General features: G+C 43.2%; 2 protein-coding genes across 3 annotated transcripts; one reads left to right on the top strand and one right to left on the bottom strand.

The window, feature by feature from the left end:
- Positions 1–11,840: 11,840 nt before the first annotated feature.
- On the top strand, positions 11,841–70,970 carry LOC115199568 (versican core protein-like). Its single transcript, XM_029761906.1, has 15 exons — positions 11,841–11,882; positions 17,769–18,149; positions 19,808–19,982; positions 21,520–21,647; positions 23,386–23,679; positions 28,415–30,481; positions 42,250–42,684; positions 54,646–55,965; positions 56,135–56,248; positions 56,532–56,645; positions 62,726–62,884; positions 63,492–63,574; positions 69,992–70,136; positions 70,412–70,594; positions 70,699–70,970. The coding sequence occupies exons 2-15, from the start codon at positions 17,786–17,788 to the stop codon at positions 70,860–70,862; spliced, it is 5,745 nt and encodes a 1,914-aa protein (XP_029617766.1). The 5' UTR covers positions 11,841–11,882; positions 17,769–17,785; the 3' UTR covers positions 70,863–70,970.
- Positions 70,971–100,503: 29,533 nt separating this feature from the next.
- On the bottom strand, positions 100,504–119,409 carry hapln1a (hyaluronan and proteoglycan link protein 1a). 2 transcript variants are annotated; one of them, XM_029762169.1, is made up of 4 exons: positions 119,079–119,409; positions 106,080–106,430; positions 103,333–103,635; positions 100,504–103,121 (listed from the first exon to the last, which is right to left on the bottom strand). In XM_029762169.1, the coding sequence occupies exons 1-4, from the start codon at positions 119,176–119,178 to the stop codon at positions 102,832–102,834; spliced, it is 1,044 nt and encodes a 347-aa protein (XP_029618029.1). In that variant the 5' UTR covers positions 119,179–119,409; the 3' UTR covers positions 100,504–102,831. The 2 variants fall into 2 exon arrangements, with proteins under 2 accessions (XP_029618029.1, XP_029618028.1); XM_029762168.1 differs by having other exon boundaries at positions 106,059–106,430.
- Positions 119,410–144,179: the final 24,770 nt, after the last annotated feature.

Raw genomic sequence — 144,179 nt, forward strand, 5'->3', positions numbered from 1 at the left:
TCCCCAAACTGTTGCCACAAAGTTGGAACGACAGAATCATCTAGAATGTCATTGCATGCTGTCGTGTTAAGATTTCCCTTCAATGGAACTAAGGGGCCTAGCTCGAACCATGAAAAACTGCCCTGATCATTATTCCTCCTCCACCAAACTTTACAGTTGGCACTATGCATTGGGGCAGGTGGCGTTCTCCTGGCATCCGCCAAACCCAGATTCGTCCGTCGGACTGCCAGATGGCGTGATTCATCACTGCAGAGAACACGTTTCCACTGGTCCAGAGTCTAATGGCTGCGAGCTTTACACCACTCCAGCCGATGCTTAGCATTGCCATGGTGATCTTAGGTTTGTGTGCGGCTGCTCGGCCATGGAAACCCATTTCATTGTGCTGACGTTGAACAGTAATTATGCTGACGTTGCTTCCAGAGGCAGTTTGGAACTCGGTAGTGAGAGTTGCTTCCAGAGGACAGACAATTTTTACGCGCTACGTTACGGTCCCGTTCTGTGATCTTGTGTGACCGATCAATTCGTGGCTGAGCCGTTGTTGCTCCTAGACGTTTCCACTTCACAATAACAGCACTTACACTTGACCGGGGCAGCTCTAGCAGGGCAGAAATTTGCAGCTCCCCTGCCTCATTCCCCATCCCCCCTCCCCACAAAAACCACACACTCAAACTACCGTTATCTGTTTTCATGGTTTACTAGTCTAGGCCAGCAAGCTGTAGGGAGGGGGTATAGTAGGTAACTGGCGGTCAGCCCAGGGATGATTACAGTGCAGACATGCATGCAAAAGACACATAACACTTTTAAAAGTGCCCCCAGGGGGCTAGGACCATCTTCCCTCCAACAGGCTGATAACTTCTGCTCCAGCTCTCATCTGGTCTGAGGAGTCCCTGAGACAAGGCAGTGCTTTCACACAATTAGCCTGCACAGCTAGCCTGCCAACCAGACCTGCCTGTCAGCTTTGATTAACAGAGGCCCCTTTTCAATGACTGCTTTTAAGGGCTGTCATTAGTGTTAACTTTGCACAAGGAAACTAAACGATATATGACTTTCGTATTTGCAGTAGTGGACAGCCAATCTGGATGTGCTTTCGAGGTTGTTCGCTGCATCACAGCCAAACTGAAGGAAGACAGACTGTTTTGTCTTTAACCTGGTTTTCTTCCAACCGTTTTGTCTGAGTAAAGTACATGTCGAATAAAAAATGGCCTGGTGGTAACAGAATATGTATCGGCAAACTTTACAAATGTAGACAAAACAAAATAGCTAGACATGATGGGATATTTTAGTTTTGGTAAAATATATTGTGTGAGAAATGTTGTTGGATACGATTTTATGCCCAAATATTGTTATAATAACCATCATATCGAAGTAAACTTGGAGTAATGCGATGATATGGTGAGTGGTCCTGCCACTACGACTTGGGAATTCTTGCAGTTTATTAGGCTACAGATTAAATAACTAATGAACAGATTAAATAATTTGTGAAAGTGCACAGTGATCTTGATGCTTTTTTCCAATAAATATCGAGGGTCTGCTTCTGGTGGCATGATCATCGATACTTGGCTGCCTTTTGACAAATAAAAATTATCTTGCTCTTTTGTTCATAATAATCTCATCATGTAGTCTAGACCTACATGTATCTAAACTGTTGGCTAGAGCGCACATGCCAATAACATAGTGGGCACGTTCACTATATATTTCATTTTAATTTTTTATTTCACCTTTATTTAACCAGGTAGGCCAGTTGGTTCTCATTTACAACTGTGACCTGGCCAAGATAAAGCAAAGCAGTGCTACACAAACAACAACACAGAGTTACACATGGAATAAACAAACGTACAGTCAATAACACAGTAGAAAAACTCTATATACAGTGTGTGCAAATGGCGTGAGGAGGTAAGGCAATAAATAGGCCATAGTAGCGAAGTAATTACAATTTAGAAAATAAACACTGGAGTGATAGATGTGCAGATGCTGATGTGCAAGTGGAAATACTGGTGTGCAAAAGAGCAAAAGTAAATAAAAGCAATATGGGGATGAGGTAGGCAGATTGGATGGGCTATTTACAGATGGGCTGTGTACAGCTGCAGCGATCGGTAAACTGCTCAGATAGCTGATGCTTAAAGTTAGTGAGGGAGATATAAGTCTCCAACTTCAGCGATTTTGCAATTCGTTCTAATCATTGGCAGCAGAGAACTGGAAGGAAAGGAGGCCAAAAAGGTGTTGGCTTTGGGGATGACCAGTGAGATATACCTGCTGTGTGTGCTACGCAACATTGTTTTCTAATTAAACCATCAGTATAGTCAAAAATGTGATGGAATACAATTTAACTTGTATGTTTTATTCAGTACATGGGAATTTAACCACTGTCACACCCTGATCTGTTTCAACTGTCTTGGTGATTGTCTCCACCCGCCTCCAGGTGTCGCCCATCTTCCCCATTATCCCCTGTGTATGTATACCTGTGTTCTCTGTTTGTCTGTTACCAGTTCATTTTGTTTCATCAAGCCTACCAGCGTTTTTCCCTTTGTTTTCTAGTTCCTGGTTTTGACCTTTCCTGCCTGCCCTGACCCTGAGCCTGCCTGCCGTCCCGTACCTTTGCCCCACATATTCGGATTACTGACCTCTGCCTACCCTGACCCTGAGCATGCCTGCCGTCCTGTACCTTTGCTCCACCTATCTGGATTACTGACCTCTGCCTACGCTGACCCTGAGCCTGCCTGCCATCCTGTACCTTTGCCCCACCTATCTGGATTACTGACCCCTGCCTGCCCTTGTCCTGTCTATTGCCTGCCCCTGTTAGATTAATAATCTGACGTTGTCTGCATCTGGGTCTTACCTTGAAACGGGATAGTATGAACTGGCCATGACTGACCCAGCAGACCCAGGCCAGCTGCACAACACCATCTCCTCCCAAGGAGCCACCATCAGAAGGCAAGAGGAATTGCTTCGTGGCCTTATGGAGGGGGTACAAATGTTGGTTGAATGCCATGACCAGGCGTTGGGCTTTTGAAGGAGCAATTCTGCGGGTTATTGGGGAGGCAGCTTACCACGGTGGTAACCCCACAGACCTTCAGTAACTCAGCTGTTAGCAGCGCTGTCTCATCGGTCTCTCCACCTTCTCGGGAGCCCTGCTTACCTCCACCGAAATGCTTCAATAGAGAGCCAAGCACCTGTCGGGCATTTATAGCTCAGTGTGCCCTCGTCTTCGAGCTTAAGCTGTCCTCCTTCCCCTCAGATCGCTCCAAGATAGCCTACCTCATCACGCTGATGTCCGGGAGGGCTCTCACCTGGGCTACTGCTGTATGGGAACAACAGCCGTCCATATGTGTTAGTCTGGAGGAGTTTGTGGGAGAGGTGAAGAAGGTTTTTGATGCCCCATTCTCCAGGAGAGAAGCTGCCCAGAAGCAAATCCAGCTTCGGCAGGACTCCTGCAGTGTGGCAGACTGTGCAGTGGATTTCCGCACGTTGGCAGCGGAGAGTGCTTGGAACCAGGAAGCGCTGTTCGATATGTTTCTGCATGGCATCTCGGAGGAGGTTAAGGACAAGCTTGCTGCTTGGGAGTTACCTACAGATCTCGATTTCCCCATCGCATTGACCATCCGCATCGATGGGCAATTACGGGAACAGCGGAGGGAGAGGAAATTCATGTTTGCCCGCACGTCCAGGGATTCCACCTGGCCTCCGAGTCACCCCGGAAGTCCCCAATGGTCTCATTGCCGAGAGAACCCGAGGCTTCCTGACCTCCCCTGAGAGTCGACGAAGACGGCCGAGTCACCACTTCCCGAGCATATGCAACTAGACAGAGCTGGGCTGTGGCCAGCGGAACGGCAATACAGGATCAACTCGAAGAGTTGTCTGTATTGCTGGACTCTTGGTCATGTTGTGCCCTCTTGTCCTTAAAAAGACCAGGCTCACCGGTAAAAGTGAGTACTCTGGTGTGCCATATGGAGAACTTTTCTGCTTCCCTTGCTCACACCCCTTTTCATGTCATTCTGCTGTGGAGAAACCAGTCTAAATCCTCCAGGTCCTCATTGACTCTGGGGACGATGACAGCTTTTTGGACTCAACCCTGGCTTCCGAGCTGAACATCCCCCCTCAGCACTGGACAGGCGCTAGATAGGTTGGGTCACTGATAATACCACTCCCATCAACCTTTTTTATTTTTGTTTTCAATGACGGCCTAAGAACAGTGGGTTAACTGCCTTGTTCAGGGGCAGAATGACATATTTTTAACTTGTCAGCTCGGGGATTCCATCTTGCAACCTTTCGGTTACTAGTCCAACGCTCTAACCACTAGGCTACCTGCCGCCCCTATGGGTGTCAGGGAATCACAGCGAGACTATTCAATTTCCACTCATCAAGTCTCCTCAGATTCCCGTGGTTTTGGGATTCTCCTGGCTACAGTGATACAATCCCCTCATCAACTGGTCTCCGGGTGCCATCATATACTGGAGTCCGTTCTGCCACGCCCATGGTCTGAAATCTGCGCAACCTGCCCCTGGACGTCTTCCTTGGGGCTCGGAAGGTGCCCCGGACCTCTCCGCCATCCCCACGGAGTACCAGTACCTCTGGGAGGTGTTCAGCAAGGCAAGGACCACTTCGCTTTCACTGCACCGACCTTATGAATACGGGATTGACCTTCTCCCTAGCACCACGCTGCCCTGGCGACGTCTGTATGCTCTGTTGGGACCGGAGACCAAGGCTATGGAGACCAACATTGGGGACTCCTTAGCAGCAGGATTTATCCATCCCTCTTCCTCTCCCACCGGCGCAGAATTCTTCTTCGTGGAGAAAAAGGACAAGACCATGCGCCCGTGCATTGACTACCGGGGACTCAATTACATTACTGTTAATAAGAACCGTTACCTGCTACCACACATTTCCTCGGCCTTCGAGCCACTCCAGGGGGCCACTGTGTTTTCCAAGCTGGATCTACTCAACGCCTACCACCTGGTACGGATACGAGAGGGGGACGAGTGGAAGACCGCCTTCAACATGGCCAGCGGCCACTATGAGTATCTAGTCATGCCTTTTGGCCTCACCAACGCCCTGCTGTTTTCCAGGCTCTGGTAAATGATGTTCTCCATGACATGTTAAACCGGTTTGTCTTTGTCTACATTGATGACATCCTCATCTTTGTCCACTCCCCCCAAAAACATGTGTTCCACGTCCGGCAGGTTCTTCAACGCCTTCTGGAGAATCAGCTGTTTGTGAAGGAGGAGAAGTGCGAGTTCCATCACTCCATCATCCCCTTTCTGGGTTACAGTTTCCTCCCTGTCTGCACTCACCTCTACCAAGGTTCGGTTCATGTGGTCCTCTGCTGCTGACCAAGCGTTCCGGGACCTCAAACACAGCTTCACCACTGCTCTTGTCTTGGTTCATCCTGACCCTTCCCGTCAGTTTGTGGTGGAGGCCGATGCTTTGTATGTTGGAGTGGGGGCTGTCCTGTCACAACATTCTGCCCTGGACCTTAAGCTGCATCGCTACCTCTTCTTCTCCCACCGCCTCAACGCCACGGAGAGGAACTACGATGTGGGGAATTGAGATCTTCTCGCGGTGAAGATGGCGTTGGAGGAATGGAGGCACTGGCTGAAGGGGCGGAACATCCGTTCATTGTGTGGACCGACCACAAAAACCTGTAATATCCCTGCATCACCAAGCACCTCAACTCCAGGCTAGCGAGATGGGCCCTGCTGTTTACCTGGTTCAACTTTTACCTCTCTAACTGGCCGGAGTCCAAGAACGTCAAGCTGGATGCCCAGTCTTACCACTATAGCCCCACGGTTACGACCCCGGAGCCCGAGACCATCCTTCCCACCTCGTGCCTGGAGACGGCACTCAGCTGGGGTATAGGGAAACAGGTCTGGGAGGCGCAGCACCCACTTCATTCCTCTCCCCAAACTACCCAGCGGCCAAGGAGATGGCCCAGCTCATGGTGCAGCACGTCTTTCGGATCCATTGACTGCCCATGGACATGGTCTCTGACCGGGGTCCTCAGTTCTCGTCCCGGTTCTGGAAGGCATTCTGCACCCTCATTGGGTCGTTGGCCAGCCTGTCCTCTGGGTTCCACCCCCAGTCCAATGGCTAATCGGAGCGAGCCAACAAGGACCACGAGACTACTCTGTGCTGCCTGGTTTCCGCCAACCCCACTACCGAGCTAGCAGCTTGTGTGGGTGGCATACACCTACAACACCCTTCCCTGCTCTGCCACAGGCCTATTGCCATTTGAGTGTTCCCTGGGGTATCAGCCATCAGACCCCAGCTCCCCGGTATCATCTTGGGCAGAAGGTATGGCAGAAGGTATATCCACCCGGGATCTGCCTCTCCGAGTGGAATCCCGCAAACTTTCCCCCCGGTTTATCTGCCCATTTCCCATCTCTAAAATAATTAGCCCCTCTGATGTTTGTCTTGAGTTGCCCCGTACTCTTCGTATTCACCCCACTTTTCACTTTTCATGTGTTAAACCCATGTCTCACAGCCCGTTGTCACCTGTTTCCAGGCCCACCCCTCTCCCTCGTCTCATCGACGGCCAACCGGCATACACGGTGAGGTGTCTCCTGAAGGTTCAACCTCGGGGCAGGGGTTTCCAGTTCCTGGTTGACTGGGAGGGTTATGGCCCGGAGGAGCGGTGATGGGTCCCCGCCAGGGACATCCTGAACCCAGGCCTCATCGTGGATTTCCAACGCTGACACCCCGGTCAAACAGGTATGCGCTCAGGTAGGACTCCAGGTGGTGCCCCTAGAGGGGGGGGGGATACTGTCACTCCCTGATCTGTTTCACCTGTCTTTGTGATTTTCTCCACCCCCTTCCAGGTGTTGCCCATCTTCCCCATTATCCCCTGTGTATTTATACCAGTATTCTCTGTTTGTCTGTTGCCAGTTTGTTTGGTTTCGTCAAGCCTACCAGCGTTTACCCCTCTGTTCCTGTCTCTTGATTGTTCCTGTTTTCTAGTTTTCCCGGTTTTGACCTTTTCTGCCTGCCCTGACACTGAGCCTGCCTGCCGTCCTGTACCTTTGCCCCACCTATCTGGATTACTGACCTCTGCCTACGCTGACCCTGAGCCTGCCTGCCATCCTGTACCTTTGCCCCACCTATCTGGATTACTGACCCCTGCCTGCCCTTGACCTGTCTTTTGCCTGCCCCTGTTTGATTAATAAACTGTTGTCAATTCAACATTGTCTGCATCTGGGTCTTACCGTGAAACATGATAAGCACAAAAGGTATTTTATGTGCTATGTTATCACGCACAGCCTTTTATCTGCAACAAGTATATTTGATTGAAACAAATCTTTGGTGGGAAAATGTGCATATTGTTTTTATAGAGATTTTCAAATATATTTTTGAAAATCTGTCGCCAATCAGATGGACATTTAGCTAGTGATTTACCACTGTCAATGCAGTGCATTGATTTTGAGAGAGATTCTACAAAACCAGTTGATTTAATTTGATTTATTGTTTCTTGTCAAGGGGAATACCACTGTACAATTTGGAAGAGGAAGTTAATATTTGTGAAATGCTCATCCCATAAAAAATGTCACTTTTTTTATAACAGAAACACTTGATTTGTTAGTTAATTATAATACAGATCAAACTCTTTTTATTAAAAAAAAATGTGTATCTCATATAAACTACTTAAATAAAGTGTATGTTAGTAAGAAATTCACTATGGCGTGTATGTCTTCTATGTCTGGTCTCACACAACACATAAAGTGTCAAAGGTTTCGAGACAAATCAGCTTGTTTGAGATGTCATGCAAGGGGAAATCAGCATTCCAATGCCAGACAGATGTAACCTTGCATGTTCAGACATCGGTCAGCACACTAGAACTGACTAGGCAAATACAGTGCAAAAGTAGGCAACATCATTCACATACTTTTTACAGCGAAGGAACACACACATTCCCACCGTGTATCCACTATAATGATAGTGAAATGTCAGTTTTATTTAATGAATGATCATTTACCAAATTCAAGTCTAATTGCATATCTAAGCACATAACAGGTGTGGTGGTCCCATTTTTTCCCATGTAAACATGTTGTCATGCAAAAGTAGGTGAAACATCATTACATTCATGTTATATTAAATCACCTTTATTATTTTTTAGTTGACAGTCATTGGTTCAAAAACAAGAACTTTGAACTATTTTTGATAAACATGTTCCTCAACCTGGCCACGCATTTTTTCATTATGAAATATTTTATGGAGAGGTGGGATATTACACCTGAGAAATATATTATTTATCCCAAACAAAAAAAAGTACAGTGCACATATCGGCAACTATTTTAGGAAATGTTAAATCGTCGACAGGCTACACGAGAAGGACTGCATGTGAAATCAAATCCATTAGGGTTGTTAGAATGAACAGGCTCCTCTGACAATGATTTCGCAATGTTTTTAACAGTTTTGGTCACACACCTCCCCAGAGGTCCATCCAGCCTCTTTATCTGGCAGTAGCCAATGAACGGGATTATCAGACAGGACGTAACTAAGTGTGCTCCGGCCTCTCCACTGTGTAGAAGCACAGGGAAAGGGCAATTCACTTACTGTCAGATCACTCACTGGCTCTGTCGGGTCATGTCAGTGGTCTGTCTCAGTTTCCAGACCACATCAGAGCTGTAAATTTGCCTAACCTACAGTTGTAGTTAGATAACCATAATGCCCCAAATATAAACGCTGGCATTTTATTTGCGTTGTCCATTGTGAACTTAATGAAATACTGCAATAGTTATTAGTGAATTTACTAACTTCTTATATTTCTGTACAGAACATTAGATTATTTCGTTTTATTTATCACCGATTCCCCGGACCGCATGGTTGGCAGGAATAAACTGTTGCGCAAATGTTGATGTTTTTGCATCATTTGTAGCCCAGTTGGTTCGATAGGGCTGTATATAAATGTTGTCTAGTGGGCGACCTTCTCCCTCTACAGTTGTGAGTGTGGTGTCCAACCTGTTAGCTAGCACAAGGAAGTTTATATTGGGACAGTTGAATCTGCACAGCTGCTCCTATAAGGCGTTCAGGCTTTGTTCCTTTGCGTACGGCTTTAGGTAGCATCGCTCTCCGCCGAAAATCATTTTGGACACCCTTTTATTCCAAAGGAATTCGTTAATCATCTACGGAATATATTGGATCAAGGTATGGACAAAAATATAATGGCTCTGGTTGATCATTTTAATATTTAATTGAAACATACACTGAGTGTACAAAGCATTAGGAACACCTTCCTAATATTGAGTTGCACCCCCTTTGCCCTCAAAACAGCCTCAATTTGTCGGGACATGGACTCTACAAGGTGTCGAACGCGTTCCACAAGGATGCTGGCTCATGTTGACGCCTATGCTTCCCACAGTTGTCAAAACTATTGAGCGTGAAAAACCCAGCAGCGTTACAGTTCTTGACACAATAAAACCGGTGCGCCTGGCACCTACTACCATACCCCGTTGAATTGCACACAATCCATGTCTCATTTGTCTCAAGGCTTAAAAATCCTTCTTTAACCTGATTCCTCTCCTTCATCTACACTGATTGAAGTGGATTTAACAGGGGACATCAATTAGGGATCACAACTTTAATCTGGATTCACCTGGTCAGTCTATGTCATGGACAGGGCAGGTGTTCCTAATGTTTTGTACACTCGGTACATCATTATTTTGTATTTCTTAAATGTACGTCTGGGGTCCAAACTGTTCCATTGAGAACGGTCCGACCAGTGCAAGTGATGTGTGTGATGTAGCAACAATCTTATCGGATGAGGATGTTCTTGTTGGACAGAGGGTCAAATTATGTTTTTTTCTCCCTCCCTAAAGTGTCCACTCAATTTTCGGATGGGCAGTGCGCTCCTCCTCTCAAACACTGACAAATTAACACAGCAGCAGTGATTGGAGAGGAACCACGCGCCCAGGAAATAAGTGCTAAGCGCCGGACTTGCGGATAACATATTCTTGGGCACTTTTTTTACGCATGGTAGTAACTGGAATTGTACGGATATTAACTGATTATTTTTCTATTTCATGGAGTTAAAACCTTGTTTAAGGTAATCTTTTGTGTTGTTATTATTATCATTTAAATTATTTTATTAGGATTTGTATTAGGCTTTGTTGAAATTGTTGAAATCCTCAAGAAGTTTCAATTTACTTAAAACATCCAGGTACTATGATTTAGAATGTGTTATAAACATTAATGAGCCTTTATAATGACCTTTCCAAGGCTTATCATATTGTATTTCTCTATTTGCCTATATCTTGTCTTGGAACAGGGATACAAATATAATCTAGAGCGACAAGTTACATTTTCAGTTGTTTTATTTGAGCATCGTTTGCGGATGATAGCCTCATTGGGCAACACAGTTAAGTACGTGCAGCTTTGTAGGCAACGTTGCCTTGTCCGTGTAGACTAACTCACAGTTTGTCCACATTTGAAGACTAAATGTTGTATTATTCTGTAGACTGTGTAGCCTGATAGGTGAAACCGTTCCACTCAATTACGCGCCACCTTTCTGAAAGTTTATTTTCTAATGATATTGGTCATATCAAGTCCTTAAAAGTAAGCAACATTGACATAGGGTAGCCCACAGCTGTTTTCATATATAGCGTAGTGAGAAAGTGTGACATTTAAAATAATCTCTGTTTCACAGTTCAAACTCGTAGCAAGGTGCAGTAATAGCTGCTTAATGGCAACCCCTCTCTTATCCTCATATGCGACAAACACCTGTAACCAATTATACACCCGTCGAGTGACGCTAATGGAGTATTCTTATATTATTCACCCAGCATGACTGCATTTCATTTCCCAAAATACTGAGAAACTTATTGAGGATTTCAACAATTGTATAAACTACATGTTTGCCCATTTGCGCTTTTATGCACAAGCAGAGAACGAATAAAACACACAATGTGAGCTTATTTGTGAATTCATGCACAGTTTAAATGGTTATCGAAAAAATAGTTAATTTGTAAAACAAGCCTATCCAAATTATGGCGCGCTATACACTGGTTAATGAGACAGTAGGCATAATCTCGTCCACCCAGCCGGCTCTCTCCAGCAATTTTGCCTTGGAATGAGGCTAATGATATCGAGAAATCGATGACAGAACGCGATGCCGTGCCAAAGACAGACAAATAACAGATTAATACATAGGCTACAGCTCACTGACTACCCCCTCCCCTCTAAAAAAATAAAATAAAGAGACAAAAATCGCCTGTTTCTTTCAATGACTGTTATTTTTAGTGTTGAGTGTATTGATTCACCTCTAGACTCGTATCACTAAATAACATGTCACGTAGAGTTTACCCGCCCTGAACTCTCCCACGATCCACTCAAAGAACCGCGTGATATCAGATAAATGTGTTACCTTAACCTTTTCGATCGTGTTTACATAGCCTCGGTGCAAATGAGGCCACTCACAGGCACTCTTCAGCGTGCCCCTTTATCCCACACGTTTGTGACTTGACTCCACAGGAGGCTACCTCCATCGGGTTCTCAATCTCACCACCCACGCATTCGGGGGAAGTGACCAGACTGACAAATTACCCTTAGAGCACCTTTGGGGCATGATAATAGCAGTAGAGACCCTGGACGCTTGTTCTGGGCTGTAGAATGACACCGCATCCAATTTCCCCCTATCAGGATTCCCTTATCATCCAGTTAGCTTCGCCACTCACCTCTGAATGTGCTGACATGGCAATTTTATGGAATCATCACTGTAATGAATGTGTATTTTGCCCACTTGGGTCTTGTTAGACCTTATAGCAGACGGTGGTATGTCTCATTATAACTATCAATTAATGCATTGTGTTTTCATCCCACCTTCAGGCTCAAGATGATACTGAATGTAAAACATATCCTGTGGTTATACTGCCTGTGTCAAACTGTATCTGGGCTTGGTAAGTGTTGACTACTACTACTACTTTTTCTCTCTCCCTCTCTCTCTCTCTGGGTGTTTTGCAAGTGATCAGACACAACTTTTTGACCCCAGTCAATTGCAAGCTATTGTGTTGTACTGGTTTCAAATTCTGTAATTATTGCTGTTACAACTCCATGTCTCACAGCAGTAAGTATTCACCCCAGTCTTCAAGTAACGCATACTGCACCAAGTCCGTGACCCTGAGCCCTCAGCCCTGCTAGCCTAGCAGGGTAAGGTCAGCCCTGTGCTAGGCAACAGTTGGCAGTTAGAGCCTCAGGTCCTTGGCCCTATCTCTGGGTACAGACAGGACACCTTTCAAGCCCAGGTCCCAGTCTAGATTCAGCTAAAACAGCTGGATTCACCTCTCAGCCCTAATAAGTCCCTCTGTTTAGAACCCTGGCTCATGCCTTAGGGGCTGTCCCACACCACTTCCACAACATTCTGAACACTATTGCTCGGTGCGTTCGTCGATTCCCTCCAATGGGATAATCCTGTTCCGGTGGCCTAGGGTGATTCAGCCTGTTGCTCAGGCATTGTGAGGGTGTGCACTGTGTGTAGTGTGGCTCTAACTGGCACATAGACCGAGACTGGGAGTCACTGTGTGGATAACTTTATACAAAGGAATAAAGATAGGGAGTTGTGAATAACCTTGCTCCAGAGGACTGTTTGCCTGTCTGACCTGCTGCCTGAAAGTGTTTTCCCAACTCCAGTACTCGAGTACCCCAAAAAGCACACATTTTTGTTGCCCCAGACAAACTCACCTAATTCAACTCATTGAGGGCTTAGTGATTTGTTGACAAGTTGAATCAGGTGTGCTTGTCCGGGGAAACACAACAAATGTGTGCTGTTGGGGGTAATCGCGGACTGGAGTTGGGAAACATTGGTCTAGAATGACCAGATGCGATGCTAATTTCACAGGCATTATCTGAACCCGGGTCTCACACAGGAGAATCCAATTTCTTGACCGTTAGACTTTGGGCAGAGGGCCAACAGTAATTTTGAAGTCGCAGGCATGGCTACCCATCATGAGACTATGAGCAACCATGTACCTGACTCACGTCCTCTACATTTACCCTACATTCTCCATTGAAAGTGCTTCTTAGTCTGACTAGGCATAATCTGTGTTTGGGAAACCAGCCAATCTTTTTAGCGATGATACCCAGGAAGATCAATTAATCAGTTGGTCTTATGGTTCAGGACAAGTTGTATAGTTGTGGAAAAACTTTCAAGGATGCAGACAGGCCTTTCCTGTTTGACCTCTATTTTGTTTGTGGGGAACACTATTTCATGTAATAAACTATATATACAGTATATCACTGGAAGGCTACCCACCCATAATTTTTAGGATGATGATTGACTTTTTTTGGTGTAATGATCCATGTTTTTCTATATAGTCTTGGAGTAAATGTAACACTCTCTTTGTATGTTATTGAATGAAAAGTTCATAGCAAATTAGCAATGCCCTTGACAGTAACACTTTACATTAAGTTGCCCCTATTATTATTTAACTACACAGTAATAACTGTAGTAACAACATAGTAGTTACATCAGTCTTTCTATGTAATTACATGTAATAAGGTTGTGCCTCTCTCAGTTATCACACAATTGGAACAGGGAATGTGTAATTACACATCCAAAGGCTATTCCACATGTGTAATTACTGATAGCGCTACAACTTTATTACCATGTAATTACATAAAAATCTTGTTCCACTATTTTGACTCATCACATACTGTACTTTGCTGCTACTGTTCATTATCTATCCTGTCACCTAGTCACTAGTCAAGATTGTTACATTGTAAGTACAATGTAATTAAAAATAGTTATACATATTTTTCTCCAGTTTCCTAATTTCTCCTGGTCAGCCTATTATCTGCAAAGGTTGTTACATTGTAACAACATAGTCATCATAAAGGTGAACCTACTGGGTTTCACTTTACATTAAGTTGCTCCTGGGTAGGTACATGGACGTAATAGATACAAGTATGTAACTGCAATGTTCTTACATTATACTTGATTCGGTATAGCCTTTGAGCCAGGTCATAACATAGAAATAAACAAATAGAAAATTACCGGTAGTGAATGACATGTTATGCCTTGTTACAATTGTTGTTGCCAGGTCCTAGCCTATTTATCAACCCTGGTATTAAGTTTCAAGTTTTAATGTCATGCACACAAGTACAGTGAAATGCCATTCTTGCAAGCTCTAAACCCAACAATGCAGTAATCAAAATCAATGTAGTACTAAAAATAGCTTACGGTAGAACAAAAACACATGACTAGGGCTGTTGCGGTGATCATATTACTGCCACACAGGCGGCCACGAGTCATGAAGGCAGTCAAATTGCATGTGACCCTTCATTCATGGTAATTAGGCTTCTCCAAGCTCTGATGCTGCTGATGGCCTTCAGTAGCCTACCAAACTTGGTAACTGCCTGGTATTCAGCACTATATTTACCCTCTAATCACTCTGACTTCAAAGAAAATGTGTCTGAAAATCTAATCAAACACTTCATTAGAGCCCATGAGCTCATGTTGCGCAACATTTCTATTGGCTATGCAAAAACAAAGTGATGGCCTGTACTAAAAAGAGGTGCATCCCATCAGCTTTCTATGGGCTAGGCCTACTATATTTTTTTCACAACTTTCCTAATATTAAGCACATAGTTTATCTTAACAACAGGAGTATAGCCTACCTGACTGGTATGAAAATGAACCACGGGAAAAGCGTCCTCCATTCGCTATTTTAGTACCTAGATGATATGTATTTCTTCCCGTTGTCCCTGTTTCGAGATAGGTGCATGATAATGGTCAATTCCAAGTCAAAACACATTTTACACATGCAGTACCAGTCAAAAGTTTGGAAACGCCTCCACAATCACCCCGACCTCAACCCAATTGAGATGGTTTGGGATGAGTTGGACCGCAGAGTGAAGGAATTGCAGACAACAAGTGCTCAGCATATGTGGGAACTCCTTCAAGACTGTTGGAAAAGCATTCCAGGCCACTACCTCATGAAGCTGGTTGAGAGACTCACAAGTGTGCAAAGCTGTCATCAAGGCAAAGGGTGGCTACTTTGAAGAATCTAAAAAATATTTTAATTGGTTTAACACTTTTTTGGTTACTACATGATTCCATATGTGTTATTTCCTAGTTTTGACGTCTTCACTATTATTCTACAATGTATAAAATAGTAAAAATAAAGAAAAACCCTTGAATGAGTAGGTGTGTCCAAACTTTTGACGGGTACTGTATATTATTTAGTATGTGTAAAGACAAGATTAAATCAAGAATAGTCTGATGGGTGACAATATTAGCCTATCACTTATATATTATCACTTGAGAATGATGCCCAACATAAACTGCCTTTTGTGACTTTTTCAAATCATAGCAACACGTGTTGCTACCATGCTGTGTTGTCGTCTTAGGTCTCTCTTTATGTAGTGTTGGGTTGTCTCTCTTGTTGTTGTCTCAGCTGTCGAAAGGAGCGGACCAAAGTGCAGCGTAGTTGTAGTTCCACATTTTATTAAATTCGTGAAACTTTGCAATACACAAATAACTGAAAATGACAAAACAACAAACCGTGACGCAGAGAGAAACAAACACTACTCAAAATATAATAACCCACAAACCCCAGGAAGAAAAACCCCTACTTAAATATGATCTCCAATTAGAGACAATGAGGACCAGCTGCCTCCAATTGGAGATCAACCCAAAAAAACAACATAGAAATAGAAAAACTAGAACTAAAACATTAAAAAGGTATTTTGATGCTAGTGTTTGTATTAATTTGGGATCCCACAAATGTCCCAGACTATGTTAGGAATATGTATTTCTTGCACGGAATAGAATAGGTAAACTTGTGTACTATGGGGGATAGTAGATTGATATAGGCTAATGATTTTGCTGTTCGTTAGGCCTACTCATCTTATTGGCTGACAAAAAGTAAATGTGGACAGCTCTTCCAATATCTTCAATATGCACCTCGGAATTGGATAAGGATGCGCGCAGTTGCGTCCCCAATGTGTCTGTCTTCACTTGTAGCCAATGAGAAAGACCCGATCACGTGATGGAGAGCCATGTGAGTGAGAGGTGCTTAGGAGCGTGCAGCACTCAGGGAGAAGGGTGCAACGCAGCACTCCGGGCCAAGTGCACAACGGCCACTGGCTGCAAAAGGCATGGATTTTTGTGCTGTACGGCCACAAAGGGGATGCCACCGTGAATTCGAGGCACTATCAAGTTCTTGTCAAATTGTGAATGAAAGACTGATGTAGCGTGTACAGCCTGCGCAAAAAAAACAAAGCAGAGCTCATGCCTTTCAAGTAACTTTTTCAAATCATCATTAGAGTTGCATCATGCAGCCTTACAATGTATTAAACATCTAAACATAAAGCCCAACGTTTGTAGAACAACTAAAGTTACATTAATAACGTTAAATTAAGTATATAGGAGCACCTATTTATGTTAACCACTCAACACAGTATAACCACATGTGCCCCCTCCTTAAATAATTTACAGAAAATATTTATATTTTATTCAGCTTTGTTCAATTGTATACTTCATACTATAAAATAATACAAAATAATGCCACGGAATTCTAAGCAAATCTTCTGCTAAATGAACTAGTGTAGCCCACAGCCAGATGGCATAGCCAGAACAGGACCTAACATAAGGACAACTCAAAATATGCTATTCTGTTCTTCTGAAATAGACTACATTTTCTTCATATCATGCTTCTTTAGACCTGTGTAAAATAAATCACGGATTTATTGTGAAGGTGTAGGCTATATTACAGGGATTTATTAGACTTTTTAAAATGTAGATGTTCCAAAAGTCTGCATCAGTGTGGATGCCAGGAGATGCTAATTGTGTTCATGTTAATTAACGGTCAATTACCGTGAGACTGACAGTTATTTGCTTGACAATCACCGGTAGACAATATTTTGTGACCGCCACAGCCCTACACATGACAAATAAAAGTAAGAAATAAGAAGAACACGAGAGACTAAGAAGCTATATACAGGGTCGCTTCCAATACCATATTTTCAATGTGCAGGAATACTGGAGTGATAGAGGTAGATATCTACAGTATCAGGGTAAGGTGACTAGGCATCAGGATGTATGATAAACAGGGTAGCAGCAGAGTAAATGAAGATTGTATGTGTGTGTGTGTAGAATCAGTATAAATGTGTGTGCATGTTATGTGTGTGTTGGAGTGTCAGTGTGCGTGAGCACGTAGAGTCCTGTTAGTGTGCATAGAGACAGTGCAAACATTTAAATAAATACAAGGGTCAAACTGTGAGGCCATTTTGTAAGCTATTTAGCAGTCTTATGGCTTGGGGATAGATCCCTTCAGGAGCCTGTTTACATGTGGATTCAATGGTAATACAAGCAAGTGGATGTGTAATTACACATTCCTTGTACCAATTACATAATAACTGATAGCACTACAACCTTGTTACCATGTAATTACATAGTAACACCTATGTGATTACATCGTTGCTACTACAGTTATTACTGTTTAGTTACATAGTAATAGGGGCAACTTAATGTAAAGTGTTACCCACTTGACTAATTAAACATCTTTAAAGACTGATTTTAACTTTGAATAGAATGTTTTACTTTTTATTGAGATCTTTTCACAGACTACATAAACACTTAGAGTAAAAACTTAGGTAGTGTGGTAAAAGGGGACAAACTTGAATCAATATATTGTGTGTTGTTGTCCAGTATCACCCATGCTGATACTGTGCCAAAGCTAACATTGCTATTCTCTCATTCCATTGATTGTGAAAAAACATGCACTTGTTCAGTAACCTGTCTATTTTGACTGCCTTACCTAGACTTTTTGTACTTTGTTTCCCAGTCTCCAACACATTAACCATGACGAGGCCCGTGAGTGGCTCCCTCTCGGGGAAGGTAGTTTTGCCGTGCCACTTCTCCACCATACCCACTACCATGCCCACCATCAACGCCAATGGCACCACCCCCAGCACCGACTACCTGCGCATCAAATGGACCAAAATGGATGGGGAAAAGGAATCCACAGTGCTGGTGGCCCAAAATGGCAAGATTAAAATAGGCTCCACCTACAGGAACCGCGTGTCGGTGCCCAGCCACCCAGAGGATGTGGGGGATTCTTCTCTGACCATGGTGAAGCTCCGAGCCAGCGATGCCGGCACCTACCGCTGTGAGGTCATGTACGGCATCGAGGACACGCAGGACACGGTCAACCTCAATGTCAACGGTTGGTGTCATCTGTTTTTTTCTCTCTTTTCACCACTGTTATTTACACCTCTCTAAAATGTATAAGAGGTCAAGTGAAGGTTAACCTTATAATAGTATACCCAGTTCAGTCTTGTGTGCTATGGAATTTTTGTTGTTGTTGGTATGACGCTTATATTTAGCATAACGGTTTTGCTGATGCTTACTTAATCCACACTCAAAACATTTACAGTTATAAGTATAGTCAGTTTCTCTGCTCATTCCGTTATGCTGGAGCAAAAATCTTCTAGGCACATTGACACCATTGGTAAGTTCATGTTGGAGAAATATTAATACTTCTGAAGTTAATGAGCCAAGCTTTAAATGTAGTGGGCGGTGGCGGATACGTTTTAGTGACAAATCAAAGCACTTTCCCTCAGTGTGCCAATCAGTAAAGATGAAATGAAGGAGCACATGTGTTGACTGTAGACTAGGGGTTTCCTGCATTTTGTGCAATAGGCACACATTCTCACTAGAGATGTATCTCATATGGGTTTTCTTAAAGACAGTTTCTGATTGTAACCAGTGGGTAGTGGATAGGCTCGTTGAGTCTTCTCATCAGGAAAACTGCATGATCAGAGTAAAGACAAACGCGTTGCGGTCAGTCATCGATAATACCATAAAAGTAGAATCTTGTTGTTTGTAGTCTATGTTCCAAGTTGGATAGAACAGTTCCAAAGCTATGCCATCTGCACCATAGCCTCATATTACCAGACTGATTACCGCTGATTACCGCTGCACTAGCATTTAACTGTGTAGCGAACTGTGGTGTAAATCTTAACTTAATAAGCCTCTATTCCCCCATCTTTATTTTGGGAGTTACTTTATCTGGGAGACATAGCTCAAATTTGGGATATGTTGAAAACAGGTATGGGTTGATATGGGATAGCTTTGGCTTTCACAGAGACCCAACTGCCCATCTCTCCAACTCGCTTCAATTATAATCAAGGCATCAGTCAGTCTACTTACACAAATATGGGAAGTCAGGGCCATGGCATCGTCTATAAATCATCCAGAGTTATCTTGTGGTCATTGCAGAGGATTCTAGTAATCTTCCACTAAATTGTAATATACTGTATCATCACAAGAAACGTAGACCCTGATTTATTTCACACTTGTGCTATTTAGCCTTGTTCACAATGCAGGCCTTAATGCTCAAATTGTTTTCGTTTTTCAAATCCGTTTGGGAATGCTGACTGTACAATCGGCACGTTACAAGTGGCCAAATCGGATTTGTGTGTGTTCAGACAGAAGTAATTTGCTGACATGGCTACGTTAGTTCTCATTGTAATGGCGGGTGAGTGGGCAGTAGTGCAGGCTGATATCTCAGAAGTTATGTAGCAAGCTAAGGTGACAACAATGCCTGCCATAGATGGAATCAGATTTGTATCTGTCTTCAAACCATCTACGAAGGTGGTTTGAAATGTGGCTTGAAATATCCGACTCCATGTGCTTTTTGGCTGTTCAGACTGCAGGAAAAAGAACAGATTCGAATTGGATATGCAACAATTTTGATTTGAGTCACTTCAAACAGGCAATGTGACCAAGGCTTTAGACATTACCCCTGATTCAGTTGTACTCTTTTACTTTTTTTTACACAGGACCTAATTTGTCTTTATGTATGTATGTGTTTATTCCCAGGTGTTGTGTTTCACTACCGGGCAAGCACCAGCAGGTACACCATGAACTATGAGAGCGCTGTCCAGGCCTGCCAAACCGTAGGAGCCTCCATTGCCACGCCTGACCAGCTGAAATCAGCGTATGAGGACGGCTTTGACCACTGTGATGCAGGTTGGATCGCAGATCTGTCAGTTAGGTAAGAAAATGAAATAATCTCCAAAATATCGCTATTTCTAAAACAAGAAATAGAAAGTTGGTTTGTGATTTCTGTTTAATCCACCAGAAAAGACAGAACAAATAGTAAAACAAATACTGTGGTTAAACTCAAATATTCAAATATTCAATTACATCATAAATAGGACTGGTGGAGTTAGGTCACACACGCAGCTAACAAAAATATATGGAAATGTCTGCTCTACCCAAAATTACAACCAACTAATTGCAGCATTACTGCAAAAATAGAAGAGGCAAGTAGAAAGGGGAAAAAGTATTTTGGCCCTGCATTAAAGACCAAAATTGGTGAAAGAAAATTGTGATAAATAAAAAAGTATACCAGTTTCATTTAAGGACCAAAAAATTGACAGCTGTGCCATATATATTGCAAAATAGTTGGGAAGAGATTTTCGATGTACCGATTCCATACCACATGGTTTATGAACTGATAGGCAAAACAACGCCGGATTCAAAACGTATCATTTTTCAATTTAAATGATTATGCTAAATTCTTGGAACCAATAGAATGTTATATATATATATATATATATATGGGGGACACAACCATCCCAGCTTTGCAGATGTTGCTGCAAAGAGACCAAAATATGAGTTATTTTGTTTTGGTACTGTCCATATGTAGCTTGTTTTTGGTCACAGATCCAGGAATGGCTGAAGAAGTGCAACATTTACCTGGAGCTAACTCTGCAGATAACACTACTGGGTGATTTGAAAAGTCGTAGTCAATCGATTAGTAATATAATACAACTTTTAGCAAATATTTTTGTCTTTAATTTACAATATGTAGAAACTATGAGAATAGAAAGGCTCAGAATGTTTGTGAAACATCACAGCTGAAAAATATATGTCAAATATAAATAAAAAATGGATGGTGTTAAGAGACAGATGGGAGGGGTTGTGTGTGGAGCTGAAGGGTGGGATTAAAAACAAGAAGATAACTAATGTAAAATACATTGTGTCTGTATAATGCATATATACTGCTCAAAAAAAATAAAGGGAACACTTAAACAACACATCCTAGATCTGAATGAAAGAAAAAATCTTATTAAATACTTTTTTCTTTACATAGTTGAATGTGCTGACAACAAAATCACACAAAAATAATCAATGGAAATCCAATTTATCAACCCAAGGAGGTCTGGATTTGGAGTCACATACTAGTGTATATTCTAGTCCATTTTGTGTCAAAGACAAAGTAGACATCTTTGGTTTAATCCGAAAAGGACTGGCTCCCAGGCTACTGGTAACTGGTTTTTACAGGGCCTAAAGTGTAAAACTGCTTGGTTTACACACTCTGCCATAGTTGTCATTGGCCTGAAGGTGAACTGCACATATACTGAGCTTGTTCAAGCCAGTGACAGTTCCAGCTGTATTCTAACTCACCTGCCAGTCCCTTTTGTCTTTGTCATATTTTTATGGTGTGAGGTTATAGGTTGACTGACACAATGACATTTCCGGTTGCAGATCAATTACATTATCTTATCTTTTCTTTGCATGTTTAGATACCCAATCACTAGACCGAGACCTGGCTGCTATGGCAACCTGCAGGGGAAGCCTGGGGTGAGGACATATGGACCCCGAAAGGCCACAGAGACCTATGATGTGTACTGTTATGTGGACAAGCTGAATGGTGAGAGAGCAAAATGTGGGACGTAGTGGCCTAGTGATACATGCAATGAAAACCTATGTAGGATCAGCACATCCAATGGAACCACGCACAGGTGCTGAGTACACTGATGCTAGTTAGGGGAGAAGTGAGTTTCTCTACACCTGGAGATGGATAGAGGTGACAATGTACAATTTAGGTCTTTGTCTGGTATTTTAATGTAAGCAAGTAAATATACCTGGTGAGGCATTTCCTCTCCAAATATTTACTGGGCTACTTCTTGTTTTGTTGACTGTTAATAACATATTTTGGGGTATGTAAATAGAAATGAGTGAAAGGTACAGTAACTCTATGTAACTTTAACAAGCAGCAAAGTGCCAAACGTTTTTTCCCCGACAATCACAGCGATCAACAGAGACAAGCTGTCAGTCTCAACATTGGACCAGGCTCTAAAAGGCTCTAAAAAAAGACACCAGAAACTATGTGATAATGGGAGCTTTAAATGCTGCTGGCACCTTAAAGGAAACGCTTCAGAGCTGCCAGTACACTTTATCATCTCTTTGTGTATCCTCCATGCTGAGCCTGATGACAAATTGAACCTCAGTTGCAGCGTGCCCCATTGCTCGTTTATAAGCTCTAACATCGCTCCTCACACCACTAAACTGAAGGCACACTTTTAGAAAGAAAAGCGCTTTCTAGAACCGAAAAGGGTTCTTCGTAGGTCTCGATAGGAGAAACCTTGGTGGAAGCCTTTTTGGTGCTAGGTAGAAGAACCCTTTTGGTTCCAGGTACAACCCTCTTTGGAAAAGGGTTCTACCTTGAACCAAAAAGGGTTCTCCTATGGGGACAGCTGAAAAACCCTTCTGGAACCCTTGTTTTCTAAGAGTGCAGGCGTGAGACTAAAGATATTTGGGCTATGCAACATTTAGCCCACATATATCCCCCACCACATGAGGTTGAGGGTCATATGGCTAAGGGGGTGTCATTCTGCGAGGAGTACGATAATATCGTACTCGGATCAGTCAGCGAGGAGTACGATAATATCATTGGCGTGTGTAACGGTGGTGTATTAGTGGTATTGATCTTTATGCAGTGTGACGGGGGCCAGCTGAGGAGCAGATGTAGTTGCTCCATTATGGTGTCTGTTCTGACGTGTTTCATTATGTTGTCCAAGTTAAAAACACAGCCAATAAGTGTTGTCATCTTCATTTAGCGGGAAACCTACATTTTGAAAAATGAATTTGACTACATTAACTATGGACTGCCACACCCACTGTGGGGGACCTAATGGCATGATAGACAGACTGTCTTTGTGAGTGCAAACACATAGTCAGCATTGCTAGCCCACCTCAGGATAATGGAATGAATGCTGTACTGTAGTCCCAAATGAATTAGTGGGAGAACGTTTGGGCCCAGAGCCCTCCACAGCATTGACACTGGGTTGTAATTATGGGTCTATATCTCTACGCAACTGCTACCATGGTCAAATTGGAATGATAAGTCATTCCCCCATATCCATATCGACTGGATATATTACTGTCACATAGAAGTTTATGAAAAGGTAAATCCAAATGCTTATAATAGTGAGGACTGAACTCAAATGTAGGTATAACTTAATGATAACACTATGGTTAGTGTTAGCAGTTACAGTTCAGTATTTCAGCACACTAAATCAGTCATGGCAAACATACTTTTTATTAAAACATCCTGATGCTCAGTCACTAGAAAGTTGCCTTTTACATGTAATCCCTATTTGTCTCAGGTGAGGTGTACTACGCACCTGTGACCCATAAGATGACGTTTGAGGAGGCAAAGGAGGAGTGTGAGAACAGGAACGCTGTCCTGGCGTCGCCGGGTCAGCTCCACTCCGCCTGGAGACAGGGTCTGGACAGGTGTGACTATGGCTGGCTGGCCGACGGCAGCGCTCGCCACCCCGTCGCGGTACCCAGAATGCAGTGTGGCGGTGGTCTGCTGGGCGTCAGGACCTTGTACCGCTACAGGAACCAGACAGGCTTCCCAGAACCCATCACCCAGCTGGGAGCATACTGCTTCAAAGGTAAACATACATAGGCATTTTACTGTTATATTCTCATCTATGTGCAAATGTTACATTTTGGATTTGAAAGAGCACTCTATGAGCACACTACTCATAGAGTTTAGTGTTTTTGCTCAAGGCCAGCGTTGTGAGTAATTGTGATGTTACGCTCTTAGGGTGTAGCTCCTGCACCCCTCCCCAATCCTCATATTTGCAGCACGCTCTCTGACACAAATAATGAAATATCTACAAAACAGTCTTCTTGCAATGTAATGTCTATAACTCATCTTGAATCAATTGTCAGGTTTATTTGCATGATCACTTTCGTGTTTCTTTTGTTTGTTGATAGAAGATACCATCAACAAAACAGATGAAACGGACCCCTATGTAGAGCATTGTGCGTATTGTGCTAGAGCTAGACTGTGTAGCCCAGTACAGTGAATTACTGACCTCACTGCATGTCCTTTTGGGTTACCGCCCATTACCTCTGGAACCAAATTGGGATTGGCTAACAGGAGTGTGAAATCATCATTCTAAACTCATGCTGCCTTTGAACTCGATGCATTGCCCAATCTGATACTAATAGATGATTTATTTACCAATAGTTTATTGGAGAGTCCTACACAATCATTATCTGTCCGGCTTTATTACCTGTATTACTGTACTTCAAGGCAGGACAAATGTTTTGTTTTGTTTCTCTGTGGCTAGCCTTGGATAACCACATTGGTGCAGTTGAGCAGAGAAAACAGTCACATACTCCTTCATAAAAAATACAAATATAAGCTGTTAAATACTTCATAATATATGGTCCCTTAAGAAAGTATTCACACCCCTTGACTTTTTCCACATTTTGTTGTGTTAAAGCCTGAATTTCAAATGGATAAAATGTAGATTTTTTGGGTCACTGGTCTACACACAACACCCCAATTCCAAAGTGTTTTTCAGATTTTTACAAATTAATAAAAAATGAAAAGCTGAAATGTCTTGAGTCAATGCGTATTCAACCTCTTTGTTATGGCAAGCTTAAATAAGTTCAGGAGTAAAAATGTGCTTAACAAGTAACATAATACGTTGCATGAATGACTACCGCATCTCTGTACCCAACACAATTATTTGTAAGGTCCCTCATTCGAGCAGTGAATTTCAAACACGGATTCAACCACAAAGACCACGGGAGGTTTTTCAATGCCTCACATAGAAAATATTTAGCATCTTCAAAGTGGTAGGCATGTTGTGTAAATCAAATGATGCAAACCCCCCAAAGATCTATTTTAATTCCAGGTTGTAAGGCAACAACATAGGAAAAATGCCAAGGGGGTGAATACTTTCACAAGCCACTGTAGTTTCTCCACAATACAAACCCAATTGATAGAGGAAAAAGTAGGAAGCCTGGGCGGCAGGGTAGCCTAGTGGCTTAGTGGTTAGTGCATTGGGCTAGTAACCGAAAGGTTGCAAGTTCAAATCCCTGAGCTGACAAGGTACAAATCTGTCATTCTGCCCCTGAACAAGGCAATTAACCCACTGTTCCTAGGCTGTCATTGAAAATAAGAATTAGTTCTTAACTGACTTGCCTGTTAAAAAAAAAGAATAAACCTATTCCTAAACATGCATCCTATTTACAACACGGCACTAAAAGTAATACTGCAAAAAATGTGGCAAAGCAATTAACTTGTTGTCCTGAATACAAAGTGTTATGTTTGGGGCAAATCCAATACAACACATTTCCTAATACCACTCTTCATATTTTCAAGCATAGTGGTGGCTGCACCATGTTATGTGTATGCTTGTAATCGTTAAGGACTGGGGAATTTTTCCAAATAAATAAGAAATGGAATGGAACTAAACACAGGCAAAATCCTAAAGGAAAACTTCTTCAATCTTCTTTCCACCAGACACTGGCAGATGAATTCACCTTTCAGCAGGACCATAACCTAAAACACAAGGCCACATCTACACTGGAGTTGCTTACCAAGAAGACAATGAATGTTCCTAAGTGGCCGACTTACAGTTTTGACTTAAATCCACTTGAAAATCTATGGCAAGACCTGAAAATGGTTGATCAACAACCAATTTGACAGAGCTTGGACAATTTTGAAAATAATAATTGGCAAATCGTGCACAATCCAGGTGTGGAAAGCTCTTAAAGACTTACCCAGAAAAACGCACAGCAGTAATCACTGCCAAAGGTGCTTCTGCAAAGTCGGCACACAGGGGTGTGAATACATCAATAAATGGCAAAAATTTCTAAAAATGGGTTTTCACTTTGTAATTATCTGGTATTGTGTGTAGATGGGTGAGAATGTTTTGATTTAATCCATTTTGAATTCAGAGTGTAACACAACAAAATAAAGAAGGAACATATATTTAATTAGTTTATTCCAATTACAGTGGTAGGTTAAAATAATAAAGGATAATAAAGATGGAAATAATAATTTACAAATAAAAAACATTATATATAGGGGATTAGAAATGATGCAGACAATTACATTGATAGAAGCCACAATCCATTAAAGCTGATCCACCCCCCCCCCCAAAAAAATGTAAATGCCAAGGGGTATGATTACTTTCTGAAGGCACTGTACTTATTTGATCGAAGTTAGATAAACTGCATCTAAACATGGCTATATCCGTGTGACGAAAAGTGCAGATACAGCACCTGTCAGCCTATCTCTCTCTTTCTTCCTCTTTCAGATTGTTTCAGCTGTCAGAGTTGCCCCTTTTTCCATCGCTCTCACTTGGTAGTTATCGGAGCAGACGTTAGGTTAATGGACGAAGCTCCTGGCCGGACTTCTAAAGCCAGTCAGCCTCGGTGACCTCTGACCTGGCCTTTCCATCTTTTTAAAAGAGGGTCAGCGAGATAAGCTGCCCCCTACCAGGCTATTGGGTCTCCCTGAGAGACGCTAGCTCTCTGTGTGATAAGTCCCCACAGGGTTAGGAGGTCACACAAACAGGGCACCCTGACCTCCCGCTTTGTGTATTTCATTTTAGCGCTCTTAGTGCTTTTTTGGTTTTGTTCTCACCTAAGTGCTTTTCAAGTAACCCCTTTTCCATTGGCTGGAATTCTTCACAATTTCCCATTGCAGGAACACAAAAACACCAAAGAAGATGTTGTATAAACATTAGTCAGTTAGATGAAAGAGTGGCAGAGGATGAAAATGGAGGGATAATTGGTCCCTGGACTGGAGAAAACAAAGGCCCCAGTAAAAGTGACCGCACACAAACATCAGTGAGATAATGCAATCCCTCTGCTTTCTTATAGACCAGGGTCTATTTTTCCTGTTAGTGAAAAAAGCTTCTCAAACCTTACATTAGAGATAGCTGCGTGGAGAAGGAGGGCAAGTACGTAATGCTGAACAGTTGCTGTCTGCTTTACACAGTCTGTGTCGCGCCACTGAGGAGAGAATACTGAAACTGTCACACTGTCTGTGCCTGTGTCTGTACAGTACATGAGAGAGAGAGAGCGAGAGAGAGCGAGAGAGAGCGAGAGAGAGAGAGAGAGAGAGAAAGAGTATGAGTGGAGAGTGTGAGGGGGTCAGACATTGGGACAGGGTGAGAACAAGCAAGGATGTGCCTTCTGAACAATCAAGCTTTGATCCAGTCACAAAGCAGTCTGGGAGGAATTCAGTCTCTTAGCAGCTTAACCTCTATTATTCAAACGGTGCTGTAGGGAGGGATCATAATTATGATTAGTCTATTTATTATGAATACTGGAGTAGCAGACCAAGTGACTACAAATAAATATAAAAATCAGGAGCTGGACAACAGGGAGGGAAACACTAGTAAACACAGAGACTGTGGGAGGACAGGCATGGAAGAGACCAGAAGACAAGACTCAGGGCCACTCCACGAAACCACAACAGAAGATGCCGAAAAGTTTATATGCTGTTTAATTTACTCTTAAATGGCCCCACGAATGCCCGTAGACACGATAGGAAATGTAAAATGAATGTTCAAAGTGTGCACTGAAATAGAAAGCTTTGAAAATGACTTCACCTACATTATCTGCCTTTGCGAGGTAAATTAGCCCGTGTTAGTGGTGGGAATGGGGGAAAAGAACATTCAGAGTTGCTCAACATGATAATATTGGACTTCAAGATACAGTTTACAACCATTGCTTGGTAATGTCCACCCTTGTTATGATCACAAGTCTCTGGGGTGGATGCTGTGAAACTCCTTCCAAAGCCGATTCTCCAGAGTCTCCTCCATACCATTTCAGAATTATATCATTATTTCTTAGAGAGTAAGGGTGAATTTATGGTTGGACCAGGGGTAGAAACAGTAGCTGTCAAAGCTTTGTGGGTAAGTCCCACAAGACAATGATGTCTCTCTAAGTGTCATGTTATTTCTAAAGACTACTTCTCACTGTAGGGTTCATACTGAAGTCTATACTGGCGTTGTGCCATATAACAGTGTGTGTGCTGCATTGTGAGTGGGTAGTGCTTTGTGAAACCTGGTGGACTGAGTGAGTTGGCAAGGTATAGCCAAGACAAACGTGCCATTCTGGTGCCAGCCAAGGAGCCTCAGACAGGAACTCGATAGAATGAAAGATCCCAGATTAAATAGTTATGTGGTCCAAAAATAAAACGCTGGGATATTCATTTACTGTCTATTTATCACTCTGATCTTAAGTAACGAAGTATTTTTGGGCCTGGTAAAATGTTCCAATGCTGGTCATTGGTTATTTTGGTTTGCTGTTTTTTTTGTCTGGGGATTTATTTGACAGTAATACACTTTATTTATTTTTCTCTATCCTCAGCTAGGAAGAAGCTGATAAATCAGATGACCTGGGTGGAAGTGTCTGTGGAGGGTGCTACCACGTCCCCCCCCATGCTGGCCACATCCGCCATTGGTCCCACCACAGCTCTCTCTCCCCTGGACAGAGACAGCATTACTCAGACCCCAAGTTTTGAATTTGTTTCAGAGACCGGAGAATCAGCCGAAACAGCAGCCCATTCGTCTATGTTCTCAACCAGCATGGTATCGCCTCGCCCCACCCCGGTAACACATGAAGGCGATCTTGAGGAGGTGACCTCACCACACATCACTGCCGCTGCAAAACAAGATGGTGACATTTTCACAACAACATCCTTCCCCGATTACAACGTTGATGACTTTGAGGAAAGCCCAAGCCATGTGGAGTCGGTCCCTCCCCGTGGAGACACGTTCCAAGCTCCATCCACAACAGGAAGTCCACATCCTGGTGATTCTACCTTCCCTGCTCCCCCTCAGGCCACTGCAGTCGTCCAGGTAGAAGATGCCACACCTGAAGTGTCCGTAGATACCGCCGTGGCCCAGCCATCGAGCACAGGGTCTGGGGAGAGATTGGCTGAGCCCACAGAAGAACCAGAAAATCACTATGTGATCGAAGTGGGCACAGTTCAGCCTGACGTTCTTCTAGAGGCCTCTCCAAGCACAGAACCCATGTTTGCTCACGGAAACACAGAGGAAACCACCCTGGAAGGGATCACTGCAGAGATTACCTCTGACCTGATAGAGACCCAATCAGTTTCGACAACCGAACCAACTGAACCAATCACCACTGAGAAAACTAAAGATGAACCTGTTAGTACTGAGAACACTACATATGAGTCCAGTCTACATGTAACTAAACAGCCCTCCACTCTTGAAACCGCAGACGATTCCACAATGGTGATGGCCTCCGCCACTCCAGATGCGTCTGTAAGTGGAACTTCTTCTCAACTCATTGATCATAGGGAAGTCGAGGCCACTGCCCCGCCCACAACAGCAGAGGTCCTTGAGGGATCCCCTAATGCAGTCATCACTGAAACTACCCCACCCACAATATCCACTGTCACTCCCAGTGTGGTTGTGACCTTATTCACTGAAGATGTGGAGGGCAGTGGAATGGGTCCCAAAACCAGCTCCACTGCTGCGGTCACCTTGTCACCTACACCAAGGGCATCATCTACAGTGGCAGTAAACACAGAGGACAGAAGCACACTTAGCCCCCACACTGATTCATCCAGTCCCGCTGGCACGACAGTGTACCCAGAAATAGAGCCATACTCTGAGGAGGGCCTTCATTCAATGACCCCCTCCCCAGACTATGTTGGTGAGATTGGAACTGCAGGATTTGTAGAAGGTACCCCACCAGTTCCGCCAACCCAAGCGGTGCATGACGATCCCTCAACAAGCACCTCTACCACCACTGTCATGGATGAAACAACCATGATTACCACCATCGTGTGTGATACAGAGCCCAACACCGGCATGGAGACCACCACCCCAACACAATCAGGAGCTACGAGATCAGCAATACCAATAAAGTCATCATCAAAGCCTTTAGATGGCTCAGCAACTGATGCTCCGACCACACCCTCATCCCAATACTCAATCATACAAGTTGTCACTCACCCGGCTGAGACAGAAGGCGCTTCTAAAGCTGAGCCCACACAGAAACCTCTTCCTCATGATGTAGAGACACCAGCCATTCTGTACAAGGAGGATGCGAGTCAAACACAGGACCCACCAAGTGATCCCACTACCACCACTTCACATGCAACCGTGACCTCTAAGGAATCTTCCTCAGTGAACCCAACAGCAGCCGCCATTCTCATCGACAGTGAGACGTCAGTTGAGGACGTGAGCTCAGGTGATCAGGTCATTGAAGAGTCCACCACTCACTTTCCTGAGTCACCTAGTGAATCCTTGACTGAAGGCCAAGACACCACCACAGACATCGATACAGAGTACTTCACATTTGCTCCCTTGACCACCTGCGCTCCAGCCACTGTGGCCCCAGATGGACTCCCCATCAAAGTAATCAACATCAATGCTGACGAGCAGAAGCAAAATGAGTCAGGTAAGAAGAATACCTCTTGTTCACTATATTCCATTAAGAGCAATGTTATGGTTATATGATATAGGTTAGACATTTGAGGTAAACGTTGCTCTGTAACAATTCAGAGTTCGGGGACCTATATAAAGTTTGTTATATAAAGGTCAAACTCCAAGTAGCTCTCCAGATGATGTCTCTTTTCCTGACAGTAATGTTGTTTGCATGAGTTAATTGTGGTAGATACATTTTGCTGGAAAGACCAGTACTTCCTGTAATAGGATTAGGCCTACTACATACTAATGTGGTGCATAAGGACTAGTTCTTCAGATCAGCCCCTGTCTGGAATCCTTTATGTCTGCTCTGGTAGGAGGTCAGATGTGTTAGGCTACTGTTACTGGGGTGTGACTTCAACTTGATCACTTTCAAACTGTTGACTTGCTAAAAAGCTTATTGAAAACATAAGCACAGTACATGTTTAGGTTTTACTATGGAGAACAGCTCTTAATGTTTTGGCCTAGGCCCTATGTGACAGAGAGTGGTTGTCTGTAACATAGGCATGTGTTAACATTTATAGCATACTGTGCTGCTGCTCTCTGCCAATGCACATGAATGTACAGTAGAGGGTTTTTGAGCAGATACAGTAAGACCATGTGCTGTCCAGGGTCCTGAAGTGGGGTTTTTGACTCTCAGCCAAGGAGAATGCATGTGCTGCTCTCTCTCTCTCACACACACACACAGACATACGCATAGAGGCGTTGCTACATCAGCATCTGGTTTGGTTGTTGTTCATTTCAGTACCTTTATGGAACATCTCTCATCAGGATTTTACCACCTTCAAAGCTTACACCAACCATAATTGTAGCTATAATGTTTATAGTTTTTTGGCTTTGCAAATGGCATACGCTAACAGCATTCTAAATTAGCATGGGTGCTAACTATGCTAGATGATTGAACACACCTTCATGGGTGACAACACAGTTAGCTATCTAGTTTATCATGCATCTCAACATATATGGGTGATTCTACAGACATGGTGCAAATTGCAGTCCCACCCCAAAAAATATCTAAAAAAGTTCAAGAAAAACTCTGACCAAAACGTTCTTTTGGTATTTGCTTTTCATTAGTCAATTGTTGATATAGACCCAAATTGTTTTGCATGTCAGCAATCATGTTTTCAAGATATATCACTTTAAAAGTACAGTAATAAAGCCGGTATAATTGTCATTACTGAAACAAACACATTAAAATACAGTAGAATTAATGTGCCATGAACAAAAAGTTTGCCTTTTTACAACCAAATCTCTATCTTTTATGTAAATGGAGTGTTACAGTGCATTTGGAAGGTATTCAGACCCCTTCACTTTTTCCACATTGTGTTACATTACAGCCTTATTCTAAAATTGATTAAATAAAAAAAATGTCCTCATCAATCTACACACAATACCCCGTAATGACAAAACAAAAACAGGTTTTTAGAAATGTTTGCAAAAGTATAAATAATCAAAAAGACCATTCCTAGAGCTGGCCGCCTGGCCAAACCGAGCAGTCGGGGGAGAAGGTCCTTGGTCAGGGAGGTGACAGGGCTCTAGAGTTCCTCTGTGGAGATGGGAGAAACTTACAGAAGGACAACCATCTCTGCAGCACTGCACCAATCAGGCCTTTATGGTAGATTGGTCAGACGGAAGCCACTCCTCAGTAAAAGGCACGTCAGCCTGCTTGAAGTTTGTCAAAAGGCACCTAAAGGACTCTCAGACCATGATAATCAAGATTCTCTGGTCTGATTAAACCAAAATTGAACTCTTTGGCCTGAATGCCAAGAGCTTGAGAGGATCAGCAGAGAAGAATGGGAGAAACTCCCCAAATGCAGGTGTGCGAAGCTTGTAGCGTCATACCCAGGACAACTCAAGACTGTAATCACTGCCAAAGGTGCTTCAACAAAGTACTGAGTAAAGGGTCTGAATACTTATGTAAATGTTATATATCAGTAAAAAAATGGAATATACTTTTATATAGATTTTGCTTTGTCATTATGGGTGTAGATTGATGAGGGAAAAAACTATTAAATACATTTTAGAATAAAGCTGTAATGTAACAAAATGTGGAAAAAGTCAATGGTTCTGAAAACTTTCTGAATGCACTGTATTTATGGATCCAGACACTTTAGTTATTTCACTTGTTTTTGAGAAACTCACCGCAACCAGTGATTAATTTACTCATTCTCGTTGTGCAGTACAGGAGCTCTGAAAAAACATGAACATAAGCTAAAAAAATACCCAAATGCATCCTTTTAGAAATGGAAACACTCTCAGTATAGTGATGCAGGTCTTTAGATGATTGTACACATGAAATTGTCTGCAAAGTTATCTTCCATTTCGTGCGATTCAAGCTGTTTCCACTCTCCAGCTGTTCCATTCCCTGTGTAGCCTGCTGCTACAATGGATAGAGTGGTAACAACCAAATGAAGTATAACATTGTAGATACAGTTCGGAATGACACAATTTCACGTGTACAACATCTAAACTGCGTCACTATACTGAGAGCTTTCCGTTTCTTAAAGGATGTATTTGGGTGGTTTTAGAGCGTTTGTTCATGTTTTTTCATAGCACCCTTACTGCCCAACGAGGATGAGGAAATGAATCGCTGGGTTGGCTAATTTTCTCAAAAATGATTACAGATAATCCTGAATGAATCGTGAATAATGATGAGTGAGAAAGTTACAGAGGGTCAAACGTCTTACAGCCAAGAAATGCTTGTTATTGGTAATGGTGAGAGGTTAGCATGTCTTGGTGGTATGATTATTGAACCTCTGTAACTTTCTCACTCATCATTATTAACGATTCATTCAGGATTATCCATAATCATCGTAGCATCCACATCAATGTAGAAGTGTTTAGAAGCATATCATATTCTTATTTACAATAAAAGTGACTTCAAAATGACACAATACCTTATTTAACTTTATTTATATTGGGCACAAAATTATCTGAAACACAACCAAAACTAACTGCAATGCATCCAACAAATTTGTAGTCACAAGCTTGATGTAGTGATTGCGTGCTAGCAATATCGGACCAAATACCAATTTTGTCTAATCTATGTATAAGAATCTTTAGGGGTGTCAATAATTTGGAGAAAAATGTATTAATTGTTAAACAAAATCTCTGAACAATTGTATTCATGTCATATAATTTCCCTATTTTTTCGAGCAAACAATACACATGTAGCTCAGTATATTAGCTATTTATTTTATACAGTCATTATTGCTCATCTTTATCAAGGATGTTAATCATTTCAGGCACCACTGGACATCCATCATTTCCATAATTGAATCACACAATTCAAAAACACATTTCATAGAGAATTTTACAAACTGGACTATACTGTATGTAGAAAATTACTTTGAAGAGATGGTGATTGGGTCTAAATAGGTCTTTGGTAGTTTAAAATCAGTGTACTTGTCTTAGTCATTTTCCGAAAGTCTCTTCCCACTCACTCTCCCCACATGCCAACAAATTGTTCTCGGCCTCAGAAGCATCTGCATTCACCAAATTGTGTGTGGTTATCCTTAGACATCATCTCCAGACATGCTTAGAGAATTGTTGATATGTTGTCCAAAACATTTTGGGGATGACATTTTTCTTCTATAAGATAAACCAAAAATGCATTTTACATACCTTTCTTTAGTATTTTACTGCTGGAAAGATGAAAAAAGTATTTATCCACAAACAGCTATGTATACATTCAGTCCTGGAGTATCGTAACAAAAAGAAACCAACATATTTAGGCTGACTTCATCCAGTATCTAGAATGTTTTTTTTTGTGATATACAAATATGCACATATTTAATGAGGTATCACATCATTTGCATATTTCTGTACAATATTTAAAACGAATTGTAATACAAAAAAGTTTAACATTTGTGTCCACATTCAACTGGTAAAGGTTGATTGTGATATGATTAAGGGAGAAAAAATTACCCTTACTAGGGTGTCTTGTCTGGCCTTAATTGAAATCATCACAACATTTTACTCTATATAGGCCACTTTAGCATATTTTTTTAATACCTTAGACCAAGCAAAGAATCATGTAGGCTACTTAAAAAGACCCTTTGAAAATGACAGAAGAAAAGGCCCTGAGTATCAGCCTATTGTCAGATTTTGACATGATCATACGCTGTAGTTACAAAGCGCAAAAACAAATAAATAACATGACTTCCAATCAACTCGTTGGATTAAATAATAGTAAACAGGTATATATTCCATGTCCACCCTTCTAGACCTATCAAGGGACCTCTTGCAAAACCCATTTTTTTGTTATTGTTTTCCTATCCCCCCTAGCGAGCTAGCGAATTCCTCTGTGGGTCCTCTCTCCCACATCTGTTGACAGACTGCAGCTTAGTGCCTGGACCACCTCAACTCGATAAGTCAGTCCAGCTGAACAGATGTCCAGACAGACATGGGGGTCATAGGGAAATAAACACTGAATGAAAAATGAAAAAGGCCACAATCTCTCGGCATGCAGCTGTTTATTGTATTAACAGGTCTTGTGGTCAGCATAACAGTGAGGCCTCCGGAACCTCAGTTATTCAAATTCTGGCTTAGGCTTACTCCCCCCACTTTTCTTTTTCGCTATCTCTGGTATTCTCCTTCATGGAGGCAGCCGCAATGGTGTAAGACAACGGAATGCGGTGTGTTGAGTTCCACAACTCACCTCACAGTCAATCGGCCAGTGGAGAGATTACTGAACAGGAGTGTCTTACGACTTAGTAGGCAGGTTATTGGTTGGATGATGGTTGCACAGAGTGGCAGTGTGTCTCAGGTTAAATCACTCATAATTGTTGAGTAATGCTGGGCTATAGTTAGGATAGCATAATTATAATATTTTACCATGAGTCATAATGCCACTCACTGTTCAGTGTAAAGCAATACAATCCTTATTATGTGTCATAAGCAAATTGGCAAGTAGTTTCTCCTGAAGTGGCCTTTTAACATGTGTCTAACATTACCTCACCCACTTCACACTACAGTATATGGGAATGTTTTATACTTTTGCCCTTAAGTCAGAAGGAGGATATGGCTGGTCTTGAAGAAAGTTGAGGTAGAGAAAGATGAGGAGAGAAGGAATACATGCACACACATGGTTTCCAGCATGGCAATTATGTTGTGACTCTGAGCATCCAACCAGAGCTTTGCACTCAAGCGTCCCTGACCTAATGTGGTGCTACACTAATTGTAAATGAGTCTGGTGTTCTGGCACAGTGGTACAAGACACATATGGTTTGGGACTGCCATGGGCGGATGGCTGCCATGGAGCCTGGGTACTGGTGATCTGGACTCCCTCTCCCTCTGAGTGCAGGCCTGCTGGTGCAACCTGGGGAGAGAGCCAAAGCTGTGTGCAGATGAGCCACACCAAGGATCAAGGCCACACCCTCTGTGTGTGTGTGTGTGTGTGTATATGTGTAACTCCCTCTGCCAGCCTGGCAGCAAAGGAGGAGGCTTGGCAGCCTACCTGTCTAAGCACAGATGCCTGTCATCACACTGCAGCCTGAACACCAACTCAGGGGTGATGTCACCACTAAAGCATAGTCCACAGATGCTGAGACTCAATAGTCTGATGCACACCCGAAGACGCACCTCCCCACAATTCCCAACCAACGCCGCACCGGTACACGTCTTCTATTTATTTGAACATGTTGACAGTTGGAGAAATTGCTTGAGCTGCGCTGATAATTTGAAAAGCGTGTAAGCCAACGGTTCAATATTCTCGAACACTGCTGTGTGTACTCGTACACATTTGTACTATGATAAACATTTAAGGCAAAGTCTCCCCTCTCTGTGCAGCCAGGCCACCTGTGATACAAGTCAGTATTCGACATCCATCCATATCTGAGGGCGTCGGGAGATGATGTGGAAACCGGCCACTAGGGGCAACAGTGAGTGCTGTTACCTTCAAGTAGGATTCAGTTTTGTTAAGGCATTGTGGACAGGGATGGCGGATGGGCGTAAGCATCTGCCTCTGATTCCAAAGGTTCGACATTTGATGTCTGAGAAACGTGGATGAACATCTGCCTCAGGTGCCAAAGGTTGCATGTTTGAATCCAGCGATAGGAAGTTTGTTTGAGATTTTTGTTTTAAGTGTATCCCAAAGCTTAACTCTTACCTTAACCATTCGGAGTTAATGCCTAACCTTAAGATTTTAGAGTTAATGCCGAACTTAACATTAAACAATTTGATGTTTGCAACAACTTTTAAATTTGAGAAACATGGATGAATGTCTAATTCTGACATGGGACTGTGAAAGTTAGTTGCTCTGTAAGGACAGCTAACAAGCTGGTGTTGTGGTGACCTGACTAGAGAGTGGGTGTTTTAGTGCCGTATTGTTTGGTGCAACCAGGACCTTCACAGAAGAAACCCCTGGTTTATGGAAATTGGCCTCTGAAAGATATTTTCCCGTTTTGTGCACTCACTGGAGTCATAGTAAACAAAGGGCTTGAGAAGTTAGAATAATCATTCACATCTCCCAGATCAGAAAGAACAAACAGATCCCATAAGCGCACATTGGTATTTGTCCACTTATAATTTGATCTTCAAGTTTTAGTGTGTGGTCCAACCTTATTATGTGCTGTCCAGTACAAAATGATTCCTTCAAAGCAACCACATTATCTACCTGCCCATTGAATTGCAGTAATGAGATACACAAGGCCCTGTGGGGCTGGTGAGTTGTGTTGCTGAGTTCATGATTTGCACACAACAGAGCGTTTGTGCCTGTCCTCAGCATGGAGCACTGCTCTTCCTCCAGAGCCACCGCTGGCCTGGGTTTATGTGGGCGTCTGGTTTTATTTGAACAGATTCGTAATACGGCACCAGGAGCTTGGGCACTGAGCAACTGAGGCTGGAAGGGACAGGAGGGAAACGGGGAGCCATGGTAATTGTGGTGGTGGGGAGTAGAAAGGGGAGGGGAGTGGTTGTGAGTTGGGGCTGTCGAGTGAGGTAAGGTGCGGTGATTAAATAGGGGGTTGTGTGTGTGTGTGTGTGTGTGTGTGTGTGTGTGTGTGTGTGTGTGTGTGTGTGTGTGTGGTGTGTGGTGTGTGTGTGTGTGTGTGTGTGTGTGTGTGTGTGTGTGTGTGTGTGTGTGTGTGTGTGTGTGTGTGTGTGTGTATGTGAGGGGTTGGGTTATTGCTCTCTTGTGTTCCCAGGCTCCACTGGCCTTAAACAGGTGTCAGACTCCTGCAGGTGTTCTCTCTCCCAGCCACTAATCTAGCTGAGCCACAGCTTGTGGGAAACTCCACTTTTCAGATGGGGGAGAGAGAGATGGATGGAGGAGGAGTGAATAGTGAATGAATAACCATTATCCCCTACACTGGCGTTGGTTGGATTGCAAGTCACAAGCCAAAGAATGCAGAGCTGTTCACTATAACAGAGAGACCACAACACTGCTCTGTGTTAAGCCATTTGCCACCTGCTTTATAGCTAGTGTTAGTGTTGTCAGATCAGGGAGTGAAGCACAAAAAGTTGGTTAAAAATTTTGGAGAAGAAGAAAAAAAAATGGCAGTGTGCGCCTCGAGGGGACACGTGAGCACTTCTTTTCCAAAGGCTTTAGGCAGTTGTGTGGGCCGATCTACGGATGTTGCTCACGTTCCTCTCCAGGGAGACACTGACAACCAGTGGATCTGCTCAGGGCAGGAACAGGATGTCTATCTTTGCTCAGGGCCTAAGCTGACTTGGGGTCTGAGAGGGACTTTCAGCCCAAAGGGCAGGGGCTTAATAAGGTCAGTGTTACACCGAGCATACAGCACATTCGGAAAGTATTCAGACCCCTTGATTTTTTTCCACATTTTGCTACGTTATAGCCTTATTCTAAAATAATTTTAATAGTTTTTTTCCCCCTCATCAATCTACACACTACCCCATAAAGACAAAGCAAAAACAGTTTTTTATACATTTTTGCAAAAGTATAAAAAAAACGGAAATATCACATTTACATAAGAATTCAGACACTTTACTCAGTGTACTTTGTTGAATCACCTTCGGCAGCGATTACAACCTCGAGTCAGCTTGGGTATGACGCTACAAGCTTGGCACACCTCTGCAGATCCTCCCAAGCTCTGTCAGGATGGATGGGGAGCGTTAAATGCACAGGTATTTTCAGGTCTCTCCAGAGATGTTCGATTGGGTTCAAGTCCGGGCTCTGGCTCGGCCACTCAAAGACATTAAGAGACTTGTCCCGAAACCACTCCTGAATTGTCTTGGCTTTGTGCTTAGGGTCGTTTTCCTGTTGGAAGGTGAACCTTCACCTCAGTCTGAGGTCTTGAGTGCTCTGGAGCAGGTTTTCATCAAGGATCTCTCTGTACTTTGCTCCGTTCATGATGCTGCCACCACCATGCTTCACCGTAGGGATGGTACCAGGTTTCCTCCAAACATGACGCTTGGCATTCAGGCCAAAGAGTTCAATCTTGGTTTCATCAGACCAGAGAATCTTGTTTCTCATGGTCTAAGAGTCCTTTAGGTGCCTTTTGGCAAACTCCAAGTGGGGTGTCATTCCGTCTGGCCACTGTACCATAAAGGCCTGAATGGTGGAGTGCTGCAGAGATGGTTGTCCTTCTGGAAGGTTCTCCCATCTCCACAGAGGAACTCTGGAGCTCCCTGACCAAGGCCCATCTCCCCCGATTGCTCAGTTACGCCGTGCGGCCAGCTCTTGAAATGGTATTGGTGGTTCCAAACTTCTTCCATTTAAGAATGATGGAGTTCACTGTTTTCTTGGGGACCTTCAATGCTGCAGACATTTTTTGGTACCCTTCCCCAAATCTGTGCCTCGACACAGTTCTGTCTCGGAGCTATACGGACAATTCCTTCGACCTTGTGGCTTGGTTTTTGCTCTGACATGCATTGTCAACTGTGAGACCTTATATAGACAGGTGTGTTCCTTTCCAAATCATGTCCAATCAATTGATTTTTCCACAGGTGGACTCCAATCAAGTTGTAGGAACATCTCTAGGATGATCAATGGAAACAGAGTGCACCTGAGCTCAATTTCGAGTCTCATAGCAAAGGGTCTGAGTATTTATTTTTGCAAAGATGTGTAAAAGACTGTTTTCGCTTTGTCATTATGGGGTATTGTGTGTGAGGATTTTTTTCTCATTTAATCGATTTTAGAATAAGGCTGTAACATAACAAAATGTGTAAAAATGGAAGGTGTCTGAATACTTTCCCAATGCTCCGTATACAATCAGTGTTCAAAACATTAGGAACACCTACCTATAATTAAGTTGCACCCCCTTTTGCCCTCAGAACAACCTCACTTCATAGGGCCATGGACTCTACAAGGTCTCGAAAGCACTCCAGAGGGATGCTGGCCCATGTTGACTCCAATACTTCCTACAGTTGTGTCAAGTTGCCTGGATGTCCTTTGGGTTGTGGATCATTCTTGATAATTACGGGAAACTGTTGAGCATGAAAAACCCAGCAGGATTGTAGTTTTTGACACACTCAAATCGGTGCACCTGACACCTACTACCATACCCCGTTCAAAGGCACTTAAATCTTTTGTCTTGCCCATTCACCCTCTGAATGGTTCACATCCACAATCCATGTCTCAATTGTCTCAAGGCTTAAAAATCCTTCTTTAACCTGTCTCCCCCCCTTCATCTACACTAATGAAAGGGGATTTAACAAGTGAAATCAATAAGGGATCATCACTTTCACCTGGATTCACCTGGTCAGTCTGTCATTAAAAGAGCAGGTGTTCCTAATGATTTGTACACTCAGTGTATATGGATTAATAATGCTCCCCGTAAGAGCCTGATTGAAGCATCAGTGCCAAACAATGTGAGGTTGGCCAGATCACATCACGTTAATTTGTGAAGCATGTCACTCAGTGTGCTTTCCAAACCAAGGCAGGCCACCAGAAATACAGAGTTTTTATAAGACCTGTGAAGCAACACTAAACCCAGAACAGCCAGCGATGTTCCACGAAGATGTAGTGTCACTGTTAAATTGGCAACATTTTTCAAGATTAGGAAAAGTCTAAATCATAAAACAAAGATTCATGTTTTGATTATTTGTAGGCTGACCTTTATTGTAAGACACTTTCTACTTGGACAATTAAATTCACTAGTCATCTCGTGCTGTTTTGGTCATGAAGATGCTGTGACCATCTAAAATCATTAAGTCATATCCACATAACAGGGATAAGATGTTGAGCTCTACTTAGGGCAGAATTTAGCCACTTTTTGACCACCCACCCCCCAGTGATGCCCTAGGCCTATGTTATCATACAGGAATGCAGGTTCATTGTTTTTGTAAAGCATTGAGCTGACTAGAGTTAATTAAACTGCAGGAGGTAGGACAAACATGGGATTGTTTTATTTGAATTACCACTAAATACAGCTTCAGGGCATTGAACACTGACAGAAGAACTGTGGGGGTTGGGAAAATGCTTTTCAATTCATGTAATCGCAGGAATGTCATCTCACAAAATCAAATGTATTAATCTTTAGATAATCCATGCTATATTAAACATTTAAATTAGTTTTAAATCATGATGATGCTCTCCGACTTTCTAGTGTTAATATACACAATCACAAAGAAATCCATTCATATTTTGTTTAGGAAGGTCATAAAAAACATGATACAAGTCAATTTATTTCAAAAGAACAGAATAGCACGTTGAGTAGTATTTATTTACATTTACATTTAAGTCATTTAGCAGACTAGTAGCCAAGGCTAGGGCTGCGTCATGCCAATCTATGGCTGCTCCATGCCAATGAAATCATCTTGATCATTTAGCAGACATCACAGGCCCTGCCCTAACACAGTCAACACACATATATTTTACAGTAAGAATAGAATGGAATGTAACAGAAGAAAATGGAAAGGATATTTCTTCCCAAATGGCTATTACTGATTGTCACCAGTAGTTTACTCAGATGACAAACATTCAAAGGAGCCACAGTTATTCTAGGAAAAAGTGATATATTGAAACCGAGACGATCAGTTAATCTGTCAACTTTTTTTTACATAAAAAACGTCATTATAAATCTTGGAATATGCTCTTTCTGCAAGCGTATAGTAATCAACATGTCTGACCTGCATGGACCTCTGTAGGATGATTATGGAAGAAGTGCTATTTATAATCTCTGTTCCCTTTTTTTGTCAATGCAAGCTGCACTGGTCATCAGTCTCTATTTGACAATTTATACTATTGTCACCCATCAGACTATTGTGAATTTAATACTGGCTTTAAGCCAGATCTATTATTATATGTGTGAAATTAGTTTCAATATAGTTTAGGTGTAGTTAAGACAGGCCAGCTCAGCTCGGTAGGAAACTGTTTTCTTACAGTCAGAAAATACACTATCGTCTTAATTGAGTATTTACAGTCTATGCTCTTCTGCATCAATTAATATATTTTCTGACTGATTGCAATTTACATTTGGTGTCCTAAGGTTTCTTATCACCATTTGTAACAGAATAAATGCATTAATTCAGCAATCATTTATTTATTATGTAATATTTACACATCAACGGTCAGATTGACCGTCATTGCCATTCCAGTAGTTATGGAATTTGAGCGCTCCGAGTGTTTAAATAGTTGAGAATGAGGGAAGAAATCAAATCAAAGTTAAAGAAAAATGTCACATTTTTAATTTTGTGCACAGTATCAATCACTTTCATTTAGTAAATAGGAGTAAACGAATGCATTAACTAATGCTAGCCACACTATTGCTCATCATAGTGTCATTGTATTTCAATCACTCTCTCAACTTTTCTCACCATTTTCCTCTCTCTTTTCAGTGGATATGACTCTGCCGATATTAGACACTCTGAGTCAGTTCCCTGTGTTCCCAGAGGTGCCTGACCTGGGTCAGTTCCCTGTCATCCCTGTTGTTCCTGACCGGGCCACACCCTCCCTGGTGGACGGTGAACCTATCCCGGGCAGTGGAGAACCTAACTTCTTCTCCTCTGCTGCCGTCACCATGACTCCAACGCTGTTCTTCATCAATGGCAAACACGAGGTGACCCTGGAGCAAGAGAGAAGACAGGTAGAGGAGGAAGCAGGGAGAGGAAGAGGTGACCAGTTTGAGGAGAATGTGACCGCGCTGGGGGGCAGTGAGGAGGAGGTGACCCCCACTGTGTTTGATTACTCTCTGATAGAGACACCTGATACTATACCAGATAAGCCTGATCATGAGGAGACCTCTTTGGAGTCCACGGGGGACCCATTCTCACGTACCCCACTGCCTTTGTCGATGTCCACTCTGGATCATTTTTTCCATGACTATGGGCCTGAGGTGGTTCATGTAGAGTCAACTCCTACCACAAGCCCAGAGCAGGTTGAGGGAACCACACAAGGCCGTGCTGTGCAAACAGATGTGACTGCAACCTCTGCACCTGTCACAACAACGGTGGGAACCACTCCATCCAAAACGGAGCAAAGAGCTGAGGGTCTATCATCTGTTTCAGAGACCACAGAGGGACCAAGTGACGTCATAACTGCATCCACTGAAGCAGTGTCCACTGTTTCACCATCTGGCACAGCAGTGAGCAAAACTTCAGAACAAACCCAAAGCCAAACAGCGTATGCACCCAAGGCTCCTGAGGGAAACCAACAAATCAGCACCTCTGTGTATGGCAAAGAGGTGGAGGGGTCAGGGACACAACCCCAAGATGATGACAGGCATGCTGAGGTGACTCAGCCAGAAGGGGAAGAGCCCTCTGTTTCTCCCACAAAAGAAATACACGTGGCCACTGATGACACTGACACTGCAGACATAACAAAGAGCACCTCTGCTCTTCCAGATTTTGAAATCTCCATTCAAACCCCTCCGCTGTCTGTCTCTACACCCTCTTCTGGAGATGTTGAAGATGTATCAGTGCCAGTGACCATAAGTGACATTGAGGGCACCACCTCAGGCGAGGAGAAAGGATCAGCACAGGCCACACACACTCCTCAGGAACCAGCTAGCATCGCTCTGCCTCCCTCAATGACAAGTGTCCAGGCACATTTAGTAGAAACAATCAAGACTGAGGTGATGCAATCCAAAGAGGCAGGCAGCACGGAATCACCTTCAATGATCTCTACCACAGCTGAATCTTTGACAAGCCAGCAAGAGGGAACAACGATTAGCCTGCCTTCAGTGTCTCCCACAGTGAAATACACTACTGCAACACATGTAATTTCTGTACCAGGGGAGGAGAGTTCAGGAGACCAAACACTTGAAATGTTCACGACCAGCTCTCCATTATCCAGCACAGAACAGATTTTGTTAGGATCCACAAAAACATCACCAAGAACAAGTTCAGCAGACACTACACAACGAGAAACAATGGAAAGAGAGGTAACAGCATTCACCAAAGGCACAAGAAGCACAGGAAAACCATCAGTTGTTACTATCATTGATGAGACTGAGACAAGCTCAGCCTCCACTTCCACAGATAAAGACAGTTCTAAGAGTCCAGTGACATCTCCAATGCCAACCAAAGAATCTCCTGCAACAACTGTCTCTCCAACATATAGTACTATTCAGATGGTTAAGACAACCATGGCATCTCACTTAAACTTAGTTAGCCGATTCACCACACAGGGCACAATTGTGACAAGTGAGGTACCTAAACTAGAAGACACCATAAGCAAAGGTAAACCTTCACTTACCCCAAATCTTATGCAGGAGGAAAGTTCAGGTGATCATGATATGTCTACCAGCATAGCTACGGAAACACATCTCTCTCCTCTTTATAGTATAGTCAAAACAGAAGAGGATGTGACCACAACCTCAACAGCAACCAGTGAGGCTACAGAGCAAACAGAGAAACCATCAGCTACTCCTGTTTTTGATGACACAGAGACTAGCACAACCAAAGATGAAGATAGTTCTGGAGAAAAGACAACTCAGATGTCCAATAAGGAGTCTCCTGTGACAACAGCATTTCCTATGTTTAGCACGGGCAGAAAGGAGGATGATAGATCAACAGTATCATCAAGGATTGAACCCAGTGAAATGTTTGATGTATCATCAACAGTCTCACCTTCTGTAACTATCAGCACAGCTTTTTCTAGCGGTGCTGCAATGGATACTGAGGTAACAGATATAAGCTCAACTTTATCCTCTACAGACGAAGTGACCTCAGGTGACCAGGCAAGTGAGGTTTTCACCGAAGACACTGCAACTGACACAGTGTCTTCTCTGTATAGCCCTGATAAACCAGTAATTACTACAACAGTGTCACATAAAACTGCAGAGAGTGCAGTCACAGAGCAGACTGAGAAACTGGTAGGCTCAGAAAAACCTTCATCTTTTCATGTTACAGAGAAAAGCTCAGTCCTTGATTCCACAGACGAAGAGGGCTCAGGTGATCAGACTCCTGATATGTTCCCCACCGAGCCTACAGCCACAAGTGGCCCTACATTGTTCAGCTCAATCAAAAAGGAGATTGAGATGACTACAACTAAGCAACCTGTAGATTTTACAGTCGGAAATGCTGCAAATGAAGACACATCAGTCACAGAAAAGCCCTCCACTGTCCACATAATTGATAAAACAGAGACAAGCTCAGTCCTCTCTTCTACAGATGAAGAGAGCTCAGGTGACCAGCCCTCTGATACGTTTACCAAAGAGCCTGTCATTGCAACTGTTTCTTCTGTTTATAGCACAGTCAAAGCAGAGCAAATGACAACCACTGCAATGCCAGATGTAACGATCACAAAAGGAGAAAGTGAAGTTACAGATCAGACTGAGAAACCATCAGTTACACCTATCATTGATGATGCAGTGATGAGCACAGTTATCTCCTCTACATTTGTAGAGAGCTCAGATGACCAGACAAGTGATACCACAGACTCTCTAACTACAACAACCACAGCATATTCTCTGTTTAGTACTGAGAAACCAAAACATGCAGTGACTACAGCATCACATGAAACTGCAACAGCTGACACTAAGACTGCTACTACTACAATTAGTTCTGCTTATAGCACAAAGAAAACAACAATGTCACATGAGACTGCAACAGTGGAGAATGTCACAGAAGTCACAGAGAGGCACACAAACACAGAAAAACCTTCAGGTACCCATGTTACTAGTTACACAGAGACAAGCTCAGTCATCTTCTCTACTGGTGAGGAGAGTGCTGATGTTCAGACAATTGCATCAGTACTTACCATTACAGATGGGGAGAGCTCAGGTGATCAGACCCCTGATATGTTTACCAAAGACACTGCAACTACCACAGTGTCCTCTCTATTCAGTACAGAGAAACTAGGGCTTGTAGGGACTACAGCGTCATATGAATCTGCAACAGTTGAATCATCCCAAGAATCATCTATGAGTCCCGTAGTTACCCTCATAGATCAGACTTGGGAACCGATGGGGACATCAGCTACTGTGATTGACACATCACAGGAAGTATTAACTGAGATAACAGAATCTGAACCAACCAAAGAAACAGGAAGGATATCAGGTGTTCCCATTATTGATGACACAGAGTCAAGCTCAATCCTTGATATGTTTACCAAAGACACTGCAACCACCAACGTATTACCTCTGTTCAGTACAGAGAAACTAGGGCATGTAGGGATTACATTGTCACATGAAACTGCAACAGCTGAGACATCAACGATGACAATATCTGCAGCATATTCTTTGTATAGCGCTGAGAAACCTACAACAATGTCACGAGAAACTGCAACATCAGAGAGTGGAAAGACCACTACATCTAAAGCAACATCTCTCTACAGCACAGAGAAAACTGCAGAAAGTACAGCCACAGATAAACCTTCAGTTACTTCTGTTTCTGATGGCACAGAAACAACTTCCTCATATACCACTACAGATGAAGAGAGTTCAGGTGACCAAACAAGTGAGATTTTTACAAAGACTTCTTCCGTGACACCTGTGTCTTTTTTGTACAGAACAGAAGGAACAATTTTAGTTTCCATTACTGTCACATCATCCACGTTGCCAGATATTATTGAAGTGGTGGACTATGACACTAATGAAGAGCTTTCACTTCTTGAATCTATACCTTCCGCTGTTCAAACAACCACAAAACCTGAGGGAGAACCTACAACCATCAGCACCGCCCCTGTTACAAGTTCAGTCCTCACCTCCATAGAAGAGAACTCAGGTGATCAGACACCTGGTATGTTTACCAAAGACACCACAGTTTATTCTCTGTTCAGCACTGAGAAATCAGGACATGTAACGACTTCAGTATCAAATGAAACTGCAACAGCTGAGATTTCAAATATTACAATCTCTGTAACTTCTTCTCTGTATAACACTGAGAAACCTTCAACAATATCAGAAAAAACTACAACCACAGCAACTTCTCAGTACAGCACAGAAATAATTGCAGAAAGTACAATCATAGAAAAACTTCCAGTTTATCCTGTTTCTGATAACACAAGTTCAGTCCTCATTTCCAAAGACGAAGAGAGCTCAGGTGACCAGAATCCTGATATTTTTACCAAAGACACTGCAACCACCACAGTGTCCTCTCTATTCAGCACTGAGAAACCAGGACAATTAGTAACTACAGCATTACATGAAACTGCAACCTCTGAGACTTCAAAGAATACAATCATCACAGCTTCTTCTCTGTTTAGCACTGAGAAACCTACCACAGCGTCACAGGGAACTGCATCAGCAGAGAGTGAAAAGACTGCTACAACTACAGCAACTTCTCTGTTTGTCACTGAGAAACCAGGACAAGTAGTGACAACAGTATCACTTGAAACTGCAACAGCTGAGACTTCAAAGATTACAATCGTTGCAGCTTCTTCCCTGTATAGCACTGAGAAACCTACAACAGCGTCAAAGGGAACTGCATCAGCAGAGATTGAAAAGACATCTGCAACTTCTCTCTTCAGCACTGAGAAACCAGGACATGTAATGACTTCAGCATCACAGGAAACTGCAACAGCAGAATGTAAAATGATTGCTACTGCTACTACAGTTTCTTCTCTACATAGCACAGATACCATTGCTCATGTTGAGAGTACCATCCCAGAAGAGATCTCAGGAGTTCAGACTCCTGATATGTTTACTACACAGTCAGATGCAACACCTCTTCTTCCAGTGTATAATACAGTTGGAACACAACAGCCAGAAGAACCAACAGGCTCAGAAATGTCATCAGCTGCTCTCATTATTGATGAAACAGAGACAATAGCCGTCCTCACTTCAGAAGAGGATAAAAGCTCAAGTGGTGCAACAACTGAGATTTTCACCAAGGAATCTGTTGCAACAACTGCATTCCCATCAGAGTCAGTTAGTGCGTACACTACATCAAGACCAACAGTGACATCAAGTTCAATCGTGACCCGTACAGAAGAAGACAGTTCTGGTGACCAGACCCCTGATATGTTTAGCAAGGTGCAAGCTACGATAATTGAGTTTGTCAGTAGTTATACCACTCCTCATACATCAACTGGACAGGTGACAGAACAAACCGGGGCCTCAACACAGGTTACTCACAACACCTCTACACCCATAGACATGGAGAGATCTGGAATCTCAACTACAGAGGATGACCAAGAGACAACTCAGACAGAGGGTTCAGGTGAGGAGGTACCAGTGGAGACCTCCAAAAACCCACAGGACCAGTTCACTGTAGCCACAGATGAGACAGAAATCAATGAGACAGATAGTACATCTGATGCTCCAAGTTTTGCATCCTCAACACGGTCAACACAGATCAGCCAAGCATCTATGTCAACCCAATATCCTGTCTCTACTAGCACAGCTGAGACAATAGAATCAGCCACTGCTTCATTGTCTGAGCAGGGAAGTGGAGACTTCACAGAACCCTCTACTTCAGAAAGTGAGAGCAAAGAGGATGAGAGTTCAGGTGATGACACATCTGCTGTTACAACAGCCCCAATGCATACAACATCATCTTCAACAGACTCAATGGATACAAAATCAGTAAGCACAGAGGTAACTGATGGAACCAAGGGGGTTGAACAGACAGAAGAACTAACAGGCACCGAGGGACATTCAGCTGGCTCTGACTCACATGTGGCAGCCTCAGTGGTCACATTCACAGATGAAGAGAGCTCTGGCGACCTGACAACTGATATGCTTAACAAGGAATTTGCTACAGGAACATCACTAAGGTCAGAATTTGTGATGACCAAATCTTCCTCCCCAATAATCAGCAGTGACCCCTTCCAAAGCACAACTGTAGGAACAGTCATCACACCCACAGAAGAAATAGATGAAACACCCTTATACACTCCCACTGCAGACATTGAAACTCTGGAGCTTTCTGTGGACCAAACAACTGGACTGGCAAGCACATCAAAACCCTTTGTCACTTCCTTCACTTATGTAGACATGGAGGTCTCTGAAATCTCACCAACAGATGATGCCCAGGAGAAAATCCAAGCAGAAGGGTCAGGTGAGGAGGCACAAGTGCAGACCACCACTGAACCACAGAACCAGTTCACTGTTGCAACCAATGAGACTGAAATCAGAGAGACTGAAAGCACATCTGAAACACCTCGTGTTGAATCTTCAACAGAGTTCACACAGTCCCAGAAATCCACATTAATCCAATCTCCTTCCATGTCAAGCACAGATAAAACAACAGAGGCTTCCACAGCCTCTTTCACAGAGCAGGGTAGTGGGGACTTGACAATAGACTCTACAGCTGAGGCTGAAGGGACAGAGGACGAGAGTTCAGGTGAAGACATCTCTGACGTGTCTACTCAGCAACCTGCAAGCACAACTTCTCCTGCCCTGTCTAGTACAGCAACAACAAAGCAGGATTTTAACACATTTTCTTTCAGCATTGAAACAATCCAAGAAACAGATGTTGAGCTTGATGTAACTATATCATCTGGCACAACTGCAAAGGTTACTTCTAGCAAAGCTCAGGCCCTGGAAAGTGATGTGACAGATAAACCATCAGTTGCTTCCATTTCAGATGTAACACTCACAGACAAAGAAAGCTCTGGTGACCAGACTCTGGATATGTTTACCAAAGAGTCTGTCACTGCAAAAGTTTATTCTGTATACAGCACAGACAAAACAGAACATGTCACATCCATGACTAGAGTTTCTCCTCTGTTCAGCACTGAGCAACCAGGAAAAGTATTGACAATAAAGTTACATAAAATTGCAATATATGATACTGCAAGGACTGCTACAACTTCTGTTTCTTCTCTATACAGCACAGATAAACCATCAACTGCTTCCATTTCAGATTTAACCTCCACAGATGAAGAAAGCTCTGGTGACCAGACCCCTGATATGTTTACCAAAGACAATGTAACTACAGCTTCTTCTCTGGATAGCACTAAGAAACCTACCACAGCGTCACAGGAAACTGCAACAGAAGAGAGTGAAAAGACTACTAGAGCTACAGCAAATTCAATGTTCAGCACTGACAAGCCAACACAAATACTGACCACAGCATCACATGAAACAACAGCTGAGACTGCAGGATCTGCTCCAACTTTACCTTCTTCTCTATGTAGCACTGAAAAAACATCAGTTGATTCCATTTCAGATTTAACCTCCAAGGATGAAGAGAGCTCTGGTGACCTTACCCTTGATATGTTTACACAAGAGTCTGTCACTGCAACTGTTACTTCATTGTACAGCACTGTCAAAACAGAACAAGTGACAACCACAGCACTGCCATTTGTAATGACCACAGGAGAGAGCGAAGTTACAGAGAAAACATCAGGCTCAGAACAACTTGTTACTACCATCACTTTCACACCATCCACTTTGCCAGATATTGATGAAATGGTGGACAATTTACCTTCACCTGTTCAAACTACCACAAAACCTGAGGGAGAAGCTACCATATTCAGAGTTTTCCCTAGCACAGAGACAAGCTTAGTAGTCTCCTCTACAGATGAAGAAAGCTCAGGTGATCAGACCCATGATATGTTTACCAAAGAGTCTGTCACTGCAACATTGTCCTCTCTTGACAGTACTGTCAAAACAGAACAAGTAATGACCACACCAATGTCAACAATAATGCAAGCTTCTCAGACTTCCATATCACCTCACTCTGACTACACCACTCCCAAGACAACAGGTGTCGATGTCATAACAAAACGGATGGTATTCACAACCAAACAACAACCATCAACTGAGAGAGACACATTCAGCGAGGCAACAGGCCAAACTGAATCCATTGTGTCAAGCACACCAGGCACAGATGAGGAAGGTCATATCAGCCCAGACACAGAAACCACCATCTTTCCTGAGGCTACACAGCCCCCTGTTACTGTTACTGTGAGTGATCGTACAACTATGAGAGTCCATACAATGAGTGATCATTTAACCACTGGAGACCACACTTTAGCAAGAGACCACACAACTGTTAGAGACCATACAACAGTGCCTTTTGGTTCACAGTCAGCCATATCCACTGCCATCCCCTCTATTATCTATCAGGGTGTTACTGACCAGCAGGTTATGATCATCACCTCAACAAGCAGCCAAACCAAAACTAACCAGACCCCCACCATGGCGCTGCATGGTACAAAACCATCGAAAAGCCCAGTTATCATAATTACAGAAGAGGCCAAAGCTGAGGACGAACTGTTCTCCACTGTTGTGGACAGCATGACCACAACCCCTGAGATTATCACTAAAGATGACACAATAATTGACGCTGATACTGTGACAATGGGGGACCCCTCCTCACAATTCCACCCCACCATCTTTGCTGAAGAAGCAGGGGGAGTCACAGCCCTTACCATGACACCACACTCCTCAATTGCAATGACAGAGGAACCTGAAGGGTCTGGGACCGATTACTACTTGTCTTCCTCAATTGACCCACCGAGTCTGGCTACATCACAAATCCCTTCAGTCACCTCCGTAAATATATCTGCAGAGGCAAGTGCTGAGACGACAAGCAGCTCTACACAAGTTGAAGATTCAGAGACTGTAATAACGACCACCACATCATCTATAGAGAATGTTGAGGCATCTAGTTCAGAGGTCATGTCCACTGTAGCTCAAACCACTCAAGCCAAAACTGTTTTCACAGAGTCCAGCTCTCAGACGGCCTTCACCACACCATATATATTTCTTAATGAGTTGTCCAGAGATGGTGTCACTGAAGAGAAGTCCAATACAGAGACTACTCCTTCTGCCCATGTATCATCCCATGCATCAACTCAACCCATAGATGCAAGCACACAGACCACAGTTAGCAGTGAGGATGATGAATTCCTGACAGATGAGATGGAATTATCAACCACCCCTTCTCCTACTACTATTGCATCTGCAGGAGAAGGCCCATCTGATGAGCATTCTGAAGTGGAGAACACAACAACTTTATCTAGTTCCATGCAAGCCACCGTGGTGTCTGCCACTGCTACACAACAGACGTCAGTGTCCACTGAGGAAGATAGAGAGACTGTGAAATCAACCAGTCCACTGCCTGTTGATGAGTTTTCAGGAGATGACGACTTTGAAGGCTCTGGAACCTCCGCCTCTGTAGTGGAGACCTCCCAAACCACAACTCCCACCCCAGACACGAGCTCAACAGCTACTAAGAAGGGTGAAGTGACAGAGGTTACAACTCCAGTACCTTCATTCTCAGAGGAGGGCATCTCTGGGGAGGAAATGACAACTTGGACACCCAAACCCTCTGAATCCACATCCTCTCTGTATAGCACAGATAAATCATCAGTAGCTTCCATTTCCGATTTAACCTCCACAGATGAAGAAAGCTCTGGTGACCAGGTCCCTGATATGTTTACCAAAGACTCTGTAACTTCAGCTTCTTCTCTGGATAGCACTAAGAAACCTACCACTGCGTCACATGAAACTGCAACAGCAGAGAGTGAAAAGACTGCTACAGCTACAGCTTCTTCTCTGTTTAGCACTGAGGAAGCATTACAAGTAACAACAATGTCACATGAAACTGTAACAGATGAGACTGCAAGGACTGCTACAACTTCAGCGTCTTCTCTATATAGCACAGAGAAACCATCAGTTGTGTCCATTTCAGAAATAACCTCCGTGCGTGAAGAGAGCTCAGGTGAGCTGACCCCTGATATATTTGCCAAAGAGTCGGCAACTTCCACAGTTTCTCCATTTGACAGTACTGTCAAAATGGAGCAGGTAACAGCCACAACAATGTCACCGGAAAAAGCAATAGCAGAGAGTGAAAAGACTACATCTACCACAGTGTTGTCTCTGTTTAGCACTGAGAACACAGAGAAAGATTACTCCCAGCTGAGTTTGTCTGTCCATTCCAATGTTGAGCCATCTGTAATGCCCGATGTGGTGGTCCAGTTTGTCACAACCTTTGTCCCCGAGGTGGACATGACAAAGCCTGGGAAATCTTTCCATCAGGACAGGTCTGAGATTGCATTTACCCAACATCCGCTCACTGACGTCTCATCTGAAAAAACTGCAGAGGACACCACGAGTCTCATGTTGCTTGAGGTAGATTCAAGGGACTCCATTGACACTGTAACCACACCTGCACAGGGCTCAGAATCACCTTTTGTTGCCACGGCTTCTACAGCAATACCATTTAAATCAGAAGTTGAATCTTCAAGCCAGGGACTTACAACAGAGAGAGTTTCTACTGATACAGACGTCAGCTCAGAACAAGACAGTGAGGTCAACAGGACTTTCACTCCCACCAGTATCTCTATAAAGGAAGAAGCGACCGGGTATATTGTTACTTCTCTAGTCACGGACATTTCCACTGCAGTGTACAGTATACCTGCTTCCGCTGCGGTCACATCTGCTTTGCCAGACATTGAGGAAGAGGCGGACTATGAAAATATTCCAGATCTGTCACAGGTTGAATCTGAACCTGCTCTTCAAACAACCACAAAACCAGAGGGAGAACCTACAGCTGTCAGCACTGCCCCTGACACAAGTTCAGTCCTCACCTCCATCGATGAAGAGATCTCAGGTGATCAGACACCTGCTATGTTTACCAAAGAGTATGCAACTACAACAACTACAGTTTTTTCTCTGTTCAGCACAGAGAAACTAACAACATTATTACAGGAATCTGGAACAACAGAGACTGAAGGCACAGACCAAACCGAGGGACCAGCAGTTACTCCTGTTATTGATGAGGCAGAGACGAGCCCAGTGCTACATGTAATGACAACAACAAAATCACCAGAAACGAGTGCTGCTATTGATCATACCGAAAAACCTTCCGACTCTGAGGAGTCTTTTACTCCAAGTGTTGATGACACAGAAACAGGTTCTACAAATGAAGATAGTTCTGTAGACGAGACAACTCCAATGACCACCCAGGAGTCTCTTGAAACAGAAGCTCATTTGCACAGTAGCACAGCCAAGCCATTGCAGACATCCACATCACCAGTCTCTGAATATGCGAGTGCCCTCACCTCATCAACCAGCACAGAACAACCATCAGACATTCCCAGTTCAATGAAAAGCACTGTGAACTCAGTCCTACCTGATACAGATGAGGAGAGTTCAGGTGACCAGACTCCTGATATGTTTACCAAAAAGTCTGTCACAACGTTAGCTTCATCTCTGTATAGCACTGGGAAACCTACTGTATCTTCACATGCAACTGTAACAGCAGAGACTGAAGTCACAGAAGAAACAGAGAGGCCATCAGGCTCAAAACAGCCATCATCTACTCCTGTTATTGATGAGACGGAGACAAGCCCAGTCCTCTCCTCTACAGACAAAAATAGTTCAGGTGATCAAACCCCTGATATGTCTACCAAAGAGTCTGCCACTGAACAAGTAACAACCACAGCAATGCCACACGTAATGGCCACAAAAGCAGATAGTGAAAAGATGGCAACTACAAAAGTGTCTTCTCTGTACAGCACAGAGAAAACCGACTCAATGAGTGACCTCGCCTCTGCTGAAATAACTGCTGATAGTGAAGAAACAAAACAGACGGAATCAACAAGCATAGAACAGCCATCGGGTGTTTCCAGTTCAATGGAAAGCACTGTGAGCTCAGTCCTACCTGATACAGATGAGGAGATCTCAGGTGACCAGACACCTCATATGTTTACCAAAGACTCACCAACTACTACAGTTTCTTCTCTGTATAGCACTGAGAAAGCTACAACATCTTCACAGGAAACTGTAACAGCAGAAGAGAGTGAAGTCACTGAGCAAACAGAGAGACCAGCAGGCTCTGACAAACCATCAGTTATTGATGATACTGAAACCAGCTCCATCTTACCTTCTACAGATGACAAGAGCTCAGGGGACCAGACAAGTGAGGGTTTCACCACAGATGGTTTTGCCACAGAAGCTCCTCTCCTGGCTAGTACAGCCCCTCCAATTGTCTCTGTCCATTCCACTAAGGTGACAACGGAGGCCAATGTGATGATCCAGTTTGTCACAACATTTTCCCCCAAACCAGACCTGACAACACCTGAGGCTTTGCTCCAAGAGGCCCTGTCTGAGATCGCATTTACCCATCGTTCCCAACCTGACATATTTTCTGAGGAAACGGCAATGCCCACAACCAGTCCCATGATGCCTGAGGAAGATCCAAGCCAGTCTGTTGACACTATAACAACACCCGCACAGAGCTCCGAATCAAATTTAGTCTCCACTGCCTCTCCAGCGAAGGCTGATGCTGTACTATCTACATCAGAGGAAGAAGAACAAGTTGAAGCTTCAAGCCAGGTACCTACAACAGAGGATGCTTCTCCTAGTGCAGAGGGCAGCTCTGAACAAGAGGCTGAGGTCAAAGAAACAGCCTTTCCTGCCATTGTCTCTCTTCTAACTGAGAAAGTGTTAGAAACTAAAGTGTATAGAACACCAACGATAGACATTGATGAAGAAGTGGACTATGAAAGTATTACAGAGCCCTCACAGGTTGAGTCTAAACCTTCCCTCATTGAAACCACCACAACACCTGAGGTAGAAGCAACCATGCTCAGCACTGTCCCAACAAAGACTCAGAAGATTGAGAGTGCATCATCAAGTTCAGAGAGCAGCTCATCGAGCAGCTCAGAGGAAGAGTCAAACCCATCTGTGACTCAGTCAGTATTGGCCTCCTCCAGCTCAGAAAGCAGCTCAGGAAGCAGCTTGGAGAAAAAGGTGACCATAGTTTCCACTGTGAAGCCAGAGAGTGACACAACAGAGGAGACCACCCCATCCCTCTCTCTTACTCAGACAGAACTTGCAACCGCCATCACTGGTTCACCCTCTCTCACGCATCCAAGGGCTGAAATTGAGTCAGCGGGTTCTGAGAGCAGTCCCGAAGGAAAGACGGCTTCTGAAGTTGTTACTCCTGCCACTAAGATGCCAATGTGGGAAATGCCAGAGTACACAACTGTATCGCCAGCTGAAACACAGAGCCAGACAGAATCTGTCTCTCTGATCCAAAGCACTCCTTCATCTGTGTCTGAGGAGGAGGAAAGTGTGGACTATGATAATGTATCAGGACCTACATTAGTTGAGGGTGAACCCCCCATCAAGGTAGTGGAAACTATCACTTCAGCTGAGACTGGAATGGATTTGGGCCACATGACTGTTGGTGAGACAGTTGAGATTGCAGGTATGTCATTTAAAAAATGGTTGTCAATAATACAATGCTATTGTGTGTTATGGAAATAATATCATCATATCATACTTTTTAACATTTGTCATTTAACATTTGTCTTTTCTAGAATGTGAAATCAATTGAATGTTTGTTTTTCTCATTTTACTTCTAATCTAAACCACAGGCATCCACTCCTGTGCTGAGAACATTTGTCTGAATGGGGGCTCTTGCTACAGAAGCGGAAGTTTCCATTCTTGCAGCTGTGCCCCTGGCTACAGTGGAGATCGTTGTGAAACAGGTATGCCAAGAATCTTTTTTAGTCAGTGGTGGACTAAGCGTTTTAGAGTGTGATGATCAGTTCTCAATATGCTAATGAAATTAATTTTAAAGAAGACACATTTTGGTGGCTTACTGGTGTAGCGTTGGGTGCATTAGCCATGTGCCAAAATTTTACGAATGGTAGGATCTGCATAATATTTGAATTCATAGAGTTCTTCAGAAATATGTATTTGCCCCCCCCCCATTCTTTTTGTTTTCCTATGCAGTGTAATCTACCCATGTTATTAAAAAATTATTTTCAGACATTGATGAATGTCAATCCAACCCCTGTCGCAATGGAGGTACCTGCATTGACGGCCTGAATTCCATCACCTGTGTTTGCCTCCCAAGCTATGCTGGATTGTACTGTGATGAAGGTATGTTTGTTACAATTTCCATGGGATCTGTCAGTATGATCCTCTCCCTGTCGAACATATCAGCTGAATCAAATAATTTGATCAGATATTGGTTTTAGGTTGTTCCAGGATTCCAGCTAACCTTTAATTTTTTATTTTTATGTCCGACCTACAGTGTATCCACACATTAGAGCACTTGTACATACAAGGGAGAATATGACATAGTAAAATAAACTATGTCATTGTTCGTTGCAATGGTGTGAGGTGCTCCAGTGCTGGTTTCCATTTCACACAAAAATACATCACTGTCACGCCCTGACCATGGAGAGCCCTTGATTCTCTATGGTGTTGTAGGTCAGGGCGTGACTAGGGGGTATTCTAGTCTTTCCATTTCTATCTTGGTGCTCTTAGTATGGTTCCCAATTAGAGGCAGCTGATGTTTGTTGTCTCTAATTGGGGATCATGCTTAAGGGTTCCCTGTTCCCACCTGCTTTGTGGGATATTGTTTTTGTGTTGTGCATGTTGCACCACTGCTTTCACATTTCGTTGTTGGTTTATTGTTTTTCTGGAAGTTTCACTACTAATAAAGATATGGAACTCAACACACGCTGCGCCTTGGTCCCACCTTTATGACGATCGTGACAGAATATCCCACCACAAATGGACCAAGCAGCGTGCATTGGAGGAAGAAGTGAGTTGGACATGGGAGGAGATCCTGGTCAGACACGAGAGAGTCGCCAAGGAGCATAGGGGGACAGCGACGACGCCGGGGACCGCGGCCACAGAAACACCAAGATTCTTTTGGGGGGGTCACATGGGGCGGACGGCTGAGCAGCGGAGAGTGCCAGAGCCCGAATGGGATACCGGAGAGAGGTTTTGGCTAGGAGTATGCTGCAGCGCAGGCGTTTGGAAGAGCAGGTCACCAGTCCGCTGCCACAGAAACCCCAAGATTCTTTTTTTTTGGGGGGGGGGGGCACATGGAGCTGGCGGCTGAGCAGAGGGAAGAGCCAGAGACCGTCAGGGAGGCGATGGAGAAGTCACTACTAATAAAGATGTGGAACTCAACACACGCTGCGCCTTGGACCGACCTTTATGACGATCGTGACAATCACTGATCATTGAATTTAGATAACTCCTTTGGGATAGGGGGCAGTATTTTCAAGGCCGGATAAAAAAACGTACCCAATTTTAATCTGGTTACTACTCCTGCCCAGAAACTAGAATATGCATATAATTAGTAGATTTAGATATAAAACACTCTACAGTTTCTAACTGTTTGAATGGTGTCTGTGAGTATAACAGAACTCATATGGCAGGCAAAAACCTGAGAAGATTCCATGCAGGAAGTGCCCTGTCTGACAATTTGTTGTCCTTCTGTTGCATCTCTATCAAAATTACAGCACCTGAGCTGTTACGTGACACTTTCTAAGGCTTCCATTGGCTCTCTAAAGCCGCCAGAAAGTGGAATGGGGTGTCTGCTGTCTCTGGGCAAAGTATAGGAGTAGAGTTTGTAAGTGGTCAGCCTGGGGACAGTGAGACTGGAGATGCGCGGTCACGAGAACTCGCCATGTTTTTCTTTCTCGCTTTGATTGAATACATCGTTGCCTGGTTGGAATATTATTGCTATTTTACGAGAAAAATAGCATAAAAATTGATTTTAAACAGCGTTTAACATGCTTCTAAGTACGGTAATGGAATATTTTGAATTTCTTTGTCACGAAATGCGCTCGCGCATTACCCTTCGGATAGTGACCTGAACGCATGAACAAAACGGAGGTATCTGGATATAACTATGGATTATTTGGAACCAAAACAACATTTGTTGTTGAAGTAGAAGTCCTGGGAGTGCATTCTGACGAAGAACAGCAAAGGTAATCCAATTTTTCTAATAGTAATTCTGAGTTTAGGCTGCCCCGACGTTGGCGGGTCTGAATAGCTAGCCTTGATGGCCGAGCTATGTACTCAGAATATTGCAAAATGTGCTTTCGCCGAAAAGCTATTTTCAAATTGGACGTAGCGATTGCATAAAGGAGTTCTGTATCTATAATTCTTAACCTCTTACATCTAGACGTTCCGCTAGCGGAACACCAGCTCCAATATCCAATGATGGGCGTGGCGCGAAATACAAAGTCCTCGAAAATCCGAAAACTTCAATTTTTCAAACATATGACTATTTTACACCATTTTAAAGACAAGACTCTCCTTTATCTAACCACACTGTCCGATGTCAAAAAGGCTTTACAGCGAAAGCAAAACATTAGATTATGTCAGCAGAGTACCCAGCCAGAAATAATCAGACACCCATTTTTCAAGCTAGCATATAATGTCACAAAAAACAAAACCACAGCTAAATGCAGCACTAACCTTTGATGATCTTCATCAGATGACACTTCTAGGACATTATGTTATACAATACATGCATGTTTTGTTCAATCAAGTTCATATTTATATCAAAAAACAGCTTTTTACATTAGCATGTGATGTTCAGAACTAGCATTCCCACCGAACACTTCCGGTGAATTTACTAAATTACTCACGATAAACGTTCACAAAAAACATAACAATTATTTTAAGAATTATAGATACAGAACTCCTTTATGCAATCGCTATGTCCGATTTTAAAAATAGCTTTTCGGTGAAAGCACATTTTGCAATATTCTGAGTAGATAGCTCGCCATCACAGGGCTAGCTATTTTGACACCCACCACGTTTGGCCCTCACCAAACTCAGATTTACTATAAGAAAAATTGGATTACCTTTGCTATTCTTCGTCAGAATGCACTCCTATGACTTCTACTTCAATAACAAATGTTGGTTTGGTTCCAAATAATCCATAGTTATATCCAAATAGCGGCGTTTTGTTTGTGTGTTCAAGACACTATCCGAAGGGTAAAGAAGGGTGACGCGCCCGGCTCGTTTCGTGACAAAAAAATTCAAAATATTCCATTACCGTACTTCGAAGCATGTCAAACGCTGTTTAAAATCCATTTTTATGCGATTTTTCTCGTAAAAAAAGCGATAATATTCCGACCGGGAGTCGTTGTTTTCGTTCAAAGACTGAAAATGTAAACATGGACTCTTCTCGTTCACGCGCGCCCAGTCTCATTGTTCTCAGATCGACCACTATCCAAATGCACTACTGTTTTTCAGCCATGGCCTGCAATGTCATCATTCAACATTCTGGCGCCTTCTGAGAGCCTATGGGAGCGTTAGAAAATGTCACGTTACAGCAGAGATCCCCTGTTTTGGATAGAGATGATCAAGAAGGCCAAGAAATGGTCAGAGAGAGCGCTTCCTGTTTGGAATCTTCTCAGGTTTTGGCCTGCCAAATGAGTTCTGTTATACTCACAGATACCATTCAAACAGTTTTAGAAACTTTGGAGTGTTTTCTATCCAAAGCTAATAATTATATGCATATTCTAGTTTCTGGGCAGGAGTAATAATCAGATTAAATCGGGTACGTTTTTTATCCGGACGTGAAAATACTGCCCCCTATCCATAAAAAGTTAAAATAATTGTTACGTATTTTGTCAACGTTTATCATGAGTAATTTAGTAAATTCACCGGAGGTTTTCGGTGGGAATGCTAGTTCTGAACATCACATGCTAATGTAAAAAGCTGTTTTTTGATATAAATATGGACTTGATTGAACAAAACATGCATATATTGTATAACATAATGTCCTAGGAGTGTCATCTGATGAAGATCATCAAAGGTTAGTGCTGCATTTAGCTGTGGTTTGGGTTTTTGCGACATATATGCTTGCTTTGAAAATGGCTGTGTGACTATTTTTGGCTGGGTACTCTCCTGACATAATCTAATGTTTTGCTTTCGCTGTAAAGCCTTTTTGAAATTGGACAATGTGGTTAGATTAACGAGAGTCTTGTCTTTAAAATGGTGTAAAATAGTTGATTGTTTGAGAAAATTGAATTGTGGTATTTTAGTTGGTTTTGTATTTCGCGCCGTGCGATGCCATTGGCTGTTGACTAGGGGTTCCGCTTGCGGAACGGGGTTCCGCTAGCAGAACGTCTGTCCTCAACAGGATAAGAGAGGAAAGACATTTGGCATTGTTGGAGAAAAGTGACATATCTCCAGATAGTGTTTGTTTGTGTGATCTATCTTAATATGTGATCAGTTACCTGAGCCCTTGGGAAATACAGTGAGACGATGAGACTGAGTCATTAAAACACTGGCTTTAGAGTAGAAATGTGATGGTCACCTCACAGTACAGCTCTGTTCAGTGCCTTCTCCATAACACCTGCTGCTTCCACTCACAGACAGTCTCTGAGTCATAAACATCTTTATTTATGTCTTCAGGACATTCACATTTTACAGGCCTTAGTGTCTGCCTCAGGCACTCATACTATTAAGATATATGGTAGTGTTACTAAACACATTGCCAGGGGCTACAGTCTCTACAAATTCCACATGACTGGAAACACAATGGCCTAATAAATAAATCAGACATTTGGTTGATACCCACCCAGTCAAGTTGTAAAGGAATTTACCAGTACAGGTGTGCAAGTCTTAATCAGCTCAACAATGATGCAATCATTCACTAGCCTTAAGCAGTGAATGTGAAAGGAATCAGTACACATTACTGGATTTGTTCAACAGAACCTGGGTCGGGACACTCGTTGACATTGACAGGTGTAATGACTAAGGATGTCATCCAGACCAACTCATAGCATTTTATTTGAGTCTATAGCTTCTCTGCACCCCATTTTGACCCTAGTGTGTTGACCAAGGGCATCATCCACATTGGCCAGTTTGTCCCGACCACACCTCGAATGTTGCTGCCTTCACTCACCAGCGAGCCAGGGCCAGATCCTGTGTGCTAAGACCCAGCTGTTTTCTAAGGGTCTCGTGCCAGAGGAGAAACAGTAAGAGTGGACAAAAAGAGAAAAGGCCACGATTAATCCATAGGGTTGTACAACTGTATTGAGGGAGTAACCACAACAAGAGAGAGAGTGTAAATAGTAAATAGACGTGTCACAGTAGTACACACGCACACATGATTGCAACATGACAGGGTTACAATCAAAATGGTTAATGAAATCTGATATTGAAAAAAGATACATCGATAACCACTAGTGTAGGCTACCAAAGGGCTGTGCTTACACAGGCAGTCCAATTCTGATATTTCTTTCCACAAATATTTTTTGAACCAATCACATCAGATCTTTTTCAGAGCTGACCAAATGACTAATAAGTTAAAAAAAAAAGATCAGAATTGGGCTGCCTGTGTAAATGCAGCTCTTATGTAACGAGGTTAGGAGATGTTATTCTTCCTGTGTGTCTATTAGAAACTAAGGGGATTGATAGCTGAATGATGTGTAATGCTTCGTACTTAGATTCTTATGTTGGGAAACCCTTGGCTTGGTTCCAATTACAGTAACTGCTGTAGGAATTGCCAGCTGATGCTCAACTATATTATTTAATATTAATTGGTACCAGGTCAGGGGTTTTCCAACATAATTATCCATATCTGCAGTATATGCAGAATGTGACCTGCCAACCCCTGTAACTATTCACCTTGCAGAGCTATATAAAATACATTCCAAAATCGTAGTCTTACAGTATTTCACTTTTAATTAGCTATGATAAGAATAATAACCTTAAATTGATTTGGGGAAGATCCAGTAGACAGTACACGTAGCTATCCAGGATGTTAGTGTGACACTCCTGCTGTTGTAGACCCTAAGTGTCTTTCTTTGTTTGACCTCCCCACTCGTTTAGTGGTGCTGGGGGGTAAAGGAGGCAGCAGCCATATCCTGACCCTGAGAGAGAAATACAGTGAGAGAGAGCGAGCGAGAGCTCTAATTAGTGTGTCCGAGATAGCAGCAAGGCCAGACACACAGTACCCTGCTCTCTGTCTTTCTCCCAAATATCTCCTTAATCTATTTGTTATGCACTGGAGGATTAGTAACAAACAAAGATAAACATGCAGATAGGACCAGGCTCCTACAGGTGTTGAACAGATTGGACATTCTTAGGGCAGATTCTATTTTTCAGTGAAATAATAGTGAAAGGTTATTGGAATATGTGTAACCTTTATATCTATTAATCATATTACCTCTCTCTCTCTCTCTCTCTCTCAGACACTCAGACGTGTGACTACGGCTGGCATAAGTTCCACGGACACTGCTACAAGTACATCCCCCAGAGGAGGAACTGGGATACCGCGGAGAAGGAGTGTCGGGTACAGGGGGCACACCTCACCAGCATTCTCTCCCATGATGAGCAGCAGTTTGTCAACCGTAAGTGTGATATCACACATGCACGTACACGACACGCAAACAACACTTTTAGTTGCACACAAGACACAACCAACTAATAGTTCAAAGCATTTGCATTACCATTACCAGAGAGACAGACACTCTTGCAGAGAAGAATGCTCAATAACACAGTATGAACAATCTGTAAGTTACTTCTACGGCATGTCACAGACAGTATACCTCTTAAGGCACAACCCCTGCAGGGTAGCAGCCAATAGTAGGATTATCCTACATCTGGAACAGATTTCCAGAAACACCAGGGGATTCCCAACACATGCATCCCCATGATGCTCGCCTTAAAGTCAGTATTTGCTCATCTCATCAGTGTATATGGGCTGTGGAGGAAATAGTTAAAGAGGCATAGTGGATGACTAAAGTAGTTTTCTGGCTGGTTGGCAGCGCCAGCAGAGTAGACGACAAACGTCACGACTGAGAGAGAGAGAGAATGCAGGCAGGCAGTTGGAACAGGAAGAGTGATGCATGTATTTAAAAACGCCTCTCCCTGTTTATGGAGGGACTGAAAGACGCCTAATAAGGCAGTGGAATCAAATCATTGACCTCCTGTGTTTCATTGTGCCATGCACGCCAGGTCTTGGACAGGACTACCAATGGATCGGCCTGAACGATAAGATGTACCATAATGACTTCCGCTGGACCGACAGCATGCCCATGGTAAGAAGGGATTCTCACACTTTTTAGCCTCAATAAACAGTGTTGAATCCTGTTAAATATGTTGCTGACACCATCATCTGGGTGGCCATCACCTGAGTGGCGCAGTGGTCTAAGGCACTGCAATTCAGCGTCACTACAGACACCCTGGTTTGAATCCAGGCTGTATCACAACCGGCCGTGATTGGGAGTCCCTTAGGGCGGCGTACAATTGGCCCAGCATTGTCCGGGATTGTCCGGCGTACGCCGTCATTGTGAATAAGAATTTGTTCTCAACTGACTTACCTAGTTAAAGAAAGGTTACATTTAAAAAAAATTATCCTGAAGTAGTGAAAAAATAAACTCACTGTGGTCACTTTCTCATGACGTACACTACTTTGTCCTCAACACCCTGTTGGACGAGCGCACTGGCTTGGTGTCACGCTACACTACATGTCCAGTGAGATTGGGTGCCACTCATTGACAACAATCTCTGTCATTCACAAACTTTAACAATAATTAAAAAAGAGCCACTAGGTTTGCCTCAGTATGTAGCGTTATGCGTCTGCACAAGTGGAAGTGTGTTTGTTTATGGTTGTTTAAACTTACTGCAGATTCCCCTCACTAAACAGGAAAGTGGTTAATTACTACTTTCAGCTACGTTATACAGATGAACTCTTCACTTCAAAGATAAGAGCCCACCATCACCAGGGGAGAGGGGGAGGGTGGAAGGGGGAAGGACAGAGAGTGCCTGGGGAGCAGGAGATAAGATGTGTCCGTTTGCAGCAGGATCCCTTCTCAGCTGAGAGAGATAGGAATGAAGGTGTCAGTGATGCGGAATAGAGAGGAGCTGACAGGCACAGACAGGTACAGGCCTCCCCCCCTCCTCCCTCTCCTCAGGAAGAACAGCAGGCACCCAGTGGAAGGGCCACCAACCAGCAGCCAGACACACAGATGGGCAACACCTGTGCACGGCAGCAGATAGAGAGAAGGATAGGGGGGGTAGTGGGCCTGGGTGGGTGGTCAGCTTTACTGTATCTCAGCTTTATCTGGGAGCAGAGAGTGTATTAACAGAACTGGTATTAAATCATCTTTGCATAAGAAGCTGGACAGAAGAAGAAAAAAACACATTAGACGTACACTACATTTCAAAAGTTTGGGGTCACTTAGAAATGTCCTTGTTTTTGAAAGAAAAGCACATTATTTAGCCATTAAAATAACATTAAATTGATCAGAAATACAGTGTAGACATTGTTAATGTTGTAAATGACTATTGTAGCTCAAAACGGCAGATTTTTTATGGAATATCTACGTAGTGTTCCAATGGCACGATGTGTTAGCTAATCCAAGTTTATCATTTTAAAAGGCTAATTGATCATTAGAAAACCCTTTTGCAATTATGTTTGCACAGCTGAAAACTGTTGTTCTGATTAAAGAGGCAATAAAACTGGCCTTTAGACTAGTTGAGTATCTGGAACATCAGCATTTGTGGGTTCGATTACAGGCTCAAAATGGCCAGAAACAAAGAACTTTCTTCTGAAACTTGTCAGTCTATTCTTGTTCTGAGAAATGAAGGCTATTCCATGCGAGAAATTGCCAAGAAACTGAAGATCTCGTACAACGCTGTGTACTACTCCCTTCACAGAACAGTGCAAACTGGTTCTAACCAGAATAGAAAGAGAAGTGGGAGGCTCCGGTGCACAACTGAGCAAGAGGAAGAGTACATTAGAGTGTATAGTTTGAGAAACAGACGCCTCACAAGTCTTCAACTAGCCGCTTCATTAAATTGTACCCGCAAAACACCAGTCTCAACGTCAACAGTGAAGAGGCAACTCCAGGATGATGGCCTTCTAGGCAGAGTTGCAAAGAAAAATGCATATCTCAGACTGGCCAATAAAAATAAAATATTAACATGGGCAAAAGAACAGACACTGGACAGAGGAACTCTGCCTAGAAGGCCAGCATCCCTGAGTCACCTCTTCATTGTTGCTGATAATGGGCCTCTGTATGCCTATGTAGATATACCATTAAATCAGCCGTTTCAGGTACAATAGTGATTTATAACATTAATATGTCTACTCGGTATTTCTAATCAATTTTATGTTATTTTAATGGAAGAATGTGCTTTTCTTTCAGAAACAAGGAAATTTGTAAGTGGCAACAAACTTTTGAACGGTAGTGTACATACACAGTTGAAGTCAGAAGTTTACATACACTTAGGTTGGCGTGATTAAAACGTATTTTTCAACCACTCCACAAATGTCTTATTAACAAACTATAGTTTTGGCAAGTCGGTTAGGACATCTACTGTGTGCATGACACAAGTCATTTTTCCAACAATTGTTTACAGACAGATTATTTCACTTATAATTCACTTTATCATAATTCCAGTGGGTCAGAAGTTTACATACACTAAGTTGGCTGTGCTTTTAAAAAGCTTGGAAAATTACAGAAAATTATGTCATGGCTTTAGAAGCTTCTGATAGGCTAATTGACATAATTTGAGTCAATTGGAGGTGTACCTGTGGATGTATTTCAAGGCTTACCTTCAAACTCAGTGCCTCTTTGCTTGACATCATGGGAAAATCCAAAGAAATCAGCCAAGACCTCAGGAAATAAATTGTAGACCTCCCCAAGTCTGGTTCATCCTTGGGAGCAATTTCCAAAAGCCTGAAGGTACCACGTGCATCTGTAAAAACAATAGTACGCAAGTATAAACACCATGGGACCACGCAGCCGCTGTACCGCTCAGGAAGGAGACGCGTTCTGTCTCCTAGAGATGAACGTACTTTGGTGCGAAAAGTGCAAATCAATCCCAGAACACCAGCAAAGGACCTTGTGAAGATGCTGGAGGAAACAGGTACAAAAGTATCTATATCCACAGTAAAAAACGAGTCCTATGGCGACATAACCTGAAAGGCCGCTCAGCAAGGAAGAAGCCACTGCTTCAAGACCTTTATAAAAAAGCCAGACTACGGTTTGCAACTGCACATGGGGACAAAGAAATGTCCTCTGTTCTGATGAAACAAAAATAGAAATGTTTGGCCGTAATGACCATCGTTATGTTTGGAGGAAAAAGAGGGAGGCTTGCAAGCCGAAAAACACCATCCCACGTGAAGCACGGGCTGGCAGCATCATGTTGAGGGTTGCTTTGCTGCAGGAGGGACTGATGCACTTCATAACATAGATGGCATCAGGAAGAAAGTTAAATTATGTGGATATTTTGAAGCAACATCTCAAGACATCATTCAGGAAGTTAAAGGTTGGTCGCAAATGGTTCATCCAAATTGACAATGACCCCAAACATACTTCCAAAGTTGTGGCAAAATGGCTTAAGGACAACAAAGTCAAGGTATTGGAGTGGCCATCACAAAGCCCTGACCTCAATCCTATGGAACAATTGTGGGCAGAACTGAAAAAGCAAGTGCGAGCAAGGAGGCCTACCATCCGGACTCAGTTATACCAGCTCTATCAGGAAGATTGGGCCAAAATTCACCCAACTTATTGTGGGAAGCTTGTGGAAGGCTACCCAAAATGTTTGACCCAAGTTAAACAATTTAAAGGCAATGCTACCAAATACTAATTGAGTGTATGTAAACTTCTGATCCTCTGGGAATGTGATGTTAGAAATAAAAGCTGAAATAAATAATTCTCTCTACTATTATTCTGACATTTCACATTCTTAAAATAAGGTGGTGATCCTACCTGACCTAAGACATGGAATTTTTACTAGGATTAAATGTCAGGAATTGTGAAAAACTGAGTTCATATGTATTTGGCTAAGGTGTATGTAAACTTCCGACTTCAACTGTAACACGCACAGCCTTGATTCTCAATTAATTCAGGACATGTATAAATTCTACTGGGGGGGGGTGAAGAGGCTGTTTGATTATTTTGTGGAGGATGCAGGGGGCTGTTGTGGGGTTGCCCAAGCGGGTGTTTGTTGAGTCAGTCAGCTGAGCAGGAAGCTGATGTGTTTGCTAACCATAATAACAGGGTCTCTGCATGGGGCCTTAGGGAAGGAATGGGGAGAAGGGGGGTGGGGTCACAGCTTTGAACAGACTATTTGAACAAAAAAGCCTCGCTGAGAGATGGTAGCTCTGATCAATGCTGCAGTGCATTCCAAGCAGCTCTGAAGCTGTGTCAAAAATATTCTCTACATGTACAGTTGAAGTCAGAAGTTTACATACACCTTAGCCAAATACATTCAAACTCAGTTTTTCACATTTCCTGACATTTAATTCTAGTAAAAATTCCCTGTCTTAGGTCAGTTAGGATCACCACTTTATTTTAAGAATGTGAAGTGTCAGAATAATAGTAGAGAGAATGATTTATTTGACCTTTGAAGTGATGCCTCTCAGAAAACTCTGTACAATTATGTCATAGTGTAGCGGGTCTTGCAGTATCCTTTGGGGTCTCTGAGGCAGCAGGGTAGATGGGGTGATGTGAGGATAGAGGACAGAGGGGTGGATGGGGTGAGGACAGAGGGGTGGAGCGGGTGAGGATAAAGGACAGGGGTGGAGGATAGAGGACAGAGGGGTGGAGAGGGGTAAGGATAGAGGACAGAGGGGAGGAGGGGGTTAGGATAGAGGTTAAGAAGGTGGTCAGAGAGACAGAGGGGTAGGAGAGTCAGTTTGAAAGTGGGAGAAAATTAAAAGGTATTTAGCTTACCCAAAGTGACAGTACATTTTACAACTCTTTGCCTGATCTTGTTTGTAAGTAAACACGTGTTTAAATAAGAAATATTATTTTGTGATGTCTATAGGGCCACAACATGACCATTATAATAGTTACAGATGTGTCAAAAGTCTGTATTGATCTGAACAGGAAAAAGGAAAATAGTGCCCCCGTGTGGGGAATCTAAGAATCACATACAGCTGTCACATTCAGAAATTGCCTCACCAACCTAACTACACTGAACAAAAATATAAATGCAACATGCAAAGTGTTGGTCCCATGTCTAATATGCTGAAATAAAAGATCCCAGAAATGTTTCATACACACAAAAATCGTATTTCTCTCAAATGCACACATTTGTTTACATCACTGTTAGTGAACATTTCTCCTTTGCTAAAATAATCCATCAACCTGACAGGTGTGGCATACCAAGAAGCTGATTAAACATTATGATCATTACACAAGTGCACCTTGTGCTGGGGACAATAAATGGCCACTCTAAAATGTGCAGTTTTGTCACACAACACAATGACACAGGTGTCTCAAGTTTTGAGGGAGTGTGCAATTGGCATGCTGACTGCAGGAATGTCCACCAGAGCTGTTGCCAGATAATTTAATGTCTACCATAAGCCACCTGAAATGTCGTTTTAGAGAATTTGGCACTATGTCCAACTGGCCTCACAACCGCAGACCATGTGTATGGCGTCCTGTGGGCGAGCGGTTTGCTGATGTCAACGTTGTGAACAGAGTGCCCCATGGTGACGGTGGGGTTATTGTATGGGCAGGCATAATCTACGGACGACAAACACAATTGCATTTTATTGATGGCAATTTCAACGCACAGAAATATTGTGAAGAGATGCTGAGTCCCATTGTGAGGCCCATTTCTTTTAAGGTATCTGTGTCCAACAGATGCATATCTGTATTCCCAGTCATGTGAAATCCATAGATTAGGGCTTAATGAATTTATTTAAATTTACTGATTTCTTCATATGAACTGTAACTCAGTAAAATCTTTGAAATTGTTGCAATATTTTTGTTCAGTATACATACTGAAAGGCTGTTGGTAACACAGACTGCAAATGTGAAACCAATGGCATTTGTTTTATATTTTCAACAGCAGTGTTGCTCCCTCCTGCTGCATCAAACAATGCATCTTACACATTATTGGTAAAATCCCAAGTTCCTTTATTATCAATAGAGTCTAACTTGGTACACTTACGTGCAATAGCAAGGGGAACTGGTGGGTCATGTTAGGGGTAAGCAATATTTTGGATTTACTGTGATAGTGAATGTACTGATTGTGTTGCCGTTGCCCTAGAGGGGGCTTAATCATTGACCATATCTACTGTTCCAATTATACCCCAGAGATAAGCAGTGTTGTCAGCATGCTGTTAGCTGTCATTCTTAGAGAGACAGAGTATGTGTTTCTGTATTGTATGGGGTAGGACAAAGTGAGACACTTGCTAGTGGAAAATCTCTAAATTGTGTTTACGGAGATCCTGGTCTGATCCTATTGTGATTGTGATTCATTGATGATACACTGATCATATATTTTACTTGTGTTTTATATTGTATTGCATCAGATTTTATATATGTTTCTCCATATCTACCAAGATATTGAAATAAACATAATCCTAAACCTGATGATGCTGAGGTGGATGCTGATGAGGACGACGATGATTATGATGCTGCTGCTGCTACTGATGATGATGATCATCCTTTCATAATAGTTTGTTTCTGTTCTTTCTTTACCCCCATCAGCAATATGAAAACTGGCGCCCCAACCAACCGGACAGTTTCTTCTCGTCTGGAGAGGACTGTGTGGTGATGATCTGGCACGAGGACGGCCAGTGGAACGATGTGCCCTGTAATTATCACCTCACCTTCACCTGCAAGAAAGGCACAGGTAAGACAAAGTTGTTTTTTGTTGTTGTTTTTATTTTTATTTTCTTTGAAAACAATTCTTTTTGCCATATTTTAAAAAAGGGAGTGTGTTCACCACAACTACACAATGTAAAACATGCAGTGCCTTGTTGAGAGCTATTTCAATCCACTGACTGTGTACATTATTAAATCATCTATTCATCCATCCATTCATCAATCCATCCATCCATCCATTAATCTATTCAGCCATCCATTCAGCCATCCATTCTTCCATCTACCCCTGTGTGTTCTCCTCAGTGGCCTGTAATCAGCCCCCTTTGGTACAGAATGCTCAGACCTTCGGCAGGAAGAGGTCACGCTATGAGATCAATGCTCTGGTGAGGTACCAGTGTAAGGACGGCTTCATCCAGAGGCATGTGCCAACCATCCGTTGCCGTGGAGATGGCCGATGGGACATCCCCAAAATTGCTTGCATGAGTCGTAAGTACAATAGTATGATTAATTGACTGATTCTAGTGAGGATACCTTTGTTTACTGGTTTTCAGTCCACATTTTCTGACAAAGTGCTATTGTTTCTTCCTCAGCATCAAACTCCCAAAGGGCATTCTCAAGGACGCACCAGAGCTACAGCCTGTTCAGCAGTAGCAACTACAAGTGGCGGTCCGACGAGGCGGAGGCCCGACACCGTCCTCACCATCGAGGAAGGAGATTGTGGAGATCGGTGAACAGGCGAAACAGAAGACAGTGATCGCCATGGTTAGGCTAGGTTACGCCTGCTCACAATCTGCAGAACCTACACAATAGGAATGCATGACTGTCACTCATGTGGAGATGGGTTTTTTTACAAATGAAAAAAGAAAAATACATTAACAAAAAAGGAACAAAAAAAAACAAACCCAAAGGAAATATGAAATTTTCTTACCATTTTGATGATGGAATCTTGGAATGAAGTGCCTTTTCAAAGAATATTCTGATAAAGGGACACTAATTTATAATAACGCCAAAGTGGATAACCTCTCATGAGTGTGCTGGGGAAGAACTTTGAACCAAATAGTGCATTCATTAGACAGTTCTCTATTTTACACAGACTGAAGATTGTTCAACTCTTACATGGTGAAAAAGATACAGACAAATGCTAGCTTTTGTGAAATTATTGCGCTTGTGTTATGCAAAAGAATAAAAAACATTTTCAAATAGTCTGTGCCACGCAGCTCCTAACGCTCAAATGAATCCACAGTACCCAAAACATCTCCCATTTCAAAGAAAGAGGATCTATCCTTGGGTTTATCATCAATAGAGGTCTTGTTGTTAAACATGATTACTGTATGTATTTTATGCAGTTTTTCATCCAAGGTTTCATCTTTACCAGAGGAACTGAGCAGGCCCTGGGACTATTGGATGGCTCACGTCACTGACCTATCAGATTTCAGATCACCGAAAGAAAAAAGAAACATGGGGGAGGCCGATCCAATCAATTTAGAGTGCTTGTGACGGCAGTTTTCAACAGATAACAGTACCTTGTCATCAGCTGCAGCCTTCATCCCATCTCATACGTGTCTTGTCAAGATAAATATACAGTTGAAGTCGGAAGTTTACATACACCATAGCCCAATACATTTAAACTCAGTTTTTCACAATTCCTGATATTTAATCCTAGTCTGTAATACCAACATGTTTTAAAAGAACACTAAGGTAACCTGCCTAGATTACTACTGACACATAGCACTCACGTCTGTCGCCATGAAGTGCTTTGAAAGGCTGGTCATGGCTCTCATCAACACCATGATCCCAGAAACCCTTGACCCACTCCAATTTGCATACCGACCAAACAGATCCACAGACGATGCAATCTCTATTGCACTCCACACTGCCCTTTCCCACCTCGACAAAAGGTCGGAAGTTAACATACAGCTTAGCCAAATACATTTAACCTCAGTTTTTCACAATTCCTGACATTTAATCCTAGTAAAAATTGCCAGATTTAGGTCATTTAGGATCACCACTTTATTTTAAGAATGTGAAATGTCAGAATAATAGTTGAGAGAATGATTTATTTCAGCTTTTATTTCTTTCATCACATTCCCAGTGGGTCAGAAGTTTACATACACTCAATTAGTATTTGGTAGCATTGGCATTAAATTGTTTAAATTGGTCAAACGTTTCGGGTAGCCTTCCACAAGCTTCCCACGATAAATTGGGTGAATATTGGCCTATTCGTCCAGACAGAGCTGGTGTAACTGAGTCAGGTTTGTAAGCCTCCTTTCTCGCACATGCTTTTTCAGTTCTGCCCACAACTTTTCTATAGGTTTGAGGTCAGGGCCTTGTGATGGCCGCTCCAATACCTTGACGTTGTTGTCATGACATCATTTCCTGGAATTTTCCAAGTTGTTTAAAGGCACAGTCAACTTAGTGTATGCAAACTTCTGACCCACTGGAATTGTGAGACAGTGAATTATAGGTGAAATACTCTGTCTGTAAACATTTGTTTACATGTGTTTGCATGTGTCATGCACAAAGTAGATGTCCTAACCGACTTGCCAAAACTATAGTTTGTTAACAAGTCATTTGTGGAGTGGTTGAAAAATGAGTTTTAATGACTTCCGACTTCAACTGTATATGAATAGATATTTAAAGAATATATAATACATTGATAATGGGTGCCGTTTTCTTAGGTCAATGCAAAATGACAATTGAGAGAATGTGCTCCGTGAAACACTCCAAAAGACTTGAACAAAAACCTTTTTCAACATGAGATGCGATATAATTTATTTTTTCAAGCTGTTATTTCATCAGTGAAATATTCTGATGATGCAATCAGTTGGCCTGACTACAGTCTCAATACTTTGTACATGTATTGTATAGGCTTTGCAGGAGACAGCTATCATCACAGTATTAGTCAATGTGATGAAGATATTCCTTTACTACACACTACACTAAATTGACCTTATAGTTTGACATTTAGGGGTCAACAATGGACCAAAGTGTAGGGCTTCAATCAGCTGATTATGCCTTGTCCTCATCACAATATTACCAAACACTTTGTAGAGATTTTGTGTGTCACAATTGAAGACTGTCATCAATTTGTGTCGTCCCCAGCAGTTGTGCTTTTTAAAACCGTTTTTGTCTTGTATGTTTGTCTCGTTTTGCCAGTTGTGTTTTAGCATTAAAGTGCACATAATAACGTTTTATATTCATAGCATAACTTTTTATTTTACTATGTGAATGTCTGGGATGTTTGTGTTTTTATTTTTAAAGAAAACAAGACCTGCTCTCTGTCACCCCCCAAAAATAATAAATGTTTGTACATTTTACTTAGGCTCCTCTTTGTTTGTAAGCTCACCACCGTTACATTGAGTGCCAGTCTGGTAGAGGCTAAGTTTCAAACCATATTCCAAACCATGAATTAATGTTCAGAAGTAAGCTTAGACTTTTATGATTCTGTTGGTCAACATGACCTCCCTGTGTTAGTAGTACAGACTTATTACCAGCAGGTGGCACTGTTCAACATTTGCACTACAGTAGTTGCAAGACATGACATTGAACTGGGATAGTTACTTTCACTTGAAAATCTTGAGTAACTCCTGAACATTGCTTCCGTGCGACAATGCAACATTTATCCAGGAGGTACTCTATTTCTGCCTGAATGTTTTAATGCACAACAGTGTTTAAAGAGAATGGTGCAACAAAAGACATGCAGTCCTGTGGGTGAAAACAGCTTATTGATGAGAGGTCGAAGGAGAATGGCAACAATCGTGCAAGCTAACATGCGGGCCGCAAACAGACAAATAATGGTGCAGTACAACTGATGTGCAGAGCGGCATCTCAGAACTCACATCTCAACGATCCTTGTCATGGATGGGCTATTGCAACAGACAACCACACTGGGTTCCAATCCTATCAGCTAAAAACAAGAAGAAGCGCATCCAGTGGGCACACGATCACCAACTCTGGACAATTTAGGAGTGGAAAAACATCGCCTGTAATGACAGCGAGTCCAATTTACTTGAGTGGCCCGTACAGTCCACAGACCTCAACCCAATTGAGCATCTTTGGGATGAGATGGAACGGGCTGTTCACAGCATGAATGTACCGCCGTCCAATCTGTAGCAACTGTGTGATGCCATCGCGTCAGTATGGACCATCATCCCTGTGGAATGCTTCCAACACCTTGTAGAATTCCCCAAAGAATTCAGGCTGTTCTGGAGGAAAAGTGGGTCCAACCCAGTACTAGAAAGGTGTACCTAATAAATTGTATTTTAAAATGTGAGTGATATGACAGAACAAATTAATTAGAGGAAATGTAATGGCTACCAAAGCAAGACTCCGTATTGTTGTACAGTTCACATTCTAAAACAACCCACTCACACTTTGAGGCACAAGTCATCTCCATATCAAATCAAATCAAGCTTTATTTGTCACATGCTTGAAATGCTTACTTACAAGCCCTTAACTAACAATGAAGTTCAAGAAAGAGTTAAGAAAATCTTTACCAAATAAACTAAAGTAATAAATTATAAAAAGTAACACAATGAAATAACAATAATGAGGCTGTATACAGGGGTACCGTTACCAAGTCAATGTGTGAGGGTACAGGTTAACGAGGTCATTTGTACATATAGGTAGGGGTAAAGTGACTATGGACAGATAATAAACAGTGAGTAGCAGCAGTGTAAAAACAAATGGGGGGGTGTCAATGTAAATAGTCTGAGTGGCCATTTGATTAATTGTTCAGAAGTCTTATGGCTTGGGGGTAGAATATGTTAAGGAGCCTTTTGGTCCTAGACTTGGAACTTTTTCCATTCTGCTACCGCTTGTCATGCGGTAGCAGAGAGAACAGTCTATGACTTGGGTGACTGGAGTCTTTGAAAATGTTTTGGGCTTTCCTCAGACACCGCCTAGTATATAGGTCCTGGAAGGCAGGAAGCTTGGCCCAGTGATGTACTGGGCCATACCCACTATCCTCTGTAGCGCCTTACAGTCAGATGCCAAGCAGTTTCCATACCAGGCGGTTGATGGAACGGATCAGGATGCTCTCGATGGTAAAGCTGTAGATCTTTTTGAGGATCCTTTTGTTATCCATAATATTTTTCAAGCCCTGCCACATTCGACGAGCATCAAAGCCGGTGCAATCTTAATCCTGTATTGACGCTTTGCCTGTTTGATGGTTCGTCTGAGGGCATAGCGGGATTTATTACAAGCGTCCGGGTAAGTGTCCCGCTCCTTGAAAGCGGCAGCTCTAGCCTTTAGCTTGATGCGGATGTTGCCTTTAATCCATGGCATCTGGTTGTGATATGTACGTACGGTCACTGTGGGGACCACGTCGTCGATGCACTTATTGATAATTTTTTAAATGTATTTAACCAGGTAGGCCAGTTGAGAAAAAGTTCTCATTTACAACTGCGACCCGGCCAAGATAAAGCAAAGCAGTGCGACAAAAACAACACAGAGTTACACATGAACAAATGCATAGTCAATAACACAATATAAAAAATATATTAAAAATCTATGTACAGTGTGTGCAAATGTAGAAGAGTAGGGAGGTAGGCAATAAATAGGCCATAGAGGCAAAATAATTACAATTTAGCATTAACACTGGAGTAATAGATGAAGCCAATGACTGAGATGGTATACTCTTCAATGCCATTGGATGAATCCCGGAACACATTCCAGTTTGTGCTAGCAAAACAGTCCCGTATTGAGTGAGTCACCAGTACTTCCTGCTTTAGTTTTTGCTTGTAAGCATGAAATAGGATAGAATTATGGTCAGATTTGATACATGGAGGGCAAGGGAGAGTTTTGTATGCGTCTCTGTGTGTGGAGTAAAGGTGGTCTAGAGTTTTTTTTCCTCTGGTTGCACATGTGACATGCTGGTAGAAATGAGGTAAAACAGATTTGAGTTTGCCTGCATTAAAGTCCCCGGCCACGAGGAGTGCCGCTTCTGGATGAACATTTTCTTGTTTGCTTATGGCCTTAAACAGCTCGTTGAGTGTGGTCTTAGTGCCATTATCGGTTTGTGGTGGTAAATAGATGGCTCCGAATAATATAGATGGTGTGGTCTACAGCTCTTGGTAGATAGTGTGGTCTACAGCTTCTCATAAGGTACTCTACCTCAGGCGAGCAATACCTCTAGACTTCTTTATTATTAGACATTGCACACCAGCTGTTATTGACAAACAGACACACACCCCCAACCCTCGTCTTACCAGACGCATCTTTTCCGCCAGCTCTATACAATCTGTGTCGTCGTTCAGCCATGACTCTGTGAAAATTAGATATTTATTGCACATTGGCCAATAGAACAGATGGCAGTGGAGGTTTTACAACTCACCTACGAATTCTCAGAAGGCAGCCCGAACTCCGTCCCCTTTTTCTCAGTCTTTTCTTCATGCAAATGACAGGGATTTCGGCCTGTTCCCGAGAAAGCAGTATATCCTTTGCGTTGGACTCGTTAAAGAAAAAATCTTTGTGCTGTTTGAGGTGTTCTGATGTCCAGAAGTTATAAGAGTTATAAGAAATTATAAGGTCATAAAAGACATTCGCAGCAACATTATGTACAAAATAAGTTAATAAATAAGTTACAAACAGCGTGAAAAAACTAACAAAATAGCACAGTTGGATAGGAACCGGCAGCCATCCCCTCGGGGCCATTCTCCATTATCACATTTGAACACAGCCCCCTAATGGATTTCAGCCCTGCACAGCACACTATAAGGAATTTATCCAGCGCTTTTGTGCACACCTCCTTGCAGGGAGAAACAATTACATGTGAATCTGGAAAGTGTATTACGCTTACTCCAGAAACCCACCTACGGACATACATTCATGGAGATGTCATTGATAGACTGATTGTGAATTATGGTTGGCATATGGAACAGAGAGATGAGAAGGGGGGAGAAAATAACACTTATGCCCAAATGGACTACATTGTAGAAAGAGTAGAGTTCATAAATGTGTTAAATTGTTCCTCTTGGCTCTAGAGCACAGGTCTGTGTTGTGAAACATAGAGAAAGCAAGCTTGGTACAGTAGGGTCCAGATTCAATCAGATCATGCTTATCGGCGGTAGCCTTTGGCGGTGTCAGAGGTGTAACTGCGTTGGAGCTGTCAAATTGGTGAGTAGCTGCTCTTGATCATTGTCACTAAGCCACAGCTGTCCCACTTGCGTTAGACATTCAGAATTAGACGATGTAGGCCAAATGACACTCAAATTGAAAATCATTCAACAAAATAATGAGAATTTCTATCAGCCTAATCGAGGTGTAGATTACATCTCACATTCCAGTGTTCGAACTTGTAAGCAAGGCTGCATGGTATTTCTGTTAAACTGTAACGCCCTGGCCATAGAGAGGGTTTTTTTTTCTTTGTTTTGGTTAGGCCAGGGTGTTACATTGGGTGGGCGTTCTATGTTCTTTTTCTATGTTTTTGTATTTCTTTGCTTTGGGCCGTGAGTGGCTCCCAATCAGGCACAGCTGAAGTTCGTTGTTGTTGATTGGGAGTCACACATAAGTGCATGTTTTTCCGTTGGGGTTTTGTGGGTAATTGTTTCTGTCATTGTGTTTCACCTGACAGGACTGTTTGGCTATCAGTTTCTTATTTTGTAGTTGTATAGTGTTCCGTTTAAATATTAAATAGGGATGAACACTAACTCCGCTGCGTTTTGGTCCACTCTCTCTCACGACAGTCGTTACAGAATTACCCACCAAACAAGGACCAAGCAGCGGAGGAAGGAGCAGCACCAGGAGAGCAGCATGATGGACTCATGGACGTAGGCACAAATACTGGACGGAGAGGGACCATGGACTCAGGCTGGGGAGTATCGCCTCCTGCAGTGGGAGATCGAAGCGGCGAGAGCGGAGAGGCACTGGTACGAGGCAAGGGAGCGTGACGGACACGAGAGGCAGCCCCAAAAATCTTTTGGGAGGGGCACACGGGGAGTGTGGCAGAGCCAGGATTTAATTCTGGGCCAACTCCCCGTGCTTACAGCGCAGCGCAGTACTGGTCAGGCACCGTGTTATGCGGTAAAGCGCACGGTGTCCCCAGGGTTTTGTGGGTAATTGTTTCTGTCATTGTGTTTCACCTGACAGGACTGTTTGGCTGTCAGTTTCTTATTTTGTAGTTGTATAGTGTTGCGTTTAAATATTAAATATGATGAACACTAACTCCGCTGCGTTTTAGTCCACTCTCTCTCACGACAGTCGTTACATAAACAAACGCAACGGAAATAAACTTTGCTGTTATTCTGGCTGCAGAGGTAGTGACTGTGTAGCCGTAGCTAGTTGGCTAGCTACAGTAGCAGTAAGCAAGGGATAAGAATGTTGCCACTGTTCATGGCAACGGTTAAAAAAGAACAAACGACTGGGTCACATCTGTAAATATCGAACTAATCGAACGAACGACTGCGTCATGTCCAGGGGCGGAAATCCAGGGGGGGACACGACCCCCCCCCCATCCTGGGAAAAATATGATTTGTCCCCCCCAATATATCACTGAAACATAACTATGTAATTTAAATAAAATTAATAATACGCAATGAAAGCAATTGTGCTGATTATAGACACTTAATAGCGCGTTTTTAAGTTTTGAAAGATTGCGACCCCCCACCCTTTGCCTCACAATGGTTTGATCCACTGCCAGTTCCTTAGCTTGCTACGTAACGTAGAGGTCGTATCTACTGTCTGAAAGGCACTCAATGCACGTAACTGACGTGAGGTTAATCCAGTCAATCGCGCACACACACTAGCTGAATATGCAGAGCTAGCGCGCAAATATTAACTATTAAGCTAGCTAGTACCTATATCATTTATGTGGCGTCGTCAAAGATGGAATCTTTGCTATCGTCAATTTATTCCAAGATCAGCATGCATGTAAGTTAGTGCTTCAAAGTCCCTGTGATAAGGTTAGCGATAAACTGAACAGAACTACACTCTCTTCTACCATTGTTTTAAATATATTTAATGGTCTCGTTGCAAAAGCTAAATTGTCGCAAGGGAACTTTATTTATATATTTTATTTCATCTTTATTTAACCCGGGTAGCAAAGATTATAGCGAACACCACTGAATTGGTGCTCGCTAGCTTTGCAAATTCAGCTATTGTTAGAAGCCAGCCAATATGAAACAAACGATTAAAATTACAAAAGGTTGCAGCATATGTTGTGTAAATGGTGAACTCATACAGCTGTCAACTCGTCACTGCAATCCGTTTCACATTTGCTAGCTACCTTTTAGATCGAAGCCCATATAGAATGATAGATAAGATGATAGAAGCCCATCTCCTACTGTAAATAACCTACATACTGTGTGTGTGTAGCCAACCAGGTAGAAAAATGGCAGAAAAAAGACGGACATCAGAGTATTTTTCAGTACACCAAAACGCAAAGTAAGAACCCTAGTAGCCTAATATCTCAAAGACTAGTTGATAAAATGTTCATAAGAAAGAAATGAAATTCTAATGGAAATGTTTCACAATGATGTCTGCGGCTACGGAACCCTGACCTGTTCACCGGACATGCTTGTTGCACCCTCGACAACTACTATGATTATTATTATTTGACCATGCTGGTCATTTACGAACATTTTAACATCTTGACCATGTTCTGTTATAATATCCACCCGGCACAGCCAGAAGAGGACTGGCCACCCCTCATAGCCTGGTTCCTCTCTAGGTTTCTTCCTAGGTTTTTGGCCTTTCTCAGGAGTTTTTCCTAGGGAGTTTTTCCCAGCCACCGTGCTTCTTTCACATGCATTGCTTGCTGTTTGGGGTTTTAGGCTGGGTTTCTGTACAGCACTTTGAGATTTCAGCTGATGTACGAAGGGCTATATAAATAAATTTGATTTGATTAGGCAGAGCAGGCAACAGATGGCACACAGACAGCAGAGTTGGGGACAGATATGCAGGGACAGACTGGCAGAGACAGGGAGTCTCAGGTAAGTTTGTTGAGTCTTTGTTTGGCAACATTATGAAAGGTTCTCAATTTTTGAACTTGTAAAATAGGAACATAATTGGAAAATGTCATGGATACCCCCACTCTCAACTTAAACTGGTGACTGAACTAAGATTTGTTAAAGGCAATGGTATTGCTGTTGTGATTAGTTGTGTAGTTTTGGGTAACGGTAGTTACGGTAGTACGGCAAACACCTTATTTCTTTGGTTCCTCAATATACATTTACCATATTACAATGTAGGCTATGTGTTACAGCACTACTTTTGGTGTCCCCCTCAGGAATTGCTCTTGAGAAAATGTAATGTAATTGTCCCCTCCAAAGTTGATATCAGATTTTCGCCCCTGGTCATGTCTCTCGCAACGAAAGGTGAGAAAGAATGAATTCACTTATATATCAAATATCAATGTAAAAAAGTATTTATACCAGTAAATGTGTGCATTCATTATTGTTTTCTATGGCAACTGTGGTATAAGCGGGATAAACACTTCCTTTCTGTACATTACCTTGGAAAAATGAACTCTGTAAAGGGACTCGGCGCCACCTCATCCCGCTGCGTTGTCAATTATTTCCAAGGTAATGTACAGCACGTCGGCGTTGATACCTTACTTCATTATTCCAACCCATACCAATATTCTGAGCCACACTGAGCTCAGTACCCGATAAGTGATGTGCTTTTGACCTCTTCTGTTAAAGGCATTGACTATGGCCATCAGAGTCCCCTAAAAGTGAACCGTATGTGCTTGTACATATGCTGTTGAGACGACAGGGAGGTGATCCATCCACCTCTGTTCTGTACTGTCTACTGTTGACATAAGTGTTTCAACAAACCAAACCCCAAATGAGAATGTAACGAGGTTCCCAGTTTCAGAGTGGACATGTTCCATTGACATAGGAAAACATATATTCCTTGTCATAACATTGGACCACTGAAAACTATGCAACTAGCCGATCAAGGTTTTGGGGTGTGGTATAGCATGCCTTACATAGCATGCCTTACCCCCAGGGCCAGGCTCCCCAGGCAATTGTAGACTAAGGCCTCTATTAAATCAGAAAGCTTTAGCCGACATCCGCATAGCGGTTGTTTTGACGTGTCACATTAAGCAATTTTTCCCGCTTATACCACAGTTGCCAAAGAAAACAGTAAGAAGAACACATTTACATTTACACATATTTATTTGTAGAAATAAAACTTTTCTGTTGATATTTTCAATTATATGAGAGAATATATACTTTATCATCTTTCGGTTGCTAGAGATTTGACCCAGTCGCGACCCAGTCGTTCGTTCTTTATGTTCCGTTGCCTTGCTCGCTGGCAACTTTCTTATCCCTTGCTTGCTAGCTAGCCAGTTAGCTACGGTTAACACAGTCACAACCTCTTTAGCCAGAACAACAGCATTCATTTGACATTCATTGACAGTCATTTGGATAACAATGAGCTGATAATGCCCCATTTTGTCGGGCATAGCTAGAAAAGTTAGCCTTCTCATCAGGACACTCTTCAACACTAAGTATTAATTACGAAGAGATCACATTGCACATCAAACACTAGGCTAGAAGCTTGCTAAATAGTTTGTTGCTAGCAAACCTGCCAATAGGACAACCAGATTCAAAAATATCAGTTGCTGAAAACAGCTGGTCAAACTAGAAACACTTGGGAGGATTTGACAGCTTTAGCATTGGAGGGGACAGGAGAAATTAATGTTCATCACTCACGATATAAGGTCATCATCAAAAAATATGTTTCTGCAACAAACAAATCAATGCTAGCTAGCTACGTTTTTTTTCCTCATTGGACCTGCGTTTACAATGTATCCAATTTCAGTTTGTGTGGTTGTTGATTTAGCTTTCTGTAACTTTGTAGCAAACACGGCTTGCATGTATAGGCGCATATCGTGTCATGATTGCAAGGTGTCCCGATATCTTAAATGTCCCATGATCTGGTTTTAATGTCCATTCTAAAATGTCATTCTAGCCAATCAGCAACGTGTATTAAACAATGCTGTGGTACAGTATTAAAACAAATAATGGTTGATGTTAGTGTGCCCTCTTCAGTTCCACCGAGCATGATCAAATCAAACTTTATTTGCCACATGTGCCGAATACAACAAGTGTAGACTTTACCGTGAAATGCTTAAATAAAAAGTAATAATATAAAGTAACACAATAAGAATAACAATAACGAGGCAATATACAGGGGGCACCAGTACCGAGTCAGTGTGCAGGGGTACAGGCTAGTTGAGGTCCATGGTCACCAATGCCTGCTTATTGAGAAGCCAGCTCTGTCTATACTCTACTAAAATACAATGGTGTGAAGTAATGTGCCATTACTTACAGTAGGCAATAACATAGGTCGAGAAATGTAGTCTTTGTCTAGATTGTGGTTTCCGGTGTGTGAAGAAGAAACCGAAGCGGCGGATCGGACAGTAGGAGACAGACAGGATGTTCTGGTGCTCACCTCTCTGAGGCTTTTATTTACAATATTGACAAGTGCAGGACTAAATGGCCAATAAACTTTGTACAGAAAATAACAAACAGGATGTTAACAAAGACTTGAAGAACTGAAACCTATACTCAGTTTAAACTATTCCGGCAACAACTCTTTGCCTATAACAAAACTCAGGTATAACTCTACCCTAGCCAACATATTACCTGCCCAGCCTGCTCTTCCCCAGGTAAAACCCAACTAAGCACCTACTGTAAGTACTTCTTTCCAGGAACTCCCTTCAGCTAGGAATGTTCCATCATGATAGCCCCAAAACACATTTCTACCATAAATGCCTAATTTCCCATGGACATATAACATCATAAACAACAGTTTAAAATAAACACACACTTCAATAATTTTTTCCATAGCTTATACTTTAAGTCACACAATACACATTCATGAAGTAATTCACCCCTGCGATAATTCATCACTTCGGTTATTCCCGTCAACCAATAAATGTTCCTCGATTACTCGTAGACTAATTTGGGGGAGTGGTAGGAGCTGAATTGTAAGATTTGTAATCATTTTTGGGCGGGTTGATTGACAGTTTGTTTCGTGGAGCAGTGACCACTGTTTGGAAAGCTGTGGCTAGCGATCAATCATTGATTAACAAACAATCAAACTTTACTCGGTGTGGTGGCGTTTCGGCACGCCAGTGCTGTGACTGGGTCAGAGATGGTAGGAGAGAGAGATGGAGAAGAAAGTGAAGCATAGTGATGCAAATAATGGCGGGAGTAAGAAAGAGAAAAAGAAAGCAGCACAGAAAAGGAGTGGAGGTTTGAAGGGGAGCGAGAGGTCTATAGAGGCAGAAAAGGAAGTTTGAGGAGAGCAACATAGTTTACAATGCCAGCGGCAGTTCGGAGGTAGAAAGTGCAAAGGAAGGGGAAGATAAGACGCGAGGGGAGCATGGAGTTGAGGAGGAGCATAAAAGTGATTCTGAAGTTTAGGGCGGAACGGGGAGTTGGGGCAATGAGTCCGATAAGGTCAACGGCTGTGATAAAAGAGTTAATTGGGGAAGTTGTCATTGCTAAAGTGTTAAGAGATGAGAACTTGTTGGTGTTCTGTAAGGACATGGCGCGGAGGGAAAAATCTCTCAGAGTGAAGCAAATAGGAAAGTGTAAGGTGGTGTCGAGCAACTGGACTGATCAGCCGTCTAGCAGGGAAGCAGTGGATTAAAGGGGTGATAAAGGTAGTGCCTGTGAGTGTCAACACTAAAGAGGTAAGCGACAATTTGAGAGGAGGCGTTCTAGTGAATGTTCAAAGATTGCAAGCATCATGGGGTGGAGTTAACAAAACAGTACCATTTGGACCATGCAACATTTAAAAATTGTTTTTCAGAATTTGTATTCCATTCATGTTTTACTATAAAAAGGAAATATTAGACTTGTAGAAAAACATGTTGGCCAAGCTGCAGCTGTCATGTCCTGACCAGCAGAGGGAGTAATTGTATTAGTTTTGGTCAGGACGTGGCAGAGGGTATGTGATTTTGTATGTATTTCTACGTTCTGTCTAGTTCAGTTTTTCTATGTTTAGGTTTGGGTGATGGACTCTCAATTGGAGGCAGGTGTTTCTAGTTGCCTCTGATTAACCTGTTAGGGTATAGGGGGCAGTATTTTCATGGCTGGATAAAAAAATGTACCCGATTTAATCTGGTTACTAATCCTACCCAGTAACTACAATATGCATATACTTATTATATATGGATAGAAAACACCCTAAAGTTTCTAAAACTGTTTGAATGGTGTCTGTGAGTATAACAGAACTCATTTGGCAGGCAAAACCCTGAGACAGATTCTGACAGGAAGTGGATACCTGATGTGTTGAATTGACTTTAAGCCTATACCATTGAAAAACAAAGGGGCTGAGGAATGTTTTGGCACTTCCTATTGCTTCCACAAGATGTCCCCAGCCTTTACAAAGTGTTTTGAGTCTTCTACTCTGAGATCTGACTGAAGAAGAGCCTTGGAACGGTGATGGCCCATTAGACACCTTGCGCTCGAGTTGATGGTGGGTACTCTCATTCCGAAACGGTTTAAAAGAGAACCCAATGGTCCGCCTTGAATTTTATTCATGTTCTGGTTAAAAAAGGCCCCAATGATTTATGCGATACAACGTTTGACATGTTTGAACGAACGTAAATATATTTTTTCCGTTCGTGAAGTGAAGTCCGGCTGGCTTAGATCATGTGCTAACAACACGGAGGTTTTTGGACATAAATGATGAGCTTTTTTGAACAAAACTACATTCGTTATGGACCTGGGATTCTTTGGAAGTGACATCTGATGAAGAGAATCAAAGGTAATGGATTATTTACATAGTATTTTCGATTTTAGATCTCTCCAACATGGCGGTTAGTCTGTATCGCAATGCGTATTTTTCTGGGCGCAGTGCTCAGATTATTGCAAAGTGTGATTTCCCAGTAAGGTTAATTTTAAATCTGGCAAGTCCATTGCGTTCAAGAGATGTAAATCTATAATTCTTTGAATGACAATATAAAATTTTACCAATGTTTTCTAATATTAATTAATTATTTTGTTGTCATGACTTGACTGCCGGTATTGGAGGGAAACGATTTCCTGAACATCAACGCCATAGTAAAACGCTGTTTTTAGATATAAATATGAACTTGATAGAACTAAAAATGCATGCATTGTCTAACATAATGTCCTAGGAGTGTCATCTGATGGAGATTGTAAAGGGTTAGTGCATAATTTTAGCTGATTTTATGGTTTTGGTGATGCCTGTCTTTGAATCGACAATGCATTACACACAGCTATTGTCAATGTACTCTCCTAACATAACCTAACTTTATGCTTTCCCCGTAAAACCTTTTTGAAATCAGACAACGTGGTTAGATTAAGGAGATGTTTATCTTTCAAAGGGTGTAAGTTAGTTGTATGTTTGAGAAATTTGAATTTTGACATTTATTTGGCTTCAAATTTGCCGCTCTTGAAATGCACCTGCTGTTGATAGGGTGCGCCACGGGTGGCACGCTAACGTCCCACATAGCCCCAAGAAGTTAAGAGTCCTATAATTAGGTGTGTGTTTGGTTTGGGTTTGTGGGTAGTTGTATTTGCACTGCTGTTGTCAAGCCTGCAAATCTGTTAGCTGTCGTTTTTGTTTCTTGTTTTCCCGTTACTCACTTTAACCTCTACGGGCTAGGGGGCAGTATTGAGAATTTTGGAAAAAATATGTGCCCATTTTTAACTGCCTCCTACACCAACTCAGAAGCTAGAATATGCATATTATTGTTCAGGTTTGGATAGAAAACACCCTAAAGTTACTAAAACTGTTTGAATGGTGTCTGTGAGTATAACAGAACTCCTATGGCAGGCAAAAACCTGAGAAGGTTTCATGCAGGAAGTACCCTGTCTGACAAGGTGTTGTTGTTCTTGCTTCTGTTTATTGAAGAGTCAGGATCTTAGCTGTAACGTGACAATTCCTAGGGCTCCAATAGGCTCTCAGAACCCGGGAAAAACCTGAACGATGACGAGGCAGCCTCAGGCTGAAACACAGAATCCCCTTTTCCAAGTGTCCCATCAGAGGACAATGGAATTAGGCGTGTGCGCGATTCGACCCCGTGCAGTATTTTCCTTCGGCTGTTTAGCTAATTGCAGATTCCCGGTCGGAATATTATCGCTTTTTTACGAGAATAATGGCATAAAACTTGATTTTAAACAGCGGTTGACATGCTTCGAAGTACGGTAATGGAATATTTAGAAATTTTTGTCACGTTCTGCGCCATGCGCACGACCGTGATTTACCATTCTGATAGTGTCTAGAACGCACGAACAAAACGCCGCTGTTTGGATATAACGATGGATTATTAGGGACCAAACCAACATTTGTTATTGAAGTAGAAGTCCTGGGAGTGCATTCTGACGAAGAACAGGATAGGTAAGACCATTTTTCTTATAGGAAATGTGATTTTGGTGAAGGCTAAACTGGGTGGGTGTCTAAATAGCTAGCCCGTGATGGCTGGGCTATGTACTTAGAATATTGCAAAATGTGCTTCATCTGAAAAGCTATTTTAAAATCGGACATATCGAGTGCATAGAGGAGTAATGTATCTATAATTCTTAAAATAATTGTTATGCTTTTTGTGAACGTTTATCGTGAGTAATTTAGTAAATTGTTAGTAAATTCCCCGGAAGTTTGCGGGGGGTATGCTTTTTCTGAACGTCACATGCTAATGTAAAAAGCTGGTTTTTGATATAAATATGAACTTGATTGAACAGACATGCATGTATTGTATAACATAATGTCCTAGGTGTCATCTGATGAAGATCATAAAAGGTTAGTGCTGCATTTAGCTGTGGTTTGGGTTTTTGTGACATTATATGCTAGCTTGAAAAATGGGTGTCTGATTATTTCTGGCTGGGTACTCTCCTGACATAATCTAATGTTTTGCTTTCGTTGTAAAGCCTTTTTGAAATCGGACAGTGTGGTTAGATTAACGAGAGTCTTGTCTTTAAATAGCTGTAAAATAGTCATATGTTTGAGAAATTGAAGTAATAGTATTTCAAACGTTTTAAAAATCGCGCCACAGGATTCAACTGGCTGTTACGTTGGTGGGACGAATTCGTCCCGCCGGTCCCATAGAGGTTAAATAATAAATTAAAGTATGAGTATTCTAGTACCTGATGCGCCTTGGTCTCATCTCTTCGACGCTTGTGACAGAACTACCCACCATACCAGGACCAAGCAGCGGAGGAATTCTGGCGAGGACTGGGGAACACGGCTGGTAAGGGAGCCCGAGAGGCAGCCCCAATAATTTTTTTGGGGGGGGCACAAGGGCTGTTCGCGGGGCGAGACCCAGGCCAGCTCCCCGTACCCTTTTTGGACAGAAACAGACTGGACAGGTCCCGTGCTTTGGGGTAGGTGCTGTGGTGAGGCCTGGTATTTTCAGGCTGGTATGCGCAGTACCAGCGCCCCGCATGTGCCAGGGGAGAGTGGGCATCCAGCCTGAAGGGGTGATGCCAACCCTGCGCTTGAGACCGCCAGTGCGCCTCTACGGTCCAGTGTTTCCCGTTACACGCACTAGCCTTGAGGTGCGTGTCTCCAGGCTGGCACGTCCTGTACCAGCCCCACGCATCAGGCATCTAGTGCGTCAGCCCAGCCTCGCCAGTCAAGAGCCGCCGGAGCCGCCCGCCAGTCAGGAGCCGCCGGAGCCGCCCGCCAGTCAGGAGCCGCCGGAGCCGCCCACCAGTCAGGAGCCGCCGGAGCCGCCCGTCTGCCCGGATCAGCCGGAGCGGCCCGTCTGCCCGGAGCTGCCGGAGCGGCCCGTCTGCCCGGAGCTGCCGGAGCGGCCCGTCTGCCCGGAGCTGCCGGAGCGGCCCGTCTGCCCGGAGCTGCCGGAGCGGCTCACCTGTCCTCCGGCCCAGCGGGAGCGGCTCGCCTGTCCTCCGGCCCAGCCGGAGCGGCCCGCCTGTCCTCCGGCCCAGCCGGAGCGGCCCGCCTGTCCTCCAGAGCGGCCCGCCTGTCCGGAGCAGCCGGAGCGGCCCGTCTGCCCGGAGCTGCCGGAGTGGCTCGCCTGTCCTCCGGCCCTGCCGGGTGGCCCGCCTGTCCTCCGGCCCAGCCGGAGTGGCCCGCCTGTCCTCCGGCCCAGCCGGAGTGGCCCGCCTGTCCTCCGGCGTAGCCATAGCCGCCCGCCAGCCGGGCGCAGCCAGGGGCGCCACCTAAGTGGGCAACGCCGAAGGTGGAGCGAGGTCCACGTCCCGCACCTGAGCCGCCTCCTATATAGGTGGGTTGGGGAGGGGGGGTGTAGCACAGTGCCGTCGTTGACGGCAGCCACCCTCCCTTCCCTCCCTTTAGTTTAGGGGGATATTTTTTGTTGTTTGGGGGTTTTTGTCTTTTCTTTTAGGTGCAGTCGGGGTCTGCACCTTTAGGGGGGTACTGTCACGTCCTGACCCGCAGAGGGAGTAATTGTATTAGTGTTGGTCAGGACGTGGCAGAGGGTTTGTGTTTTTGTATGTATTTCTACGTTCTGTCTAGTTTAGTTTTTCTATGTTTGGGTGTTGGACTCTCAATTGGAGGCAGGTGTTTCTAGTTGCCTCTGATTGAGAGTCCTATAATTAGATGTGTGTTTGGTTTGGGTTTTGTGGGTAGTTGTATTTGCACTGCTGTTGTCAAGCCTGCAAATCTGTAAGCTGTCGTTTTTGTTTCTTGTTCCCGTTACTCACTTTAAATAATAAATTAAAGTATGAGTATTCTGGTACCTGCTGCGCCTTGGTTTCATCTCTTCGACGCTTGTGACAGCAGCACTTAGAGTTAGATAATTATAAACACATTTTCAGCGAATCAGCCTTAGAGATCCCTTTTATTCTCTATTTGGTTAGGTCAGGGTGTGACTAGGGTGGGAAATCTATGTTTTCTATTTCTTTGTTTGCCGGGTATGGTTCTCAATCAATCTATCGTTGTCTCTGATTGGGGATCATACTTATGCAGCCTTTTTTTCCCCACCTTTGCTTGTGGGATCTTGATTTTGTATTGCTGCTGTGTTGCCTGCAGAACTTTACGTTCGTTTCTGTATTTTGTTGTTTTGACGGTGTTCATTTTAAAATAAAGTAAAATGTTCGCCTACCACGCTGCACCTTGGTCTCATTCCAACAATGAGCGTAACATCCACCCTGTTACAGACATGCACTTAACTGTCTTTAATTAGTTAGTTTCATTGGACTATTTTAATAATATTTACATTTTCATAAAGATATTGTGTCCCCTTTTCAACCCTGTCCATTTGTTCTGGTCAAATTATAAAGAAATAACAGATTTTGTATACAATGTGTGGTTTTATACAGAACTTCATCTAATTTGCACCATATCTTTCTAAATTGAGACCGGTATTAATGATATTTTATCCAAGTTTATAATTGTGTGGTGTTGGCCGTGTCTTACTCTTTAAAATTACATGACACAAATCCTTGATATTTGACAATGTAACTGAATTAATTTGAAAAAGATGCCAAGATAACAGGGTGGACAGCTATAACGGGACAGAACATAAATTAAACCCTGAACACTGAATATACATCTACATAGTAATACATGTAGTAACAACATTGGAACTGCTATTTAGTTATAATAAATCTTTGGAATTAGCATTAAAACACATTCCTGTCCCTCTCTTCCTCTCCCCCTCTCTCGCTCCCCCTCATTCCATCTCTCCCCCTTTCACCCCAAATGCTCTTCCACATTCTTCCAGGTGGATTTTTCCATCTACACAGAGCATTCATTAACAGCATGTTAATGGCATCAGACAAATGATCTGTCTGTCAGAGTACCAACAAATATCTTCCTTTGGACATGGCCAGAAGAATTTGTTGATGCCATTCCGGTGCATGCACTCCACCTTAATCTTATGTTCCTCTACATCCAGAAAGTTTAGCAACTAATAATCTTGAATGCCTTATCTTAATAACCTCTCTAGGGCAGGTGGCACCAAATCGTCCCACCTACGTAACAGCCAGTTGAATCCTGTGGCGCGATTTTCAAATAGCTTAGAAATGCTATTACTTCAATTTCTCAAACATATGACTATTTTACAGCTATTTAAAGACTATTTACTATTAGAAAAGTTTGATTACCTTTCCTGTTCTTCGTCAGAATGCACTCCCAGGACTTCTACTTCAATAACAAATGTTGGTTTGGTCCCAAATAATCCATAGTTATGTTCCAACAACGGCGTTTTGTTCGTGCGTTCAGGACACTATCCGAATGGTAAATAAGGGTCACGCGCACGGCACATTTCGTGACAAAAGATTTCTAAATATTTCATTACCGTACTTCGAAGCATGTCAACCGCAGTTTAAAATCAATTTTTATGCAATTTTTCTCGTAAAAAAGCGATAATATTCCAACCGGGAATCTGCAATTAGGTAAACAGCCGAAAGAAAATATAGCACGGGGTCGACTCGGGCACACGCCTAATTTCGTTGTCCTCTGATCGGCCACTTGGCAAAGGCGATAATGTGTTTCAGCCAGAGGCTGCCTCGTCATCGTTCAGCTTTTTCCCGGGCTCTGAGAGCCTATGGAAGCCGTAGGAAGTGTCACGTTACAGCTAAGATCCCCACTCTTCAATAAACAGAGACAAGAAGAACGACTCCTTGTCAGACAGGCCACTTCCTGCATGAAATCTTCTCAGGTTTTTGCCTGCCATATGAGTTCTGTTATACTCACAGACACCATTCAAACAGTTTTAGAAACTTTAGGGTGTTTTCTATCCAAAGCCAATAATTATATGCATATTATAGTTACTGGGCAGGAGTAGTAACCAGCTTAAATCGGGTACGTTTTTTATCCAGCCGTGTAAATACTGCCCTCTAGCCCCAACAGGTTAATGCCCTCCTTGCTTGGTCCGTGAGTCTTGGCAGGTTTGTTGTAGTGCCATATTCTTTACATTTTTTAATAATGGATTTAATGGTGCTCCATGGGATGTTCAAAGATTTGGATATTTTTTTATAACGCAACCCTGATCTGTACTTCTCCGCAACTTTGTCCCTGACCTGTTTGGAGAGCTCCTTGGTCTTCATGGTGCCGCTTGCTTAGTGTTGCAGACTCAGAACAGGTGTATATATACTGAGATCATGTGACAGATCCTGTGACACTTAGATTGCACACAGGTGGACTTTATTTAACTCACTATGTGACTTCTGAAGGTAATTAGTTGCACCATATCTTATTTAGGGGCTTCATAGCAAAGGGGGTGAATATATATGCACGTACCACTTTTATGCACATCAATCAGCCGAGGGTGGAGTCATCGTTATAGTTATAGTGGTAGTACTGCAATAGAATGCTCGAAGACTGTTGGCTAATGGGCAGGAATTCAAGCAGTTCATTGTAGATATGCCAGCTAAGCCTGTGATATGTGTGCAGGAAACATTGCTCAAACCAAATATGGAGCTTATCATCCAGGGATATGTAGTGGTTGGTAGGGACAGAGCTGTAGGGGGAGGGGGGGTGTCACCTTCATAAAGCAAGGACTTCCCTGCAGGATGCTAGGCGGCGGTATCGAACAGGACTACTGTATGATGTGGTGGAGGTGTGGTTGAGAGGAGGGGTGGTTGTGAACTACTATAATCCTTTTCAGATATTGGACCTGGAAGTGCTGGAGAGGGTGGAGGGCCAGGATAGAAGTAAGGTAATATGGTGTGGGGATTTTAATGCCCACAATAAGCTCTGGGTAGGAAACAGATGGAGGGAAATGGCCAAGTGATAGATAATCTGATAGAAATAAATGATCTGGTGTACTTGAATGATGGCCGAGGGACCAGGATTGATGTAGCCACAGGGAAAGAGTTTGCCTTGGAACTCACTCTGGTATCTAGTGCGATGCCAGGAATCTGTGAGTTGGAGGTATGGGAGGAGTCGACAGTAGGAAGTGATCGTTACCCCATATTATGCCCAGTAGGCCGGAGGGAGGTGGGCATATGTCAGGCAATGTGTTCACGAGTGAGAAGGATGTGGCAGTAACAGATGAGGAGAAGGCAGAGATGATGGCCAACGCGTTTGTAGAAGTGCATAGCTCTAGACATTTGTCAGAGGAGGGGCAGAGGGGGAGAGAGAAAATGAGAGAGGAGCATCCTGAAGTATGTGTGTGCAGTGGGGCGGCAGGTAGCCTAGTGGTTAGAGCGTTGGACTAGTAACCGGAAGGTTGCAAGATCAAATCCCCGAGCTGACAAGGTAAAAATCTGTCGTTCTGCCCCTGAACAAGGCAGTTAAACCCAGTGTTCCTAAAATAAGATATTTTTCTTAACTGACTTGCCTAGTTAAATAAAGGAAAAATAAAGTACTGGAAAGGAGGGAGGATGTAAATGATGCGTTGAATGCACCATTTACCATGGCAGAGGTGAAAAGGGCAATAGGTAAGGCTGAGTTAACTTCACCTGGGAAAGATCAGGTGGGCTATGTTATAATGGCCCATCTTCATGATGAGGCACTGGATAAGGTTTTGGTGTTGTACATCACAGTGTGGGAGGAGGGGAAACTACCAGACAGTTGGAAGGAGGCAGTAGTGGTACCAATCTGGAAGCCAGGGAAGGACCCAATGAGGCCAACAAGCTATCGGCCAATAGCTTTAACATCATATGTATGTACAATTATGGAATGTGTGATTACGGAGAGGCTAACTTTCTTCCTGGAGAGTGGGGGGCTAGTATCGCCACATCAGAGTTGGTTCAGGAAGGGAAGGGGAACTATGGACCTAGTGCTCTGCTTAGAAACAGAGGTCAGGAAGGCTCAGGTGAACAAGGATACTGTTGTAGCTGTCTTTTTTGATGTAGAGAAGGCGTATGATATAATGTGGAAGGAGGGATTGTTAATCAAGCTTGATATTATGGGGGTAGGAGGGAGAACTTACAACTGGATAAAGGATTTCCTGTTTGGAAGGTCTATCCAGGAGAGGGTTTGGAAGGTCTATCCAGGAGAGGGTTTGGAAGGTCTATCCAGGAGAGGGTTTGGAAGGTCTAGTCAGGTGAGGGTTTGGAAGGTCTATCCAGGTGAGGGTAGGAAAGTCACTATCATGGATAATGGTACACCATAGGCGAGCGTGATTAGTCCTTTGTTGTTCTCAATCATGATCAATGATGTTTACTCTCAGGTACAACCGGATAGTGGGAGGTCGTTATTTGCAGATGATGGGGCCTTATGGAAGAGGGGAAGAAATGTGCCATTCATAGTCAGGAAGGTACATGAAGCAATTGATGAGGTAGAACAGTGGGCATTAATGTGGGGATTCAGGTTCTCTGTAGAGAAAACTCAGACAGTGTTCTTTACCAGGATGCTTGAGGTTATATGGGAGAGACTAAGAGAGGGTGGTGGCCTTCAGGTTCCTTGGGGTGTACTTTGACACTAGACTGACCTGGGCAGAACACATTGAGAGAGTTGTGGAAAAGTGTAAGGTGCTAAATGTGATGCGCTGTCTGACGGGGAAGGAGTTGGGGGCTGGGCGTTCCTCATTGAGGATCTGGTATGTTGCATTGATCCGATCTGTAATAGACTATGGCAGTATAGCGTATGGTTCAGTAGCCGAAACATCTTTACCGGTAGTGTGGTATTTCGGACATCCCCAGTGGCTGCACTACAGGTGGAGATGGGGGCCATGCCATTGCATATTAGGAGACAGCAGCTGGCAATTCATTATTGGGTCAACATGGGGTGTCTCATCCTGCAAAAGGGATTTTACAAGCATGCTGGGAACATAAGCAAAGGCAGAACACGAGCTTTGGGTGGGTAGGTAATACCCAGGAAAAGGAGATGGGACTGAATTTAAGGGAGTTTAGCCCAACAGTAGCTGTTCCTGTAAATCCACCATGGCTACTCCCGCCTCCAGTAGTTGATCTAGAAGTGTTGGAGAGACTATAGAAAGATATGGAGGGAGGATTTTGTTGCCATTTACACAGATGGTTCAAAAGATCCAAGGACACGTACTGGGTAAGGATTTGTAGTGCAGGAATGTGGGGTGGATGTCAGGAAACATATTACAGATCATCTGGCTGTATATACGGCGGAACTGATGGCCGTACGGTTGGCTTTGCAGTGGGTGGAGGAAGTCAAGCCAGACAGAGTAGTTATTTGCTCTGATTCATGTGCAGTGTTAATGAGTTTCCAGTCCTTTAGGTCACGTAGCAGACAAGACCTGCTTTATGAGGTGCTACAACCCCATGGCAGGATTAGACAGATGGATATACAGATAAGATTTACTTTGGTCCCAGCCCATGTGGGGTTGGAGGGGAACGAGGCAGTTGATGTACTGGCTAAACAAACACTTAGAAGTGGGGATGTTGATGTTATAGTTTCAATGAGCAGGGCAGAGGCAAAAAGCCTGATGTGGACAGTGGTGGTGCAGAGATGCCAGGAGCAGTGGAATAGAGATACTAAGTGCAGGCATTTATTTCAAGTACAGAGGAAAGTCGAGGAGGGGAGGACGGCAGGAAGGGACAGAAGAGAGGAGGCTATTTTTACAAGATTAATGGTGGGACACAGCCAGTTGAATAAGTCCTTAAATGTGATAGGAAAGCATCCAACAGGAAATGTTGTGATTTTGCCAGGAAACAGAGACCGTGGAGCAGGTATTGCTACAGTATGGGCAGTATCAGAGGGAAAGAGAGAGGCTGAGGTCTAGTATGAGGGATAAGGGATACAGGAAATTTGTTTAAAGAGTATATTGAGTAGGACATCATTAGATATAGTCTCAAATATTTTGCTATCTTTTTTAAGAGCAACGGGGCTGTCAGGTAGGATTATTTTTCCCCGTCTCTGGCCCACACTCCAGTACAGAAAGTGGCGGTAATGCACCATAACGTTGGATGCCAACCGCCGATAAATCCCACAGATGAAGAAGTTGACTAATTTGCCTCATGCACACCCGCACTTCAACAAGGAAACAGCGCCGCGCTTCAGACGAACACACGAGGTAGGTTAAATTATATGATTATACTCTACCAACACTTCAATCGTTATTCTAGTAATATATTTCACATTGCTAGATCATGTACGTTTAAATGGGCAGGTTTATACATGGCACGCACAGCAAGCACTCGACTTTGGCACCTTATGTCAAAGTATTGTTGGTAAACGGAATGCACAACTCAATCCAACATTCTCTTTTGTTTCAGGATTCTTGGCTATACCTTGAAGAGATACAATAGTCTTTCTTCAACCAATAATTTGTTTGTGTCATTGTCTACAAGTCATGGACATGCGCTCCATGACAAGGTGCTTGTTAAGTTCTCATTGTGTAGACTGCTGCTCTGTCATTAGAGCAGACTTGATTTGTGATTACAGGCCTCTCGCTGGATGTCCCAGGGAAAGAAATCCTTCAATCTTCCTCATGAAACGCAGATGTCCCGCTGCTAAGCTCCGGAAAACAAGACTCTCACACGGTTTCTTTGGAATATCGGATGCTTTCTGGGACCTCTTCTGTTTTGGAAAGGAAATGTGCTCTGGCGTTCTCTGGTTTCCTGGTCGTCTGAGTCTAATCAAATTCTATTGGTCACATACATATATTTAGTAGATGTTATTGCGGGTGTAGCGAAATGCTTGTGAACACACAAAAAAACAAAATACTGCGAAGTTGCTTATGAACTAGAAGCAGAGCTGCCATATCTGTCGGCGCCATCTTAAGATCACCCCCGCGCCATGTAAATTGTTCATTAATTTCTGTGGCATCTCCTCATCCTTAATCTGGATTTCAGTGATGAGCATGAAACATGGGCTCCTGAGTGGTGCAGCAGTGTAAGGCACTGCATCTGAGTGCAAGAGGTGTCACTACAGCCCCTGGTTCGATTCCAGGCTGTATCAAATCCAGTGATTGGGAGTCCCATAGGGCAGCATACAATTGGCCCAGCATTGTCTGGGTTTGGGTGGGGTAGGCGGCCATTGTAAATAAGAATCTGTTCTTACCTCAATTGCCTAGTTTAAAAAAACATGGTAAAAAATTTAAACCCCTGACACACGCACACACACAGTCTGTATACTCATGACTGCTTTGTAAAAAGCACTGTCCCTATTTACCTCTACATTGTTTTTTATGGCCTTAATGCTATTTCCAGCCATCTCCCTGGCGGTTGCAGTGCGTTAAGTAGTCTTGGAAGAGGCTGTCACACGACCTCTTAAAGTGGAATGTCAATCGGTTCATGGGATGGTAATTAACACCCTTATATTCTTCTGGGTTTTCTTTTCACTAACACATGTATCCCCATTCAATTTCACCACAGTTAGAACCACTTGGAGATAAAGCTCCCTTTATTCTACTTGGTAGGCTAGGGGACACATAGCATACCAAAGCAAAGAAAGTAGAAGTGTAGTCTGTCCTGCTTTCTCCCTTGTTAGATAAGTTGTCACGGTTGTATGAAGGATCGGACCAAATTGCAGCATGTTCGTAGTTCCACATATTTATTTATTCCGTGAAACTAAATGCAATACATCAATTTACTTGAAACACAAAAAAACAACAAACCGTGACGCAAAGAGGAAACCACACTACTCAAAAGATAATCACCCACAAAAACAGGTGGGACAAACATCAACTTAAATTTGACCTCCAATTAGAGGTAACGAGGATCAGCTGCCTCCAATTGGAGAGCAACCCAAACAACACCAACATAGAAATACAAAACTAGAAACTGAACATAGAAATACAAAAACAGACAAACACCCCCTGTCACGCCCTGACCTACTCTACCATAGAAAATAACAACTTACTATGGTCAGGACATGACAAGAGTAAATTGAAGGACAGCTGGCATGTCTCCCATGGAGAAGTATTAACAGCCAGAGGAGATAAATCGGAAATACACATATTTCCAAAAGGTTTGGTCTTGATAGTAAGTAGATGTCCCTGTTTATAACTTTGTATTTTTTCAAGTTTATTATGGATCACATTAACCTCCTCCACAATTTAAGTGTTTTATGTCAAATCCATGCCAGGGTTGCACAAAGTAGAGCCTTCTTTTACAGTGCCTTCGGGAAAGTATTCAGTCCACTTTACTTTTTCCACATTTTGATACGTTACAGCCTTTTATAAAATTTATAAAATTGTTTTTTACACACAATAACCCATAATGACCAAACAAAAACAGGATGTTGTACATTTTTGCAAATGTATTACAAATAAGCTGAAATATCACATTTACATAAGTATTCAGAACCTTTACTCAGTACTTTGTTGATGCACCTTTTGGCAGTGATTGCATCGTCTTCTTGGGTGTGATGCTACAAGATTGAAACACCTGTATTTGGGGACTTTCTCCCATTCTTCTTTGCAGATCCTCTCAAGATCTGTCAGTTTGTATGGGGAGCGTTGTGCACAGCTATTTTCAGGTCTCTCCAGAGATGTTTGATCGGGTTCAAGTCTGGGCTCAGAGACTTGTCCCGAAGCCACTCCTTCGCTGTCTTGGCTGTGTTCTTAGGGTAGTTGTCATGTTGGAAGGTGAACCTTTGACCCAGTCTGAGGTCCTGATTGCTCTGGAGCAGGTTTTCATCAAGGATCTCTCTAATTTGCTCCGTTCATCTTTGCTTCGGTCCTGACTAGTCTCCTAGTCCCTGCCGCTGAAAAACATCCCCACAGCATGATGCTGCCACCATGTTTCACCGTAGGGATGGTGCCAGGTTTCCTCCAGACGTGATGCTTGGCATTCATGCCAAAGTGTTCAATCTTGATTTCATCAGACCAGAGAATCTTGCTTCTCATGGTCTGAGAGTCCTTTAGGTGCCTTTGGTCAAACTCCAAGCTGGCTGTCATGTGCCTTTTACTGAGGAGTGGCTTCCGTCTGGCCGCTCTACCATAAAGGCCTGATTGGTGGAGTGCTGCAGATATGGTTGTCATTCTGGAAATTTCTCCCATCTCCACAGATGTATTCTAGAGCTCTGTCAGAGTGACCATCGGGTTGTTGGTCACCTCCCTGACCAAGGACCTTCTCCCCCGATTGCTCAGTTTGGCTGGGCGTCAAGCACTAGGAAGAGTCTTGGTGGTTCCAAACTTTTTCCATTTAAGTATGATGGAGGCCACTGTTTTCTTGGGGACCTTCAATGACGCCGATTTTCTTTTGGTGACTCTTCCCCAGATCTGTGCCATTACACAATCCTGTCTGGGAGCTCTACGGACAATTTCTTCAACCTCATGGCCTGGTTTTTGCTCTGACATTCACTGTCAACTGTGGGACCTTATATAGACAGGTGTGTGCCTTTCCAAATCATGTCCAATCAATTGAATTTACCACTGGTGGACTACAATCAAGTTGTAGAAACATCAAGGATTATCAGTGGAAACAAGATGCACCTGAGCTCAATATCGAGTCTCATAGCAAAGGGTCTGAATACTTATGTAAATAAAGAATTTATTTATTGTCTTTTTTTAAATTTCTAAACTGTTTTCACTTTGTCATTACGGGGTATTGTGTGTAGATTGCTGAGGATTTGTTTGTATTTAATCCATTTTAGAATAAGGCTGTAATGTAACAATATGTTGAAAAAGTCAAAGGGTCAGAATATTTTTCAAAGGCACTGTATATCATTCTCTATTGTAAACTCAGCAAAAAAAGAAACGTCCTCTCACAACAGACATATATTGAACAAGTTCCACAGACGTGACTGGAATAACAAAAATTGAATAATGTGTCCCTGAACAATGGGAGGGGGGGAATCAAAAGTAACAGTCAGTATCTGGTGTGGCCACCAGCTGCATTAAGTACTGAAGTACATCTCCTCCTCATGGACTGCACCAGATTTGCCAGTTCTTGCTGTGAGATGTTACCCCACTCTTCCACCAAGGCACCTGCAAGTACCCGGACATTTCTGGGGGGAATGGCCCTAACCCTCACCCTCCGATCCAACAGGTCCCAGATGTGCTGAATGGGATTGAGATCCGGGCTCTTCGCTGGCCATGGCAGAACACTGACATTTCTGTCTTGCAGGAAATCATGCACAGAATGAGCAGTATGGCTGGTGGCATTGTCATGCCGGAGGGTCATGTCAGGATGAGCCTGCAGGAAGGGTACCACATGAGGGAGGAGGATGTCTTCCCTGTAACGCACAGCGTTGAGATTGCCTGCAATGACAACAAGCTCAGTCCGATGATGCTGTGACACACCGCCCCAGACCATGACGGACCCTCCACCTCCAAATCGATTTCGCTCCAGAGTACAGGTCTCAGTGTAATGCTCATTCCTTCGACGATAAATGTGAATCCGACCATCACCCCTGGTGAGACAAAACCACGACTCGTCAGTGAGGAGTACTTTTGCCTGTCCTGTCTGGTCCAGCGACGGTGGGTTTGTGCCCATAGGCGACGTTGTTGCCGGTGATGTCTGGTGAGGTTCTGCCTTACAACAGACCTATAAGCCCCCAGTCCAGCCTCTCTCAGCCTATTGAGGACAGTCTGAACACTGATGGAGGGTTTGTGCCTTCCTGGTGTAACTTGGGCAGTTGTTGTTGCCATCCTGTACCTATCCCACAGGTGTGATGTTCGGATGTACCGATCCTGTGCAGGTGTTGTTACACGTGGTCTGCCACTGCAAGGATGATCAGCTGTCCGTCCTATCTCCCTGTAGCGCTGTCTTAGGCATCTCACAGTACGGACATTGCATTTTTTTGCCCTGGCCACATCTGAAGTCCTTATGCCTCCTTGCAGCATGCTTAAGGCACATTCACACAGATGAACAGGGACCCCGGGCATCTTTCTTTTGGTGTTTTTCAGAGTCAGTAGAAAGGCCTCTTTAGTGTCCTACGTTTTTATAACTGTGACCTTAATTGCCTACCGTCTATAAGCTGTTAGTGTCTTAACAACCGTTCCACAGGTGCATGTTCATTAATTGTTTATGGTTCATTGAACAAGCATGGGAAACAGTGTTTAAACCCTTTACAATGAAGATCTGTGAAGTTATTTTGATTGTTACAATTTATCTTTGAAAGACAGGGTCCTTTTTTGCTGAGTTTTGCTGAGTTTATATCCTAGTGGTCAATACACACAGTATTAGAGGATTATGTAGGATATGTACTTTCATTCAAAAATTGCATGATACACTGAAAATGGAGACAGAAGAGAATGTCCTTCATATGCAAACTCCTATGCTCTGCAAACAGCTTTCTACTGCACCAAGAGCAACCTCAGCATTTATAGAAACATAATTCATGCTTGTTGGTTCAGGTCCAACAAAAACAGAAATACAGAGAAAAACAACCTTTACATGGAGGGTAAAAAGTCACAGCATCAAAAATGTATTACCAAGTTTTTATTTTCAGTTTGTTATTTTGTTTAAAAAGGTACTAGCTATTAGAATAGAAATGATACCTCCACCGAGTACTGTGTATCAATCTATTTAACAGTGCATTTTATCTAACTGCAGTTAGTAAACCAGGTTCAATCAAATAACCACATGCTACCTATGTCAATGCCAGAACTAGGAAAGAGAAAAAGGTAAGCCGAAATACAACACACAAAAAAAGAAAGATGACCACCATAATTTGTATGATCAGTTTTATTGGCAAATATTGGCTTCAATAGGCTAGTGGTTGTGATTTCAGTCAACACAGATCTCAGTTGTCGACCTCCTGCATGTCCTAGGGGACCATTAGTATTCTAATGCTAAGAGAATACAAAGCAATAACATATATAGACCACAAGTCAGATGCAATATTTTTAGTCTCTCTTTTTTCCCACTTTGTATTTGTTTTGAAATACTTGGACTCTTTTTATCTTCGAGTCTGGACTCGACCAACCTCTTCAAGTCAGGATTTAAGTCAGACCCTGCGTTTTTATTTGTGTGTGAAGATAAAAGCTGCTCAACATCGTTTTGCCAGAATTATACATTTGGCAGTTCTCAAAGCAGGTCTTGGGTGGCCTGGATGGATCACCCAAAATGGTCACCTGGTTTAAGGCACTGTCTTAAAGCACTGTTGCACACTAGCAACGGGGTCTTAAAGGGGGTTGCATACCCTGAGAAGTGTAATGTAAGCCCTTTTTTTGCAGCTCGTAACTTTGGTGATGATGTACAATCAACCCAAATCCTTTGCAACAGCAGCAGTTTGTTAATGTGGATCCCTATTTGGCTGCCATTCCAGTGTTACAGACATACAGCTGTTTCTGTACTGCTGTTAAATACCAATATCAGAGTTCCTCTTAGTTTGCAAGGATTCACTCCAATTGTATTGCAATCCTGATATGCACTTGGCTGTGAGTGGATGGTTAGGTCATTGTATTTAAACATTAGGCCTATAGTACGCTGAGATTCTTCCTTCACTGACTTTTAGCTGAAATTTGGGTGAGGGGCAGGTATGTGGAGAATGTCTTTCTCTCAAAAGAGATGCTAAAATGTACAATTCAAAACAATTTGACAAAGCAATATGCTACACATAGTGACATAAAATGATCATTAGAAAAATATAATGAAAACACTTTTTTTTAAAGAACAAAAAAGGTATATTAGTAACACTAATCGCTCAGTATGGCTATTGATTTAAACTAGCTATGGCGAGTGAGTGACAGTTCGGCACGCATACATATATTTTATGCCTTAAACAGAAATTAAACAAACTTTAATGTCAGATCACAGTTCATAAAGTTGAAAAGTACCCCAAAGGATTGTTAGTAGAGGTGTAAGGGGGAAGTCTTTAGACACAGATGAGAGAAAGGTATCATTAAAATAAAAGCAAAAATGCAAGGTGTTTTTCAGAGATTAGGGTCTGTAAATTAATAGCAGACTTTTCTGAAATTCTGAAACTTTGGAACAATATCCTAGTTTACTGTTTCAGGAAAGTTAGCTTGCTAGCTTGAATCTCCTTTGTGAAATGCCCCTCTGCTCAGATGAATATTCACTTCAGATTCGGATTGAAATATATATTTACATTTTTTGTGGTAGCATTACTGTGCAAGTGTTACTGGAATCAAAATAGACTTCTGCCATAGTCAAACAGTGGTCATTATGTTCATGCAATTTAGCTCATAAGCTGCTAGATAGGCCACAGTACATGTTAGTAAGGCCTCTATTCAATCAGATCTGCTTTAGCCGACATCCGAACAGCGGTTGTTTTTGCGGTGTTGCGGGTGGAACTGTGTTAGAGCTGTCAAATCCACAAGTGGCTCCTGGCATTATACCTAAAGCGCACGTTGCCATTGGCTGCACGGAGTAGAATTAAGAGAAATCCTTTGTAGTCTTGTTTCCGGGTTCAAACACTGGAATGTGAGACGTAATCGACACCATGATTAGGGTGATAGAAATCCTCATTTCATTGAATGATTTTCAATTAGAACATTATTTCTATGTAGCCTACAATTTGAATGCGAGTGGGACGGTTGTAGCTTTGCAACAATGATCAAGACCAGCTGCTCACCGATTTGACAGCTCTAATGCAGTTCCACCTCCAACACCGCCAAAACAACCGCTATATAGATGTTGGCTAAAGCGGATCTGATTGAATCTAGCCCTTAGAAGATGTAACTCATTCAGTCCATTTCAACCATAGTGCCGTATTATTATATGACCAACATTTTGTATAACTAAAAATGCTATTGTTATATTATATGAGCAACATATTACATGACTGAAAATGTTAAGGAATAATGCTTGTTTCAGCTTACAAAATAGTTTTGGATCGTTGCAGTATGAAAAATTAGATTTTACAGTATTCATTAAAAAACAATTATCACAGTATTGGTAAGGTAATGAGCTGATGCTACTTCATGCAAATTAAGTCCTGACATGCATCTTTTGTTTATTGGTGGTGTTGTTGTCGTTGTTGTTTTTCATTTATGGTTATATGGGTTTGGTGCTCAGGGCTAAGCCCTTTCCTCTTCACTGCTGGCCCTTGAAGCAGTAGACGCCGAAGAGCTTTTGCTTCTTGTCGGGGAATCCCACAAAGCGCACAGCCGCCTCTGTCGGGCTGCAGTTCCTGCGGGGTCTGGAGATGGGGTAGCGGACACTGCCGTCAGCCAGCCAGCCAGAGTCGCAGCGGTCATAGCCATTCAGCTTCCATGCAGCATACATCTGGCCCACCTTGGCGATCTCAGCTCCGTCATCCTGGCACGCCTGAGCAGCCTCGTTGAACGTTAGCTTGTCGGGCTGCACCAGCCAGTAGAAGCGGCCTGAGGTCAGAGAGGGGAAGACGGCCAAAGGAAAACAAAGGATTTTGGTTGGGTTGCCTAATTTTAAAGAGGGGTCAATTAGATATGCTGATGAACTCTTCCCTAATGTAATGTATGTCTATCTATTTCTACTACTTTTGTTCAAATAATAGATACTGCATGTCCAATGTCTACCTAAAAAACAACCATATAAAGCAGAAAAAAAACTCACCGTTGACGGCAGAGGTGAAGCAGAAGACATCATAACGGCTCTTGGACTTGTCACGCTGGCCGTAGCTCCTCAGGCCCGCACCGGAGTTGACTCCTCCACAGGCCCGTCTGGGGTTGGTTATGGGGTACTGCACGGAGCCATCGTTCAGCCAACCGGCATTGCACCAGTCAAGGCCACTCCTCCAGGCCCCGTAGAGCTGGTCGAAGGAGGCCACCACAGAGTCCTGGTCCAGGCAAGCCTGCTCAGCATCGTGGAAGTTGAGGTTGTATCGGCCCAGCCGTGGGGAGTAAGGGAACACCACACCTGGGAATGAGCAAGGAGCTGGGGTTAATATCATAGTTAATTTGGCTCTTAGGCTAAATGGAGCACCCATTCAGGAAAATGCCAACTGAACTCACTATTTATTGTAAGACAACTATTAGCGAGTCTGAATCAATTGTTATCCTTTTTATGACATGTACTTTTTTAAATGTGTCCTTATGTGAATGTTTCTTAATTGAATCACCACAGTGGACAGAAACCCATTGCATAGTTATGCATGTTATATGAAAACAGTTCATGGAAATCTACCGTAAATTAAAACATACAGACACACATAAAACACGGTATATCACAGCATACTCTAGGAGAGGAATATTACTCTAACACAATACAGTCCATCTGAATACAGATACATTTGGATTTATGTTTTACACACTCATCCTCCTGTGGGTTTGCAGACCCAGCCAGCCAGTAGGATGAAGAATGTGTGTGGTCCTTGGGTCTAGACTGGACCAGTCATGAGGGATTGGGGGTTTCTGACATACTTTCAGATAGTATATGTTAGTGAGTGTAAGCTATTGCTGAGCTTGGTCCTGCAGCTCCTGGTGAGTGATAAAAGAGCAGCCGCCTTCAGAGAGGATTCAGACTTCGCTAACTGATTCATTTTGTGGTATTCTGCCCCTCAGCAGGGAAGGAAGATTCATCTCACTCTGTTTACGTTTTAATTAGGCTGTAACAGCCAAGCTAGCAAATACGTTAGGCCAGCACAAGACTCCAAAGCACTATAATAGAAAGTACAATCATCAACTGTGTCCAGCAAATGGAACCTCTGGTGTCAATCATTTGGTGGTCCAGTTATGTGATTTTACAGCCGTAAAACAGCCTCTTAGGTATTATGGTTATGTAATTGAATTAATTCCCTTAACTCAGACTTTGCTGGTCCACTCCTCTATTGTCCTGACCAGTATTTTATGTGTCCGGCCTCCAAGCAAATGTAATCCCTTGTACATGTGAAATTTTGTCCAGTCTGGCTCAGTTGGTAGAGCATGGCACTTGCAATGCCAGGGTTGTGGGTTCAATTCCCACGGGGAACCAGTTTGAATATGTATTGACTCACTACTGTGACTCACTCTGGTAAGAGTCTGCTAAATGCCTAAAATGTAAAATTCTGTGAGGGAAAGGTGGCTGTAGTGGTTGTTGACATACTGTTTAGGAGATGCAATGTTCTTGGAAAGTGGCAGGTAGCCTAGTGGTTAGAGCTTTGGACTAGTAACTGAAAGGTTGCAAGATTGAATCCCCGAGCTGACAAGGTAAAAATCTGTCCTTCTGCCCCTGAACAAGACACTTAACCTACTGTTCCTTATGCCATCATTGAAAATAAGAATTTGTTCTTAACTGACTTGCCTTGTTAAATAAAGGTAAAAATAAAAAAGCACTGAATTGGACTTCAACAGCCCTTCTTCATCCCTTGTTAATGTACTTTGTGTCACTGCTAGCTAACAGAGAGGGCGGCATTTGGCCCTTGGTGGTTAAGAAACAACTAAGAGCCGATAAAGCAAAAACAATCCCCTGTAACACATTAGATTGTTGCATCTGTAGTTTCATCTTTTACACAAGCCTGCATCCCATGGTAGCCTAAGTAGCTGAGTGCTTGACTGTCAGATGTAAACAAGATAACATTTAATTGGATTACTATGAGGGAAAATCACAACCAGCACTGAGGCTTTTCATTGGGCATGACTTTGTTCCAATGTTAACAATAGACAGTCATTCCAGCCTGCTTTTATTATGGCCAGCTAGCTAGCTTTTCTCTGATAAAGATCCCTTTTCTTAAACTGGAGCAGAATCTGCTCAGGCGGTCTTGGCCCAGATGGGAACTATGACCGTGTAATAGTATTCAATACATTCAGGCGGACTCAGTTTTATGAATAGAATGTAAAAAAAGGTTGTATTTGTGCCACATATTAAAAGGAAGAACAGGACTCCTTTCACGATTATGCAAATAGTACTGTATGAGCAAGGAGGATGTTTGGATCGATGCGGAGTGGGATTAATTCAGATGGAAAATGTGTTTTCATGTACTGCAGTGTAAGGCTGTGTGAATATAACCAGCACAAACTCAGAAAAATTTACAAAAGCTGTCTTCTTTTTTGTCTTTTGTCTTTCTACACATAAATCAATATAATGGTGGTGAGGTGTTGAAAATAAGGAAATAGGCTCTGGTCTTGAAACCATTATTTCTTGGCTCTGGTCTTGAAACCATTCATTTCTACCAAACAGTAGTTTATGGGTAGGGTCATGAAAACCTCCTGTCCTTATTGACAGGGTAACAAAAGTACAACAACACCATAAAGACACAACAGTGAAGACAAAATTAAATGGAGGGTTGTGACGTGATGTGTGGGATGATGAGATGAGATGGCCATCGCTGAGCTGGAGAAGGAAGTAAAAAGATAAAGATTTACCATCACTGTAGCCTACACTACCTTGCACCTCCAAGGTAACCTCATGAAGGACATCCTCCATGCCATCAATGACCTCACAACGGAACTTTCCCATGTCGTCCAGGGACACGTCACTGATGAGCAGTGAGGCATCATCATCGTCGGCCTCCAGCAGGCGGACACGGCCCAGGAAGCTGCCGTAGCTCTTCTTGTGGAAGCCCATGGACACCAGCACATCTTCCTCCAGTGACTCATCCGCAGACAGCTTGGTCCACTTGATCCTCATGCCCACGCGGCTGAAGGACATCCCATGCTGGCGGTGGAGCCGGCATGGTAGAGTGATGTTGGAGCCGCGACTGGCAAACACACGGTTCTGATCACCAAGTTCAGTCTCTGGGAAGGACAAGAAAAGGTGTAGTGTAAGTCAAGATTTACTAAATCATCAGAAGAATACAGTAGAATACGTAACAAAGTTGTATTAACTTCGTCCAAGCGACGTTTGAGCTAACATAGGCTAATGCGATTAGCATGAGGTTGTAAGTAACAACAACATTTCCCAGGACATAGGCATATCTGATATTGGCAGAAAGCTTAAATTCTAGTTAATCTAACTTCACTGTCCAATTTACAGTAGCTATTACATTGAAATAATACAACGCTATAATTTGAGGAGAGTGCACAGTTTTGAACATGAAAAGTAATTAATAAACAAATTAGGCACATTTGGGCAGTTTTGATACAAACATTTTAACAGAAATACAATGGTTCATTGGATCATTCTAAAACTTTGCAGATACACTGCTGCTATCTAGTGGCCAAAATCTAAATTGCAGCTGGGCTGGAATAATACATTATGGCCTTTCTCTTGCATTTCAAAGATGATGGTACAAAAAAATACAAATGAACGGTTGGTTTTTTCTTTGTATTATCTTTTACCATATCTATTGTGTTAGATTCTCCTACATTCCTTTCACATTTCTATAAACTTCTAAGTGTTTGCGTATCCTTGCTTCAGGGCCTGAGTTACAGGCAGTTAGATTTTGGTATGTCATTTTTGGCGAAAATTGAAAAAAAGGCGCGGATCCTTAAGAGCTTTTAATTACTGGTGTCAGTTCAGACGTGTCATGTCTTTTAATGTTTTGAATTGATTTTAAAGATTGATTTGCGAGGACATACAATTTTACAATAATTATGCTTTTGCATGTGTTTGATTGGCAAGCAAAAAAGCAGTAAAAATCTCTGAAAATGCCCCTCTCAACATTGCCTATAAACACACACACACACACACACACACACACAGACACACAGTGGTGTAAAGTACATCTTAAGTATTTTTGGGGGTAATCTGTACTTTACTTTACAATTTATATTTTTGACAACTTTTACTCTGTAAGAATCTAGTGAATTAAGTATATTTTAAAGAAAAACTTTTAGACTTTCACTCAAGTAGTATTTCACTGGTTGACTATCAGTTTTACTTGATTAATGTTCTATTTACTATTACTCAAGTATGACTTTTTTTACCCCTTTTTTCTCCCCAATTTCGTGGTATCCAATTGATAGTAGTTACAGTCTTGTCTCATCGCTGCAACTCCCGTACGAACTCGGGAGAGGCGAAGGTCAAGAGCCATGCGCCCTCCGAAACACACCCAACCAAGCCGCACTGCTTCTTGACACACTTCCCCTCCAATCCAGAAACCAGCCACAATGTGTCGGAGGAAACACCGTACACCTGGTGACCTGGTCAGCGTGCACTGCGCCCAGCCCGCCACAGGAGTCAGCGATGAGTCAAGGATATCCCTGTCGGCCAAACACTCCCTAACCTGAACGACGCTGGGCCAATTGTGCACCGCCCCATGGGCCTCCCGGTCGCGGCAGAGCCTGGACTCGAACCCAGGATCTCTGGTGGCACAGCTAGCACTGCAATGCAGTGCCTTAGACCACTGCGCCACCCGGGAGGCCCTCAAGTATGACATTTGAGTACTTTTTCCACCACTGCACACACACACACACACACACACTCTCTCCCTCTTCCCCTCTCTGTAGTGGTCAATCAGCTATATCATCAAAGTAGCCCTTCAGTCCTAAATAGATTCAGCTTTGGGAACCAGCCAGTCTCCCGCCTCTGCAAATCATCTGCACCTAGCTCTCACCAAACTATATACCATGACCAGCTCTGGCAGTTAACAAATTCAACGTTACTCCACATTAACCGCCAAGATTAAATGTTTATCTTTCACCCACCCCAGCTGAGTTGTGTAAAACATGAGTTGGGCATCCTGCTGTTCAGCATTTACAAAAAAGGTGACTATACAGTTTGCGAACAGAGACGTTTTCCCTCACGTTATGGACATCATCAATCTTTCCCTTCCTCCCTCCCTCCTGGACTCCCTCCTAACCAGGCCACCCTTCAGTTAAGAGAGGTAGCTGCTATCAGTCACTCCATGTGAGTTCCCACAATCTCCCTGACCTCCAGGCCCTTAATGAGAGTGGTGCTTTGTGGGGACCCCACCCCGTGGTTGCCTACACACAGCCCACTGAGCCCAGGCAGGGACATGATGGATGCACTTGACCCATGACCCACTCACCACTGGTGCAGCCGCAACCAATAAACCTGTGTGTAGAGCCCCAGGATATACAGCCCCATGGGCCAGACAGAGCAGCCAATGGTCACCACACATCAGCCTCTTCTTAAATATATGGTGTGGTAAATTAAAGTGTTTAAATAGCGCAATGCTGACACACACCACTTCAATGAACTATACAAGCATGGCTAAAAGACAAACAGTTTGTCTATATGATCGAGAGTAAGAGTAAAATAAGCATTTCATGTAGTATATGCAGTGGTGGAAAAAGTACTAATTCGGTAAACTTGAGTAAAAGTCAAGATACCTTAACAGAAAATGACTCAAGTAAAAGTGAAAGTCACCCAGTAAAATACTACTTGAGTAAAAGCCTAAAAGTTTTTGGTTTTAAATATACAAAAGTATCAAAAGTAAATGTAATTGCTCAAATATACTTAAGTGTCAACAGTAAAAGTAAAATATAGTATAAATCATTTCAAATTCCTTATATTAAGCACACCAGACAGCACAATTCAATTTTTTTATTTTTTATATATGGATAGCCAGGGGCACACTCCAACACTCAGACATCATTTACAAACAAATCATGTGTGTTTAGTGAGTGCGCCAGAGAGGCAGTAGGATGACCAGGTATGTTCTCTTGATAAGTGTGTGAATTGAACCATTTTCTGTCCTGCTAACCATTCTAAACCTAACGAGTACTTTTGGGTGTCAGGGAAAATGTATGGAGTAAAAAGTACATTATTTTCTTTAGGAATGTACTGAAGTAAAAGTAAAAAAATTAAAAAGTAGAGGACACATTCCCCCCCAAAAAAACTACTTTAGTACTTTAAAGTATTTGGACTTAAGTACTTTACACCACTGCCTGTATGTTAGCGTACGTAACATTCTCAAACAAAGCAGAATTTTCACATCCCCTCCCCTTTGAGCAGAGTATGCCTGTAGAAATCATCAGCAGCCTTTGGTAAGAACCAAGTCCCCTTTCGAGTCATAAGCTACTGTAGGTTTCCATCCAATTGGCGACAGATTTAAATGTGAATTTTGTAAAATCTCCATAAAAACAATATGCACATTTTCTCACCAGATATGTGTTTCCATCAAACTGACTTGTTGCAGATAAAAATCTTTGCGTGATGATGTAGTGCACATGAAACTACTTTTTGCAGTTATATTCCCATGTACCACATAAAAAATACAAGTTAAAAGGGTTTCCATCTCATTTTCAACTCTACTGGTGGTTTTCTCAGACATTTTTTTTGCTTTATATAGCGGGTGTGCCCACTCTGGTATTGGCACGTGCGCCTTAGCCAACAGCGCTATCTGCGTGCTGTTGGCTAGAGCGCAGGTATAGCCTATGTCAGGGGTCTACAACCTTTTCTAGCATGAGAGCTACTTTTTTTTTAATTACGTTGCGAGCTACTAGTTTATTTCTAGCTTTCAAAAAGGCACATTGTTCTCTTCTCCTCTCCCCTGCAATTCTTCTCCAGGTCCTTAATGTACAAGAGAAAGTAGTGCACTATGTTTTTGTCCCTTTAAAATCTATATAATAAGTGATTATTTTCCCAAATTATGTTTCCTCATTTTTAATTGCTCATCCAGCGAGTGAGGAATGCTATTCCTTGACTACAGCTCAGCGTTCAACACCATAGTGCCCTCAAAGCTCATCACTAAGCTAAAGACCCTGGGAATAAACACCTCCCTCTGCAACTGGATCCTGGACTTCCTGACGGGGCGTCCCCAGGTGGTAAGGGTAGGTAACAACACATCCGCCACACTGATCCTCAACACAGGGGCCCCTCAGGGGTGTGTGTTCAGCCCCCTCCTGTACTCCCTGTTCACTCATGAATGCACGGCCAGGCACGACTCCAACGCCATCATTTAATTTGCCGATGACACAACAGTGGGGGCCTGATCACGACAACAACGAGACAGCCTACAGGGAGGTCAGAGACCTGGCCGTGTGGTGCCGAGACAACAACCTCTCCCTCAACGTGATCAAGACAAAGGAGATGATTGTGGACTACAGGAAAAAGAGGACCGAGCACGCCCCCATTCTCATCGACGGGCTGCAGTGGAGCAGGATGAGAGCTTCAAGTTCCTTGGTGTCCACATCACCAACAAACTAACATGGTCCAAGCACACCATGACAGCTGTGAAGCGGGCACGACAAAACCTATTCCCCCTCTGAAGACTGAAAAGATTTGGCATGGGTCCTCAGATCCTCAAAGTTCTACAGCTGCACCATCGAGAGCATCCTGACTGGTTTCATCACCGCCTGGTATGGCAACTGCTCGCCCTCCGACCACAAGGCACGACAGAGGGTAATGCGTATGGCCCAATGCATCACTGGGGCCAAGCTTCCTGCCATCCAGGACCTCTATACCAGGTGGTATCAAAGGAACGCCCTAAAAATTTTAAAACTCCAGCCACCCTTGTCATAGACTATTCTCTCTGCTTCCGCACGGCAAGCAGTACTAGAGCACCAAGTCTAGGTCCAAAAGGCTTCACAGCTTCTACCCCCAAGCCATAAGACTTCTGAACAGCTAAACAAATGGCTACCCAACCTATTTGCATTGACCCCCCAACCTCCATTATTACACTGCTGCTACCCTTAGTTTATTATCTACTGTATGCATAGTCACTTTACCTCTCCTTACATGTACATATGATCTCAATTACCTCAACTAACCTATGCCCCCGCACATTGACTCTGTACCGGCACTCCCTGTATATAGCCTCGTTACCGTTATTTTATTGTTGCTCTTTAATTATTTGTTATTATTCTATTTTCTTATTCATTTATTTATTCCGTTTATTTAGTAAATATTTCTTAACACTTATTTTATCTTAACTGCATTGTTGGTTAAGGGCTTGTAAGTAAGAATTTCACTGTAAGGTCTACACCAGTTGTATTCGGCGAAAATGTCCATGTACTTTCGGAATTGTTTGGCAAGTTACTCATAGCTACTGATAGCTCGCAATTGACTTGTTGGAGACCCCTGGCCTATATGATGAGATTATTGTTATGGACAAAAGAGCAAGATTATTTTTATTTTTCAAACTGCAGCAAAGCATCCATTATCATGTTACCAGAATAAAAGCCTCAATATTTTTTGAAAAGGACAATCAAGCTCATCACCTTGTAGTTTCACAACCCTGTGAAGTTCATCATAATTGATATTGTCTGTAGCCTAATAAACTGCATGCTTTTCCGACAACTCCATGTGAGTTCCCACAATCTCCCTGATCTCCAGACTCTTCACAACAATATTTGTGCATAAAAGTGTTTCCACCGACATCTCTCGCATTCTTAATTTTACTGACATAAAAAGATGCCACCTTGTCTAGTATATTTTGTTTTGTCAACATTTGGAAAGTTTACGGAAAAACGTTCTGTTTCCAATAGGCCTGTAATTAGATTTTTTTCCGACATGTACTTTACTCATATAAAGGTTGGATAGATATCTGGTTAGTGATCAAATTATGTCAGTAGCTACTAACTAGTGTCCGCAGTCATCCTAGCCAATGTGTAAGCTTAACAAAATAATATGCTTCTCTCTCTCCCGTTTCCCTTCCTCCCTTCTGTGTCTGACTGTCTCTTCTGGTTTCTCTATTCCTCTTTCTCTCCGTCCTTTCCTCTTTTTTTGTCTCTGTCGGGTTCTCCTTGAGCCACACCAAAGCCATGACTGGAAAAGGGTTCTGCTGTCTCTTCAACGGGCAAAACCTTTTCCACATGTGCCATTTACAGATGCAGGCATTACTACACAGAACTCCAGGTTTGCAGCATTCCGCTCTGATCATTTCTCCCCCACACCCCAATTTCCTCCATCCCTGCTTTTCACCCAACCTCTCTAAACCCCATAACCCCATTCTCCCAAGCACACAGCGCAAACAGTCGACACGTGGCTCGGCTTAATAGAGTGGCCTATACGTTATCAGTTGCACGCTATCCTGCAGAGGGGTTTAATGAGCAGAAGCTGTGCTGCCTGACAAATGTAATCTCGCCCTATATCCCTAACTCCAACCGCTCTAGCATTTCCTTCCTTTTCTCAGGGCTGCAACTCACTCACCACCATCCTTCCCCTCCATACCCACCCAGACACCTCGCCTCCATGCAGGCAGGCAGGCGCACCAGACGCATGCCAAAGGGTTTACGAGGCAGGAAAAAAAAATCTTAAAAGAATGGGGCATGGAGAGTTTCATGAAGAGGCCCAGTATCTTTGCATGAATTCTCCCTCTGTCACCGGCTTATGACTCACAGCTTCTCTCTGCCTCATAAATTCTGGACTTGGGAAGCCGATGACTGAAGTTTCATTGGAAACTGAAAGCCCAGAATGACACAATCGCTCCTCATCAAACCGGGAGCGCATGACAACGTCATCGCCAGTTGGCCAGATGTGACGCCATCCAGGATTTATCCCTCAATGTTTCGGATTCTTATTCAACAGATACGAGGCAAAATAATAAAGACCTCGTTTGTCTGATTTATAGAAACATTGTTCTAGAGCTCATAAGCCACTAGCTGAGGTTTATAATCCCTGAACATATGAGGCTGGGGATGGTGTGTACATGGTAAAAATAAGAGATCTCATGGCGAACAGGAAACACTATGTGGTTGAATGTAAACTAAAAAACCCTGTACAAGGTGACCCCATACAGCACATAGACTGGCCACGTGCATCTGAAACATCAGGAACAGACAGACCCTGTACAAAAAGAATATGCAAAGAATGCCAATGTAAAGATATATTGGTGAACTCTTGCACCCAAAGGTGCCTAATTTCAGTAGAGATGTGAATGTAAGACTGCTCTCCTACCCCTGTCCCTGTTACCTGAGTTACCAGTGGATATATTGCCCTTGAGGGTATGTGGCCCCAAGTAATATACACTGCACTCATAAAGTGACAGCTTGGCATGTGTATTTAACCACTTGGCAAGCAGCTAAACATTTTTTTTCTGTCTGTCATATATCAAGCCTTAGCTTATTTATACAAGGCTATTTCTGTGGGGTCAAGGGTTCCTCCTAATTGTCAGATGTAACGTATAGAAATGGCTCATTAAACCATTACCAACCATTCCCCCCCACATATTTTGTTATGGGTGGGGTGAAAATGAAAGAGAGGAGAGAATAAGTAAATGAACACGTGCATGACAATAAAAAGTACAGCAGAAGCCAAGACCTACTGCCATTTTTACGATCATACACAATTCTCTCTCACTCCATAAAAGCTTAAAGTATTGCGTTATTGGAAACAGCTGTGTCTTTGAGAGTGTAGCAATGTAGGGCAATAAATGAACAGTAACATCATAATGGAATAAATGAATAGCAACATCATAATGGTCCAACGTTGCCATGCGGCATATATTGCATGTTCGGCATCTACAGAAGTTGAATAATGTTATCCTAACCTTATGTTAACTTTGTGTAATTGTGGTCTTTGAGATGTTGAAGGAGCCACAGAGGAAGTTGATTAGTCACTAATTAGCCTATAAGCCTTCATCAGTATGTATACAGAGAGAGAGTATGTTACACAGCTGTAACTACATGTTTATCACTGAGTGAAAAACCACACCAACCCAGGCCTGCTAGACATGCTATCCTTTACAACATCCTACAGCTCTGCACAGCTAGCCTGAATCAATAAGAAGATGGAGTTAACAGGCATAGCTGTGACCAAGGCACACACCTACACAAACACCCCTGGCACGTGCCCAAAAAACGTCCACTCAATCTCATACACACACACACACACACACACGCATGCATTTTCGAGAGACTGATAAACAGCTTCTATCTCAAGGCCATCAGACTGTTATACTGCCATCACTAACATAGAGAGGCTGCTGCCAACATACAGACTCAAATCTCTGGTCACTTTAATAAATGGACTAAATAAAATGTATCACTAGTCACTTTAAATAACGGCACTTTAATAATGTTTACATATCCTACATTACTCATCTCATATGTATATACTGTTCTATACCATCTACTGCATCTTGCCTATGCCGCACGGCCATTGCTCATCTATATATTCATATGTACATATTCTTATTCATCCCTTACATTTGTGTGTATAAGGTAGTTTTTGTTGATTTGTTAGATTACTTGTTAGATATTACTGCATTGTCGGAACTAGAAGCACAAGCATTTCGCTACACTCGCATTAACATCTGCTAGCCATGTGTATGTTTTTGATTTGATATGACAAACGTCAACTCCCCCCATATACATTTTTATGTTGCGGGTAACAATTTCATATTTTCTGAAGTCTCTACCAACCAAGGGAAAAGGGAGAAAACCTGATCCCACCTTCCACTTTTACCTTGCAATCCTACTGGACATCATTCCACCTGCCAATCAACATTGTCCATCAAGTTATGTTGTCGTATGCTATTGACGCTACATCCATTGTTCCACGGTAATATATGTATACCTACGAAAATGAGAGGGATCGCCTAGTTAGTGTTGAATGTGCAACATAATGTCCACTTCATGCGCTAAATTATGTAACGAATGTTTCATTAGATTGTAACTTTCCTACAGTAGCCAGCTGACAGCAAACATATCCTTGTACAATAATTTCCCCACTGCAGATAGGCTATAATAGCATACTGATGCATGCATCTATCGAAATGTGATTTAAACTCACTCTCCAATTTTTTATTGGGTTAAATCAAATATGCTACTATTAGGCCAACATTTATTAATTGCCTACATTTACAAATCGGTAGACGAATGACAATCATTTACAACATGATGCAAGAGATTTCGTTTGCAAGCCAGGGCCAAATCACCTTCTTTGAGCAAGAAAGAGAATGTGATCATTTTATAAAATAGAAAAGAGTGATAACATTTTTGCATTAAATACCTTACTTCCTGAAAGTTGTGTATTGATTATATACTGTATAGTATGCGTAATTAATGATTATTACTGGCAATCTACAGCTGCAGTGTTTCTCATTGGATTACCACATGTAACAGGTTTCCCCAACTGGTGGTTTAATTTGGCTCAAGTTTTCTGAGCAAAAAAAAACCACAAAACAAAATATATATTTTTTTCGTAGCTTTTTTTTCATTGTTGGACATGAAAGCCTGTAAAAACACTAGGAAATCAACTCCAAGTATCCCCACGGATAATAGAAGGACACGTGATCATATACAAATGTAAGCAAGGTTTGAAATGATTGTCATTGTCAAATATTATATCTGTTTGGGCTTCTTGTGGTCAATTTGCAGTCTAAAAATAATGTGTAATTATGCTTCAGCCCCCCGACCATCTGCTCAACAAAAATCGTCCCACGGCTGAATCTAGTTGATGATCCCTATCATAAACTTTAACTCACGTAGCCTATTACATTATGGAATAGGCTACGTGAGGGAAAGTTAATGAAGACAAAATAAAGCCAGACGGACACATGGAATTATTTGATTTGGATGGATGGTTGACATGACAGAAAGGTAGGCGGGTGCAACTTTGCTTCAATATTTCTTGAGTGCATAAAAGTTGTGTGTTGTGTCACGCACAGCATTTGGATGGACTAGTGTCAGCTAAAAACCTTATAGCCTATCGCGCATTATATTCCGAAATTCGAACACAAACACACCAGTGACACCATTTAGGTGATAAAATGTTGTGAGCACAGTGTTTCTGATCAGTTCGGCAATTATCGTCTAATGTATTTTTGTGGCTACAATGTCATCTTCAGTCACAGCATTTTCTGCTTGGTTTCCAGAGAAAGGCATTGAAAGAGAGAAATTAAACTAGGCTCCTACTGAGGTATAATTATGCTTCTGACAACAGGCCTATAGTAAAAGGTTGGTTGATGTGCTAAAGTCTGATGTATTTTGAAAGCTGCCAGTGACAGTGTTGTGAAGATGAGCAGTTTTCTTGTGCATGTGTTGTTGCATGAGCAGTAAGCCGGGCTGCTGTTTCCTGCTTGCTTGGCAGAGATCCAAAAATGGTCAAATTGTGAACCGAGACACAAATGTATCACATAAAATGAATATGCCATATCTCCCAATCGATTGTGCATCCCAAATGTTGTATGTTCACTGTGAAAGAACATTTATTATTTTCATAGATTTGCGTTATTCCACAAAGTTCTATCTAGCGCTGCAGTGACAGGGGGCTGAATAACCTTGTGACATAGCTCTAGCTCTACCTCGCTCTCGCTGAGTGAGAGAGTTGCACACTGTGATAAACAGTCCAACAATGAGTAAGAAATATTTAGGCACAGACATATTTCAGCAATGTGTCGTTATTCCCCTTTAATTCAAACACCATAATGTATACAATACTGTACCAACATCACAGCCCCCTCCTAACGCAGCCCCCAAAAAAACCTGCCAAACTAGCTCGGTCCTAAGCCCCTTCCCAAGCCCCAACTACATCCAAGCCCCAGCCCCAGCCCTGCCTGAGTCCCTTTCTAAGTCCCAGCCCCAGCTCTGTCCAAGCCCCAGCCTCAGCTAGCCACAGAGTTAACAGATCATTACATCAGTTGGGAGGGAGAGTCATTTGGACAGTGTTCAGCACAGGGCTCTATAGTTTGGCTGTGGCTGTTCATCTTAACTTCCTTTCTGTCAGAATGCATGTACTATTGAGGATTTTCACAGGCTCAGAGGGCCTGGGTGAGTCTGTGGAGCAGGCACCGCCCCTTGCAAAAGCGTGAATTAAAATGTCTTCTCGATATGGTTAGTATGAAGATCGACTGTATAAAGTAGGGCTGGGTGCCGGCTACACAACTCTGTGTTGTTTGTGTCGCACTGCTTTGCTCTATCTTGGCCAGGTCATAGTTGTAAATGAGAACTTGTTATCAACTGGCCTACCTGGTTAAATAAAGGTTAAATATATATATTTTTTAAATAAACATGCACACACTTCTGACATCATCAGGCCACAGGAGTAGAACAAACGTTTACACAGACAGACAGAACAGCAGCATCTCATCTACAGACTCTGAGGAGGTGTATTTTTTTGCCTTTTGCCAGGATTTCTCTCTCTACCATGATAGAGCTAGCTGCCCACTGCTGGCTTGCTTCTGAAGCTAAGCACGGTTGGTCCTGGTCAGTCCCTGGATGGGAGACCAGATGCTGCTGGAAGTGGTGTTGGAGGGCCAGTAGGAGGCACTCTTTCCTCTGGTCTAAAAAATATCCCAATGCCCCAGGACACTGCCCTGTGTAGGGAGCTGTCTTTCGGATGGGACGTTAAACGGGTGTCCTGACTCTGAGGTCATTAAAGATCCCATTGCACTTATTGTAAGAGTAGGGGTGTTAACCCCGGTGTCCTGGCTAAATTCCCAATCTGGCCCTCCTACCATCACGGCCATCTAATCATCCCCAGCTTACAATTGGCTCATTCATCCCCCTCCTCTCCCCTGAAACTATTCTCCAGGTTGTTGCTGTAAATGAGAATGTGTTCTCAGTCAACTTACCTGGTAAAATAACGGTAAAATAAATCAATAAAAACATGCTGAAACTCAAATCCCCTGAGTCAGCCTACAGGACTGGACAAATTCATTCAAATACTCTTCACTTTGTACATTGAGACTCTAGTTTGAGCTTGAACCATATGTTTCTCAGTGGTATTGTACTATTGCATTTGACAGTAAGATATCTCACAGTATTTGGTGTAGGCCAGAGGTGCTATTTAAGTTAAACTCAATTGTGTAGCTTGAACAGGTGCAATCTGAAAATGTCCCCCTCCAATCTTCCACTTCTCACTCCCTCCTAATAAATACATTGTAAAGGAACAAAAAAGGCCAAGTGGTCCAATTGTAGACATAATAATCAATTATCACCATGGCCTTTTTTGCCTTTACCTCCCTTATCTCACATCATTTGCTCACATTGTATATAGTCTTTTTTTTTCTTTTTTCTACTGTATCATTGATTGTATGTTGTTTTACTCCATGTGTAACTCTGTGTTATTGTATGTTGTCGAACTGATTTGCTTTATCTTGGCCGGGTCACAATTGTAAATGAGAACTTGTTCTCAACTTGCCTACCTGGTTAAAGGTGAAATAAATAAAATAAATAAATAAATAAATAAAAATCTACAGTTTATCTGTAAACAATTCTGAACTAGAACCCAATTTGAGCTACAATGAAGACGGACACATTTTCATTCTAAAAATAGTAGTTTGGTCCATATGCAGTGTAAAACCGTTAGTTTGTGATGTGTGGAAGCAAGCCATTGGGAGTGACAGGCTGATTTATGCTCAGCCAGTGGCTAACCGTAAACCGTTAGTCAGTGAGTCAGTCGTGAGTCAGACTGTGAATGGCATCCCAGAGAGGGTTCCGTTACCAACCACTAAAATGACCCTGCTGTTATATTAGTGTATGGTCCCACTTTACTGAGGCCTCATGGCATGCACATGCACATCCCTGCACGAACACACACACACACACATGCACAAACCCACAGAGACACATCACACAGACACACACACTTACCTGCTGTGTAGACTGGTGTAGAAGCAGTGCTGTTGGTATCACTGTACACACTGCTGGCCAGGGTCAGAGAAAGCAAAGCGGTACAAAGCAGAGCTATCATTTTCTCTTTCTTTTTTTCACACCAAGGGGCCTCTTCACTGGAAATGTAAAGAAATTCAAAATTAAATGTCACACTAATTAGCTCGGTAGCAAATGTAGCAGAATCAAGAGTTCTTTGTTTTCTTTCTTTCTTTTATGAGGTGTGCCAGTAACTCTGGTGCAGCAGCCGCCGGTAGTGCTACTGGAAAGTTTGGGCTCCTTAGAGGTCCACACAAGTGCCTTTTATTGTAGCCCAGCATGGCTGAGACCACTCCCCCTCAGAGGGAGAGAGCCCATCATCCTGGCTCTCCTCCACATCCCCATAATGTTAGGTGTCTCCACGCTGGTATCCGCGAGGAGCAGAAAAGGTACACTATATTGTCCTCAAAGTGTACCTCAGGAGAGTCCACTGAACAAAGAAACATATTCACAAATATTTGTATTGTGTCCCTTCAGGTCCAAAGCAAAAAAAAATACCTTTATCCACTCATTTGAATTACTTTCTGCTTTTTGGTGATCATTTTGTTCCTGTGACCACAATGCTGCTTCTTCCATGTTCTTTGTAGCGAGACTGCAGCACAACATAAACTATTATAGTACTTTTACTATGGCTGTAAGTCCTGCTGTAATGTTTTACTTCCGCAACTGAAATACAAGCACCTTTCCAGTTGAGAGGGGGGAAAGCATAATCTTAAATAGAGACCGCACCTGCCTGGGGTTTGTGTTGGGGTGTGTGAGGCCCTCCATGTGATTTTACCTGCTCTTTCTTTGCAGCTCTTGCTGACATTTCATGTATTTCTACATCCAGTGATGATGCAAGCACCTAAAACCTGCCCGACTGCAAATCTGTACAGTGCACCCAAAGTTCCCCTCACTGCAAATCCATCTCCTTGCCTTCACGTTCTTTATTTTCCCTTAATCTCCTCCTTTCTTTGGTTTCTCAGTCTAACCTTCTCTGTACAGTGAAAGCCTATTTTCATGTCCTACCATTTAAAGTTGTTCTATGGCAGATGTGTGCAATAATAACTGACTAGATAGGGACACTATACGTAGATAGTGCCCTCTTCAATGAAGAGGACTCCACATTTAAACTCTAATCTGGAAACCTCTTCAGGTCTTTCTGAACGGATTCGATAGGGCTGCTTAGGCTATTCCAGGGTATGGCGGGTGAGGGGTGTGAGGAGGGGGAGTGTGTGGTCTGTCTTAATCATTTTCTCTGCCGTCCGGATGGTCCTTGAGTGACGGCAGCACTAGGACGGAGGAACAAACCAGAGATTGTGCCCTGGGCCCCTCGATCACGAGAGTTGTTACAGCTGGGGAAATTCAAACATTTGATATTTTTTTCTCTCGGTCTATCTCTCTATATTATTTTTAACACCCTGAGATGTGACAACACCCCTGTCACAGAGGACCCTATGGACCCTTGTTGTATAGACTAAAGCCCCAGCTAATCACATCTTCCACACCTAAACCTCCATCCACCCTCGATGTTACATAAGGTTTGATTTAAGTCATAAGTTTACTATAGAGATGAGCATGGGGACGCATAAACATAAATACTATAAACCCCTAGTCTCATGGCAGAGATAGGAACTTGGAACGTAAGCTAGCCAGGTGCAACTTCAATCATCTACTTTAAGTTGGCAGCGGTAGGATTCAGTAAAGTTTTTATCTAAAATGCAAGGGAACTCAATGTATGGTGCAATATCGCATAGATGAATACCTTTGCCTATACTTTCAACAGATTCTAGTCCTGTGGTAGTTAAAGTTTGAGCAATCCCAAAGTAATTACAGGGACAATGTTTGGCAGATCGTATGAGCACTACATACCTGCTCTAGGCTGGTAAGTAACTCTAATGAATGGCTCTGTAACCACTGGGGGATTTCACCTCAACATACAAGTCTATATAGTGTTTTCCTCTAATCAAAGCAAGCACCGCTATGATTGTGATAATTTTCACCCCCACTGAGAGGAACACTTACAGACAAACCACAAGGGCAAATGTAGATCCAGTGAACACACCCACCATTCTGCATCCAAATATACAATGCTATTGAATCAGTTTATCTTCGATGTGAGCAGATTTGAACAGTATTGTTTTACTCGAATTTACAACGGGAAAAATCATGTAAGTGTGTTTGGACACGCAATTCAACCTTTGAGGACACAACTGATACCTGACGTTCCCCAACTATTGGCTTTCTCTGTTACTTTAGCATTCCATGCTTTAAAAAAAATCCGATTTTCCCAAGGGTTTTCCTTTCCAATGGCAGCCTTCCGCATTTAAGATGGAAGGTGGCTGAGCTACAGCTGTGTTTGTCAGACCAATGTGTTTCGAACTTAATCACTGGCAATTGGCCTTTAACACAGTTCTGTTGAAAGACTGCTTGAAAGTCTCTCATTTGATGTTTATTAGGATCCCATTAGCCACTGCAAAATCATCAGCTACTCTTTCTAGGGTACACATGAATACGTGACATAATACATAGCACAGAACATTATTAGTCATGGGCTGAATTACATACATTTTAAATGTCGCAAACAGCCTATATATCAGTACATGCGCACAATACCAATGTCTAATACATAGTACAGTACAAATTACAATACAATATATATAAAATGGCGGTGTCTCTTCACAGTTCCCTTTGTGTAGTAAGGTGTTCGTTTATCGTTTTTTTAAACTGGTTTTTGTCACGTGCTCCCTCTCCGGCCTCTAGGTCACCAGGCTACTCGTTATGGCGCACACCTGTCACCATCGTTACGCGCACCTGCGCATCATCAGACTCACCTGGACTCCATCACTTCCCTGATTACCTTCCCTATATATATCAGAGCAGCTCACAGATCACTGCACCTGTACATAGCCCATCTGTAAACCGCCCACCTACCTACCTACCTACCTACCTACCTCCCTACCTACCTACCTACCTCATCATCACCACCACCACCACCACCATACTGGATTTATTTATATATTTATCTTGCTCCTTTGCACCCCAGTATCTCTACTTGCACATTCATCTTCTGCACATCTACCATTCTATACTGTAATTACTGTAATTACTTCGCCACCGTGGCCTATTTATTGCCTTAACTTACCTCATTTGCACTCACTGTATATAGACTTTTTGTTTTCTTTTGTTCTACTGTATTATTGACTGTATGTTTTGTTTATTCCATGTGGAACTCTGTGTTGTATGTGTCGAATTGCTACGCTTTATCTTGGCCAGGTCACAGTTGCAAATGAGAACTTCTTCTCAACTAGCCTACCTGGTTAAATAAAGGTGAAATAAATAAATAAAATAAATATGTCACTCCCTTTGGTTCCTTCCCAGGGCGTCATTGTTTCTGTTTCAGTTTCATGTCTGTCTGCTGTTAGTGTTTCTTGTGTTGTATTATGTTCCATTTATTTTATTAAAACACTCACTCCCTGATCTTGCTTCCCGACTCTCAGCGCACATCGTTACAGTTTTATTGCTAGCTTGAGTTACCTGGGGTGGCAGAGAGTTCCATGTAGTCATCATGCCTCTGTTTCTCAGCGTCTGTTCTGGACCTGGGGACTGTGAAGAGACCTCTGGTAGCATGTCTTGTGTTGTACCGATGAGTGTCCGAACTGTGTGCCAACTGCTTGAACAGACAGTTCGGTACCTTCAACACATCAATACTTCGCATTAAGACCAATTGTGATAAAGTCCATTTCTCCACAAATTTGAGCCAGAAAAGAGTGGCATGCATATTACTGACACTTTCCCTCAGTGTATAGTGCCTTTGGAAAGTATTCAGACCCCTTGACTTTTTTCACATTTTGATAAATTACAGCCTTATTCTAAAATGGATTGAATAAAAAAAGTCTTCAGCAATCTACACACAATACCCCATAGTGACAGAGCGAAAACAGGTTTTTAGGATCTTTTGCAAATGTATAAAAACAAACAGAAAAAAAATGTTTCATAAGTATTCAGACCCTTTGCTATGAGACTTGATATTGAGCTCAGGTGCATCCTGTTTTCATTGATCATCCTTGAGCTGTTTCTACAACTTCATTGGAGTCTACCTGGGGTAAATTCAATTGATTGGACATGATTTGGAAAGGCACACACCTGTCTATATAAGGTCCCACGTTTGACAGTGCATGTCAGAGCAAAAACCAAGCCATGAGGTCAAATGAATTGTCCATAGAGCTCCGAGATAGGATTATGCTAAGGCACAGATCTGGGGAAGGATCACCAAATCAATTTTGCAGCATTGAAGGTCCCCAAGAACACATTGGCCTACACCATTCTTAAGTGGAAGAAGTGTGGAACCAGCAAGCCTATTCCTAGAGCTGGCCGCCTCACCCAATTGAGCAATTGGGGGAAAAGGACATTGGTCATGGAGGTGACCAAGAACCCAATCGTAACTCTGACAGAGCTCTAGAGTTCCTCTGTGGAGATGGGAGAACCTTCCAGAAGGACAACCATCTTAGTAGCTCTCCACCAATCAGGCATTTTTGGTAGAGTGGCCAGACGGAATCTACCCCTGAGTAAAAGGCACATGACAGCTCGCTTGGAGTTTAACAAAAGGCACCTAATGACTCTCAGACAATGAGAAACAAGATTCTCTGGTCTGATGAAACCAAGATTGAACTCTTTGGCATGAACGCAAAGCTTCATGTCTGAACTAAACCTGGCACCATCCCTACGGCATGGCATGGTGGTGGCAGCATCTTGCTGTGGGGGATGTTTTCAGCGGCAGAGACTGGGAGACTAGTCAGGATCAAGGCAAAGATTAACAGAGCAAAGTACAGAGAGATCCTTCATGAAAACCTGCTCCACAGCACTCAGGACCTCAGACTGGGCAAAGGTTCACCTTCGAACAGGACAACGACACTGAGCACAAAGCCAAGACAATGAAGGAGTGGCTTCGGGAGAAGTCTCTAAATGACTTTGAGTGACCCAGCCAGAGCCCGGATTTGAACCCAACCTAACATCTTTGGAGAAACCTGAAAATAGCTGCAGCAATGCTCACCATACAACCTGACAGAGTTGAGAGGATCTGCAGAGAAGATTGGGAGAAACTCCGTATATACAGGTGTGCCAAGCTTGTAGCATCATACCCAAGAAGACTTGAGGCTGTAATCGCTGCCAACAAAGTACTGAGTAATGGGTCTGAATACTTATGTAAATATGATATTTCAGAGTTCATTTTATAAACTAGGAAACATTTATAGAAACCTGTTTTTTTGCCTTGTCATTATGGGGTGTTGTGTGTAGATTGATGAGAAAAAAACCTATTTAATCAATTTTATAATAAGGCTGTAGCCAAAAATGTTTTGGGGAAAAGTAAAGTGGTCTGGATACTTTCCAAAGGCACTGTAAGTGCAATACATGCTGCTTTGTTCTGGACCAACTTCAATTTACAGTTGAAGTCAGAAGTTCACATACACTTAGGTTGAAGTCATTAAAACTCGTTTTTCAACCACTCCACAAATTTCTTGTTAACAAACTATAGTTTTGGCAAATCGGTTAGGACAGTCATTTTTCCAACAAATGTTTACAGACAGATTATTTCACTTATAATTCACTGTATCACAATTACAGTGGGTCAGAAGTTTACATACACTAAGTTGACTGTGCCTTTCAACAGCTTGGAAAATTCCAGAAAAGGATGTCATGGCTTTAGAAGCTTTTGATAGGCTAATTGGCATAATTTGAGTCAATTCGAGGTGTACCTGTGGATGTATTTCAAGGCCTACCTTCAAACTCAGTGACTCTTTGCTTGACATCAAGGGAAAATCAAAAGAAACCAGCCAACAATTGTTTTTTTTATAGAACTCCACAAGTCTGGTTCATCCTTGGGAGCAATTTTCAAACGCCTGAAGGTACCACGTTCATCTGTAAAAACAATAGTACGCAAATTTAAACACCATGACGCAGCCATCATACCACTCAGGAAGGAGAAACGTTCTGTCTCCTAGAGATGAACGTACTTTGGTGCAAAAAGTGCAAATCAATCCCAGAACAACAGCAAGGTACCTTGTGTAGATGCTGGAGGAAACAGGTACAAAAGTATCTATATCCACAGTACTATATTGACATAACCTGAAAGGCCACTCAGCAAGGAAGAAGCCACTGCCCCAAAACTGCCATAAAAAGCCAGACTACGGTTTGCAACTGCAAATGAGGACAAAGATTGTACTTTTTGGAGAAATGTCCTCTGGTCTGATGAAACAAAAATAGAACTGTTTGGCCATAATGACCGTCGTTATGTTTGGAGGAAAAAGGGGGAGGCTTGCAAGCCGAAGAACACCATCCCAACCGTGAAGCACGGAGGTGGCAGCATCATGTTGTGGGGGTGCTTTCCTGCAGGAGGGACTGGTGCACTTCAGAAAATAGATGGCATCATGAGGAAGGGAAAATTGTGTGGATATTTTAAAGCAACATCTCAGGACATCAGTCAGGAAGTTGAAGCTTGGTCACAAATGGGTCTTCCAAATGGACAATGACCTCAAGCATACTTCCAAAGTTGTGGCAAAGTGGCTTAAGGATGACAAAGTCAAGGGATTGGAGTGGCCATCACAAAGCCCTGACCTCAATCCCATAGAAAATTTGTGGGCAGAATTTGTGACGCACCCCTCCTAGGGACGGCATGGAAGAGCACCAGTAAGCCAGTGACTCAGCCCCTGTAATATTGTTAGAGGCAGAGAATGCCAGTGGAGACAGGGAAACTGGCTAGGCAGAGACAGCAAGGGCGGTTCGTTGCTGCAGTGCCTTTCCTTTCACCTTCACACTCCGGTGCCAGTCTACACTCAATCATACGACATACTGAAGAGATGAGTCTTCAATAAAGACTTAAAGGTTGAGACTGAGTCTCCGTCTCTCACATGGGTAGGCAGACCATTCCATAAAAATGGAGCCCTATAGGAGAAAGCCCTGCCTCCAGCTGTTTGCTTAGAAATTCTAGGGACAATTAGGAGGCCTGCATCTTGTGACCGTAGCGTACGTGTAGGTATGTACGGAAGGACCCAATCGGAAAGATAGGTAGGAGCAAGCCCATGTAATGCTTTGTAGGTTAGCAGTAAAACCTTGAAATCAGCCCTTGCCTTAACAGGAAGCTAGTGTAGGGAGGCTAGCACTGGAGTAATATGGTACAATTTTTGGGATCTAGTCAGGATTCTAGCAGCCGTATTTAGCACTAACTGAAGTTTATTTAGTGCTTTATCCGGGTAGCCGTAAAGTAGAGCATTGCAGTAGTCTAACCTAGAACTAACAAAAGCATGGATTAATTTTTCTGCATCAATTTTGGACAGAACATTTCTGATTATACCACGGGTCGTCACAGTGACCCGTCACAGCGATACCCAGCCTACCCAGGTCAGCGATGCCCAACTGTCCCTTCAGGAGAAATAGAGAAATATGATGGTTCATATTTCTCGAGTGGTTCCGGCGTGCAGAGGAGGTTTGTGACGCTGCCCACGTGAGGTTCCAAAGCACCGTCCGCCGCCAGAAGGAGCAGACTGACTGCCACCGCAGTGAGGTACCCGTATTCCATCCTGGTGATCAGGTCTGGCTCTCCACCAGGAACCTTTTGCTCCGCCTGCCCTGCCCAAAGCTGAGCCCCTGGTTTGTGGGGTCAATGAGGTAACGTACCGATTTCAGCTCCTCACTAACTACCGGATCTTACCCTCTTTTTACGTTTTCCTCCTCAGGCCGGTGGTTCCTGGCTGATGCCGTCGCTCACGACACTCCTTTGCCTCCCCTGGACATCGAGGTCCCACCTCTGCCATCAGAGTACCTGGTGGACTGGGAGGGATACGGTCCAGAGGACGGCATTCTAGATCCCGACTTCATCCAAGAGTTCCACCTTCCCGTCCAGACTGGCCCGCTCCTCTCCTTCCGGGTCGTCCTACTGGCCGGCGTCGTCCTGCCAGGAGGACGTGTGTCAAGTGGGAGGTACTGTCATCTCTACTCCCTCTCCGGGCGCTCAAAGTTGACGTCTACTAACCACCGCTCCTGGCAACCCAGCATTACTCACACCTGGCAAATTTCATTACGCACACCTGCACTTCGTCATTAGGCACTCCTGGACTTCATTACTCCCCCTTTCTTTATCCCTCTGTTGTCATCAGTCCTTACTTGTTATTGGTGTTTCTCTCATGTTCAGTACACTTCCCATGTTTGTTATTTTGTATCTGTTCAGTATTTTAACTCACCTTCTGCACCAGTCTTTGGAACTTAGTTTTTTCTAAATATGGCTATTGTACTATGATCACTAAATCCAATGGGTGTGGACACTGCTTTTAAAGCAGATTTCTGCAACATTAGTGAAGATGTGATCAATACACATGGATTATTTCGTTCCTGTTTGTAAATACCCTGGTAGGTTGACTGATGACTTGAAACAGATTGCAGGCACTGGTTACAGCTTGGAGCTATTTTTTGAGTGGGCAGCTTGATGACAACCAATCTATTTAGGTCACCCAGAAAATATACCTCTTTTGGTATCACATACATTATCCAACTTTTCACACACACAATTCAAATGCTCACTTTTAGCACTTGGTGGTCTACAGCAACTTCCTATGAGAATAGGCATTAGGTGAGGCAAATGAACCTGTAGCCATATTACTTCCAAATCTGACATTAGATCCTCTCTCAGCCTGACAGGAATTTGATCATGGACATACATGGCAACACCACCCCCATTTGCATTTCTATCTGTCCTAAATATTCTATAACAATGTATAAATACTACTTCATAATTAAAATATAAACTCATATCTAGGGCAATATGACAACAGCACAAGTAATTAAAATGTCCTACCATGTCCATGTGACATGACGTGACCCAAATTATCATCAACACAGAATATGTATGGGACTGCAGAGGAGAAAGCTATATGTCAGAGGGTTAATGCATTAATTTGGCTGGATGAAGAATGGTGAATGGCCCTGATTTAATATACAGTGATTTCAGAAAATCTTCAGACCTCTTAATTTTTTTTACATTTTGCTAGGTTACAGCCTTATTATAAAATGTATTAAATCTTTTTTTCCCCTCACCAATCTACTCCCAATACCCCATAATGACAAAGCAAAAACTGGTTTTAAGGATTTTTTACAAGTACAAAACTCCAATACCATATTTACATAAGTATTAAGAACCTTTACTTAGTACCATGTTGAAGTACCTTTGGTTGCGATTACAGCCTTGAGTTGTCTTTGGTCTGACATTACACACTTGGCACACCTGTATTTTGGGAGTTTCTGCCATTCTTCTGTGCAGATCCTCTCAAGCTCTGTCAGGTTGGATGGGGAGAGTTGCTGCACAGCTATTTACTGATATCTGCAGAGATGTTCGTTCGGGTTCAAGTCTGGGCTCTGGCTGGGACACTTAAGAACATTCAGAGACTTGTCCCAAAGCCACTCCTGCGTTGTAAAGATGAGGTCAAGCGTATTGCCTGCCTTGTGAGTAGGGGGGGAAGGTGAGAGGGTGAGGTCAAAAGAGGAGAGGAGTGGAAAGAAGGAGGCAGAGAGGAATGAGTCAAAGGTAGACGTAGGGAGGTTAAAGTGACCCAGAACTGTGAGAGGTGAGCCATCCTCAGGAAAGGAACTTATCAAGGCGTCAAGCTCATTGATGAACTCTCCAAGGGAACCTGGAGGGCGATAAATGATAAGGATGTTAAGCTTGAAAGGGCTGGTAACTGTGACAGCATGGAATTCAAAGGAGGCGATAGACAGATGGGTCAGGGGAGAAAGAGAGAATGTCCACTTGGGAGAGATGAGGATCACAGTGCCACCACCCCGCTGACCAGAAGCTCTCGGGGTGTGCGAGAACACGTGAGCAGACGAGGAGAGAGCAGTAGGAGTAGCAGTGTTATCTGTGGTAATCCATGTTTCCGTCAGTGCCAAGAAGTCGAGGGACTGGAGGGAAGCATAGGCTGAGATGAACTCTGCCTTGTTGGCCACAGATCGGCAGTTCCAGAGGCTGCCGGAGACCTGGAACTCCACGTGGGTCGTGCGCGCTGGGACCACCAGGTTAGAGTGGCAGCGGCCACGCGGTGTGAAGCGTTTGTATGGCCTGTGCAGAGAGGAGAGAACAGGGATAGACAGACACATAGTTGACAGGCTACAGAAGAGGCTACGCTAATGCAAAGGAGATTGGAATGACAAGTGGACTACACGTCTCGAATGTTCAGAAAGTTAATTAAGCTTACGTTGCAAAAATCTTATTGACTAAAATGATTAAAATGAAACAGTACTTCTGGCTGGTGAAGTAGGCTAGCTAGCAGTGGCTGCGTTGTTGACTTTGTTTGAAAGTGTAGCTGGCTAGGTAACCTCGATAATTACTCTAAACTACACAATTATCTTAGATACAAAGACAGCAAAGACAACTATGTAGCTAGCTAACACTACACTAATCAAATCGTTCCGTTGTAATGTATTATTAGTTTCTACAGTGCTGCTAGTCGGTAGAAGTTGACTAGCTAGCTAGCAGTTGTTGACTAGGTAGGAGAACGGTGGTGCGGCGCGGCGACGAAAATAGCTGGCTAGCTAACCTCGATAATTACTCTAAACTACACAATTATCTTAGATACAAAGACAACTATGTAGCTAGCTAACACTACACTAATCAAATCGTTCCGTTGTAATGTATTATTAGTTTCTACAGTGCTGCTAGTCGGTAGAAGTTGACTAGCTAGCTAGCAGTTGTTGACTAAGTAGGAGAACCGTGGCGCGGCGCGGCGGATGAAAATAGCTGGCTAGCTAACCTCGATAATTACTCTAAACTACACAATTATCTTAGATACAAAGACAGCAAAGACAACTATGTAGCTAGCTAACACTACATTTATCAAAGCGTTCCGTTGTAATGTATTAGTTTCTACAGTGCTGCTAGTCGGTAGAAGTTGACTAGCTAGCTAGCAGTTGTTGACTAGGTAGGAGAACGGTGGCGCGGCGCGGAGACGAAAATAGCTGGCTAGCTAACCTCGATAATTACTCTAAACTACACAATTATCTTAGATACAAAGACAGCAAAGACAACTATGTAGCTAGCTAACACTACACTAATCAAGTCGTTCCGTTGTAATGTAATTGTTTCTACAGTGCTGCTAGTCGGAAGAAGTTGGATAGTTGGCTAGCTAGCAGTGTTGACTACGTTAGAAGGACGAAAATAGCTGGCTAGCTAACCTCGATAATTACTCTAATTACTCTAAACTACACAATTATCTTTGATACAAAGACGGCTATGTAGCTAGCTAAGAAAAATTGCTAAGATCAAACAAATCAAACCGTTGTAATGTAATATTACCTGTGGAGCGAAGCGAAGTGCGACTACTCGCTCCGGAAGTCAGACAGACAGTCGTGTTCTTGGTTCCACACTTCTTCCATTTAAGAAGATGGAGGCCACTGTGTTCTTGGGAACCTTCAATGCTGCAGAAATGTTTTGGTGCCCTTCCCCAAGTCTGTGCCTCGACATAATCCTGTCTTGGAACTCTACGGACAATTCCTTTGACCTCATGGCTTGGTTTTTGAACAGTCAACTGTGGGACCTAATATAGACAGGTGTGTGCTTTTCCAAATCATGTCCAATCAATTGAATTTACCACAGGTGGACGGCAAAGTTATAGAAACATCTCAAGGATGATCAGTAGAAACAGGATATACCTCAGCTCAATTTTGAGTCTCACTGCAAATGGTCTGAATACTTATATAAATAAGGTATTTCTGTAAAAAAACAAATACATACACTACCATTCAAAAGTTTGGTGTCACTTAGAAATGTATTTTTTTTTTTAAAGCATTTTTTTGTCCATTAAAATATCATCAAATTGATCAGAAATAGACATTGTGTAGACATTGTTGTAAAGGACACCAACATTAGAAAAAGTGAAACATCGCCTTTGTTCATATTTCCATGAAAGCTGTACACCACCAGGGTACAAAGACTCCTCGCAACATAAGGGAGAGAGGCCTTCTCATTAAAGTTTACCTTCACTCCCACCACCACTCTAGTTTCTTACTTCCCAAAGAGGAACAAGAATGTGGTCCTCCTGAGCACACTGCACAAAATGGCTGAGATCAGTGATCGTGAGGACAGGAGGCCAGCCATCATCCTGGACTACAACCACAACAAAGGAGGTGTGGACAACCTGGACAAGGTGATTGGAACTTACAGCTGCATGAGGATGACTGCCCACTGGCCCCTGGTTATCTTCCATAACATAATTGATGTGTCCTCATACAATGCCTTCGTGTAATGTGACAAGATCAACCCTACCTGGATGCCTGATAAGCAGAACAAGAGGAGGGTGTTCCTGGAGCAGCTGGGAAAGGCACTTGTAACCCCATACATTCAAAGAAGGGAGCGCCACCCCTGCACAGCAGCCTCTGCAGCACTTGTGAAAGTTTCTGAATCTTGGGCTGATACACCTGAAGCTGCAGCTGGGGAAGGGAAGAGGATATGCCAATTCTGCCCCCCCAAAGAAAGACTGTAAAACAAATACTATGTGCTGCACATGTGAGAAATACATCTGTAAAGTCCATGCACACACACTTGCATACTGTCATATGTGCTAATTAGAGTTGATTGATTTAGGTTCTTCACGTTTTTTCTATTATCTTATTTTATTTATTTGTTGTTTATGCACCTTGTGGGTGGGGACAATGCTTAAACAAATGGGAGAAGACTAGTATGTTATAGTTGAATTCCTCATTGTACAGTATATAAGAATATATCACTATGTTGCCAAAAAAGTTCAAGACAGTTATTGTTTCCCTTCAATAAAATGCATTAAAAACTACTTTCTGCACTTTCTGCTACTTTCTTAGGCCATACAAGTGCTTTCTCTTGCTAAAATGTTTATTTTTCTCTGCCTCTCCCAACCTTCTCTGTGCGTTCTCTTTGGGGGGCAAGGAAGTACAGTTGAAACGAGTCCTATATCGACATAACCTGAAAGGCCGCTCAGCAAGGTAGAAGCCCCTGCTTCAAAACCACCATAAAAAAGTCAGACTACCGTTTGCAACTGCACATGGGGACAAAGATAGTATTTCTTGGAGAAATGTCCTCTGGTCTGATGAAACAAAAATAGAACTGTTTGGCCATAATGACTATCGTTATGTTTGGAGGAAAAAGGGGGAGGCTTGCAAGCCAAAGAACACCATCCCAACCGTGAAGCACCGGGATGGCAGCATCATGTTGTGGGGGTGTTTTGCTGCAGGAGGGACTGGTGCACTTCACAAAATAGTTGGCATCATGAGGAAGGGAAATGATGTGGATATTTTGAAGCAACATCTCGAGACATCAGTCAGGAAGTTGAAGCTTGGTTGCAAATGGGTCTTTCAAATGGACAATGATGCCAATCATCCTTCCAAAGTTGTGACAAAATGGCTCAATACCTTGATAACAAAGTCAAGGTATTGGAATGGCCATCACAAAGCCCTGACCTCAATCCTAAAGAAAATGTGTGGGCAGAACTGAAAAAGCGTGTGGGAGCAAGGAGGCTTACAAACCTGACTGTTACACCAGCTCTGTCAGGAGGAATGGGCAAAAATTCACCCAACTTGTGGGAAGCTTGTGGAAGGCTACCCGAAATGTTTGACCCAAGTTAAACAATTTAAAGGCAATGCTACCAAATACTAATTGAGTGTATGTAAACGTCTGACCCACTGTGAATGTGATGAAAGAAATAAAAGCTGAAATAAATCATTCTCTCTACAATTATTCTGACATTTCACAGTATTAAAATAAGGTGGTGATCCTAACTGACCTAAGACAGGGAATTTATAGTAGGATTAAATGTCAGGAATTGTGAAAAACTGAGTTTAAATGTATTTGGCTAAGGTGTACGTAAACTTCCCACTTCATGGCACAGTCAACATAGTGTATTTAAACTTCTGACCCACTGGAATTGTGATACTGTGAATTTTAAGTGAAATAATCTGTCTGTAAACAATTGTTGGAAAAATGACTTGTGTCATTAAAAAGTAGATGTCCTAACCGACTTGCAAACAAACTATAGTTTGACAAGACATTTGTGGAGTGGTTGAAAAACGAGTTTTAATGACTCCAACCTAAGTGTATGTAAACTTCCAACTTCAACTGTATATGGCTCCACCTTGGCTGCAGATGTCAACCATTCCGGCCAAGGATGGTGGGCGCATCACCATAATCGGTAAGAGCCCATCATAAGTTTTTACACTTCTTATGACTGCTTATAATGGTAAATCATGATGCACACTTCTGGGCGTTCGGCTATTGGCAAGGGCAACTTATTGTCTGTGGTGTGCTTTTAGTTTTTGCCAGATTTCATTATATAAAGACATTGGATAAACATGTAGGGCTCATAATGAAAAAAATCTGATCTTTTCATTTTCTTGTAACCCTTTGATTGTTTAAAAAGCCCAACTTCAATTTTTAAACCTCTTATGACTTCTACATTAAGTATAACAGTAAATCATGTCATCGTTGGATGGAGACGTCATGCCCTGACCTGAGAGAGCTTTCAGATGATCGTTACAGGAGACAACACTAGGTGCTCAGCTATTGGCAAGGGTCACTCTGTTGCTCTCTCTTTTGTTGTTGCTAGAGTTAATGAAACAAATGTTTTATAAATATGTGGGGCTTATTATTGACATGGTATTGAGATGTCCTTTGTTGCAAAGCCTTGGTTATTTGTGGTGGTGCTATAGCTGGCAGTCAAGGGACAGTGCACTTTCTGTCATGCCAGCTATTTGCTGAGAGTGCTTAGAGGGCCATGACCCTATGGAACAGCATATATCTGAATCAGTGACATGTCATAAAACAAATGACCCATGGTCGGAATGCATAGCAGGGAATAATTAGGGTTGTAATAGGATTCATGTGACCTCTGTGTGAGACTGAAGCTAATGGGCTCTGAATATGGAATCAGCCATATTGGATTGGGACACAGGGTGAGGCTCTGAATTGGGCACACACTCCCCATCACTTCCAGTCCGGCTCTGGTAGAACCAGTATGGAGAGGAGGAAGTGGTGGTCTGTAGCCTTTGCATAAGTGCTGGCATTCTTCCCAAAGTGTGTCAGGATGGAGACAGACATGTCTATGTTCCAGGGAATTCACTGGAGAGGAACAATCAACAATCAAACACTATGTTTTTCTCTTCATCTGTTTCAGTTGCTTTTAAAAAGGAGAGCTAAGCATTGGACAATTATGTCTCATTATGGGTTCTGAATGTACGCTGTTTGAAAGGGAAACATTCAAACCCAAAACAATACTTTTTCATAAAATATCTCTGAAGATAAAGAAAGTGTACGCTCCATAGAACCCAGATGTGATTACAGTACTTTGTCAGTCTCATAGCTTGCTGTTTAAGTTCACTGGTTGCCATCACTGAGCACACTGGTGTTGTTAAAGCACTTTTTGGGGGGGTTTCCTCGAGTGGTACAGCGCTGTACATTCATCATTTACAAGAAACCTAGCTACATTAGTTGCTGTTATATTCCTGTACCTGATCATATGTTTAACATGTCAGCTGCACCAATGTGTCACTAATAAGTGGAGGGGGTGGTCTAGCCTTCTTTAGGGTGGCCTGTAAGTCTCACTATCATCCTCCCACCCAAACCATTTACTGACGTCTGCTGAAATATCAGACCCTTTGACAAAATTATATGCAAACGTTCCCTCCTCAAGGGGCAAATTACAGGAATAAGTCATTTGAACAGTATTTTCTGTACTCAGAATGAAATAAGGCCTCTTAGGCCTCTCTAAGGTCAAGAAGCAGATGCTAAGGTGGCACCATGAAGACACATGGCTCTGGGAGATGTCTAACAGATAACATAATAAGGTCCCTGATGATTGTGGAGAAACAACCACCCCTCTTCCTCATAATGAACCCTGGCACTAAGTCACAGATGCAACCCAACCCAAATGACAATATTATAACAATAGTGGTGAATCATTAGCTTTGTGGTTTAGGCATGGTTTGGTCCAAGTAAAAGGACAGGAGGAGATGAAAGACGGGGCTTTGAGTGCTGGACACAGTGCCATTACTCGCACTTCAAGTCTTTGGATGACGGGTTCCTCCATTCAATGTTTCTTTGCAATCCAAGAGAGTTTTAATTCATCCATGCAGCATTCTATTATCCTATTGAAATGAATTGATTAGTCTGGGAAGTATGGAGGCCATATGTAGCTGAAGTCAGCTTCTATGGATGGGAAAAAGCTGAAACCGAAGACAATGGGAATTTGAAGGAGGTTCGTCATGGGGTAGTGGGTAGGGAGGCGGATTCATAACAATCACTGTTCTTTTGCAAATTTAATGAATTACCCAAGAAATTGGACAGGGACAGGTTTACAGCCACGTGTTTTTTATTTGTAATTGAGTTAAGGGGTCGTAAAAAGTCACACAGTCTAAGATCCCAACTGGAGTCCAAGATTCCAACTGAAGTCCTCGCCAAGGACAAGGGTGGGGCTTTGCAGATCCACCTGGCATTGCGAACAAAATACAAGCTTCAAATGTCTTCCATGTCATGTCAGTTGTTGAATGTTTGTTTTTAATTTGAGTTTAATCAACATCATATTTTATTGTAAGCAAATAGGTAATACAACATGGATGTTGCTCTAGTTGGAATCGTTAGAGGGCTTGCAGATTGAAAACACATGGCCAGTTAACAGTGTTGGAATTTAATCAGAACTGTATCAATTGATAAAAGGAAGACTTAAAGGCACTGGAGGGATCACAGTGGATTACAGTATACACCAGAAGCCATACACTTTGTCAGTGACCCTATAGATCTCCTTTAGATTAAGAAGAACCATGTCATAGCACAGCTGGAGAGGTCCAGGGAACGGATGTAGAACACAGCTGCAGACTGAGTGTGTGTGTGTGGCTCAGAGGGATCACTTTCCTAATCTAATAGTTCACATTGTACACTGGTGAAGAGCCAATGTCTCTCCCATATGAGTACCTCATAGAACAAAAAAAAAAAGCTGTCCGATGAAAGGATAACAGAAATGGATACCTGGGGAAATTAACTTCTTACCTTGTTGGTTATGAGATAGGAAAGGAAAATAATGAGATGACAAGCAGTCATAACAAAGCCTGTGTTTAGTAAAGATTTGTCAGTAGTTTCCCACACAGCTGTCAATCTTCTTTCCCCGTCACATTTAATTATGTATCTGTACAGTATGGAAAACCACATGAAGAAGAACTGATCAGTAGAGTCAACTCTGGTCTAGGCTGTTTCTGCTCATATTTGAACAACACTCCAGATCTCTCACTCAGTGGTGTTTGACCATGACCAAACCGATACCATTGCAGACCAACAAGCAAAATAGGCTGAAGATGAGTTGGAAAGGGAGATAACTTGTTGCCTAATTCGAAAAAACCTAATTATGTTTTAGCCTTTAAGTCTGTCGTAAGTGGGGCGAACAGTCATTCACATAATTTACAATTTCCTCCACAATGCATCACTTCAGATTGGAGGTTCAAGGTGACGTCCACGTTTTCTCTCATTGAACACCATACAAACTTCTCCATGATTCATGAACTCATTCTACATTAAAATGGTTGCCAATTACAGACCCAGATTAAGCCAACCATTTTTAATTGAGACTCTTCATTGGGTATGCTTTTTAGTCCAAGAGTAGGCATAATCTGGGTCTGGCAAACCGGCCCTAAATGTCCCTGTTTTGCCCAGATCATGTCACTGACCCTTGTATCCTATTCTGGGACAAAGGGTTATCCTCAACAATCATCCAACACCTACACGAAGGCTACCACAGTAACTGAAATGACTAGAACATTTAACAAAGAGTTGCAGTTAGTTTCAGAATGGGTGGCAAATAATAAGTTAGTCCTAAATATTTAAAAAACTTAAAGCATTGTATTTGGGACAAATCATTCACTAAACCCTAAACCTCAACTAAATATTGTAATGAATAATGTGGTATTTAAGCAAGTTGAGGAGACTAAACTGCTTGCAGTAACCCTGAATTGTAAACTATCATGGTCAAAAAACATATTTTGTGTTGTAGATATGTGGTAGTAGAGTAAGGGCCTGAGGGCACAAACTTAATATGTTGTGAAATATGTTGTGAATGTATTGTAATGTTAAAAAAAATGCAGAACTGCCTTAATTTTGCTGGACCCCAGGAATAGTAGCTGCTGCCTTGGCGGCAGCTAATGGGGATCCATAATAAATACAAACACAAAACCCGGGGGGCCCCTCAGGGGTGCATGCTTAGTCCTTTCCTATACTCTCTGTTCACCCACGACTGCATGGCCGCGCACTACTCGAACACAATCATTAAAGCTTCAATATGTCACTTTTTGGGCGACCCGACCAAATTCACATAGACGCGTGTGTTATAGATCTGTTCTGTTCTGAAAGACCCCAGAGTCTGCAACACCTCTAAGCAAGGGCACCACCAAGCAAGCGGCACCATGAAGACCAAGGGCCTCTCCAAACAGGTCAGGGACAAAGTTGTGGAGAAGTACAGATCAGGGTTAGGTTATAAAAAAATATCAGAAACTTTGAACATCCCACAGAGCACCATTATTAAAAAATTGAAAGAATATGGCACCATAACAAACCTGCCAAGAGAGCGCCACCCACCATAAATCACGGACCAGGCAAGAAGGGCATTAATCAGAGGCAACAAAGAAACCAAATATAACCCTAAAGGAGCTGCAAAGCTCCACAGCAGAGATTGTAGTATCTGTCCATGGGACTACTGCCATATACTCCACAGAGCTGGGCTTTACGGAAGAGTGTCCAGAAAAAAAGCCATTGCTTAAAGAAAAAAATAAGCAAACACGTTTGGTGTTCGCCAAATAGCATGTGGGAGACTCCACAAACATATGGAAGAAGGTAATCTGGTTAGATGAGACTAAAATTGAGCTATTTGGCCATCAAGGAAAATGCTATGTCTTGCGCAAACCCAACACCTCTCATCACCCCTTGAACACAATCCCCACAGTGAAGCATAGTGGTGGCAGCATCATGCTGTGGGTATGTTTTTCATCGGCAGGGACAGGGAAACTGGTCAAAATTGAAGGAATGATCGATGGCGCTAAATACAGGGAAATTCTTGAGGGAAACCTGTTTCAGTCTTCAAGAGATTTGAGTCTGTGACAGAGGTTCCCCTTCCAGCAGGACAATGACCCTAAGCATACTGCTAAAGCAACACTCAAGTGGTTTAAGGGGAAACATTTAAATGTCTTGGAATGGCCTAGTCAAAGCCTAGACCTCAATCCAATTGAGAATCTGTGGTATGACTTAAAGATTGCTGTACACCAGCAGAACCCCATCCAACTTGAAGGAGGAGGAGCAGTTTTGCCTTGAAGAATGGCCAAAAATCCCAGTGGCTAGATGTGCCGAGCTTATAGAGACATACCCCAAGAGACTTGCAGCTGTAATTGCTGCAAAGTATGGCTCTACAAAGTATTGAGTTTGGGAGGTGAATAGTTATGCGCTCAAGATCATTTTTTTTGTTTTATTTGTTGTTTGTTTCACAATAAAAAATATTTTGCATCTTCAAAGTGGTAGGCATGTTGTGTAAATCAAATGACACACCCCCAAAAAATATATTTTAATTCCAGGTTGTAAGGCAACAAAATTGGTATAAAATGCCAAGAGGGGGGAATACTTTCGCAAGCCACTGTAAGACGCTTCTAGCCCCTTCTTATTAATGGTATCTGTTGCTTTAATACATGTCTACTACTCGAAAGTCGTTGTTTCAGTATGATATGTTGAATAAAGGAATAAAGATAGACCCCAATGTCAAGTTCAATAGCCTTGTTCATGCATTGTACAAATCCCTACACGCGGAGTCCGGGGAACAGTCCGGCTAGTCGATTACCTATCAACTAGACTCCGTAACATCATCCTTTTCAATAGAAAGTGCAAACATAATGGCATAACATTAAGTTCTTAATAGTCAAGTCATAACAATTGAAAAAGCATGACATTTTCTTTTTACTTCAGTTGTCATCTTCCATTTCTTTTTTAATAAACAGAGGACAAGTTATTAACACAGTCTCTCGCTTACAGAGTAAGCCTGTCCGGTGGCTTGCACAGCCGACCCACCCGTGAGGAAGTATTGGCTCTGACAGGGGTAGGATTAGGGCCACGAGCTGGAGAGCTTGGTGGGGTAGAAGCCTCACCTTCAGTTGGCTCATGTCTCAATTCTGCGCCACTTACCCTTAGGCCTGGACTGTGATCCAGCTCATCTAGGTGAGTGTTTGGCGTGTTCTGGTTTGTCTGCTCTGCTACGCACAGATCCCCCCGATTGCGACGATAGAGGGAGCCACCAACATCCACCAGGAAAGAACGTGGTGCAACTCTCTGTAGGCACGTACCCAGCCTCCAAAGTCCTGTGTGGTCTCCTGGCAGCGGATTCATCCTTATCGTTTCACCCACCTCCAGCTCTGGTAGGTCTTGAGCAGTCCAGTCGTAGAAGCACTTAGCGAGCTGCTTTCTGTGATGCAGTTTGTCCATGACGCCAACCATGACGCAGGGCTAAAGTAGCCTGTTAGCTACGGGGATGGTAGTCTTCAGACGTCTGGACAGAAGATGTTGTGCTGGGCTGCTGTCCATGTTTTCGGTGGGTGTGTTCCTCCACTGTAAGATCGCTTTCCATGGGACGTTGCTGTCGCGCAAGGCCCTGCTTAACTTCATCGGGGTAGGGGGCAGTATTTTGACGTCTGGATGAAAAGCGTGCCTCTAGTAATCTGCCTGCTACTCAGGCCCAGAAGGTAGGATATGCATATGTCATGACTGTCCTGATCAGGTCAGGGTACAGGAGACCACCACCCTACAGATTATCTCCCAAACCCCCAACAGAGGAGGAGAGATCTAGGGGTCTGAAGATGTGGGGGTTTTATGACACCTCATGCCCATAATAAACTTAGGCCACAGAGAAATTCCTTTGTTCTAACAATGGAGAACTGGCCTCAGAACATTAAACATGCAATAAAGGGACTTTGGAACAATGGTTTCCGTCAGCCACAATGGTGGTTATGACGAAAAGTGGAATATTAAAATGTATGTAACTTTTGTATTTGTTTTTAAAGGTTAAGAGATGACGTTATTATGAAAACATTGTACCTTTAAGAGTTTTCCCAGTATATGCCTGATGTTTATACATTGTACGCTGTTTGGAAAATATCCAAATCAAACAGAATGTTTTGGTAATGTAACGGATTGGCAGTCGTGGTGAAGGAATGAGGCACAGGAAGCAGCGAGCACAGGGTAGTGGCGTATTTAATGTAGACTCACTACTGAAACAAAATATTCCCAAACACAGGGGAGAAAGTACACACGGCGTAGACTAGCGCCGACACGAACATGAAACGTTAACATGAAATAATCCCGCACAACACGGAAGCGGACCAGCTCACATAAATAGCCCCGCTAATTAACCACACTCAAACCAGGTGCACAAAACCAAAAAAAAGGGAAAACCAAAAAGGGGAATCAGTGGCAGCTAATAGGCCGGTGACGACGACCGCCAAGCGCCACCCGAGCAGGAGGGGGCGCCACCGTCGGTGGGAATCGTGACAGTACCCCCCTCCTGACGCGCGGCTCCCGCAGCGCGCCGACACCGGCCTCGAGGACGACCCGGAGGGCGAGGCGCAGGGCAATCCGGACGGAGGCGATGGAAATCCTTCAACATGGATGGGTCCAAGACGTCCTCCGCCGGCACCCAGCACCTCTCCTCCGGGCCGTACCCCTCCCAGTCCACGAGGTACTGCAGGCCCTTCGCCCGGCGTCTCGAGTCCAGAATGGCCCGTACGCTGTACGCCGGGGACCCCCCGATGTCCAGAGGGGGTGGAGGGACCTCCAGCACCTCACCTTCCTGCAGGGGACCAGCTACCACCGGCCTGAGGAGAGACACATGAAACGAGGGGTTAATACGGTAATAGGAAGGGAGTTGTAACCGATAACACACCTCGTTTATCCTCCTCAGGACTTTAAATGGCCCCACACACTGCGGCCCCAGCTTCCGGCAGGGCACGCGGAGGGGCAGGTTCCGGGTCGAGAGCCAGACCCTGTCTCCCGGTACGAACACGGGTGCCTCACTGCGGTGGCGGTCAGCACTCCTCTTCTGCCGTCCACTGGCCTCCTTTAGGGAGTCCTGGACGGCTCTCCAGGTCTCCTTGGAGTGCTGTACCCAGTCCTCCACCGCAGGAGCCTCGGTCTGACTCCGGTGCCATGGTGCCAGGACCGGCTGGTAACCCAAAACACACTGAAAGGGTGACATGTTAGTAGAGGAGTGGCGAAGTGAGTTCTGGGCTAACTCCGCCCAGGGAATGTACCTCGCCCACTCCCCTGGCCGGTCCTGGCAATACGACCTCAGAAACCTGCCCACCTCCTGGTTCACCCTCTCCGCCTGCCCATTGCTCTCGGGGTGAAAACCGGAGGTCAAACTGACCGAGACCCCCAGCCGCTCCATAAACGCCCTCCAGACCCTGGATGTGAACTGGGAACCTCGATCAGAGACAATGTCCTCCGGCACCCCGTAGTGCCGGAAGACGTGGGTAAATAGGGCCTCTGCAGTCTGCAGGGCCGTAGGGAGACCGGGCAATGGGAGGAGACGGCAGGACTTAGAGAACCGATCCACAACCACCAGAATCGCAGTGTTCCCCTGAGAGGGGGGAAGATCTGTCAAGAAATCTATAGACAGGTGCGACCATGGCCGTTGTGGAACGGGGAGGGGCTGTAACTTCCCTCTCGGTAGATGCCTAGGAGCCTTACTCTGAGCGCACACCGAACAGGAAGAGACATAGGACCTCACGTCCTTAGCCAAGGTGGGCCACCAGTACTTCCCCCTGAGACTCCGCACTGTCCTCGCCACACCAGGATGACCCGCCGTAGGTAGCGTGTGCGCCCATCGAATCAAACGATCACGAACACCGAGCGGCACATACATGCAACCCACGGGAACCTGCGCAGGCGCAGGTTCCAACACTAATGCCCGCTCGATGTCCGCGTCCACCTCCCATACCACCGGTGCCACCAGCCTAGACGCTGGAATGATGGGAGTTGGATCGATGGACCGGTCCTCCGTGTCATAGAGACGGGACAGCGCGTCGGCTCTAGTGTTAAGGGAACCCGGTCTATAGGAGATAGTGAACCTAAACCGGGCGAAGAACATGGCCCACCTTGCCTGACGCGGATTCAGTCTCCTCGCTGCCCGGATGTACTCCAGGTTTCGGTGGTCGGTCCAGATGAGAAAGGGGTGTTTAGCCCCCTCAAGCCAGTGCCGCCACACCCTCAAAGCTTTTACCACCGCTAGCAACTCCCTGTCCCCCACATCATAGTTACGCTCCGCCGAACTGAGCTTCCTCGAAAAGAAAGCGCAGGGGCGGAGTTTCGATGGCGTACCCGAGCGCTGTGATAGCACGGCACCCACCCCAGCCTCGGATGCGTCCACCTCCACTATGAACGCTAGAGACGGGTCCGGGTGCGCCAACACGGGTGCGTCGGTGAACAGGGTCTTCAACTTCTTGAAGGCTCCCTCCGCCTCCGTCGACCATCGCAAACGCACCGGCCCCCCCTTCAGCAGTGAGGTAATGGGAGCCGCTACCTGGCCAAAACCCCGGATAAACCTCCGGTAGTAATTGGCAAAGCCTAAGAACCGCTGCACCTCCTTCACCGTGGTTGGAGTCGGCCAATTACGCACGGCCTTAACGCGGTCACACTCCATCACCACCCCCGTGGTGGAAATGCGATAACCCAGAAAGGAAACGGCTCGTTTGGAAAACACACACTTCTCAGCCTTAACGTATAGGTCATGCTCCAGCAGTCTACCAAGCACCTTGCGCACCAGGGACACATGCGCGGAGCGGGTGGCGGAATATATCAGAATGTCATCGATATAGACTATCACGCCCTGCCCGTGCAGGTCCCTGAGAATCTCGTCAACAAAGGATTGAAAGACGGCTGGAGCATTTTTCAACCCATACGGCATGACGAGGTACTCATAATGGCCCGATGTGGTACTAAAGGCTGTTTTCCACTCGTCTCCCTTCTTGATACGCACCAGGTTATACGCGCTCCTAAGATCCAGTTTTGTGAAGAACTTTGCTCCGTGAAATGATTCCACCGCCGTAGCGATGAGAGGTAGTGGGTAACTAAACCCCACCGTGATAGCGTTTAGACCTCTGTAATCAATGCACGGACGCAGACCTCCCTCCTTTTTCTTCACAAAAAAGAAACTCGAGGAGGCGGGTGAGATGGAGGGCCGAATGTACCCCTGTCCCAGGGATTCAGTGACATATGTCTCCATAGCCGCTGTCTCCTCCTGTGACAAGGGGTACACGTGACTCCTGGGAAGTGCAGCGTTAACCTGGAGGTCTATCGCGCAATCCCCCTGTCGATGGGGTGGTAATTTAGTCGCCCTCTTTTTACAGAAGGCGATCGCCAAATCGGCGTACTCAGGGGGAATGCGCACGGGGGACACCTGGTCTGGACTCTCCACCGACGTGGCACCTATGGAAACTCCTAGACACCTCCCTGAACACTCCTCTGACCACCCCTGGAGAACCCCCTGTTTCCACGAAATACGGGGATTGTGACCAGCCAGCCAGGGGACCCCCAGCACCACCGGAAATGCAGGCGAATCAATAAGGAAAAAACTAATGCGTTCCTTATGATTCCCCTGCGTTACCATGTCCAGTGGCACCGTAGACTCCCTGACTAGCCCTGACCCTAATGGTCGGCTATCTAGGGAGTGCACGGGGAAGGGGGAATCTAACGGCACCCGCGGAATGCCCAGCTTAATGGCAAGTCCACGATCCATAAAGTTCCCAGCTGCGCCTGAATCGACTAGCGCCCTATGCTGGGAAGAGGGAAAAAAATTAGGAAACAAAACAGGTAAGAACACGTGACCAACAGGGGGTTCTGGGTGAATCTGGTGCCGACTCACCTGGGGTGACCGAGAAGTGTTCTGCCTGCCCTCTCGACTCCCAGACTGGCTCCTCCAGCACCGGTCGGCCGTGTGTCCTCTCCGACCACAGCTGGGGCAGGAGGAGCCAGCTCCTCCGGTGTCC

The sequence above is a fragment of the Salmo trutta genome, chromosome 9, assembly GCF_901001165.1.
Source record: "Salmo trutta chromosome 9, fSalTru1.1, whole genome shotgun sequence".
Taxonomy (NCBI): domain Eukaryota; kingdom Metazoa; phylum Chordata; class Actinopteri; order Salmoniformes; family Salmonidae; genus Salmo; species Salmo trutta.

What these genes read in the sequence shown, in the direction of transcription:
- LOC115199568 (XM_029761906.1), top strand. Translation starts at nt 17,786, where the DNA reads ATGACGAGGCCCGTGAGTGGCTCCCTCTCGGGGAAGGTAGTTTTGCCG. An exon ending in CACGGGGGACCCATTCTCAC is followed by an intron (nt 42,685 to 54,645) that starts GTACCCCACTGC and finishes TACCTTCTACAG; the next exon opens with ATGACAAGAGCTCAGGGGAC. An exon ending in CACCTGCAAGAAAGGCACAG is followed by an intron (nt 70,137 to 70,411) that starts GTAAGACAAAGT and finishes TGTTCTCCTCAG; the next exon opens with TGGCCTGTAATCAGCCCCCT.
- hapln1a (XM_029762168.1), bottom strand. Translation starts at nt 119,178, where the DNA reads ATGATAGCTCTGCTTTGTACCGCTTTGCTTTCTCTGACCCTGGCCAGC. An exon ending in TACACCAGTCTACACAGCAG is followed by an intron (nt 106,431 to 119,078) that starts GTAAGTGTGTGT and finishes TGTCCTTCCCAG; the next exon opens with AGACTGAACTTGGTGATCAG. An exon ending in CTTCACCTCTGCCGTCAACG is followed by an intron (nt 103,122 to 103,332) that starts GTGAGTTTTTTT and finishes CTCTGACCTCAG; the next exon opens with GCCGCTTCTACTGGCTGGTG.